This window comes from Nyctereutes procyonoides, unplaced genomic scaffold (assembly GCF_905146905.1).
Source record: "Nyctereutes procyonoides isolate TBG_1078 unplaced genomic scaffold, NYPRO_anot_genome, whole genome shotgun sequence".
Taxonomy (NCBI): Eukaryota; Metazoa; Chordata; class Mammalia; order Carnivora; family Canidae; genus Nyctereutes; species Nyctereutes procyonoides.
Window position 1 is genome coordinate 53,439,658 of NW_026575142.1, and position 144,179 is coordinate 53,583,836.

Genomic DNA, 144,179 nt, shown 5'->3' on the forward strand with positions numbered 1-144,179 from the left:
GAAGGATGAGTTCCACCTGGGGATATTTGGATTTTTTTCTTGAGGGCAATAGGAAGGCACGAAAAAGTTCTAGGTTGGAATAAGAACTAATGAGGTTTATGTGATAATGTTTTTAATAATATTTCTCCAGAGAGGGAAGAATGGATTACGGAGAGAGATTGTGGATTCGTACAATAGTGAACTCCAGTTAGAAGGGTGTGACTATAATCTTGGGGTCGGGGGGAGCCCTGGAGGCCAGGATCTGGGGTCCAAATTGAGAGAAAAAATGGGAATAACTGCTTAAAACAGTAGGATGGGATTAGGTCATTGGTATGCTGGAGATTAGTTAACTTCCTGATCAAGGGACTATTAAAATATTGTAGGAAAAACATCTCAACTTTACCCCCTCAATCATATATTGGCAGAAAGCAAGATGTATGTAATTCCAGGTGCTTCGGCTATAAATATCTTCCAATTCAGGAATGTAACACCTAATATTTACTAAGTCCTAATTGTATGCTCACTGTTCTAGGTCCTCTGCCTGAGGCTTTTAGAAAACACCAACTTAAATTCCCTCTATTTTCTGAAAAACTATACTCTCATTGACAAATTTAGTTGTAAGGAATAAACTGACTACTTATTAATTTATTATACCAACTACACTATTTTATAGTACTAACGAATGAGTTATCATTCATCTTCTAACTGATGCTCACTGGCTGTGTGTCATAATCAAGTTGTTGAAGGCAATGTGGCAAAAATGACAAAAATCAGCGATTGTATCTCCAGATTTCCTGCATTCCAACCCTGGCTTTGCTGGTTGCTAGCTGTGTAACATTAGGCAAATTGCTCACCATCTATTTTGGATTGTTTCTTCACCTGAAAAATAAGGATACTAGTATTATTGTCATCACCAGGTGGTGGTAAGGAGAGCGATGTTACATGGAACATGTTTAGAAAATGGGCTGGCCGTATTAACTTTCAGTAAGTCCTATCTCTTATAATAAAGATGTGGGAGGAATATGATGAGGATTTGAACCAGCACCTAAGAGTGAGAGGATGGAGAATGGGGTGGAGGTGAGAGATTTTTGCAATGGGAGAAGCTGCCTTATTGTGCCATAAAATGAAGTACACATAAACAATTAAGATCCCAGAACCCATATAAAAAATCAAAACTAACTGAAATTAATTTCCAAAAGCTCATGGATATGTATATACTTTTACCTTCAAATTAGAAACGAAACTCTGAAAATAAAATCTGCCAGTGTTTCAGCTCTCACTCCCATCCTACTTTTCCCCCAGTCTGAGAAAACCTTCAAAAAGATTACTTATTTTATGAAAGTTGCGCAAGGTAGAGGTTAAACCAGGTGGAAGCAGAATCAGCGAGTAAACATGAGAAAATGGAAAAGGACAAAGAATGTGGCATTGCAAAAGTCCCCCAGTTCGGAGCAAATTTGAAACTGATTTCCTGTAACTTTGACCTTTGCAGTAACACACATTTTTGGGGTCAGGGTCGCTAGGTGTGAACAGTTTCCTGGTTGGATACCCCTGGCCTTACTGCTGGCTGCAGAGGTCTGGCCAGTTGGAATTTGTCTCCAAAAAGTTGGTATCTTTCTCTGAATAACTGTCTTCTCCACCTACTTAATGTTGACGGTGGTGGCCACACGTTCCCACAAGCTCTGTTAAATATTTACTGAGCACATTGTTTACTAAACAGGGCTCCATCCAGTAGTTGGAACTTGCAAAGGCTTGTTTCTGATTTGCTCCATTATTATTCTGTGAAATTAAGAATTCATTGTCTCTGTTGTACTTGCCATATCCAAGCACTCAGTATAGTGAACAGCCCATACACAGGACAATTGCAGATGTAGAACATTCCATCATCTCAGATTTTGCTATTGTTTAGCACTATACTAGAGTGTGCTGGTCCCGGTTCTGCAACCCATCTGACAAAAAACATGGGCTCTGCGCTTTTAAAAATGTTCTTTTTTATATCCCTCTAAAAATGAATTATTTTTCTATGGATATTGTAACAAATTACCTCTGAGTTAGTGGCTTAAAACAATGAATTTATTATCTCACAGTTCTGTAGTTCAGGAGACTGAACTGGGTCTCACTGGGCTAAAATTAGGTAGTCAGCAGGGCTTTGTACCTTTCCGGAGTTGGTGGTCTTTTTCTTTGCAGATTCTGGAGGCTTACCTGCATCCCCTGGCTCTTGACTCTCTTCCTCCATATTCAGAGTCAACAACTTTGAACTAAATATTTTTCTCACTACCAGCTCTCTACTCCCCTCTCTTTTGCTTCCCTCTGCCACGTATAAACATCCTAGTGATAATGTGGTCCACTGGGATAATGAAAGTTAATCTCTACATCTCCAAGTCAGTTGATAGCGACCTTAATTTCCCTGTTGCCAAGTAATGTGGCCTACTTTCAGGTTTGGGGAATTAAGGCACAGACATCTTTGGAAGAGGCTGTTATTCTACATGCCTTGATGAGTAAATGTTTTGAAAAGTACAGCGATTTCCCTTTAAAAGAGAGTTACATAAATAAATTATATATAATTATTTATATGTGTCTGATTTAACAAAAAATATGATTATACCCAATGAAATAATTTAATGAGACAATATTTAGTTACAAGAAAAATAAGATATTAATAGATGCTGTGGGCACCAGACATCCAGGTCCAAGATTCTAAGAGCTTACATGCATGGACTCATGAATGGATGAGTGAGTCAAGGCATTTATAGGGCCTTAAGAGTAGGGTGGGATAAATGAGGGAAACTTGGTGAATATCAATCAGGAAACTTGGGGTTCTCTCCCTAGCATAGCCACCTTACTCACCTGTGCAATTTCTCTGGATTTAAGTTTTTCATGTGGAAAAAGGAGACCAGATAAAACTCTCTCTAAGGTGCCTTCCAACCCTTAAAATTTTCCTTTATGAATTAAGGTGGAAGGGAAGATAAAACTCTAAGACGGTACAACATTAAGCAATGCAGGATTGCTTCATATTCAAAATAAAGCACAACAGTCGGTACAAATTAAACAGAGGTGATTTAATCAGAGATAGCAGAGCATGTCTTCATTTTTGTTACTGATAAGATGCATTAAGACTGAGGAAGTAGGGAAATTGGGTAAAAATAGTCAACCAGAGTCTGGGAACTGTGATTGCATCAGCTCTGCTTTATTAAGAACCAAGATTAGAAGGAGCAACGGCAAAGGAACGAACAGTTGTATTTCCAGTTGGGTTAGACTGACATTAAGTATTAGTCTGAAACATGTGTAAACATCTTTTCATTTTCTTGCTTTATTTTAAGCAGGTGTTTTGAAAAGCAGATGGATATTGTTGCCATGAGAAGAGTTATAATTCTGTCAAAGGCTATCAGATGTTACCCAAACACACTTTTGTATTCATCAAAGTTCATAAATAACTGAGACTCTCTATGCTAGAGGCATTAACATGTATGTTACATGTTATGCAAGTGCTCACTGAAAAATCATCGTAAGGAATGAGATAAAGGCATTTTTTCCATAAAATTCTACAAGGAGAAGCTTTTTGACCGAAATACATCCTGGGTTTGAGAACTCTGAAGAACCACAAATTTCAGATCAAGGTATTTTAATCATTTTGTCTAAAAGGGTGTTTATTCTAAAGATCAATCAGATTATTAGAATTCATTGAGCCAATGATGGTCTAAATTTATTAAATTAACAGTGTTGAGTACCTTAAAACACTCTAACTGAAGTGTATCCTTACTCAAAGACTATAGATAAAATTACATGTACTATCAACTGGAAAATTTCCCTTATAAGGATTGAAAACTAATTAGATAAAGCTATTATATGCTAATCACCTGTATCAACATTTCTTTCTTTATGTATAATCTATCATCTGTCTGTGAAGTTCTGTGACATACTGTGCATCCCATTGAACATGCCACACTTCTTAAAATCCCATTATAATTTTCAATTCTTCCTCTTATTCTAAAAAAGAAAAAGAAGCTCCCTCTCCTGGAGCTGATATGGTTTCTCATTGTCTATTACAGTCACTCAACCATTTATTCATCTTTCATATTTTTCAAGGACCTGTTATTTCCCAGGCACTAGAAATATAATGATGAAAGGCTCCTATCCCAGTGTGGATGACAGGCACTTGGCCTGTGATATGGTAAATTCTATGAAAAATGTAGGTAAAAAGGTTATGGAAACGGAGTGGAGGGGCATCTAAAACCTAATACAGGAGGGAGAAGAAAGAATTGGCATTAAAAAGATGGTACTTAAAACTGAATATTGATGGATATGAATAAATCACTCATTCTTTCTTGCATTCATTCACTTATTGCAGCTCTGTGTCAAACAGTGAAAAAAAAAAAAAAAGCCACCCCTGTCCTCAAGCAATTCAAAATCGACCCATGAAATAGATTTATAAGAACTACAGTATAACATGACTGCTGTTAGGATAAAGTTACATGTGTGAGTTTGGCACAGTAGGGGTAGGGTAGCAGGAGGTGTACTGAGATTGGGAAGCAGAACATCAGGAAAGAATAAAGCTGTTTCAGAAATAGAAGTCAGGTGGTGTCTGGGTGGTGGCTCAGGCAGCTGAGCATCTGCCTTTAGCTCCAGTTATGATCCCAGGGTTCTTGGATCAAGCCAAGTGGGGCTCCCTACTCTGCCAGGAGCCTGCTTCTCCCTCTTCCTAGCCTGTCACTCTCCCTGCTTATGCTCTTTCTGTCAAATAAATAGATAAAAATCTTTAAAAAAGAGAAATTTCCTTCTTTAATAAAGAAGGAAAGAAGAAAGAAGAAAGAAAGAAAGAGAAAGAAAGAAAGAAAGAAAGAAAGAAAGAAAGAAAGAAGGAAAGAGAGACAAGGAAAAGAGAGACAAGGAAAAGAGAGAGAAAGAAATACAAGTCAAGGCATATGCTATATTAGACAGGGAGGCAGGAAATAGCTTCAAGGCAGGCGAGAAAGAGACCCTGTGAAGATCCCACCATGCTGAGGATTTAGGGCTTTATCTGTTAGGTTATGTGGAAATCCTGAATGATTTTCTCTATACGCACCTTTTCTGTGGGCTACTATACATCCACTCTGTAATGATCTCCACCCTGCTCTGTGTCCCAGGAGGTCAATCCTTATAGTTGCATCAGTGGACTTTCTTGGCCTCCGGCTTTGACCAGCAGCTTTAGGAAATCAGAGAGATGGAGGGGAGTGGCAGCAGTGTGGCAGATGCTATTAATGCCCTGCCCCATCTTCTTGGTCCGGATGGTACACTCATCCCCCAGATGCTGCAGGTGTTGGCTGCCAGCATTATATTTTAGCAGCAATGAGGAGAGGCCTTGGATAGTGAGGGCTGTTTTACTAAGAGATACCTAGGAAGTTATGCAACTCTCCACTTTAGCAGTGGCTGGTAACCAGTGGTTGGCTGAAGCAAGGATCTTGACAGCCCAGCACCCTTGGATCTGGGTAGTGCAACCTCTGTAAACAACTGAGACTGCAGAGCCCTTAGTGGATTCAGGCTGAGGTTGAATCTCTCCTCAAACTACACCCTTGTCTAGTTTCTGCCTTTGCCCTAACCTGTTTCCCTTGCCCCTTTAAAGGTTTATCCTGAGAGCACTTCCTAAATAAATAATTTGCATAAGATTCTGGGCCTCAGACTCTGCTTCCAGGGAGCATAAATTAAGATAATTGGTACCAGAAACTGTCTTGTAGAGCATACTCTAGAATTTTAATTTTGGAGTTGGATCATACGCTAGCCGGGTGGCGGTAAAGACTCTGTCCCTTGTGATAAGTGAAGTGTTGATAGTTCCTTGGATGTTGTGGCAGTACAATTACTGAGATGATGGAGATACATTAGCTTTTATAATGGCTCTGGCATTTGAGAGATACAGGAAAATAATATAATTAAAAACGTGGAATTGAGTGGTATTTGTTGGGTGCCCACTGCACATTCAGAAGAAAAAATAAGTAGTCATCGATTTAAAACTAACTGTGAAGGCCAGAGGTCCTCTTTGGCAGATTCTTTTTTTAAAATTAATTAATTTATTTATTTATGATAGACATAGAGAGAGAGAGAGGCAAATACACAGGAGGCGGGAGAAGCAGGCTCCATGCCGGGAGCCCGACGTGGGACTCGATCCCGGGACCTCAGGATCGTGCCCTGGGCCAAAGGCAGGCGCTAAACTGCTGAGCCACCCAGGGATTCCCTCTTTGGCAGATTCTTATCCCTACACCTGGAGGGCATACTGAGCTGGTGAACAGACACAGGACCTAATGTGACGATGGGAGAACTTCATAGAAGCTGAGTTCACAGCCTAGGTAAGACTCTGGATGCCATGATAGGACAAGTGTGCTTCAGAGAGTGGGAGAGATAAACCATTCAAAAATTAAGTCACATCTGTGACACTTTTAGGGGACAACTCCTCCAAGGTAAAAATTATTGCAACTTATCCATCCTACCACTTAAAAAGAAGCAAAGTGCAGCATATGCCACACTTGGGAATATATCATTGAATGATGTAGTAAGTGATGTGGAAAGCTGCCAGTTTTCAGTGGAAGCCCTGGGCAAGAAAGGGCACACCCAGTCCTATTACCTGGTCATATGATCCAGAAGATCCTATAATAGTGTAAGAGTTGTCAGTAGGAGATAAAGATGTATGTGGAGTCACTGGCAAGACCCAACAGAAGTTTCAAAGCTGGTAAGTGAGATTCTGGAGCAAGATTATGCCATCCGCAGTAGAGAGCAGCATTCAAAATGCAGCTATTGAGCATGGCATATCAGTCAGAGTTCTTCAGGGAAACAGAACCAATAATACATAAAACCCATTTATTAGAAGGCACCTGGGTGGCTCAGGCAGTTGGGCATCTGCCTTCCACTCAGGTCGTGATCTCAGTCTCCTGGGATTGAGCCCCAAGTAGGGCTCCCTGCTCAGTGGGGAGTCTGCTTCTCCCTCCTCCTGCACTTGTTCTCTCTCTCTAAGTAAATAAAATCTTTTAAAAAAGTTATTTATTAGTAAAATATATGAATTTTATTTATATTTATAAAAGGAATGGGCTCATACAATTATAGAGGGAGAGAAATCCTATGATCTGCCAACTATAAGCTGGAGACCCAGAAAATCTGGTGGTATAACTCATTCCAAGTCCAGTGGCTAGAGAACCAGGAGCACCAATGTCCTAGGTGCATTGAACAAATTCACCCTTCCTTTGCGTTTTTGTTCTATGTAGGCCCTTAATGTTTTGGATGATGCCCACATCCATTGGTGAGGGAGATCTTCTTTCCTCAGTTTACTGATCAAATGCTAATTTCTTCCAGAGGCACCCTCACAGACATACCCATAAATAATATTTTACCAGCTATCTGGGCATCCCTTAGCTTAGTCAAATTGACATATAAAATTATTCATCACAGGTCTACCCCTTGTCAACTTGGCATTTGTATGCATGTTCTTGAAGTATACTTAATCTCCAAATAAAAACATTAAGAAGGTCATAATTCCACCTTACATGATATAACTATTCTGTATATAACTGAAAATGCCCAATCCCTTCTCCAGAAGAGATGGTGAAGTCCTTGAGTGATGTACACTCTTCTCCTCACATCCCATAACTGAAATATTATAAAATAAAATTAACAATACTTAAATATTGATGTAAAAAAATAAAATAAATACTGATGTAAAATCAATAAATTCTATGTTATATAACAGGGAAATATGAGACGAAAGAAAACAAGGATATTTGCTTAATATGTGTATATATACAGAAAAACTTATTCATAAAAAAATAGGAGGATACTCTCATGATAGTTCTATGCCTTATTTCTGATGCTGATCATGTGGTCATAACTGGTATATATAACACCCTTCTCTACCACCCATTCTGTATTCCCTTTGCCTTCAATGAACACCTCAGGTGGTCATGGTTCTTTACCTGGCAGGGTGACCCAAACCTTCATTCCTGAAGAGTCTGGGCTGTTAATAGTCCTACCTGGAATGAGTTGTAATTTTCCATTGACCTTAATCACAAGGCATGGTAATGATAAGAGATGCCCTACAGAATCTCCTGTATTCCAGGCATACTCTTCCTTACTTCCATTGTGGAGTAGTGGTCCAATTTCTCCTTGGTAGTAGGGATCACAGGGATATTAAATATTGGCCAAAGGACATCAAGTAAGAACCATGACACCAGGGCTGCTCATTGTGAACTGGTAGCTGTCTGGCTGACCAACACATACATTTTAGCAGCTCTAAAAAATTATTCTTAAAGTGGAAGGATTGCACCTTGGATGAGCCTTAAGCAGATCCAAAGGGCATAAGTAAGCTGGACAAACAAGTGCCCCACACTCTCATGTCACCTAACACAGTCTCAACAGATACCAGTCATACAGCTCACAATTGTGACCTGCTGGGTGAATTCTCACTAGAAGAAGAACACATCCTTAGATGATTCTGCTTTGTATTTTAATGTGGGCCCCAAATCCATTGCTGTTGCAATATAACCTTACTCATGGACAGCCATGAAAGATAGTAGTAATAAGGAAAAAGTAGGTGGAGTTTTGTTCAGTATTATCCAATTTTGTTGAACAACACATGTCTCAAAGTAAACATAACATAGATTCATGGACAGTGGTGAATGCCTTGGCTCATTTGCTGGAGATATGTAGGGAAAAACTGGCATATTCAGGACATGGAGGTACAGGGAAGAAGAATGCAAATAGACATATGGGAATAGGCACAAAGTGGGAGGAATTTACCAGCATATGTTAACACAGTTCAGAGAGCATCAACTATTGAAGAGACATAAAACCACAAGGTACAGAGGATGACTGGTCTGATAGATTATAAATCAACCTCTGTGCTTACTCAAAGGACTCATGAATGGAGTAGTCATGGTGACAGAGATGGGGATTATTTATAGACCCAATAGATGGACTCCATTTTCTCATGGAAGCTGATCCAGCTCATGCCACAGCTAAACATTGAACCTATCCAGAAACAAATTCTGATTCTGAGTCCTTGATATGATACCATCCTTTGAGGGAATCGAGTGGACACTTGAAGGCAAGCTTATAATACTGGACCCTTCTCACCCCAACAAGGGTAATAACTTTTGAACAAAGTGACACCTAGTCTGAGTATGTATTTACCTTACCTGTCAGCAATATCTCAGAACCACACGCAAGAGTCTACTGGATCGGATTCCACATAATATCACCTCAGACCAAGACATCCTCTTTATTGCAAAGGGGGTGTGGTAGTGGAAACATGGCGAAGGAATCCTCCTGGTACTTCCATATAGTCAATGATTTAGAGGCTGCTGACTTGACAGAGGATGGAGATACCCATTTTAAGGCATAGCTTTCAGGACCAGCTTAGAGATGATACCCTGTATTAGGGCCACTAGTCCTCAGAAAGGACTACATTTGTCCTAAACCAAGGCCATTACATGGTACTGTGTCCCAAAGAGATAGAATACATGAGTTCAGAAATGAAGAGATGGAGGAAGGCATGACCCCAATTAGCCATCATTCCAGGGCTTACCTGAAAGAATTTGTATTTCCTGTCTCTTCTACTTTAGATCCTATAGATCTAGAGATTCTTTTTCTAAGAGAAGGGGTTCTTCTACTCAGAGACATGCCAGAAGTGCCACTCAACTTAGTTATGGTTGATATCTAATCACTTCAAGCTCTTCAAATAGACCAACAAGCAAAACAAGGAGTTAGTATACTGACACGATTGTATACACTGGGGTATTTGAATACACACTTATCCTAAGGAGGTAGGGTTGCTGCTACTTAACAAGAGGAATATGTTGGGTGCTAAGGTGGACTACAGGATATCTCTTGGTACTTCCAGGATGAACTTTAATTATAAAGGAAAGTGCACCAATCACGGTAAAGGAATGGTAGCCAGGGTATCAACGCTCAGGGGTGAGAGTCCGAGTCATCTCACCAAACAAGGTACCTTAGGCCATCTGACGTTCTAGGTGGGAATAAGAGGAATTTAGAAGGGGAGGAGAAGGAAATGATGAGTATCACTTACAAACTTGAAACTAATACCGGCAAAGGAGGCAGTAATTCATCCTGCTAATGCTCCTCTTCCAAGTTTCCCTAGAACTTGAGACCAACCCAAACTATGAAGAGGCTGAGAAGAGATGGGAAATGCTAATTGTGAGAAGCAAATGTATCTGAGAAGTACAAGTGATGGACTGTAGCAAAAGCTATGGGACCTCTCCCGATGCCCTTTTGCTGAGCCAGTGCACTCACACCCCAGTGGCTGCAGGTTTTAGCTGAACTGCTCAAACTGGCCTGTTACTCTGGGGAATTGCCCCAGGAAGCTGCCACACCCAGCGATTTCTGAGAAGTTAAATGGTCTCCTCCCCCTTGGGTGAACCAATAGCTAATGGCTGACTAATGCACACATCAATGCAGCCCTCCTCTTTTGGGCAGGAACACCTCTGGCTACAATCTGTTCTACATACAGCCTCCTGTGGGATTAGATTGAGCCTAACTCGCCTGAAATCGGATTTTTGACAAGCTCTGCCTTTAGCCTTCTCTCCCTCTCCTCACTCCCTCCCAGATTTCAACTGAGTACTCCCTCATAAAGCACTTGCGCGGACTATTTGTCTTACCTCTGCTTCTAGGCTACCAGATTTGATGGCTGTGCTGATGGCTCGTCCCTCTACTGAGGACCACAGTTTCCTCTGGCTGTCATTTCCCGTAGCTGCAGCCTCTTGCTGGAGTTTAGTAAAAGGCTTTTTCCCCTTTTCCAGTAGGATACGCCTCATGCTGGTGGCTTTTTTCCTGTTGATAGTCCTGGGGTCTTTCCCATTCCCTCAGTCTTGTTCACCTCTTTGCAAACAGCCCCTTCATTTAATTCTTCTCAATTCCCCCATTTCTGTGACAATTTCTTGTCGCAATCCTGACTAATAAGATGGGGACAAGCAGGGAGTCATCTGATCGGGTTTATGTTGGAAAGGTCCATCTGGCAGCAGTATGGAGGAGAGATTGTAAAAAAAAAAAAAAAGCAGTTTATAGGTTATTGTAATAATCCAGAATGTAATTGAAAGTGTTCAAACTTCAGTATTCATGGAGATAGCATTTTGGGGGTATGTTTGAGAGACAGCAAGGCAGTAAAATTGGTTTAGGGACGAAAATGTCCTAACACTGAGAGAACTAAAACCACATATGTTGTCTTATAAATTCGGTAAACAATAATTGTGTTCTTACAGATAAATTTACTCTTATCCTCTAGGAGCTTGTGGTGTTAATGGAATATCATGCCTGTTCTGATAGTTATTATACAAGGCAAAACAAAATGAATATTATACTAGAGTTCTAGGCAAGAGACTGTGAAAGCGCATAGAAAGGGATAGCCATCGCTCTAAGGTTATGAAGTACAAAATTGCCTAATTTCTAGAGCTAAACACATCTTCAAAGAAATTGTTACATTATCCAAACAAATCTGAGTAACTCCTTAAAATTACCTCAAAAGCCATACGTGGATATTTAGCATTCATCTCCCAGAGGCTGTTTAATTATCTTAATCACCATCACTACTGGTGTTAAAAGAATTACAAAGAACTTGCTATTAAATATTATTTGAACAGTCATTGGCATTTGATGAGTTTAATGTGTATATAATTGCTAACTCTAAATTTTTATGTAAGTATAGTGGAGTAATGAATATAGGCTATGTATGTAGACTTCATAATTACACATGCCATATATTTTATTACATATGATGTATTCTGTATATGTGAAAATATATTAAAATTATATGTTGAAATTGCATATGAATATGTCATCTTAGCCCAAATATTTATTTTGGCAAAATAAAGAATTAAATGACTAGGTTATCTTTTGCTCCTCTAGAAATGAGTAATAAGCGAAAATATGAAAATGTAAACAAATACCTGAAGATTTCGGAAAACAGGGTGGCTCTAAGGTATGGTGGGTATGAGGATAAATGTCTAAAGAGAGGGTTGTAGGATAGCTAACTAAGCTATGAAAGCCTTATTGTCTATGCTAGAAATGTCATTGGAACTTAGGGACTGATTGAATATAGCAGAGAATCTAGGTTACTGTGAGTTTTCCAGTTTGGTTGACTGATTGGATATAATTCAACTTACCCAGAATTGTAAGTAGAGTAAATAGGAAGATTGGCTTTTGCTGAGAAAAAAATATAGGAAAAATAGGCAGAATTGTAGGACAGAGGAAAAGTTAACCCAATGCCAGTGTCGACCCTGGAATTTGTGGATTTATTTGGTGCGTAAAGGAATCTAAGGACATCCCTCCTTGCCCAGGCACACACACCTGCTGTTATCCAGGTGAAACCGCACTGTCAGTTCCAGTCTCTTGTTCTCCTACCCACTCTGCAGGCATCCAGGGTGGATACTAGTAGATAACAGGTCCTTCACAAATTCTCTGTTCCTTCTGTGGTGTATCTCAATTTAGGAAATTTCTCTTCTTCTCTTCTTCCTGAGATTACATACTCACTGCACTGCAGGAATTTAATTTCTCCTCCCTTGGTTACACATTCTCTCACTGCACTTAAGGAATTCCAGTTACTTCCTATCATTTTTTAATCACCCTATTTGGCAAATCTTTTCAACATACTCTCAGCTCATCACTATTCCTGTCCTCTGAAAATAAATCTAGCATTCTCCCCAAGTCCATTCCTTCAGTTCTGTTCTCTCTCATTCATTTATTTTTGAAATGTCCTGTCCCTGTCTCTCTTTAATGAAAGCAGCAGAATCCCTTGGAAGAACTCTTTGGAAGGGAAAAAGAATTCTGGTTCCGGTTTTGCAAAGGTGGCTGTTCAGCTTTGGGCAAATATTTTATCTCTCTGGGCTTCTGGTTACTCATTTGTGAAATATAGGAAGAGACTGAAATAAATGCACGTTAGCAACTTTCCTATCTGTAAAGTTCTAGGACACCTAGTTCACCCTAGGTGATCTGATAGTGGATCCATCTATTCATCCTTTATGGATCATGATTTTATGTTTGTTATTATATTTGTGGCACTGTATTTAAATAACCTCATTCATTTATTTAGGTAATACATATTTATTAAGATAGTGCTGACTATATGTCAGGTACTGGCTCAGCTCAAAGAGCAGGACAATCGTGGCCAGTCCTTTTAGAGCTTACTGTGTAACTAGGTCTACAAATGAACATTCACAAGTGCGATGAAGGTAGCAGAAGATACAAGTAGAGGGTACTCAGGGATGCAAGACAGAGGAGTGTCTCCTCATCAGGGAAGCCTTCCTTAAAGGACTTCAGACAGAGTCCCAAAGGAGAGGATCCTGGGAAGGGAAACAAAGAATACTCCAGACAAGGAATAACATCTTAGAATGCCTGGAGACGAGAGAGAATAAGGATTTGAAAGAAAGTCTGGATAGCTGGAGAAGAAAGAATATAGAAGCAAGAAGGAAATAGAGGTAGGTACGTGGTTAGATTTTGTTCAGGGCATTCTGAATGATCTTAAAGTTTTGGAGTCTATCCTGTGAGCAACAAAGAGCCTTTGCAAAGTTTTAAGTAGGGAGAGTCCCTGCTTATATCCACATTTTTAAGAGTTTCAATCTAGATTCATAATGATAATATAAATAAAATAATTTTTACTGCATGCTTACTATAGGCACAGCTGTAAATTATCCTACTTAATTCTCAAAATGACCATATTAGTTTCCTAGGGCTCCTGCAATGAATTGTCACAAAATGAATGGTTTAGAATAACAGAAATTTATTCTTTCACAGTTCCAGAGGCTAGAAGTCTGAGAACAGGACATTGACAAAGTCATGCTCTGTTTGCACAATCTAGGGGAGAACCCTTCTTTGCTTCTTCCTAGCTTTCGGTGGTGGCTGACAATCCTTGGTATTCCTTCACTTGTAGATTCACTATCTCTGCCTTCATCTTCACATGGCCCTCTCTCATGTGTCTCACATCTTCTTCCCTCTGTCCCTTTGTGTCTAAATTTCACTCTTTGTTGGGACACCTGGGTGTCTCAGGCTGTTAAACCTCTGACTCTGGGTTTCAGCTCAGGTCCTGGTCTCAAGGTCAAGGAATTGAGTCTTGAGCCAAGCATCAGGCTCAGTGGGGGAGTTTGCTTCTCCCCCACCCATTTGCCTCTCCCCTCACTCTTTGTCTCTCTCTCTCTCTCTCAAATAAATAAATAAATAAATAAATATTTTATGAATAAACAAATTTCCCTCGTTATCAGACGCACACTAATCTAGTGTGACCTGATCTTGATTACATCTGACAAAACTACTTCCAAATGATCCCATTCTGCAATTCTGAATCCATATGAATTTATTTTATCTAAGCTACCACAGCAACTGTGAAAGGTCAACCCAATTTGGGACATGAGGAAACCAAGGCACTGTGAAGTTAAGAAATATGTATAAGGTCACAAAGTCAATATGTGACCAAGGTGGGTGGGCAAGGAGATCCCAGTAAGGAAACTATTGCAAAGTGATGGGGGTGATAGTAGTGAGACTGGAAATGTGGATCATTCTGATAAATATCTTTAGGATTTATTAGATTTATTTAACTATTTGAGAGAGAGTGAGAAAAAAAAGCCTGAGCAGGTTGGGGAGTGGGGAGAGGAGGAGGTGGAGAGCTTAACTTAGGACTAGATCCCATGACCCTGAGATCATGACCTGAGCCAAAATCAAGAATTGGTTGCTTAACCAACTGAACCACTCAGGCACATCATGATAATTATTTTAAAATTAGAAAGAATAATATATGTTAAAGGTTTGATGTGAGGGGTAAATAAGAGGAAGGAGTAAAGAAAAACTACAAGTTGCTGACATGAACAACTGAATGGAATTTCTATCATTTACAAACCAAAGAGAGCACCGGCCAAAGGGTGGGTTTGGAGAGAAAAATGGATAGATTCAGGGTTGTCAATGTTGAGTGTGGTACCCATGGGGCATCTGATTGTAGATGGATATAACTATCTAGAGTCCAAGAGAAAGATTTGGGCTAGATCATCAAAAAATAGAATCATTCCTTCATCATTTATCAAATATTTATGAGTATCTAACAAGTGTAGTCACCATTATAGACAGCAAGGACACAGCTAGGACAAAAGACAAAGTTCCTGCTCTCATGGAAATGCCATTCTTAATGGGGGAGACAGACAATAAACAGAAAAAGTAAATAAGACAATTTCAAATAGAAATCAGTGAAGTGTAGACAATAAAAACAAGTAATACAAAGATTTATGATTGGTACAGTTTACTTTCTTCAATTTAAATGGTTAAAGTTGGTTTCTCGGTCAGCACTGGTGGCTCAGTGGTTTAGCACCACCTTCAGCCCAGGGCGTGATCCTGGAGACCTGGGATCCAGTCTCACGTTGGGCTCCCTGCATGGAGCCTGCTTCTCCCTCTGCCTGTGTCTCTGCTTCTCTCTCTCTCTCTCTCTCTCTCTCTCTCTCTCTCTCTCTCTCTGTGTGTCTCATGAATAAATAAATAAAATCTTTTTAAAAAGTAGGTTTCTCTGAGGAGGTAATGTACAGGAGCTGACTTCATGGGCCTAAGTGTACAAAAACCCAGAGGCAAAAATGTTTTTGTAGTTTGTGAGGAACAGAAAGAAAGACAGCATGGTTGAAGCATAGGGTATCAAAGGAGTGAGGGAGGATAATGGAGATGAGGCCAATCCATCAAGGTCTGTAGGAATTCTTAAAATTGTGTGTGTGTATGTGTGCCCGTGTGTGTGTGTGTGTGTATGTGTGTATCTTTGGGAATAACATAAAGCCATGAGAATGGGGACACTAACAGAGAGAGGGGAGAGAAAGCAGACTGAGGCCAAAGAAAGGTTTACCATTATATGTCTCATGAAGAAAAGGCAGTCAGACCATAAAATAGAAAATAATATACCTTCATGTCTACTTCCCCTATTAAATTGAAAGTGCCCACAAAGTGCCAAAAAGTGTCTTGTACAAAATTATATCTATAAATATTCAACACATTAATTTCAGATAGATGAAAGATAATAGTAGAACAAAGACAAGATAGGACCCCCATTTGTGGTATTTTTCATCAATGGTCTAAAGTTCTTTTTTTTTTTTTTCCTGAGTTTACATCCTTGGCTATGTGACTTTACTGGTTTTTTTTGCATGAAAGTAATATAGTACGAGTTCCCAACCCTTGAATTTCATAGGGTTTGTTTGACTGTGTGGCTAGCATTGGCCAGTGGCATGAGGTAAACTAAGAGTGTGCCAGTTCTGAGTGTGAATGTGAATGTGTGTCTCTTCTTAGACTCTTCCATATCTGCCAACATCTGAGAAAGACATGCCCCAGCTAGACCCAGGAAGAAGGAAAAAGAAATACATAGAGCGCAGCTGCTCTATTATGATGCCCCATCAAGCCCATCCTAGAGCAAAGGACCCTGGCTAAGCTGCAGGTATACAAATGAGTCCAGCCCTGTCAACTCACAGGCATAGTAGTTAGAAAACAAAGGTTTGGTGTTAAAACTGTTCAGTTGTGGGATGGTTTGATATACTGCAATAGCTACTGATTCACCAGTATTTGAAGTGGTGACCTGGTTGGACAAGCTATAGGATAATGAGGTACTGATCGGTGAGTCAGGGAAGGGCACAGAAAAAGCAGTTAGTCATCTCCAACATCCACAATATTTCATAGAAGTCCTAAGAGTCCAGTAGAAATATCTGCAGAGTTGGTTTAGAAAAGAACATACTTTTGAGAAATGATTCATCTTATTCCCCGTATGAAGCCTGCTAAATTAACCCAAGGTCTAGGGTAAAATGATTAAGCTTTTCTACATGAGGGCAGTGCTTGGTGTTTACAAATCATCATTTATGATGACAAATAAACTGAATTATAGATGTTGGATTACATTATTAAATTACTTACCTTCTTAAAGATATTGGAAACAATTTACTCAATGTTAAAAAGGAAAAATGGCAAAGCCTATTTTTAAAAGCAACCCAGAATTGTTAATTCCAATTTTAAATGTTGAAAAAAGTAGTACAAAATTGAGAAACCCATTCAATGGTCATGAAAAATATAATAAGCCTAATAGTAAAGGAGATGGTGTCTGGAGTCAGAGATATACCAGATTGAGTTTCAGCTTCTCAGCTTACTTAGCTGTGGCCGCCATGAGAACACACCTCCTGAAATTACAGGGAGCATAGCTTACTAATGGCTCTGGCTACTGGATTGAAACCCTTTCTCGTGTTTGGGTTGAAGCCATGCCTTCCATGGGCTGCTCAGGCCAATGGCTGAGAATGGCAAACATACTTGGCTAACCCTTTCTCTTTTGTCAATCACTTTGGCTCAAGGGCTCTCAACAATTTTGCCAAAATTTCCTTAAACTTCAGGCAATCTAGGATGCTTTCACCCAACCCCTACTCCCACCTCATCACCTCCTTCATTCTGAGTCTAACTTGTATTATGGTCTGCCTCCTTCATCTCCCTCAGTATTTTCTTCCACATAAACATTTTCTCTGATAAATATTTTGCACATTTAATAGCATCTTGGCAGCCACTTCTTAAAGACCCCAGAATAACGCTCTAGCCTCCCTGAGTCTCAGTCTCCTCACTTGTAAAAGAGAACCTTTTCCATAGGATTATAATAAGGTTTAAAGGAACCAATAAATTTAAAACAAAATTGTACACTGATAGGCTTTTATAAAGGTTGAATTAACGAATGCAACCTTTCATTATTCATGTTATTATTATTATTACTCCTTAAGGGATGGTTATTATTTCTTGAGTCAGAAACATGAAACACATTAGCACATCCTGGGCTGAGGACTACTAGGAAGAAATAGATATAAAATAAATGAAAAATGAAAACAAGCTATATGTACAATTAACACAAATATAAAAGTTAAAAAAATCATCAAGGCCTCAGGCTATTTTATCTAATGGCCATCTAAAGTGAAAGATGGTATTCGATCCCAGGGTGAAGTAACCTGGCTTTGGTGTTACAGAGCCACTGGAGATTCAATTCTCTTTGATTATGGAAAAATTCAAGAGCACTCAGGTTAAACCGGGCTATCTTCTCCCAAATATAAATCAGCGTGTCAGGGAGAGGTCTCACAAATGCAGCAAAATATTTTTCTTGGCTTGAATTATCCTGATAATTACCTACATTCTGTATTTTGCTTAGGTTGAGAGCACACAGGTAATTAATGATCTTCATTTGACAGTGATTACAATTTGGGATCATGATTTACTTAACATTATTTGTCTGAAACTGAAAATGGAGGGCAACTGAAGGAGTAAAATTTTTTTTCCTCAAAGAAAATAAGTTAATAAAACTTAATAAAAGAGTTCAGGATCACTTCTTTCTATGTCAAACGTAATTAAATATGTTTAAAGAATAAGAAAGAATTACCAAGGGAGTTTAGTTTTTCTTTTTTTAGACATCGTGCCTAGTACATCAATTCTCAATAAATATGTTGTATTTAATTATGTTGGAATATTTCATATATAGAGTACAGGATTGGGATAATCTATATGCAGATCCGCCCTACAAATCTAGGTGGAAGGATGAAAGCAGAATGATGAACAAGTTGAACATTCAAGGTCATTTCCAGCTTTAGGAATATTTATGACACTATTTTGGAATGTTTAATCCAACCATAAATTCCATTTTATGTAGCAAAGTGCTGTTTAAATTACTTATCCCAGAAAGAGCTAATCAGGTTAGCTTCTAATCATATAATTAGAAATCAAATTAGCTATGGTTGAGAAAAGTTGCACAAAAAAACTGCTATATTTGAATGTGATGGCTCGGTTGCTCTTTCTTTCTTTCTTTCTTTCTTTCTTTCTTTCTTTCTTTCTTTCTTTCTTTCTTCTTTCTGCATTTTTAGTGGCTCATTGGTATAAGTGAAGGCTATAATTCCAGGACATCTAAAAGACCTTGAAATGCTGCTATTGCTTTCAGAATAGTTTGGGACATCCAGTGAGCATCTTTAAGAGTTCATCAGGACTTTGTTGTTTTTCTCATATCAACTGCCTCCAGGCAATAGGTAGATCATTGGTTTTAAAGTTATGGTAATGCTGTTATTTCATGATCTGCTTTCCTCTTTCTTCTGCCCTTCTCTCTTTCCTTCAAAAATAGTTGTCAGACACAACTGAGTGTGGTCCCGGCTCAGCATATAGAAGTTATGTGGCCTAAGAAGGGTCCTTGACCCCAACTTCATCTAGATTTCCTCCTCAATCCTTAATAAAGTACTAAGCCCATAGTAAATGCTCAATAATATTTGTTGAGTAAATGATTTTATAAAATGAAATCAACACAGTAGCTACCCCAGAGATTTACCACAAGGATTCATTCAAAGCCACACAGATTGCCCCATATTTGGCCATACTATAAGTTGCTTATTATTATGTTATTTGTGATATTAAACATAAGATGTGCTACCTTGATCCATAACTCATAACACCCGTAACTGGGTCACGTAGTGGAAGTCTCCCTGCTTTTAATCTTCAGCCCCTACTTTCCACAGTACTGCCATGTTACTTTTCTACTTATCATGACAAGCCCGTGACCTCCATGAATGTCTCATCCCGTGACCTCCATGAATGTCTCATCTTTTATGGATATGGCCTTCAGACACCTAACAGTAAAAAAATAAAATAAAATAAAAATCAAAAAAATTAAATATGTACCACAAAAATATGTATATTTAATTACTTATTTGTAATATCCATGGACCACTAAGATGTCATACTACTTACATTACAAACACCTAAAAATAAACCTTAAAAAAATCTGATCAAGATGAAATGTACGCTAGTTTAAAAGGTTTTGCTAAACATAGTGGGTCTATTGTAATATTCATGCCAAGATGTGTGCTTAGGATAAAGTCCATTCAATATTTGAAGTATCAGGTAGTCCTCTTGATATGTCTTTTTTTTTCTTTTTTGGTTTGACTCTACCAGACCTGCTTGCAGTAATCATTTTAATTTACAAAGTTGCTGATAAAGAGCCAGTTCTCATATTAAAGGTGACAGACCTGCTGTGTTGGTCTCCTATGGCTGCTGCAACAAACCACCCCAAACTTGGTGGCTTAAAAGGATAGGAATTTATTTTCTCACAATTCTGGAGGCCAGATGTCTGAAAATATTTTCACTGGGCTGAAATCAAGGTGTTGGCAAGGGCTGCAACTCCCTCTGGAAGCATGCTCTGGAGGACAGTCCTTTCCTCGCCTCTTCTAGCTTCTGCTGGCTGCTGGCAATACTTGGCTCATGATCACAAATTCTCTGCTTTCACGATGACATTGCCTTCTCTTCTGTCTGTATCAAATTTTCCTCCAACCCGCTTTTATTACGATACATGTGATTGCATTTAGGGCCCACCCTGATGATTCCAGATAATTTACTTATCTCAAAATCCTTAACCACAAAAAAAAAAAAAAAAAAAAAATCCTTAACCACAGCCGCAAAGTCCTTTATTCCCCCCACCCCCATATAAGGTAACAGTCACAGGTTTCAGAGATTGGGACATAGGTATCTTGGGGATGGAGAGGGAGCACATTATTCAGCCTACCCCAGTTTCTTTGCGGATATGTTTAACAAGACTGGATAGGCAAAAATTCTGAAATGGCTCCTAAAATTCCCATTCCCTGGTACGCATGCATTGTGTAAATCCTTCCCCTTAAGTATAGATGGAACTATAATTTGGACTTCATTCCCATAATTCTATTTTCTTACATGGCAAATGGATTTTGAAGCTGCTCATTAAGGTCCCAAATCTGATTATTTTGAGTTAATCAAAAGGAGGACTATCTGGATAGCCCCGACTTAACCAGGCAGCAGCTCTTAAAGAGGAAGCACTCTGAAGCTTGAAAGAGATTTTCTCTTGCTGGTTTTGAAGAAGATGGAAGCTGCCATGAGTTCTACAACTAAAAGCAATTGAATCCTGCCAACAACTTGAAAGAGTTTGGAAGAAAACAGTAAGGCTCCCAAAGGAGGGAAACCTCAGTCTCCACTTTGATTGTAGCCATCTGGTGTAGACAACAGAGCAAAAGATCCATCTAACCCATACACAGACTCCTGACCCATGAAGACTATGAGATAATAAGCAATAAACGGGTGTTGTTCTAAGCCATCTACTTGGTGGTACACTGTTAGTTAAACCAAGAACTAGTAGTAGAATAGCAACATAAAGCCTTTTGTGAGAATTAGGATAGCTAAAACTAGACAAAGTTGTTCATTGATATGGATACGTGCCAATGGCAATATGTGGCTATATTCTCAATGTGAATAAAAGAGGCAGTACCACTGCCACCCCCTTGGCCTTGTGGGCCTCCCAATTTATTCATCTTAGGGTACTTTGCTTACTCATGTTTGACTTCTGGCTAGTTGACCTAAAACTAGGATGTCTGGCAGATCTAACAGTATCTGAAATCATTACCATGACATTTAAGGACCTCTACAATGTGATTTCAACTTATTTTTGGAACACTCTCCCTCAATCCACCTCCCATCTTTGTGACCCATTTATTCAAACAATGATGGAACACTCCCTGATATCCAAATGTAGAATTTTATTTTCCATATTTTCTAAAACTCTAGTTCAACAGCTTCTCTAAGAATGCCCTGTTTCCTTTCACTTGCTAAGTTCCCTCTTATTAATCAAGAACCAGTTCTGACCTCTTTGGGAATCCTTTTCAGCCAACTACCATTTTTAGTTTGGCTGAAATTTGTCACATCTCTTTCCAACAGTCCGTTGCATGTTCCTTTGTGTAGCACACTTATCACATTATCATAGTACGTTTTTATTGAATTTAGTACTCGGTTGTGAGGCTGTAAGGCCGCTACATTTTATCATTGTCTCATTTCCCCATTGTGGTGGGCATCTTCACTTCTGATGATAACACACGTTTTTCTTTGGGAAACGATTCTCCATGTGTTTTGTGTTGACCATCAAAGCTTCTTATTCCCATGATGGCAAGACAAGTGGACCAATCATTGTACCCTGATGCCGAGGCCATAGTCTGTGATGGCATGTGACTAAAGCTGAGAAACTAAGAGCTTTGCAGCTCTTAGTTTCCCATTTTTCTACTCGTTAGATAGGATGCTGCCCAATTCATGAAATGCTTAATAAAACCAATGACATCTTCAAAAACAAACAAAATTGGGAAATAAGAGCCCTTTATACTTTTTAAAAACGATGCCAGTAGAGAGTTATTTTATCTTCTTTAACTGAGATTGTGGAGGACATAAGCCTCGGATTACTTGAAATGGTAAGTCAGGCCTTATGGAGTTTCTTCCATTAAAGAATGAAGCCAATAGATAGGGAGAAACAGAAGAGATGGGAAATTTTCATGGATTTATTACCCCGGATTTGGATGTCCCCAAAACTAGATCTATCCATGCCCCTTCTGAAACTTTTTCATGTCAGCTCATTAAATCTTCTCTTTGGTGTGGATACTTGGATTTCCATACATTTTGCAGAGTTCTGCTTGAACACATCTGGGGTACCTAACAAAGTAGACTGGTTCACAGAAGGTGTTCACGTAGTTGTTCAATAAATAAGCATTATTCCAAATGTCTTGTATTTGTTGGGGGAAGGTATACTATTATTTTTCCCTGCAGAAAAGAAACTAAAAGAATCTCAAACATATATAAATCATTATGAAATTATTTTTAGAACTCTTTTGTGTTAACCTTACTCTTCCATACAAAAAACCTCTAGTAATCTGGCTTCACTTTCTCACATCGTCATTACATGTTTAGAGGTAATTACATGTCTATGATAAATAGGGATTGCCATGGCTAGACTTAGACTCATTTGCTTTTGACTTGTTGATACTTTTCATTTTGTTGTTTTTGTATTTTTTATTTTTACCAGCAAATTGATTTCTGTGATCTTTCTTTACCCCACTTAAGTCAAACACTAAAAGACTTACTGACTTGTTGAAACTATCAAGTCCTAATGCTTTAAACTTTTGATTTAGGGATAGAAGGGCAATGTGCTTATGTGCTTCTTTTTACTCATTAGTTTTTGAAAATTTTCTAATGAAAACTACTTGAGAAATATTTTTTAAAATATTTTATTTATTTATTCATGAGAGATACACAGAGAGGCAGAGACATAGGCAGAGGGAGAAGCAGGCTCCATGCAGGGAGCCTGATGTGGAACTGATCCCAGGACCCTGGGATCATTGCCTGAGCCAAAGGCAGACACTCAAACCACTGATCCATCCAGGTGTCCCGAGAGTCCCAAGAAATAATTATATAGCAATCTACACCTTTTCTCTGGGACAATTTAAAAATAATAATTTAGGGATCCCTGGGTGGCACAGCAGTTTGGCGCTTGCCTTTGACCCAGGGCGCGATCCTGGAGACCCGGGATCGAATCCCACGTCGGGCTCCCGGTGCATGGAGCCTGCTTCTCCCTCTGCCTGTGTCTCTGCCTCTCTCTCTCTCACTGTGTGACTATCATAAATAAAAAAAAATTTTTTAAATAAAAATAAAAAAATAAAAATAATAATTTAAAGGAACACATCAGATCTCAGAATATTAGAAGAATGTGTAATTTGTGGGATTTACATATCATTATCCAGGAATTCTAATAGTAAATATGTGTACTGTCATAATTTTTTAAAAAGATGTTATTTATTTATGAGAGACAGGCAGAGACACAGGGAGAGGGAGAAGCAGGCTCCAGGCAGGGAGCCCGACGTGGGCTCGATCCCGGAACTCCCAGATCATGCCCTGAACCGAAGGCAGACGCTCAACCGCTGAGCCACCCGGGCTGCCCTGTTATAATTTTTCTAAAGAAAAATTTCCTTACAATCCCGTAAGAATCAATAGAGACCATTTTAAAATAGTGTTCACATTCATTAATATCCCAGTGGCATGCACATCTTCCATGCCGGGAGATCACTCATATAAAGGGAAAATTGGAATATAATAAATAATTGCTGTAGGTTAGTTATGAAAACAAACAAAAATGAGTGGAGCAATATCCAGGTCCATCATTAGACTTCCAATTTATATATATATAATATATATATATAATTATATAATTATAATTATATAATATAATTATATATATAATTATATTATATAATATAATGCTCCCTGAATGGAGCCTGCTTCTCCCTTTGCATATATATATATATGTGTGTGTATATATATATATATATATATATATATATATATATACATAATCTCAGGCCTTATGGAGTTTCTGCCATTACAAAATGAAGCCAACAGATAGGGAGAAACAGAGACAAGTAATAGTATATAGTAAATGTAAATAGTAAATGTATATATATACATTTCCAGGACTCTTTTCATCTTGCAAAACTGCAACTATACCCACTAAACTATATATACATATATTCGAGGGACATCTGGAGTTCCTCAATTTTTACCTTTTAGGATCTTTCACATGAAGACCTTCAGGTTCGTAAACTGACCCTAAAGAAATCGAAGGGAAAATCAATATGATTTTTGCAGAAAATAATTGCAAAAACCATCTTGGTGCGCTGGGCATTTGAAGTCATTTTTCTTTACAAGTTCTTGTAACAAACAAGTGCAAAAAATTAATAATTACATCTTTAGGCTATCATTATAACTGCAGTTTATGAAATTAACAAACAACAGGCTTGAATGTGTTTCTTCCTTTTTTAGATTTCTCTTCTTTGTTGATAAAATACTGTTAAAGTAAATATACTGTGATCTTGAAGGTATACTAACTTTCAAATTTAGATGATTTTATTTGTAACAAAATGTTTGTATACAGGGAGCATTAGCTACATCATGTCTGTGGATCTGTAAATTTTCAGACTAATGTACATCTTGATGGAAATTTTTAACTGCCATGCACAAATAACACTGTAGTAAATTACCTATCTGTGGTAAACCAAAAGCATGTTTATCCAAAATGATTAGATAACCCTTCCCTAGTCTCTCTAAAACCCAATGTTATTCATACTTAAACATATAAAATAATTTATTTTGTTACAGAGCTGGCATTTAAAAGCAGTAGGGAGGGATCCCTGGGTGGCGCTTCGGTTTGGCGCCTGCCTTTGGCCCAGGGTGCGATCCTGGAGACCCGGGATCGAATCCCCCATCGGGCTCCCGGTGCATGGAGCCTGCTTCTCCCTCTGCCTATGTCTCTGCCTCTCTCTCTCTCTCTCTCTGTGTGTGTAACTATCATAAATAAATTTAAAAAAATTAAAAAAATAAAAGCAGTAGGGATATGATATTCTATAAGTGGTATGGAGATGGCTCTTTGATTTGAAGAACATAGTTATAGCTTTCCTTTACACCAAAGTCTTGCTGAAATATTCTGTGCTACAAAAGAAAACAATAATTATCATTACAACTATGAATCATTTATATAATTTTAAATTTTAATGATTGCAGATAATATTCATCACTAAGGTTGAAAATATTTTATCATTCAATCATGGAGCATGTTATACAATATTGCATCCAAATTGAGAATTTATCTTCTGTGGATTAATATAGAAGGCTATTAGTATAGCTAGGATCGGATTCTCTATGCTATATTATACATAGTCTTGGATCTTATTTTCTCAAAGATAAAATTAATGTTTTGTATTATAAAAATGCCTACTGATTTATGCAAAGTTATTTTTAATGTATCTACTTTAAAGACATTCAACCTAAACATAACCCTCCCCCTTTTTTTTCTAACTTAAAAAGAAATTGCTTCTGTTTTTACAGAAGATGTTCATATGGAGTGAATATCCTTTCATGGGGTATGTCCCGTCGTCAAATTTTGGCAGAATTCTGGAAATGTACTTCTAAGACATGAAACTTCTCCAAAACCATGCAGCTAGTCAAGAGCAGAGCTGGGATTAGAACCAAGATAACCTTGACTCTACTTAATCATTAAGCCATAATGATTAACTTCCCTGAGAACTCTGAATTGTGTATCTAAACATTTTTTTCACATTGATTGCCTCTTCTTTTTCCTCACAGCCAACACTTTGGTTCAAGTGCTCTTTATCATCTAAAAGTATTTTAATTGTGGTAAAATACATGTAACATACAATTTGCCATCCTAACCATTTTTAAGTGTACAGGGCAGTAGGATTAAATATATTCATAATATTGTGCAACCATCACCACAGTACATTTCCAGGACTCTTTTCATCTTGCAAAACTGCAACTATATCCACTAAATAATAACTCTCCATGTCACCTTCCCCCCAGCCCCTAGCAACGAGCGTTCTACTTTCTGTCTCTGATTTTAACTATTCTAAGTACCTCACATAACTGAAGTCATGTTGTTCTAAGGTTCTAAAACCCATTTGCAATGTGGTGGTGGGGGTGGGATGGGGGTCCCTGCACATCCACCAAGCAGTTCTCTGTGACCCCCATGGGGGGTGTCCTACAGTTTAACTCATTTTGAGAATACCTACCTAGAGATGGCATCAGATTTCACAGGTTAAGGGTGCAGCCCCAGAGCACTCATCACCTCACCCCCCTAAACTTATACTTCAGATACCTGTGCTTATCAACTGTGCTTCTGACCAACCAGAAAAATTGGAGGTTCCAGTGACCCCTGTCTTAGGTTTAATTAACTTTCTAGAGCACCTTACAGAACTAAGTGAAACATATGTACCAGTTTATTAAAAGTAATGATGAAGGTTACTGATGAACAGCCAGATGAAGTGTCATAGAGGGTAAGGTTTAGGAGGGTCCCCAGTGCTGGGGCTTCTGTCAGCATTGATGTTGTTCATCACATGGAGGTGATGAACATGGTGGATGTCTTTGCCCACCTGGAAGCCCCTTGAACCCTGTACTATTGAGATTTTATGGAGGCTTTCTCATGTAGACGTGATCAATTATTAATTCCAATTTCAGCCCCTCTTCTTGTCTCTGGAGAATGGAGGATAGGGCTGAAAATTCCAAGTTTCTAATCATGGCGCTGCATTTGTGATGATCAGCGCCATTCAGGAGCCATCCGGTGGAGCACCTAGAGTCAACTCATTAAAACAAAAGATGCTGCTAGATGCTCTTATCACTTAAAAATTTACAAGGCCCTTAAGAGTCCTGTGTCAGGGATGGAATGAAAGACGAATATTAGCACAAGAAATACTTTTAATGCTCTTATCACTTAGGAATTTACAATGGTTTTCAGAGCCCTGTATCAGGAACAGCAAAGACCAATATGCATTTACTTGATTATCTCACATTCAGTATCTGTCTTTTTTTTTTTAATTTTTATTTATTTATGACAGACACAGAGAGAGAGAGGCAGAGACACAGGCAGAGGGAGAAGCAGGCTCCATGCACCGGGAGCCCGACGTGGGATTCGATCCCGGGTCTCCAGGATCGCGCCCTGGGCCAAAGGCAGGCGCCAAACAGCTGCGCCACCCAGGGATCCCTAGTATCTGTCTTTTTGAGACTGGCTTGCTACCTTTAGCATAATGTCCTCAAGTTTCATTTATGTTGTAGCATGTGTCAATTTTTTTTTCCTTCAGGCTGAATAATATGTCATTGTATGTATAAACTACATTTTGCTTATCCATTCATTCCTTGTTGGGCATTGGGATTGTTTCCATGTTTCAGCTATCGTGAGTAATGCTGCTATGAACATGGGTGAACAAATATTCTTCGAGACCCTACTTTCAATTTTTTGGGGGATATACCCAGTAGTGAAATTGCTGTATCATATAGTAATCCTACTTTTAGTAGGTAATCCTACTGTTTTGAGAAACACCATACCGTTTTCCATGGGGGCTTTATAATTTTTCATTCCCACCAATAGTACGTGAGGGCTTCAATTTTTCTACATCCTTGCTAATACTTGTTTTCTATTTTTCTTAATGGTAGCCATCTAATGAGTATGAGGTGGTATCTCATTGTAGTTTTGATTTGCATTTCCATGATGATTAAGACATCTACCATCTTTTCATGTGCTTGTTGGCCATTTGCATATCTTTTTGGAGAAATGTATATTCAAGTCATTTGCCCATTTTTGAATTGGGATGTTTGTTTTATTTGTCTTTATTTGCAGGAGTTCTTTATAAAGTCTGGATATTAGTCTCTTATCTGATAAGTGGTTTACAAATATTTTCTCCCATTCTGATGTCTGTCTTTTTACTCTGATAGTGTCTATTGATGCACAAATTTTTAAGTATTTACGAGGTCCAATTTGTCTATTTTTTCTTTTGTTACCTATGCCTTTGGTGTCATATCCAAAAAAAATCATTGCTAAATCCAATGCTGTGAAGATTTAACCTTATGCTTTTTTTTTTTTTTCAAAGAACTTTACTGTTAGAGGTCTTAAATTTAGAACTTAGACCCATTCTGAGTTATTTTTTTGTATGTGGTGTTAAGTAAGAATCCAACTTCATTCTTTTGCATGTGCGTACCTAGTTTTCCCAGCATCATTTGTTGAAAAGACTGCTTTCTCCCCATTGAATAGTCTCGGCACCCTTGTAAAAAATCATTTGACCATATGTATACCTGAGGGTTTATTTCTGGGCTCTCTCTTCTATTCTATCAATTTATATGTCTGTCTTTATTCCCAGTACCCACTGTTTTGATTACTGTAGCTTTGTAGCAAGTCCTCCAGTTTTGTTCTTTTACAAGACTGTTTTGGCTATTTGGGGTCCCTAGAGATTCTATATGAATTTTAGGGTTTTTTCCTCTTCGTACAAAACACATCATTGGGATCTTAATGGGAATTGCATTGAATCTGTAGATCACTTTAGGTAATATTGATATTTAACATTATTAAGTTTTCTATTCTATGAACATAGGATGTGTTTCCATTTATTTATGTCTTCTTTAATTTCTTTTAGCAATGTTTTATAGTTTTCATTATTTAAGTCTTTCACCTTCTTGGTTAATTTGTAAGTATTTTGTTCTTTTTGATGCTATTGTAAATGGAATTGTTTTTGTAATTCCTTTTTTTAGATTGTTCATTTTGGGTGTAGAGAAATGCACCTCATTTTTATGTGTTGATTTTGTGTCCTGCTGTTTACTGAAATTATTTATTAGTTCTGTGTTTGTGCATGTGTGCAATCATTAAGGTTTTCTACATATAAGGCCATATCACCTGCAAACAGAGATGATTTTACTTTTTTCCTTCCAATATGATTGCCTTCTATTATATTTTTCTTGCCTCATTTCTATGGTTAGAACTTCCTGTGCTATGCAAGTGCTCTATCTTTGCTTACTAAAACAACAAGCCCTTATTTTCCTTTCCCTGTTTTGTTTTTGTTTTCCTTTTCTCATTCCAGTTATTTTTTTTTTCACACTTTTCTAGAGGGATCTTTTAAAATTCCAAGCATGAACTTCAAGGGCCTCTGATTTCCTAAAGGCTAAAGTCCAATTTCTTCACATTACACTCAAAGTGCTTCACAAACATGAACAAAACTTATTTTTCTTGGTATGTGAATGACATTTTTAATTTTCCTGTTCTGGGGCTTTACTCATGGTTCTCTGTCAGTTCGGATCGCAAGTCTCTCTTTCTTGCCATTTGCAATTCTTTGACTTTAAAATCCAGTTCAACCATCCCCATCTGCTCCAAGCCATCTTTGAGTCTCCCAGAACTTACGTTTCCTTCTCCATGATCTTACAGCACTTTACACTAGTCTCATGGCCCTTGTTAAACTTTAATTCACATCAGCATTACTTTACTTCTCTGCTACAAGGCTCACATCTTCTCAAGATCAAGTCTGCATCTTCTCTGAGTCCTAGGAAGCAGTAGAGACCTGAAAGCTGTAGATTGGGAATCAGATTTTGAACTTTGTTTCCTGGATTCTCTCATCTTTACATTTCTGCTACAAATGATATTACATATAATTTTCTTTGTGATGAGGGAAAACATTATTTTCTTCCTGCCAAATTCTTGTTTTGTAAGCCTGTAGTGTAGCTCTGTGCATTTTATAACATAACAAGGGCCACTGAGAGATGCTATAAAGATAAACCAGAAATAAAGTATGATTTACAAAACATGTTTTCTCTCACAATATAAAAAGGATATTCAACCATTAATGCACTCATTTCTCCTGTTCAGCAGCTTTCAAAGCAGAAATGCCACAGAACTGAATATGTAAGGTAGAATAAAAATCGGGCAACTCCTTCTGATTACAAACAAATGGGTCAGCCAGGCACAGAACCTCACCCATAAATATCTCTAAGGATAGAAAGTAGGAACAGGGATCCCTGGGTGGCGCAGCGGTTTGGCGCCTGCCTTTGGCCCAGGGCGCGATCCTGGAGACCCGGGATCGAATCCCACGTCGGGCTCCCGGTGCATGGAGCCTGCTTCTCCCTCTGCCTGTGTCTCTGCCTCTCTCTCTCTCTCTCTCTCTCTGTGACTATCATAAAATTAAAAAAAAAAAAAAAAGAAAGTAGGAGCACCTCCAGGAATGGTAGCATTTGTAATATGATTGTAAATTGTGTGGGGCTTTGAAATGAGAGCTAGCTGCTTATTCTCAGGATGTCATAATTAGTCCCCACAGTGACTTTTTCCTGGAAAATTCAAACACAAATCCATTGCTCAAGACTTCAGCAAGCTAAGATTGCATTAAAACAAAACAAAACAAAACAAAACAAAAAACAGATGATGCTCTGACCCATTGTATTGGCCTGCTTATATTGAAATTCAATGGGCATAGTCTTTTAATTAAATCCAATTCTGCTGCAGATCATATTTTTTTCTTCCAGTTGTCATTCTTGGAGATACTTCAGTAGTTATTGAAATTTATAGTTAATTTAGGAGGTAAATTTGCCTAAATAAGAGACCTTATGGCTTTGAACAATATTCATGATCTAAGACATTACTGAAAACTAATTTATTACTGTTAATTTTTTAAGGATGAAACTTTACAAATTGATGATGGTCTCATTCTGGGCTAACTTTCTAATATTCTGTTGTTTTGATGCATATTATTTACTCAAGTTAATTAATATACTTTTGGAACTTTTCTTATAACACAGTAGTATGATGTGTAATCAAGCTCTCAATTTGCTGAATATAATTGTGTACTTGTAAAGTGCTAGAATTTGGTAATTCAAGTGTTTTAAGCAGTGCTCTCCATCTTGTTCGTACTGAAATTTGCCTTATCTCTGCAAAAATTTTGCTGAAGATTATCAAAAATTTTGCTCCTGAACAAACAGTTCTAACATTTAAATTAAGTTCAGACTTCACCCACCTTGCATGAAGGACTCCCAAATTTGACCTACTCCTTCTACCTCTTCAGTATTATTAACCATATGTTCTTTGCACGTACTCTTTAGCTCTAACACTTTGTAAGTTCTTAGTAAATTCCAGTTGGATTAAATGAGTAGATCCAGTGCAACTTTATGGTAATCCTATATTTGATTCTAACCAGTGAAAGAGTATAAATCTTCAACCTTTTTTTTGGATAGGTTTCTTGTTCTAGATTTTAATGAACCATATGTTCTCTTAAATATATCGCTTACTGAAAATCTTTTAAATATCAGCATTAGTACTAAGTGCAAAAGGATGATACAATGATCTTTTCTTATTTAATTGACAATCTTTCTCAGTTTTCTTGACAAATAATTGACATACATCAGTGTATATATTTAAGGTATACAGTATGATGGTTTGATATACACATGTTGTAGAATTATAACCATAACAGGTTCAGCTAACATCCATCTTCTCATATAGATACAATAAAAAGATAAGAAAGGAAAAAGGAAAAAAATGTTCTCCTTGTGATGAGAATTCTTAGGATTTATTCTCAACAATTTCCCTATGTAATCATATAACAGCATTAGCTCTGGTTATCATGTTGTATATTATGTCCCTAGTACTTTTTTGTCTTACAGCTGGAAGTTTGTACCTTTTGATGGCCTTCCTCCAACTCCCCCCGCCTCCACCCTCTGCTTCTGATAACCTTAAGTCTGACCTCTTTTTCTATGAGTATGTTTTGTTAGATTCCACATATAATTGAGATCATACAGTATTTCTCTTTCTCTGACTTATTTCACTTAGTATAATGCATTCAAGTTTCATGCATGTTGTCACAAATGATAGGATTTATTCATTTTTATGGCTGAATAATATTCTATTATATATATACCTCACAATTTATAATATTATTCCATTATGTAATATTGTATATTATATATGATTATATTACACATAAATTCTATATCTCACAATGTATAGTAATATTCCATTATATTATAGTATATATGATATATCTCACAGCTTCTTTATCCATTCATCCATCAATGGACACTTGTTGTTTCCATGTCTTAGCTATTATAAATAATGCTGCTATGCACATGGTGTGGGGGCAGATACCTTTTCAGGTTAATGTTTTTATTTCCTTTGGATATATTAATGGAAGTGGAATTATTTGATCAATTGGTAGTTCTATCTTTAATTTGAGGATCCTCCATACTATTTTCTGTAGCAGCTATACCAATATGCAGTCGCACCAACGGTATACAGGGTTCCCTTTCCTCCATATCCATGCCAGCATTTGTTATCTCTTGTCTTTTTGGTGTTAAGCATTCTAACAGGTATGAGGTGACATCTTGTTTTAATTTGCACTACTCTAATGACTGGTGATGTAGAACATATTTTTGTGTATCTCTTGGCCTTTCATTTATCTCTTTTGGAGAAAAGTCTACTCAGATCCTTTGTTCATTTTTTTTTGTTTTGTTTGTTTTACTGATCATTTATTTTTTACTATTGAGTTGTATGAGTTCCTTATATATCTTGAATGTTAACTCCATATCAGATATGTGATTTGCAAGTATTTTTTTCCATTTTGTAGGTTTTTTCACTTTGTTGATGGTTTCTTTTGTTGTGTGGAGGCTTTTTGTCTTGAAGTAGCCCCATCTGTTTAATTTTTATTATGTTGCTTGTGCTTTAGATGTTATACTTAAAAAATCATTACTATGACCCATTCCTATGTTTTCTTGTAGGAGTTTTATGGTTTCAGATCTTATTTTTAAGTTTCTAATTCATTTTGAGTTAATTTTTGTTAGTGGTATAAGATATGGGTCCAGTTTCATTCTCTTGTATGTGAATATCCAGTTATTCCAACACCATTTAATAAAGAGGTTTTCTTTTCTCTATTCAGTATTCATGGCTTCCTTGTCAAATATTAGTTGACCCTATATGGTTGGGTTTATTTCTGGACTCCTGATTCTGTTCCATTAGTCATTTTGTCTACTTTTAATCCCAATACCATATCATTGTGATGACTAAAGCTTTATAATATAGCTTGAAATCAGTAATTGTGATAATTCTTGCTTTCTTCTTTTTCACGGTTTCTTTGGCTATTTAGGATCTTTTGTTGTTCCAAATACATTTTGGGAGTGTTTTTCTACTATAAAAAACACCATTGGAATCTTTATAGGGACTCCATTGAATCTATAGATGGCTTCTGATAGTAATGACATTTTAATAATATTAATTCTTCCAATCAATGAACACAGGATATTTTTCCATTTATTTGTAACTTCTTCACTTTTTTCCATCAATGTATTGAAGTTTTCAGAGTGGAACTCATTCACCTCCTTGGTTAAATCCATTGCAAAATGTTTTATTGTTTTTGGTGCCATTTTAAATGAGATGAATTTCTTTATTTGTTTTCCAGAAAATTAATTGTCATAGTATGGAAACTCTACTGATTATTGCATTTTAATTTTGCATCCTGCAACTTTACTGAATTCATTGATTAGTTTTAACAATTTTTAGTTGAATCTTTAAGATTTTCTATATATGTAAGATCATGTCATCTGTAAATAAAGACAATTTTACTGCTTTTTTTCAAATTCTGATACTTTTTATATCTTTTCGTTGTCTGATTGTTCTGGCTAGAACTTCTAGTACTATCTTGAGTAGGAGTGAGTGGTAAAAGTGGGGTCTTTTGTCTGATTTCTGATCTCAAAGTATAAGCTTTCAACTTTTCACTATTGAGTATGATATTAGTTGTGGGCCTGTCATTTATGTGCTTTATTATGTTGAGCTATATTTCTTCTATGCCTGATTTGGTAAGAGTTTTTATCACAAATGGATGTTGAACTTTGTCAAATACTTTTCTGCATTTTTTGATTACCATAGAAGTCTTTTCTTTCATTCTATTAATGTAATGTACACATCCATTGGTTTGCATATATTGAACCATCCTTGCATTCCATGGATAAATCACACTTTATCATGGTGAATGATCTTTTTACTCTATTGCTGAGTTATTAGTTAATATTTTATCAAGCGTTTGTGCATCTATATTTATCAGGGATATTAGCCTGTAGTTTTCTTTCCAGTAATGTTCTTTTTGGGTTTTGCTATCAGAATAATTCTAGCCTTGTAACATGAGTTTGGGACTGCTTGTGTGTTGCTTTGTAATCATACTAACTTTGTTAATTGTTTCCTGGATGTTTTGTAGATCTGCTGTTTTTTATTTCTCATCCTGCTATCTTTTTTGTGTGTTTTGGTGTCTTCTAGTATCAGTATGCTTTTAATTTTTCACTGTGTTATTTTCTGTAATTACTAAAGGATTTTCACTTGAGCTGCTGAGTCATACTGCTTCCAGGAGTTGTCTTGAACCCTTCTGGTCACATAGCACAAGAAGATTTTCTTCACAGCTGATGACAAAACCATCTGGGAAAAATATTAGTAGATAACAGAACACAGGTTGGATTTGTTAAACTACATGTAGCCCACCATTGATAACTGTGGTAAAATTTTAGGTCTATGTTGTTTAGCATAAATGTACTCATAAATAGTTAGAGAATCCTTATACAATCACTTAAATATAATAGATTACTATTGATAAGAATAATAAAATGTAATGACCCAATACATTATATTTTATTAACTCACTAATGAAGAATAGAGATATTTTGAAGTTATAGTCTTTGAAGTGGAATAAACCCCTCACAACCAGACATGCTGGATGTCAAATAACAGAAAATAACATCTAAAGAATATGATTTCATTTCCACCAATCATTAAATGCTACTCTACCCAGAAACCCAAAATAATTTTTGTCTTTCAGAACCCTTACTTGTAAGTCATTGGGGAGTTCAGGACTTTGAGCTCTAGCTTTTCATTATCCTAGGTGGCACCACACCAATAATTAGTCTATTTTTCTTCCTGAAGAAACTCAATGTTAGTTTTTTTTTTCCATTGGCTTGCTACACATTGGTTTGATGAATTCTTGTATAATTCAGTCACAGTGGGACTGTCTCTCATCTTCCTTGCTTAAGTGGAATAGAAAAGGATTGTTATAGGCTACCCTCAGGTTTCCAAACGGGCTCTCTGTTTAGAAAGTGTCAGGAGCTATCTTCAGCTTTAACTAAGAATCAATTCTCCTACCTGTGCATAGCATGGGAACACTCCATGCCCAGTACTGAGTTTGTTCTGGTGACAACTTTGCCTGCCTGCCTCTTGGCTCAAGCACCACTGGGCCCCATTGCTTCCAGGAGTTGTGGCCAGCCCTTCTGGTCAGATGGAGGTAGAAAACATTCTCCATAGCAGGTGGAGCTATGATTCAACTTCTGCCTTGGTGTGGACAAGCAAATCAGACTCTACAGCTAGCAGAATTTCTTGTTTGAGGATCCAAATTTGGCAGATCTGCACCCTGCTGAGTTTCTTGGTCAAGTATACTCCTGACTTCGGTCTGCAGATGAACAAAACCATTGATTGGCATTACTTGGACACTGCATATATGAACTGTCTGCCAAGATCTGTGTGCTGGTTGTTGCAAACCCTACTCACCTTCTCTATTATAGTCAGATTCTCAGTGGTTGAGGTCTACAGATTCCCCTGCAATTCCTATGATGTGAGATCAGAGTAAGGATTCTCACTAAACAACTCTATGCTATATGGGGAGGCTGGTTGTACCTCAGTAAGTTCTTCCTTTTTATGAAAACTAGGGAAACTTATTCCCTGTGCTCTTTAGAGCAAGGAAGCTGCACTGGCATGGGGAAGGGGCACTATGATCAACAGGGCTATTTCTCTTGCCCTTCTAATGCAGTCTGTCTTGGTGGCTGAGATGCAGGGGGATGCTTCAGCCTCAGTCTCATGTTTTAGGATTCTCAGTGTGTTTTGTTTTTAAATACTCTTTAGTTTTCTTCCTGTGAAGGTTATTTCAAACTCATGAATAACCTATGTCACTGTTTCAGTGTGCCTACATTCTTACAATGATAAAAGCTTGTTCCTCACAGATAAATAGTTGGAGCAGGCACAGTATTTATAACTCAGTGTGATCTGTGCTGGTTCAAAGTAGACTGAGGCCACTGAGGAACAGGAAACAGGCTAATTCTACTTGGGAAACATTTCTCACAGTCTCTGTGAGATTTGAGCCAGGTTTTAAAGGATGAGTAAGAGTTCTGAAAGCAGAGAAAATAGGGTATTTCAGAAAGAAAAAGGGAGGGATAAAATAACAAATGATAGAGAAAGGCATGTCTAGGAAATTTCTGAAATTTTGGGGATAGCTGTAACCTATGGCTTAAGAAGGAGCTGTGGGGCTTGATGTGAAGGAAATCTGCAATACTGTGATTTATAAGAAATATATACCTTTGACCATTCAGATGACTGAAATGTATTTCATATATATGTGTGTGTGTGTGTGTGTGTGTGTGTGTGTGTGTGCGCGCGCATGCGCTTTATTCACTGTTCCTGGCTCACAAGCCTAAAATCCTAGAATTTTTGGAACTATAGGAGCAATTAGGGCATTTTTTATTATAATGTTTGGTCTTTTATCCTCAGTTCCTGATGATACTTAAGGGCCATAAAGTTGAAATAGGTGTCTTTTCTAGGTAACAAGCTCCTTTTCATTACTACTGGGTTTATGTTGACAAAGTGATTTTTTAAAGAAGATTTTATTTACTTTTTCATAAGAGACACACAGAGAGAGGCAGAGACATAGGCATAGGGAGAAGCAAGTTCCCTGTGGGGAGCCCGATGTGAGACATGATTCCAGGACCCCAGGATCACGACCTAAGCCAAAGGCAGACACTCAACAACTGAGCCACCCAGGCACTCCACAAAATGATTTTTGGAAAGCACCTAACTATGGGGTCTAATTGCCAGGGGATACAACATCAAATAGAGGACTGGAACTTACCATCCTACTACCTGATTTATGGGGAAGGAAGAGGGTCTAGAGGTGGAATCAATCTCCAGTGGCCAATGAATTAATCAATTATGCCTACATAATGAAGCATACATAAAAACCCAAAAGGAGTGGGCTTAGAAAGTTTCCCGTTGGGGAACCAGTTCATTTCTATGTGCCACCAAGCTGGGCCCCAAACTCCATGGAACAGAAGTTCCTTTGATCTGGACCTCACTCTATGTATCTCTTCCTCTGGCTGTTGATTCATAGCCTTTAACATCCTGTGTGACAAATCCATAATCTAGTGTAAACACGTTTCTTGAGTTCTGTGAGCCTTTCTAGCGAATTAGTCACACCCAAAGAGAGGATTGTGGGAATCTCTGATTTATAGCCAGTTAGTCAGAAGTACAGGTGATTGGCATCTGAGGTAGAGGGCAGTCTTGTGAGATTCTGATGGTAACCCTCTTACCTGTGGAATCTGCTCATCTATTATCTCTGGTTAGTATCAGAATTGAGTTGAATTGAAACCTGCTGGTATCTGAGAATTATTTGTTGATGTGAGGACAACTTCACACACACATTGGAATTGGGCCCAGGAACCAAAAGACAATTGTACGAGTTTTGACAGTGCTAAGTGTTTGAATACCCCTTCTGGACAAACCAATGTCTCTAACAAAGGCTGAGATTCTTAACTGGGCTGGGCTGGCCTATATTGGATTAGGCTGAGCTGGGATTGTGGCTTGGCTGAACGTTGGCCTCTAAATAGTGGAACAAAGAAGAAACTGACCACAATATTTAGGACAAAGTAAACAAGAAACAAAGAAACCCTGTACACCAAGTATAGATGCTTAAAGAACCAGAGCCAAGAGTTAGAAATTTAGTCCAAGGGAGAGGGTCTGCAAAATGCCCTAAAATGGTGTACATTACTTCTAGGGAGGTCAATAGGGACATTTCCTTGGGTTCCAATAGTCAGCTCCAGGCCCTCTTTTGTAGATTAAGAGACCTGGAACCTTACATCTAGGTTGAAAAGGAATGAGTAAGGCAATAATAAGGATTGCATGAGCTGAGTTCTGTGATAAGGCTTCATATGGCAAAGATTTATCTGGTATTGGTGTGACATGTGAGGAAGTTGAAGCAGGGAGATCATTTTAGAATACCTTTTCAATCATTAAAATGGAGATAATAAGAAACTGAACTGGTATAATAAGAGGAAATAGAAAGGTCAGGTAAGGTAAGAACAAAATATAGCTAGAGTTTGAGTCCATTAATATTTAATGTAATATTGATTTGGTTGGAATTAAGCCTATTGTCTTATTTTTTTTCCCATTTCATTCCTTTGTTCCACCTTTTCTGCTTTTTTTAGATAAACCTATTTTTTACCTTACACTTCAGTTTAATTTCCTCTATTGCCATGTTGATTATCTCTCCTTTGTTTTATTATTTATTTATTTTTAGTGGTTATTCTAGGGATTAAGATATGCATCCTTAAATTACCATCATCTAACCTTGAATAATATATCACTTCACTTATAAAAGAAGACCTTTACAAAAATATATTTTTCCTTTCTGCTCTTTGCACTATTTTCAAATGTGATAAACCATGTGAATCATCAAAATGTGTAATACATTGTCACTTTTCTTGCTTTAAATAATCAAATGCTTTCTAAATAAATCATTTTAAAAAAATAAGGAATCATGTTTAGTGTGGATTTTAGGAGGGAAACTAATTCCCTCAATGTCTGTTTATCTGAAAAACCTTTGTTTCACTTTTTTTTGAGCACACATCTATTATTATAATTATATAGATATTAAGCACTTAAATGTATGAGATTATTTTATTCTTTCATTCAGCCAACATTTAATGAGTGTCCACTACATGCAAGTTACTTAATAGACAATGACAGCTCACAGTCTTTGTACTACTTGTGAAATATCCATTGTCAACTGAGCATGTAAGTATGTATTATTTCATTTAATTGTTATTTTAACCTCAGTCTTGAAGGATACTTTCATTGGATACAAAATTATACATTGACTTTTTGTTTTGATTTGTTTCCTTCTGTTTTGAGTTTTTTAATTGTCCTTCTATTGTCTTCAAACTTGCATTGTTTTTCATGAGAAATCAGTCATTCTTGTATTTCTGATTCTCTATTCATTATATGTTGTTTTTTCTTTTTGTTTTTAATTTTTGTTTTCTTTGCCCTTGACTTTTTTCAAAGATTTCCATTTATTTTTGGCTTTCACTGATAAAGTGTCTACATGTGCTTTTATTTGTATTTTTCCTGCCTGGGTTTATTAGAATTGTTGGATTTGTAAATGGATTTTATTGAATCAAATTTTTAAAAAATCAAATTTGAAAAATAGAGCAATAATTTTAAAATGTATATTTGTCTTCCAATTTCTCTCTCCTTTCCTTCTGAGACTCCAGTTACATCCATGTTACGTCATTTGATATTAACCCACAGGTCACTAATCCTTACCTCCATCATTTTTTTCTCTCTCTATTTCAGATTAGGTGCTTTCATTGACTTATCTTAAAGCTCACTAATATTTTTTCTTTTGCTGTCCAATTTCCTATTGAGCTCATGCAATTAATATTGTAATTTCAGATATTGCTTTTTTCTGTTACAGACTTTCCATTTGGTTCCTTGTAGAATTTGCATTTCTCTTTCTCTCATTATATTTATCTTTACCTCTAAAGGCTTTGCCATATTTCTGATTGTTACTTTAAAGTCTTTGCTAATTCCACTGATTAGGTCTGTGCCATTTGTGGGAGGGCTTCTGTAAACCATGTCTTCTTTAGTTTGTTAGTCACAAGTTTTTACTTCATTGTCTGTTTTATTTACTTTATTTTATTTTATTTTATTTTATTATTTTTTTAATGGAGTTCGATTTGCCAACATATAGTATAACACCCAGTGCTCATCCTGTCAAGTGGCCCCCTTGGTACCCATCACCCAGTCACCCCAACCCCCCAGTCACCTCCCCTTCCACTACCCCTTGTTAGTTTCCCAGAGTTAGGAGTCTCTCATGTTCTGTCACCCTCTCTGATATTTCCCACTCAATTTCTCTCCTGTTTTATATCTTTAAATTATTTTTTACTTATATTTCATATGTCGTGAATGAAAAAGACAATGAAGATCAAAGTATAATCTTTTTGTTTTGTTTCTTTTCCACCTGGCAATTAGGGTGCATTGCTGATGAGTTAGATTTCTCTCATAATTAAGTTGAACTGGTGCTACATCTACAAATAAATTATACTTACTGGTTGGTTTCAACTCTGATTTCATTGATTAGTGCTTCTTTAGTAGTGGATACTCTCTGCTGGACATTAACATGTGATCCAAACACCACACTTTGTACCAGCCCCATAGACCCATCTGCATGTATCTGTCCTAGACCTCCTTTTCCCAAATTGAATCTTTCTTCCAGTCTCCTGGTCAAATGTTTGCCACTGTCCTTGAGTTTGTGAATATTCTTACCAAGAGTTATTTCTCTTACCACACCCAGTGAGTGATCAGTTGTACCACTAGAAGTTCTGACTGGTAGGAGGATTTCTTCTCATTTTAGTGCTGTGCTAAGTGAGGCTGTGGTGTGAAATGGTCCATCTTTAGCTTTTACCACACATTGAGCCAAACTATCTATAAACCAAGTGTGTCTTTTCTTTCTCCTGTTTCATCCAGCCAGATATAAAGAAACCCCCACATGAACATGGTTTTGGCTGAGAGGGACCAGTATGACAGGCAAGTATGACTTAGGAGTCTAGACCAGCTGGCTCTGTTTATACCATATTAATGTACCTCTTTTTCTAATAATAAATTGCTGTGGACATGCTGGATCTTATGGCTTTGTGGTTCTGATAGAATATATTTGATGATGGATAGCTCTGACCAGATGTTTTTTTGTTGTCCTATGGATAGATACTCTATCTCTACCAGGCCCCAGTAACATGTCAGGGACTATTTTTCAAATGCTGCTGACTTCTCTGCCATAGATGCTATGAATGGCCTTGCATTAGAACTTGCTTCATAAATCTCGGGATTTATATTGTGATTCTTTTGCTGGTACATAATCATACTTTAAGTAATCTTAGAATTTACTTGGTCATATGGCTCAAGTGGCAAGGCTGCCTGCACTATATTAGATTTATCCACAGCAGTGTCCTAGGACCCCTCAAAGTTGGCAGCCTTGTGGGTTGCTTGGTAAGTAAGTAAAAGTGTTCTCAAATGTGAAGTATGCCACTTTCAAAGAGGCCCATCCAGTATTTGTTTGTGAGGAGTCTTAGTAAGTTACACACTACAGAATCCCTCAGAACCTCACTGATGTGACAGGTCTCCAAGTATTCTTTTTTTAAAAATTTTATTTATTTATTTATGAGAGAGAGAGAGAGAGAGAGAGAGAGAGAGAGGCAGAGGGAGAAGCAGGCTCCATTCCATGCAGGGAGCCCGACCTAGGACTCCATCCCGGGTCTCCAGGACCACACCCTGAACTGAAGGTGGCGCTAAGCTGCTGAGCCACCGGGCTGCCCAGGTCTCCAAATATTTTTAGGTTTTTACCCCACTGGGACCTCAGCTCTCTCTCTCTCTCTCTCTCTCTCTCTCTTTTCTTTAGCCAATGGGTTCAGGCTTTAGAAAATGACTGAGATCTGGAAACTAGAATTTTTGCTGGGACAGTTATCCCCACTGGCTCCTGTTTCTCCATCCTTGGTTTATTTTTATTGTGTCTATTAAGCAACACTCTTTACAGCTGTCCATCTATATCGTGCCTGAGAATGCTATGATCTATTAACTATCACCATAAGTATGAACATTTCTCTTGTCCCGTAGCTGCCACCCTGACCTTTACAGTAATCACATCTCCTTCCTTCAGATGATGAATTGTCATCTGGAGCAAGGCTTATGTTCTTCTGGGAACCTCCATTATTCTATAATAGCCTCTTTTGCCATCAGCTTTGGTCTACTGATAATAGCCATGACTGATCGTTTCAACCATACTGATACCCCAGAATTCACCATTGCATTCTTTATTGTATTGGTAAATGGAGCATCTTTTGGGCTCTTCCATAGCAAATAATTGGCTGGTGGGCTTCCAGTCTTAGGTAGTATAACCATTCAGACATGCTCACTTCTTTGAGCATTTTGATATCTCCTGTTACCACCCTTCATAAGAGTTCTGGGATTTCCACTTCACCTAATATGGGCCATCTCTCTCTGAGCTACTAAGACCCATTCTAGAAGCCTATTAATACTCTCTACCAGAGTTCTTGGTTGAGTATTAAATCTTGTATTACAGAAGAGTGATCCCATATCAATCAACTCTTCCTTACACAGCTTTGAGTCCTGACTACTTTCTTTCATTTAGCACTCTTAAGTCTAAGTCCTCTACATACTCTCCCAGCTCCTGTTTCTCATTGCAAGTCAAAGGATATGACTCCTTTTCAATCAGTGCTTTGACTTTGTTATAGGAGATATGTCAGGTAGCAATTCAGGACTTTCTATAGAGCTCTTGAGTCCTGGGACTGCTCGGACTGGCTCTCCAGCTATGGGAGATAAAATCTTTATATGTTGCCACTTTTATCTTAAATTGATAATTTAAATAGGATATTATAACCTTAAGTCTTTTATTCTTTTTCCCCAATATCTGGTATATTGCACCATTGGGATATTCCATTCCCATATTATTCCTTTCAAATTATTCACCAGTGAAAATTTTAATACTTTCACTAATATAGCAGATCAGTGGCTATGAATACTCCACTGGTAAATGATCTGGCTTCCAACTCCCACTTTAAAATCTATTTCTTAGGATATCAAGGTCTTAAGTCAAGTTCCCTGGAAAAAAGATTCTGAGATGGAGATTTGGAAACAGATTTATTCCGAAGTGCTCATTGGAACACATCTGTAAGAGGGTGAAGGGACAAGATTGGACACAGAGAGAAGGTGAACTGTGATGCACTTGCAACAAATATTTAGTCAATCCCATGTAGAACTTTTGATTTAAAATGACTCTTCAGAGTTATCCCATATTGGGAAAGAGAGCCAGGACTTGTTTCTCTACATTCTGAGATATGAGTTATTTCTCAGGAGGGAGTATATGCTTGGGTGGAAAGTTCCCTATAACTGAAAGCAGTACTTGGAAGATGGTCTCAACTGTGATCCACCAGTATCTGACACTCCCAGACTCTTGGGAGAATGAATGACTTATTCTTCAGGAGAATTTGGACAACATATCACAGCTTTCACTATATTTGATGTGATGTAAGCTGAAGCCTCCAAAAATAAGAATGTCTCAGGGTTGCCAAAGCCTTATAATTGCTCCAGAGCAGGATGTGGGAGTGTTCAAGGAACAGGACAAATATAAACATTCAAAATGATCATTTGAACTCAAAATTTGAAAGTGTGGGTTATTTTTAAGTCCTTATCTTTAGTGAAGACTATCTTTCATATCCTGCTTCCTTTTGAGTAGAAAGATTCATTTGTCATTATGAAAGAAAAGTTTTTTTTCCTTTTTTCTTTTATGATAGAATAATACTTTCTGCCCCAATAACTACAAAAGTTTATATTTGAAAATGGATATAAAAGTGCATGGTGAAAATGTAGAGTGTGATAGAAAGCAAGATAATATATATCATTATTACTTCCATAAAACAGTCTTTCTATCCTGTGACCTTTTGGAAAATTGATGATGCTTAAGACTTGAAATTATAGCATAAAGTATCTTCCCTCAGAAATTTAACCACACACCAGATGAAACCTACTGAACAAGGAAATTCGCCCAGTGAACCAGAGACTCAAAATCACTACTCCAATGTGAATTTCTCTAGTGAGGACATTTAGTACATGCTTGTTGACTAAGCAAGGAGTCAACATTAGGATTAGAGGAGGATCAAGGTGAAAATCTTCTCCAAATGTCCAAATAATATTTGCCAGAGTATTCTTCAGAAAACAGGACATACAAAATGCTTTGTTCTGAAAGAATTCTATTATCCAAAAAGAAGCTTGTTAGTTTTGTTTTGTTGCCAGAAATTTTCTGGCCATCAAATGCACTCTCTTGTGGAACTTTTTATAATTTGTTAGAATTTATGTTTCATGGGAACACAGTAGAATTTAATTTATGTCAGGTTTTCATGCAATGTTAGGGAAGCTGATACAGCTCATGGCTGCAAAGTTATCAACAAGGCTGTCTGTGGTCGCCAGGCTCCAAAATAATCCTTAAAATTCTTGCTCTTCCTTGTATTCATAATTTGTGTAGTCCCTTGCGTTTTACTTGAATTGGTCAGTGTGACCAATAGAATTTGGAAGAATTAATAGTATTTTTCATATTAGGTTATAAAAGGATTGCAGCTTTTTTCTTGGAAGCGCACTCTCTGACTCTCTGACCATTCAGTCTGTGGGAAGTCAGCTGCTATGTCATGAGAACAATTGGTAGTAATAATACAGGCCCCTAATAATGAGGATCTGAAGTGATCAGCCAATAACCCGTGAGGAACTGGGGCCTGCCAACAACAGTGGAGTGGGAGCACGTCCTCCCCAAGTTGTGCCATCATGAGACTGTGGCTCCATTCAACAGTTTGACTTCATGAGACACCCTGAGTCAGAACCACCCAACTAAGCTGACCCTGTGCTCCTGACCCATGGAAACAAACATTTGTTTGTTTGAAGCTACTAAGTTTTGGTATCATTTATTATACAGCAGCAAATACCTACTGCAATAATTTAAGCCAATCAGTGCATTTGATTCTTTTTGCCACAGTAATAGGAATAGAGTAGGACATTTGACCTAAGTGAGCCCATTCAGAATAGCTTCCAGGACTTCTAGTGGGGGTTTTAGTACATCAATAGTTTCCTATCTCCTAGATAGTGAAATGTGTGTATGTGAGTGTTGGAGCCAGTCTGTCAGGATGAGGAAAACCAGCTGGAAGACAAAGCTGCCATTCTTGAAGAGAGTAGAACATAAAGAATTGAGGAGAAAAGAGCCAGAAGCTTCTATGCCTTTTCACTTATGCAAGCCAACCGAACCCTTTTGTTGTTTAAACTAGCTTGATTTTTCTGTCACTTGCTATCAAAAGAACCAAAAACAAACATAAAACCGACAAACCCCAGGGTATCTACAGGCAGAAATTATGCCTTTAAATCTTAACAGTCATCTTTGCTTATATTGTATTCTTACAGAACAAAGAGCAATCTTGTAAAATACCCTTGATTCTATGGATCTCAAGCACCTGGTCATAGATCTTGAAAACCTGATTAATTATCCTTTCCCTCTCTCTTGATTATACCATCTTGAGTCTTGACAGATGAACTCCTTTCTTTATAACACTGTTGTTCTCTTCATTTAGATTGCCTCTACTGGGTAGCAAATCCTCCTGCCATATGCGACTCTCAATTATTTAGACCCCACCCCCAGAGAATGATTGCCTTAGAGGAGCCAGTCCCAAAGTCAGGCCAATTCTACTGGCTCATTCTACCTGACAGTACCTTTGCCTTTCTTTCTGGTGATGAATACTAAGATCCCAATGCTGGCACATCTTAAAAGTCAGTTAAAACTGACTCACAAAGATATGATGAGGTTCAGGTGAAATTGTGTATAGGTCTCATTTTTATAGTAGCTGCTCAGTAAATGGATGTTGGATCCAAACAAGTGATCTTTATTTATTTTTCTTTGGATTTTATTTATTTGAGAGAGATAGAGATAGAGATAGAGATAGAGATAGAGATAGAGAAGAGAGAGAGAGAGAGAGAGAGAGAGAGCAAACATGAGTGGGGGAGGGGCAGGTGGAGAAACAGATGTGGAACTTGATCCCAGGTTAATGACATGAGCCTAAGGCAGATGCTCAACCGACTGAGCCACCCAGGCCCCTGTAAAAGTGTTCTTTAACTATAGTTCTATGTTTGTAGGGAAATATGAAGTGAAAAATTGCTATAATTTGATCATTCTATCATGTTTGTTATATATATTTATATAAATATAAATATTTATTGTAGAGAAATTAGAAAATCTAAATAAGCAAACCACTTTCTCCATTAAAATAATTTGAAACACATCCATTAGAGGAAACTTTTGACTATTTTTGGCTATAAATTTTGGTGTAAATTATTCAAGCCTTTTTCTAATAAAAAGTACATACAGAATGAGTCCCTACTGTTTATTAGTTAGCTTCTTATCTTTTAAAAATGTATCATGAGGGACGCCTGGGTGGCTTAGTGGTTACGCATCTGCCTTTGACTCAGGGCATGATCTCGGAGTCCCAGGATCAAGTCCCATTTCTAGCTTCCTGCGGGAAGCCTGCTTCTCCCTCTGCCTGTGTCTCTGCCTCTCTCTCTCTCTCTGTCTCTCATGAATGAATAAATAAAAAATCTTTAAAAAATGTATCATGAATATCTCTTCATGTTGATAAAAATAAATATGCTAATTTGTTTATTGAGTTCTATGTCATAATAATCATTCTATCCTTTCTTTCTTTCTGCCTGTCTTTAAGGAAAATGGTGACTCAGGCTTGTTATGATAAACAAAATCTTATGAAAGAATGGTTAGGAAAATGACTAAACCAGCTTTGGCTTTGTTGAGACTTGTTTGTTGGAAGGAAAAACTAAATGTTATTTTCCCTTGCTCAAATAAAAGTAGGTGTGGGTAGACGAAACCTGCAAATGTTCTGTTAACTGAGTCAGAATTGGGACAAAGGTTCAAAGCAAATTTAATATTCTGAGAAAACTAGAGGCATACAGAGAATGTTTCACTTCACCCAACACTGCTGATATTCTTCTATATGGAAGCATGACAGTGTGGTAGAGATGGATGGAGCAGTAAATGCGCCTTCCAGGAAACCTGGCTTCCAAATCTAGGACTGTGCTTGTACTTACATAACCTTGGGAGGGTCTGTTTCCCTTTTGAGAAATCTCTTAGAGATATTCTATCTTTGCTATTTTATAAACTTTTCAGATTAAGTAGAAAGATGTGTTTTTAAAAAAACAAAACACATAGAGAGTCATGTGGAGATCTTGCTTGTTTGGTTGTATTTATTTTGTCCCAAAGTTCCTCCTTTAAGTAGAAGAAAGAATAACTATGAAATTTTCTGTATGCTATATCTTAAGCTATTTGCTTTTGAATGTGCAAGTTAATTTAAAAGGATTAATTTGACTGATTATTTTGAAACCTAATTTTAATGAATGATTTTAGTGTCAAACACCTTGGTTAACACCACTACCAAGTTAATATCGATCATTACCTCTCTTGGTAAAAGTTTAGGGCTGTTAGATCTGACTGTTCAAGTTGTGCCCTACTATCTGCAGGGATATAATCACAAAGACTATGATATGAATGCTAAGCAAAGTTTACGTAATGTGCAATCTGCATACACTTCTGTTGTGACCATGAGAATTCTCATACAGGCAATCAGCTAGATATGAATAAGCTATATATGGGAAGGTGACCTTTGCCCATGAGAATTTCCTTAATACAGCCTCTGACACTATTAGCGACTCTTCTACTATTCTATTCCTCCAAACTAGCCAATTTGCAGGTTCAATACCACTCCAGGCTTTGAGATGAAGTGTTTCTCCATTACAAAGAAAGCTTATAAATCATAAGCTAATAGTTCAGGCAGAGAGAATTGAGTCAGACTCTTGGATGTTCTCCGTTTGCCTGCTAATACCTGTTCTTGAAGCTACGCTCATGCCTTGTTCCTTAATACCTGAATTACTAGCTAGTTTCCTTCTTCTAATAGAAAGTAAATTCTGTGAAGGTAGGCAGTCTTGTCTGCTATTTTCACTGACATAATTCTAGGCCAGAACAAAGCCTCAAATTCAGTAGGTGCAAAAGAAGTAATTATTGATTTGTTGATTACTGAATAGAGCACTCTTCAATTCTGTCCAGTTCAACTGGAAGCAGGGTTTTGCTTACTCCTGAACCCTGGTTCGAGGTCAGGCACCCAGACATCTGCCCTAAACCTTCCGCCATTTTCCTTTGTTGTCTATGTTGCCAACTTCCAGACTCTCTGACCCTGGAGCCCACAGGCCTGCTGCCCTAGGTAGTTGAACATCCCCCTGGCTGGGCTGTTGCCTATGGTCACCATAGTCTTTTGTTTCTGTATGCTACCTCCTGAGCTGTTTGCCCTGACCTCTCAGAGGCTTAGTTTGGCTCTGAGCACCTGCTCTAGTGTGAAATACATCCATTTCATCTCTAGGTCCCAGGCCCTACATCGCAGGCTTCCTCAGTTCCCAGGTAGCCCATAGCCTAACAGTGCTTATTGTACTTGAAGCCTGTTAATGAAAGATTTTGCATTTGGACAGCATTTGGAGATTTTTTTTTTTCATTTTGAACCCAAAGAATTGAAAAGCTTTATAAAAACAGGCAGGGCTCATTGTCAGCTGAAGGGCTCATCCTCAGACTCTTGCAGGATGGGTATCAAGCTCCTTCATGTTCCCTACACCTGGAGCAACTTACTAACATTCTCTGAATCTGTTTCCTCAAAAGGAAAGTGGAATTAAAGAGCAAGAGTTTGTGGAAGTGCATAATATGGCCCTTGGCATGTAACAATTAACTGCAAATTAGCTTTCCTCCATTGCTTTCCTTCAAGGACAGAAAGGCTGGATTGGCAAAGGTCTGCCTTGGGGATCAAGGTCTACCCAACCTGTACCTGATGGCTTGCCAGGGCCTGCCTCCTGCCCCATCCTGCCAGCTCCTACTTCTGATTATTAGCATTGGCCTTCTTACCACTAGTGTTTCTACCCTCACCTCAGACCTTACTGTGTGCGCTGATATCTGCTGAATCTCAAAATGCAACCCTTGGTTTGTTCTATCCTCTCATCCCTGACATTATCAGCCCAACTCTTTCTATTTCTTAGTGTTCTCTGCTTGGCATCTGGAGGGATTAGGAAATCCAATTTAAAATAAGATTTTTAAGAAGCTGAGAGATCCCTGACTTTCCACCCCCCCCCCTGCTTTGAAAATGAAAGTAGTGAAATACTTTTTCCTAAAATAATGACTGTATGTCTGAGTTGGAGCTAACACCTGGGTTTTTGAGAGACTTTATGCATCTTGTTCCTTATTCCTCATCCACAACCTACCTCTATTTCTAGAAGGTCACTGAGCCTATTAGCTGGCAAATTCTTACTTCATAGTTACGATAAAAGAAACATTTTAAGAATTATTCCATTAAGCGTATGGGCTTAAGAACGTGTTATATTTTTAGGAGTGACTTATTTAGGAAAAAGAAATGTAGTCCCCAATTCCTAATCCGCTTGACAAGCTTAAGGAGAGAAATGTTGACCTTATTCTGTTTTTCAGCATAAATTTCTAAGGAAGACTCTCCTTTTCTGAACTTCCTAAGTGTGAGGAGTAGATAGGCTTCAAATATAGCTGTAATGCCTGGTATTTAACTACTTTACATTGCCCTAAAGCTATTTTGCTAAGAGTGGATTGTGAATCCCTAGAAAACAGATTCTTAGTCACCTTTGATTATTTAATATCTAGTACAGTGCTCAGGCAACATGTTTTCTTTATGAATAAATTCTTCAGAACCAAGGAGCAATATAGAAAATATGTTGCTTTTTCTTCAGAATCAATCCATGACATAGAACATACATGACAATCCATAATGCTCCCATACATTAAAACTATAAGACAGGCATAATGTTTCCTCGGTAGTCTGGTAAAGGATTTGAGCGATCCTTAAACATTTCTCCAGAAATTGGGAACTTGCTAGGAAACCCCTGACTGCCTCCTTTCTTTTCTTTTTGTAAGAAGAAACTTCTCAGGGGCTGTCTCAGATGCTTATCTTCCCTTATGGATGATAAAAGTTAAGAGGAAGGATTTTAGGCGGCAGAAGTGAATCTTCTTAGGATGTATCTCATAGAATCATGGAACGCAGACATAGGAAGGTTTTAGAGAGATCAAAAAGCAAGTAAAAATCTCCAGATACCAAAACTCTAGTCTGTTCTACCATACGAGGGGTGGGGCCATGAATCATTTGGAGCAGCAAAATTTCTCTATTTTCCCTCCAACATTGAAAATAGCTTTTTCTTCTTCTTCTTTTATTTTTTTCTTTCTTTCTTTCTTTCTTTCTTTCTTTCTTTCTTTCTTTCTTTCTTTTTTTGTAGTTTCCACTTTGGCAGAGTTAGAGATCTTTAATGTGTACAAGGCCAAGTGTGTAAATTATCAATGAGTATTATGAATTGCTTTAGCTCAGATAAAGTTGGCAGCTTATGGAGGATGCCATCTAAAGGAGTGGCAAACCGACTGTTTACTTCCCTCTCTTCCTGACCTTTCTAACACTGCGAAACACTCCATTCTTCATTCACTCTGCAAGACTGGACGCGTTTTTGGCCATCTGTTTGGAAAACAATCCTCTTGTGGTTGAACCTAATGCATGCAGCACATGAAGTTCTGCATGTAAAATCTGTGAATTCACTCCCTCATTCAGATACTAACTATCTAGCTAGATCCAGGCATATCACTTACTAGACTTAATTTTTTAGTTGATACTTATTTAAAAAACAAACAAAAAATAAATAAAAAACAAAAAGTAATACCAGTTGTTAAACAGAAAAGAGTCTTTTTTTATTTAAAGGCAATAGCTAGAAGAACTTTTTAAAAAATTACATATATGCTGAGTTCTAATACTATATTTGCTTTAATTTTAAGCATCATTACTAGGAATATTAGCAAAGATAAATTAGGTCTATCTTAGCATTTGACATCTTCAAATTGAGTGTAGCAGAGTAGGATATAGTTAAATAAATTTCAATAGCATTAGATTTATAGGTCTTTGGACTATATATATTTATAAAAGAGGGGCATATGCTTATAAAACCTTCAAATATATCATATGTCTTATTGTGAAGGACTGTATTTGTTTCTTTCCTTCCTACACTAACCCTTGTCATTTTTATATATTCAGAAAGGATGCTCAAACTCCAGGTAGTGAGATGCATTTTAGGATAAATGATAAGTCCTACCGTTGCCTTCCACATACAGTTCCTGAAGGTCAAATAAGTAGTGTTTGCTTAATAACTTACAGCATTTTTGCAAATGTTAACTGACCAAGGGGATTTAGGCTGTTTCATTTTGTTTTACGGACTTGGCATTTAATTTGCTTCAACTCCTGGGCTCTTGGGAATGTCAGAGCTATGAGCATAGCCTCATTATAGATCTGAGTTGGGTTCTACTAGAGAAAGCCATTGGTCATTGCAGGGGCTCAGCTGAAAGACCCACATGGCGGGAGAGAGAGGGAATGTTTTAGACATAAACGTGACTCATAAAGGAAGAAACTAGGTGTGTGTGTGTGTGTGTGTGTGTGTGTGTGTGTGTGTGTGTGCTGGAGCCCAGTTACATTTGAGAGAATTAGATATTTCTGGCCAAAGAAGATGGCAGATGGTTGAAAGAATAAAGAATGACGGCACTTCTTAAGATTATAGATATAAATTGATCCAGGTATTCTTTTGTGCATTTATTCTTTAATCATTTATGTGTGCAGTGTATACGGTTGATTCCAATTTATTTATTTCAAGAGTCTTTCCTCTACCCAACAAAGTATTTGTGGATTAATTCAAAATGAGTACTCAATAGGTTTTCCATTTCTAGAAGTATTAGCTTTTCCAATTTAATGTTATCTTCCTCTGGTCACCTGCCTTCTCTAATCCTTGTCCATTTCTTCTCCCCTGCTCACCCTCCTCCTCCCTTTCCTCCTCCCTTTATTCCTCCCTCCCTCCCTTTCCTCCTCCTCCTCCTCCTCCTCCTCCTCCTCCTCCTTCTTCTTCTTCTTCTTCTTCTTCTTCTTCTTCTTCTTCTTCTTCTTCTTCTTCTTCTTCTTCTTCTCTTCTTCTTCTCTCCCTGTTAGTTACCCAGCTTTAAATTTCTCTCTGTTATCCCTGCAACTGGATTTCAGATCATCACTTTGGGAATAATAATTCCAGTAACCACCTCTTTAATTTTGTCAAGCATCACATCCATTCCCATGCACTGCTTTTTCCTGACAAGTCCCACTGGAAAGATCTCGGAATTGAAGGGACATTGGAGTTGGGTGATTGAGGCACAATTTACAAACTAACCCACATCACTGACTTCAGAATAAATTTCTCTGAAAGCGATTACAGATTTATTTATGATGAAGATTATGTCTTTGTCCTAATTATGTTGTACTCCCACATTCTCAAAACTCATCTCTCTTCCTGTTGGGTACACACACACACATGCACGCGCGCACACACACGCACACACACACACACACACACACACACTAGTATGGACCTAGATTTTTGCTTGAGAATCAAAAGCTTTTACATATCAGATCAACTCAAGATTATTAGATGTATTTCTGTGGAATGTTATGTGGGCATAAGGATTTTATTCTGGGAACCTCGGTGATAGGAGATATTAGAAAATTAAAGAAATATACAATTTTGTTTTAATTCGACAAGTACGAATGGGGTATGTTGGTGATTATTGAAAGAATCACGGAATTGAAAAGGCTAACTCTGACTTCAGAAGCTCAGAGCTTAGTGGGAGGGATGCCCAAACACATAAATGTAGGTCAGGCTAAAAAATGTTACAAAAGAACAATAAACAAAAACATCTACAGTGATAATATACAGTAGGAAGATATCAACTTTAACCAAGAGGATCTGAAAAGCTTATCAGAAAATAAAAGAATGAATATGCTTATATTGTAGGCAGAAGAAACAATTTGAGAAAAGAGCTGATGATTTACCAACTTCATTTATTTATACAACTCTGATTAATGACCTAATGCTAGGTGGCATTAGAGAAATAGAAGGCTCATCTCTGCCAATAAGGAGCTCCCAACCAGGTTGGGAGGAGACACACAATTACAGTCTGATAACTGATGTCATTGGAAGGGATAGGCTCTGAGGAGTCTAAGGCAGTGATATCCCAGAATCTTCCAAAGATCTTTTAAGAAATTTTGATGCCTGGAAATCACAATCTCTGTAGCTATCTGCCTTTTGATAACAACTCCTCAGGTTGATGGAGACTGTTTGATGATCAAACAGTTTTAAAAGTCCATAACTTATGAAATAATAAAACCTGCATCTAGAAGGAGGAAGAGGAGTCCTTTAAGTGGCAAGGAAAGGGGAAGGGCAGGGATCTTCCAGACAGAGGAAAAGGCCTTGTCCAGATGCCAGAGAATGTTACTTGTTCAAAGGAATTGCGTGCATGTTAAGGAGTCATAATAGGTGGATCTAGAGAAGTAGAAAAGGGTCAGATGGGGAAAGTTCTTGCATGCATGCTAAATTCTTTGTATATTCTCTTGATAATAATCGGAGCCTTTAAAAGGGTAGAGGAGTACAATGTGGTAAAGGAGGTACAAAGAAATTCCTGCTAATGCATTTGATCCTCAAGGAAATTTTTTTTTCACTGTTTCAACTTAGTGGTTGGAACATTTCACTAAAATGGAAGGTCACATGATTGTCTTCTTCTAGTCATAAGAATTTTCACTTCTAGGCCCCACTTTTGGCTTTATCACTTTTAGCTAGTTTCATCCCTGTAAATCTGTTTGGCTTAATAGAATTTGGTTGATCTTTAGTTGATCTCTGACAAAAAAATAAAGTCAAACAAAAAAACGTTATTCACCAATGTTTTGATCATGTTTAAATCTTATATTTACAAGAACATTACTCAGTAGTTTGCATTTAATGTATGCCATTAACAAACATAACATGCTCTGATATCCCTGTGTGTTCTAATTAGTGATCTTTGATTATAGAAACAAATAAAAAAAATCATTTTCAAGCATTTGCTATAGGAAGCTGTGTGTGCAATGCTGCAGGTGGCAAGAGGATGAAGAAGGTGCCCTCTATGCCCTTACAAATCTTACAGACATGGTGGAAAGGGAAAAGTGGAAGAGATTTTGGTCTTGTCTCATTAACAGTTGTGTCACCTTAGGTAAGATACTTTCCTGGAATCTCCTTTTCTTCAACTGTAAAATGACCTGGCTAAACAAGATCATCTCTAAGGTCTCCTTCTGCTTTTAACCATGGGTTGTCAGTGATCTAGTATGAAAAAGTATGGTTCTAATGCAAAGTGGAAGTCTATATCACATAGTGGTATTAGCACCATGTTCTCTGGAGTTGGTCTGATCTGGGATCACAGCTCCATTATTTAGCAGTTGTAAAAATTGGGATAGGTTAAAATATCACTCTAGTCATCTATTTCTTCATCCATAACATGTGTTTATAATAGCAATGGCCTCTTATGATGTCTGGGAGAATGAAAATACATGATATTTGAAAAGCAATGAGCTCAGTCTGTGTCATGTAATAAGCCCTCGATAAATGTTTGTAATGATAATAATAATAATTGTTATTATTACTATCATTATATGTCATATATATTATCATTATAAGCCAAGAGTTAATATTAATTCAAAGGAGAGAGTACACACAAATGGGGACCTCACAGTGTACTCATGAGAGGATAGCATTTGAGAAGTTCCTTAAAGATGAAGATGATTTCAGTGGGTTGGTTTGGGAGAGAGGGAAAAGGCCTGAGTGGCAGGGGAAGGTCTTTCTAAAGGAGGGTGGAACTTTACAATGTTTCTATATAAAGTTTCTACGTATGTATGAAACAGGATGCAAAGTACAATAGAACCTTCCACCTTTCATGAGTGATGTCACTCAATTTCCCTGCTACCCCGAGGGCAGATTGGTTGAAACTATTTCACTGATAAATTCAAATGAGTAACGTGACTTGCTTCATAGTTTCAGTAGAGAGCTTATGTAGTACCAAGATGATAATCCAAATATTATGAGTGCCAGACCTGAATTGTACCCTATTCAATATTACATTGATCTAACATCTGAATCCCGCCTTAGGATTTTATGGAGTCAGGATTTTGGATAGATACCAGGTGGAGTAGAAGCATCCCTGAATATTTGCCAGCTGTGAGTAGGCCTTAATCTCCTCCGAAGGACTTCCATTTCCCTGAGTCATCTCCGTTGGCTTTCATAGTTTCCATTGGACACTTGCCCTGTGTTCCACTTTGATTGTCTGAGATCCAAACTCTGATTCTGTCCCTTTCTGGTTCTGTCAGTTTGGTTAAGTCATTTGACACATGGTCCTCGTTTTCCTCATCTGCAAAATGGTGATACGACACCTTTCTCATTACGTCTTAAATACAAAATGAAATAATGTGAGTGAAAATGGTCATGAACTCCAGTTAAATATAACTAAGTTGATACAGAGTTCTTTCCATTAATTCTTTAAAAAGTGGTATATAGATAAACCTTTTATTAATTTGAAGCACAGGTAAAGAAATTTACTTAAAGTTTTGTTTTGTATCTTAGTTACATAAATTGACTATCTACAATGATCGAATTTACTGGACAATTATTAAAGCTCCTTCATTATCATAAAAGCTAAGGAAATCTAAAGTGCAAAGGGACTGAACCAAATATATGGAATTCTAATATTTCCAATTAAAATGTCCTGCCTTTGGGATCCCTGGGTGGCGCAGCGGTTTGGCGCCTGCCTTTGGCCCAGGGCGCGATCCTGGAGACCCGGGATCGAATCCCATATCGGGCTCCCGGTGCGTGGAGCCTGCTTCTCCCTCTGCCTGTGTCTCTGCCTCTCTCTCTCTCTCTGTGTGACTATCATAAATAAATAAATTTAAAAAAATGTCCTGCCTTTTACATGTAAAATATATTCTAAATAAACTATACTATGACCAGGTCACTGTGGAAGGATCTATTTAGAATGTGCACAGTAAACTTGTATCTTTTTCTGAAAGTTAGTAAATATCTGTTAAGAGTCTAAATGTTAGTGAATATTCTTCCCCCACTGGAATATTTTGTTATTTGATGAGTTTCCAACACGATGCCTGCACATGGAACTCATTTATTACTGTATTCATTCACTCAACATATATTTATTGAACCCTGGAATTCAATAAAAGTAGGTACAATTTATATTTCCAGGAAGCTTATATTCTGGAACAAACAACCCCAACATGTGAGATTCTACAATGATGTAAATACAGTACTCAGCATTGTCATACATTTATTTATTTTTTAAATATTTATTTATTTATTTATTTATTTATTTGAGAGATAGAGAAAGCATGAGCAGGGGAAGGAACAGAGGGAGAAAAACAAGCAGATTCTGCACTGAGTGTGGAGCCTGATGTGGGGCTCAAACTCATGAACCTGAGATCATAATCTGAGCCAAAACCAAGAGTCTAATGCTTAACCAACTGAGCCACCCAGGCACCCTACATTATTGCATTATTGAGCATCTAAAGCATAGGCAAAAAAAAAGGAAAAAAAAATCTCTGCCCCATTTGCTTATAGGATGGTTGTCACAAACTCATTCCTCAATAATGTGATGCACCTTGGGCTTTTGTTCTCTTGATAGTAACACTATTTTTCCATCTTTGAGCTCAGTGAATTCTTTTCGTTTAAGTACTAAATCAACAATGCTCTCTTCCATGAAGAATTAGTAATGATTGCCTAGAGATATTAATCACTCCATCGTTCATGCTCGTAAAACATTTTTCAGAAACATATATTTCAACACAAGATCCTGCAATCAATCTATCATCTTCCTCTCTATTTTCTCATTTGATTGCAAATTTCTTGAATGATGTTTTATTGATGTTTGGATATCAAGCCTAATCTTATGCCTAACACCCACTATCTACTGGAGAGTTTTGTTCTGTTAAACATCATCTGGAGACATCAAACTTACATATAGAAAACTTGAAACAATGACATGCTAAACTATGTGGCTATTGATTACAAGTCCAATGGACAGAGAGGAGAGTGAGCTAACCATATCAAGTCAGGCTTCATGAAGCTAATGATGATTAAGATTATAATAAATGGAAGGAAAAATAAAAAGCATCCCAGCCAGAAGAAAGAGCATAAACATATATTCAGAGACAGAAATAGCCAGAGGTTAAGAAAAAAAACTTCTATAATGACTAGACTGGGAGTTGCATTGATAACTGAGCAAGCAAAGTAGGGGTAATATAAATTGTTGTCTTAGAGAAGTATATTAGTAGCCAGGGTTCTATAAAGAAACAGAACTAATAGGATGTGGGATAGATATAGATATAGATATAGATATAGATATAGATATAGATATAGATATAGATAGTTAAGATGGAGATCCAGAAGAATTGGTCCAAAGTCTGCAAGTCTGAGAACCAATGATACAGTTCTCATCTGAAGGTTGGCAGTCTCCAGACCTAGGAAGAGCAAATGTTTCAGTTTAAGTCTGAGGGGAAGAGAAAACTAAGGTCTCAGTTCAGAGGCAGTCTGATGGAAAATTTCTGTCTTTCTGGGAGGAAGTTTAGCTTTGTTCTATTCAGGCCTTCAGAGGATTGAATGAGACCCACCCACATTAAGGAGGACAATCTACTTAGTAAACTGCTTTAAATGTTAACCTCACTCTAAATATCCTCACAGAGGCACCCAGAATAATGTTTTCCTAAACCTCTTGGGCACCTGTGACCCACTCAAGTTGATAACATAAAGTTAACCATCACAAGATGTACAGAGAAAATATTAGGAAAGAAAAGTTTTGTTCCATGTTATTAATAACAGGCTTTCTGAAAAAGGCATCCTGAAGGATACATAGGTTTGGGGTTAGTGGAATGGGGGCTTTAGTGGGGATCATTCCTGGAGACAAAGCAATATGAGCAAAGATACAAGTTAGGAAAGGTCAGGGTACTTGTGGTTCCAGAAATGGTTCACTCACATGAAGCATAGGATATGGAGAGGGAAGAGCAAAATGCTCCCACCATACTTCCTCTCCTCCGCCCTGCCCCGAGCAATCCTCCAGGGCACTGGAGGACATTGTGTTGTATCTATTTCTAACTAATAAAACATTCCTGTGGCTTGATTGGTTACCAAAACACTTAGGTCTCCATGTTCTCTATGAAAGAGAAAAACTATTTCAACTCAGGGTTATTCTAGGGATAAGAGGGGTTGAAAAAAAAATCAAGTCCTTTGCATTTCTGTTCTCTTTTCACTTCATACTGTTTCTCCAGCACAAGGCTGACTGTGAAAATAATGCCGGACATAAAAAGTATAGACAAATTATGGAGATTAAAAAAAGAACGAGGGGGGCAGCCTGGGTGGCTCAGCGGTTTAGCACCGCCTACAGCCCAGGGCCTGATCCTGGAGACCCTGGATCGAGTCCCACGTTGGGCTCCCTGCATGGAGCCTGCTTCTCCCTCTGCCTGTGTCTCTGCCTCTCTCTCTCTCTCTATGAATTAAAAAAAAAAAAAAAAAAAAAAAAACTAAAAAAAGAACAAGGCTGATGAATTTGTTTCTAAATCAGTAGGGTTTTAAGTCACATGCCAAGGAATCAGAGGGCCAAGAAAGCTTGGAGTTGTTTCTCTTTGGTGGGCAGAAGGAAACTGGTTTACAAATGAACAATACAAGTTGGAGTTCCAGGGACCATAGTTGAGCAGGATGGGGGAGAGATTATTCAGACAGGCTGGGAGGGGGGAGTACAAGCCAGGTCCTAGGGACAACCAAACCTAAAAACTAGGGCATCTGGTCACTTTGCAAGTCCAAGGGATCAGTAGTGGGATTTAAATGACAGATAAAGTCCAAAGGCTCTGAATCCAAAAGCCATTGGAAGACGAAGCACTGGTACTGGGTGATGTAGGGCAAAGAGCAAGGGAAAGAGTAAAGGTAATTTCCTAAAATATAATTAATTGACTAGGCATTGTTTATATATGCTTCCCCATACCTAGTTGGTGGTCACTGTGGTTTAAAGGCTAAAGGTTAGGGCAGATAGGATTTAAGTTTCCAGGTAGCAGTAAAAAAGGATGTTCTCTGATCTCCCTGCTAATCGATCACTCTTTCTTTCTTGTCTAAAACTTTCATTGACTCAATAAACAGTAAATTAATCCATGCTCCTCAATCTGGAATTGAATATGTTCCACAATGTGACTCTAATCTGCCCCTCCAGCTTCATTTTTCTCTCTTGTCCTAAACATATACTAAACTATGAATATAGCAGAGCGTTGGCTATTTCTTCATCTTATACCTTTTCTTCTACCTCTAGACCCTTGATAACATTGTATTATCACTGATGTCATTTAGCACCAGTGTATCGAATGAAATTGAAGTTAGCAATCCACTGTCTTGATAGGAACTTTCTTTATGCAATTGTCCCTCCAGAATGCTGAACAAAGGCTATATTAATTGAGCCCAGTGGATTGTAAATGTGGGCACAAGGGCAGTGATAAGGACACAGCCTGACAGTTTATAAAAGCATCTCCTACTGTTCCCTGACAATGTCAGTGTTTCCTTGCCCAGCACAGGTTAAGGACACACTGCACAGTCGCCATTCACATAGCCATTGCAATTTAAAAAGAGGAGCTGAGACTGATTCTGTAAGTGAACACTTATATATGTGCTGATAAAGCAAGACGGAAATGAAAAATGGTGAGAAAACATTAGTAATAGCAAATTGAATGTGTTTGAGTCAGTTGAAAAAATTTCACCTTGTGAGATTCACATAATATCAATTTGATACTGAACATAAGGATGTATATGGAGGGGTGTGGGCCATTCAAGACAAGAGTTTCATGTTGGGATGGCTTTTGTGAGTTATGTGTTAAGTTCAGAGGGAGTAAAATGCTAACCTTTGACACCAGGTTTATTCCAGCATGGTTCACCCAAAGCACCCTTGGAAGCTGAATTGCACTGTACCATGATGGAAGTCTTGTTTTTCTAGGTGAAATAAGTTACAGAATGAGTAGTGATGTACGCATTGCTGCTGAACTGAGGTGTGAATTTTGATGAATGATTCACTGTGTCACCTCTGAGACTTGGCTTAAGTAAGACTCACATTCTATATAAGGTAAGGGATAAATCAAGAACATAAAATTTCCAGGACTTCATGCTCTCCCAAGAATTCTCCAAATTGGAAAGTTCAAGTATCCCATCGTAAACTGATGCATGAACTCTATACAGTGGTAATCCCTCCTCGATTTGAATATCTCCAATGTCAGGAAACCTACCAGACCAGACCACTTTCCTTCAGTGAGTTTTAATTGTTGTAATTTTTGCCCTCAATCAAATATAATCCTTTCTATGCTTTTAAATATATATATATATATATATATATATATATATATATATATTTACTTATATTCTCTGAAACCTCCTGGAAAGATCATCATTTCTTTCTCACATGGCAATCCTCATATTATTATTTTTTAAATATATTTTCAATTTTTTTTAAGATTTATTTATTTATTCATGATAGATGTAGAGAGAGAAAGAGAGGCACAGGCACAGGAGGAGAGAGAAGCAGGCTCCATGCTGGGAGCCTGACGTGGGACTCGATCCCGGACTCCAGGATCACGCCCTGGGCCAAAGGCAGGCGCCAAACCCCTGAGCCACCCAGGGATCCCCTCCTCCTATTATTTAAAGCCCACTATCATGTTTGCTGTCTCCTTTATTTAGATTTAAAATGCCCTCTTCACCCTAATGCTCTGCAGGCATACCTACTAGGAGATGCTTACCAACTTCCTCACTAACTTAGAAGCTTCTCCTCTAGAAGAGGGCTCCAGTTTACTTTAAAAGGTGGTACCCAGAAGTAAACACAATAAATCCAAGCATGATCTAGCCAGGATAAATACTAGAAATCAGCCTAATATCATATAAGGCTGTATACTAGCTTTTTCAATTGTAGTCTGAGTTTCAGCTGAGGTCACTAGACAATAAGGACCACAACCCACGATGAGAAGGGAGACCCCAGGCAGAAGTTGCAAAAGAGGTGCCTTAGAACCTGTATCACAACTCGTAGTGGCCCAGCTATCTCAGCCCTGCCTCCTCACCCCACCCCAACTCCCAGCACCATACCCAGTGAATGGCAAGAAGGGAGATAAATTATTAGGAGATATTTTTGGAGACAGCCAGCGGTAGGTATTAAGTCCCACTTCCCTGCCACCACGGAGAAGGGTGAGCGTTCCCACACCTCACTCTAAGCCTAGGGAAAGGGCATTCGTCTCATCTACTCTGAAATCTTAATTCATTGATTGTTTCTTACTTCCCAGGCACTGTATTAAGACCTTGAAAAATGTTATTTATTCCTCACAGCCATCTTAGGCAGAATTCATAATTCTCATTTTATTGAGCAAGCAATTAAGTAGCTTGCCCAGGAACTCACATGTGTTAAGTAGCTTAGCCTGAACTCGGGTTTGCCTGACTCTGAGGTCCAAGCTTTTAACCACCGACGTCTTTTGCTATTCCTTGTAGTTGGCAAGGCCTTTGGCAGCAACAACTTGTTTTATTGTCTAGGTTTTTCCAGTGGGTACTGGGCAATTAAAAAGGAATGAGGAAATCATTCATAAGCTGTGGTATAAATCAACTATTCCGTCTAAGGATTTGTGTCATTATAAAGAGCATAGCTAGAAGGAACAGTTCGTGACACTAACAGGAACAACAGAGTTAACCGGAAAACACGTTGCTGGCTTTCTCAACCGAACGCAGAGCTGCTTCCACCTACAGGCCAACGGGACAAATACAGTCTCTCCCTTGGTACTATGAGCTCCTTTCACAGACGGGCTGCCCAGCTGCAAGGCAGGGGAGGCCCTCACCTCACCAGGTGGCTCTAAAGCTTCAACCAGCAGAAGTGTGGGCCCATGGGGACCCAGACTATGGATGAATGCACCAAAATACCTTAGGGCTCCTGCAAAACTGAGAGCTCCGGAGTTGCAAAAATCATAGCATCGCCTCGGCCAGCCCAGCACTGATCCTGGGGGACCCTGGATGGTTCACAAAGAGCAAGTCCAACCTTACTTCCTCTTCTGTAAAATGTGGGAGCTGGGAGGAGTCAATTAAATTCAGCTTAGATTTGTTAGGACCTACTGGCTGCCAGACAGGATCTTTATCACTCGGGATGCACTGGTGAACAAAACAAAGCTGTCTTCAGGAAGCTCAGATGAGATAATGCGTTTGAAAATATTTTGTCAACACTGCTGTGCCACATGCGTGGCCATAATCGTCCTTTGTGCTTATACTACATTGGGAAGCCCTGTGTGTTTCTAGCTCGTATGCTGGGCCCTGATTTTGGAAGTGGAACTGTAACTTAAGGCTGAATTCAGAGTTACCTGATGGACTTGTTCCCTTCCTAACATGAGCCTGGCTCTGGGCCACTCCCTGCAGCTTCTCAAAGTTGGGGACTAGGTCTTCCATCTTCCTTCTGTGCTGTGTCCCCAGAACCGAGCACAGAACTGAAGTCAGAGGAGGCTGTCCATGAATGTGTGCTGTGTGGAGCGGAACTGAACTGGGATTGAGTTGATGAAGCTAATTATTGCAGTCCAGAGCAAAAGGGATTTGCCTGTACAGGCCTGTGAGTGATTCGCGCTGCTTCTACACCCTCCATCCTGGCAGCTGCCTGCACATTTAAACCCTCCTTAGCAATGCACACACATTCCACCATGAAGTCCTTCCAACTCTGTTAATCAATATGGCTCTTCTTTTCTTAGATCCCCATTCATATTATGGCCTCAGCCCCAGAAAATATATTTAAACCTGATTGTCCTAGGTTATTCTCTAAAGGTGTTAAACTTTTGATTCTGGAATGCTCTTATAGTTGCAGGAATAGTACCTCTATCTTCAACCATATGCAATGTCCAGTATAACTTGGGGAATTAAATAAATTAAGTTACTGTCTATACCTTTCTTGGGGAAGAGTCTCTGATTTCCCAAGGTACATGCGTGCAAGTTTGTGTTTGCATGTAAAATCATATGTGTGCTCAGGGTTTTCTCCCTCACTTCATCCTCTCCAGGAAGTCCTGACAGCTGGGGCCGCCTGGGTGGCTCAGTCAGTTAAGCATCTGCCTTCAGCTCAGGTCATGATTCCAGGGTCCTGGGATTGAGCCCTATGAGCTCCCTGCTCAGCAGGTAGTCTGCTTCTCCCTCTGCTTCTGCCCCTGCTCGTGCCCTCTCTCTCTCTCTCTCTCTCTCTGTCTCTCTGTCTCTCTCCCTCTCAAATCAATAAATAAAATCTTAAAAAAAAATCCTGTTACTGGGATCTGGGACCTGCTATTGGTACTTATTAGGGAAGTGAAAGCACCAAAAATACAATTCTGATATCTCTCTTTGTTTTTTTTTTTTTTTTAAGATTTTATTTAATTATTCATGATAGTCACACAGAGAGAGACAGAGAGGCAGAGCCACAGTCAGAGGGAGAAGCAGGCCCCATGCACCGGTAGCCCGACGTGGGATTCGATCCCGGGTCTCCAGGATCGCGCCCTGGGCCAAAGGCAGGCGCCAAACCGCTGCACCACCCAGGGATCCCTGATATCTCTCTTTGAGATCTATAGTATTTGACTCCGAAAAATCATATTCTGGTTTTAATGCTGATTTTTCTTCTGTCCTCCTGAGTCTCTCAAAGCATGGTCATGTGTTTCAGAATCAGAATTTTATACAAGACATTTATAACATGTTAACACCTGGTCCCCATGCCCAGTTTCTTGAACTCAAATCTTTGAGGATGGAGCTCCTACTTCTGCGCTTATAAGAAATGGCTTTAGAGATTCCAGTGTGCACTGAAGTTTGAGAACCATTGCCCTGGGTGTGCTCTTAGCAGGAATAGTCACTGGGAAAGGTCCCTGGGTGGAAAGCTCACTGCTAAGTCCGGGACTTTTCCTGTAATGGGTTGTGTGCTTTTGGAATGGGTTTCCTCTCCCAGATCAATAGAGCGTGAACATTTTAGATTTTAGGGCACAGGGAAAGATTTGTGACTCACCAAAGTAGCATGTGTGCATTGTGGCTGCCTTTCACCATAGATAATTCCATTCTTTCAATGAGCACTTTAAAAAACAAACATTATTTTTCCCAATTGTCAAGTAAAATAAGTCAATAAAATAAGTAAAATTGAAAGCATCTCTAATGCACCTTACAAATTAATGATAACTACCTTAACAAATATATATAAAACAAATATATATTTAAATTATATAATATATATATACAAAACAATATATGTGTGTGTATGTGTATATATATATATATATATATATATATATATATATATAAAACGTATATATCCTAACCTTGTTTATGGTGACAACTAGGTTTATATTCCACATATGGTTTTATATCTTTACGTTTCAGGCCACTTTTAAATTTACACTTAATATATTTGAATACAAGTGAATTAAGATGAGAAAATACAAACTTTAGTCATAAAAGCTTATTATTTTAATATATCCTCAAAGGACATTGTATCAACACTGATTTTAGCCTTTTACCTGAAAGAGTATAACCCAATTATTTTTAAGTTGGGAAAAGAAAGTAATCCTTCCTTGAGCTATTCCTAAAATAACTCTCTGCTGATTTTTCCCAAAGTAATGACCTATTTGTAATTCTTCTTCTGTTCCTCACCAACTCCTTCTTTTTCTATCTCTCTCTCTTGGATTAAGAACCATATAAAATAGTTTTCATTATTATCACTTCAATTTTGGGTGTTAGTTTAGAGGAGTCTGGTGATGATAAAATGGGCACCTGTATGCTTTTGCAAGTATTCATACTCAGTAAGACTATGCACTCAGATATAGGTAAAACTCCAGTTGCTGCTGCTGTATCAAAAACTTTTTTTTTTTTAAATCCTTTCTCCTAGGGACGCCTGGATGGCTCAGTGGTTGAGCATCTGCCTTCAGCTCAGGTCATGATCCTGGGGTCCCGGGATCGAGTCCTGCATGGGGCTCCCTGCATGGAGCCTGCTTCTCCTTCTGCTTATGTCTCTGCCTCACCCTGTGTGTCTCTCATGAATAAGTAGATAAAATCTTTTTAAAAAATCATTTTTTCTAATATAAGCAGGTGGATTTTTTTTGACATATACTCATTCAGTGGTCCATGGGAGAAAAATAATCCTATAGAGAATTCTTGGTCATGCTAATGTTTACCATTCAGCTACTTTTGTCAACTACTCTTCTAAATATTATACAGACACAATGTCAATTCTCACAAACAGCTCATGAAGATGGCATTAGTACCTCCAGTTTTACAGAGAGCAAAGCGCAGGTGCCCTCAGCCCCTCAGCTTCAGAGCCAGGCTCTCCACGCAGAGCTGAGTGGATGTGAATGCGGGTGGCTTCCCACTCTACAGTGCCCAAAGGTTAGGAGCTGGGCTCTACCTGGGGCCAGGTACTGGAACCCCTTCAAGGGGCCGTCCTGTCCAGCACTGTGGAATGCAAACTCCCTGGAGCTACCACTTATTTAGCATAGTTGCACCAGTGGCCTGTCTGTCTAAGGTAGTCAACGCATATTAAAATGGTCCTCATAATAAAATAGCACGCAGTCAACCGTGTAGCCTCCTTACCGAGGAGGGAGGAGAATAGCTCACTTTCCCTGGAGGGCTTGAGAAAGATCAGTTTACAGGCGTCAGCATGGGGTGTGACCCTTCTTCCTTCTCCCCATCTTGGCATTGCCACGTGCCCCAGGTGACCATCATCTCCCATCAGCCCACACTCTGGGCAGAACATGTTACCAGGGCTCCTTTTCTCCCCCACCCAGAGCACACTCAGCCCTTTCTCTGCCCTGGCTTCTGATTGGAGGCTGGGTGCTTTGGATAATGACCTCCAGGACCCCTCCGAGGGTTACAGCCTGTTCGCATTACTCTCACTACAACTTAAGACGTCTGCAGTGGGGTGTGAGGAAAAGTCAAAGCCTGGTGTTTTCACATCCCCAGGTACCAGCAGCTCAGAAGACGGACAGCGTTCCAGCTACCTGAGGGGGCCCAGGGCTGACAGCTGCCCATGTGTCCCTTCCAGACAGGCTGCTCACCAACATGAGAGGCCTTCTCCAGTACACCGCCTGCTTCTTTGCCTTTTTCTCTACTGGGTTCTTGGTCGTGGCCACCTGGACAGACTGTTGGATGGTGAATGCTGACGATTCCCTGGAGGTAAGAAGTCAACGCCTTCTTTCTCTGACCCAAGGCTGTGCAAAGTTTCTCTCAGTCCCACTGTCTCAGGAAATTTTATCAGGATTAATGAAAGAAATAATAGCCAACATGGATGGACTTTTCCTTACTTACTACTTACTGAGTCTTACCTTCTTAGCTCATTCCATCATCACAGCTGATCTATGAGGTAGGTGGTGGTGTTATCCCATTTTATAGATGAGGTAACTGAATAATCCCTCTATTTTCATGAGGATAAGTTGACACAAGGGTAATTACATAACCCCTGCCACTGAGTCCTCCAGAAATTCATCTCTTCCACTGCTGCGTATACTAAATTGAATAACATTCCAGTGACATCCTTTCTGGCAACCAAACACTTTCTAATCTTGAGGAGAGCATTATGAGTAACACAAGAGCCCTCTCTTAAGTGATAATTTAAGAAACTGAGTAATCAAACTCAAGGTATATCAAACTTACCCAATTACTGTGCAAAAGAAAACTATTATTTTTAAGGAGTCTCTGAGTAGGAACAAGTACTCTGAGGGAGGACAAGTCTTCGCAGTGTGTCCTGAGGTACAGGGGGCAGATGTGGATTTACAAAACCCTCTCACATATAAGTTGTTCTTGGAAGTCAGCTGTTATGTAAGAAATGAGTGAGTGGTTCACATTTGAAGCATTTTATTTTTCTTACTGCAGAAGCTCAGAAGAAGCAGTTTTGAAGTTTACAGTTATTTCCTGTGGCTCTAAGAATCTGAGAGAGGTAGAACTGAGTAAAAAAATCCGATCTTCAAAATCAGCTCCTATTCATTAATAAGGCTCCAGAAAGTGTAGGTAAGAAAAAGAGACGATGTATCAGGAACTAAAAGGCGATAGCAACCCAACTGGCTCTCTCATGTACATCCTGAGGGAAACACTTTGTTCTTACAAATGCTCTACTGTCACCTTTATGACGTTTAGGAAAGCTACCCAAGTGCTAGTTTATGTATTCTTCTCCTGATTTTATTTATTAGACTCTCAAGTTGGAGGCAGAAATGAAAAGTAATAACCTTTCTATTTTGCTGTGTATTATTTTTGCTTTTATTATTATTATTATTATTATTATTTTGGCCTTTAATTTTCCTCCGACTTCTACATGGCATTTCAAAACCAACAGAGTTAGTTATAAATACTTCTTTAGCACCAGAAAATTATGTTTCTCAAAATTGTGACAGAATTGAAATACTGCAAAGGATATCTGCTATATCCGAGTCCAGTGATGTATTTTATCTGGCTGTGCCTATAAATGGTGAATGAAAAAAGAACGCCCTTTGAACAGCGCTCAGAGAAAAGCACAGATAAAAATGTCCTTTGCCCTTAGCTCACCAGAATCGGGATTGCCAGTAGTAGGAGATTAATTTCCAAATGTGTTGGGCTCCAGCAAAGTAGAAATATTTTTTTTTACGAATATGTAAAATCTTATCTAAAAGCACTATTAAAATATTTTCTAAAACAATTTGAAAATCTTTCTGCCTAAGCTGACAACATTACTAAGTTCACTCGATAAGAAATGGAAGTTTAGGAAGGGTCAGACCTTGCTGAGAGAGATTGAGAGTCCTGGCATTTAAAGCGCCTTCTTGCTTTGATTTCAGCACCCAACCAATTTGCCATCTGCTCTGTGCAAGAACACTGCTAGTTAAAATGAATGGAATGAGCAGCCCGGGTTATTCACCCCAAGTAAATCTTCGCTAACCTTGGACAATAGTTAGTATTTCTTAGCTTCTTTCTTATTTCTCATACTTGAAATGTATTACACAAACATTTCCCAAGAAGCCTCCACATTACAACAAAATCCCTGGGACAAATGAGATCTCTTGTCTCCAACAATCTCTTTATTTATTAATATTTTTAAAAGGACAGGGATCTCTCATGATAATTTCCCTGTCAGTTGGCCAGTATATAAAGGTGTATGATTATCCATAGATTTTGGGGTTCTGATACTCACTGTCTCAACTCTCCTCTTCTTTCTCCTTGCTTCCTTCCTTGTGGGTGTATCATCTTTGGTCCATATTAACAGCTCACTTTAAACCACTACTGGACAAGAGTTGACGCAACAAAAGTGCTTTAAAACACTTACCTATGGAGCATTTTTTTTAACCTATGGAGTTTTTAAACACAAAGCAGTATTATGAGTTTTTAGCTTCGTTGGCTTTGTGAATCTTATAGGGGGATGCAGGCATCAGAGTTGGAAAATAGATTCTGCAGTTCAATTCAACATAACGAATATGAAATGTATGGATGTAAAGAGTACTGTACTGATCCTACCAGAGGAGGCAGAGATAAAGCTTGAGTGAGTCCTGCCTTCCAGGAGTGGGCATTTAGTGAGGAAAAAAGATACCCATGAAACTATAATGAAAGGCACAGGCCAGTTCATATTCAAGAAAGAAATGAACAATATGCCATCGGAGCAAAGAAGATAGAATGATTATCCCTTGTTGCAGCAGGCCTCAGGGAGGAAAAGGCATTTGAGCAAAGCCTCCAGAAGACACAAAGGATTTCAAAAGGTAGAGATGGCAGCAGGGGACTTCCAGACCAGAGGACACATGGCAAACGTAGAGAATGAGAGGTCAGGGCTTGTTAGAGGATTAAGGTGAATAAGCGGGGCCAAGACACAGAAAGACCTCAAATATTCTTTTGTCTTACTGGAGAATACTCAAAATTGTGTAACATATTATAATGCCTTCCTCATGCCTCCCTTGAAGAGAGAAGTCCTTTGCATGAAGTAAAAATGTTTGGAAAAAAAAGAAATGGCCCACAAATGGCACTGTGCACAACCCCAAACCAGGGACCAGTGGCTCTAAGCCCCCATCATCACTGATTTTCCTGTGTCTCTGGGAAAACCCACACAGTGGACAGAACTTGGGCTTTAAGATTAATCCAGGCCATGTTCACATCTTACCTGTCTTCGTGCAAGCCCTGGCTCAGCCTTCAGGTCAGCTTCTTCAATTACAAAACAAAGCAAACTGCATTGTTTTAAAGTTTTTTTTTTTTTTCCTCAGTCTTCACATTCTTTAACCCCAGGACTCCTTGGCTATGACTGTCTGCCATCCCAGGGTCACTGAAGAATCAATAGAATCACAGCCTCTTCCCTCAAAACTTCCACTGAGAACCTAGTGCGCACGTTCTCCATTTCTCCGTAACTTCATACACCCTTCCTTTCTTCCGTCCTCCTTGTCTCCTTACGAATTTCTTCTTCCTGTCCTTCCCTTCATCTTCTTTTATCCCTTCCCTCCTTCCTTTTTGCCTTTTCCCTTCCCTCTCTCTTCCATCTCTTATGCTTTTCCTCTCCTTATTCTTTTTCTTTCTGCTAGTCTTTCCTTCATCTCTGTTTCTTTCCCTTTCTCTCTCTTTCCCTTTTCTTTCCTTTTTCTCTCCCTTCATTCCAGAAATACCATTTGATACCTCGGTCTCCCCTGTGCTGTGATGGGTACCAGTTAGGAAGGAAGATGCAAACTGGATCTACCTTAGGTTGCTCCCAGCTTACTGAGGGAGACAGACAAGAGAACTCATAGTTACAGTATGGTGTGGCAAGTGCCATCATAACAAATAGCTCCAAGCAGCCAGCTTGCCCAATCTTGGCTAACGAGTAAAGGCAACTTGGAAGAAGAAATACCTAAATTGAGACTTGAAGACCAGATGAGGAAGGGAGAAGTAGCGAGTATTCCAAGCACAGGAAAGAGTATGGGCAGAGATCCAGGTATGAGAGCAATATCTGTGGTTTTGGGCCATCTCAGCATGGTAAGAATTTCCAATGTAGGGAAGGGAATATAGGAGCTTGGTCATCAAAGGCTTTGTGCTCACGTAAAACAGATCTTACACAGTGGAGAAAGGTCCTTTGCTGTAAAGCATGCATGTGTTTCACATAGATCGGTTATTCTGGCTACTTGTGAGGTATGGTTAGAAAGGGTAAAATGAAGTGTAGGGAGACTAATTGGCAGGCCTTTGCCATAGAACAGAAAGGAAGCCACGGTGGTCTGGCCTATCAAGGCAGCAAGCATGGGAAACATGTAAAGATATGGGAAGCTCTAAAGAACTCTAATCAATAGAATTGATGATTGCATGTGGGGAAAGGAGCTGATTCTAGGGAGAAGTCAGGGTGCAAATCCATTTTATTGTTTTTAGGCAATTGGAAGAATGGCAGAGTCACTTACCAAGAGAGTAAATGGAGAAAAATTAGTCTCTATACAGAAGATATCAAGCAGCAGTATGCCTGGACCACCTCACTATTTGGTCCTCATTTAGATTTTTATATAGCACCTCAAGGCGACTGGGAATACAAGGCTTTATGGTGAGGAAGTTTACAGGTTGGACTTGATGGTAGAGGACCTGAGATTAAATCCCACACTGCCAGGCAATACTTACATATATTTAAATTGCAGACATTTAAATTGCTATAAAGCACATTTCCTCTTCTGTAAAAGAATAATATGCACATCATAAGTGTCTTGTGAGGATTAAATGAGCTTGTGTACCTAAAGCATTTACCACAGTACCAGGCAAATACAAATCAGTCAATAAATGAGAGATACGTTATTGTCTATTTGCAGTTTATTGTTTTGTTTTTGTTCTGGAGGAGGAGATGACATTTTGTATAATGTTCACTGAAGGGAGAGATATGAGATTTAAGTTCTATTCCTGTTTTCGCTATTGATTCTCTTGGAGAAATTTTGTTTACTTTGCTGAGCTGTGGTTTGCCCATTTTTTTTTTTTTTACTTATGACTGCTCCCTTCTTGTTTAACCAGGGAATAAGGCAGACAATAGAGAGAAAATAGCATTAGTTATTCATTAAATACATTTCAAAAAGAAAAAGAAATCATGAATAAATAATATTATTAATATGAACTAAATTGGAAGTTACATAATTCTTCATTAAGGATACTGAAATAAAAAAAATAGTTTCTTCACAAAGTTACTGGTCTTTCAGTTATCAGAAGGAAAGAATGTTTTCACAAGATTAATCCATTTTTCAGTTAATCTTGTGTTAATTATTTACTGAGAACTTGTTATATACCAAACACTATTATGATTAGAATTTTATTATCTTAAATGAAAGTGTCTTATACTTGGATTTATTTTATCCCCATAATCATGTTCTCTCCTGGGATTTCTAATCACATTAATGATGCTACAGTTGCTTCAGAAATGAAATAAGTATAAAAATTATTATACTAGCATGTAGTCTGCTTGTTCATATCCTAGTGTTACCTTCTAATTCATTACAGACTCCTTCAGCACACATCTGTGACAACAATATTGTCACAAATATTCTCCTGTTCATCTCATAATCTCCTACTGCACATAGCACCAACTTCCAAATCATGGGAACTCATGATTCACATGAATTTATTGGGCACTTATTAAGATACTTGGCATATCTATGAAAATAATGAATAAGTGAGTGAATTGTAACGTGAAGTGATCTTTGGAAATCACACACTGAGCCATAAGTGAGAAGTATCTCTGTAGGGAGACTACCACCTTTTCCTAGGCAAGATTTCTTATCTTACTACAATTTAAACTTCCTCTTTTTAATAACATGGGACTAAAAATCTAATTCTCTGGGATGTATAATAAGGTTGGCGAAGAGGGTATTCTGGTCCAGAGAATGTAGCTTTTTTGCCTGGTGTTTCACATAAAGATGAGAATGAAGAAAGGGAGAGAGAAAAAAGTAAATTGGTATTTTATTGTCATTCACTCAATGTGCATTGTGATATGTCACAACTGATGTGGCAGTCATTGCAAAGTTGTGGTACTATGCTTTCATAAGCATTCTAAAATGATTAAACATGTGGCTTAAAGAAGTTAAGCAAGAAATGTTAAATCTGAAATCTTTAGTAGTTCAAATATATAAATTAGGTAATATAACCATGAAGGCCACAAAAGTTATTATTTTACTTACTAAGAATGCATTATATCATTCTTGCCATTTATACCTTTAGCCAGTTTTCCACAAGTAAGTGAATAGAGCTAAACCAAATGTATGTTAGCAGATAAATTCATGGCATCTAAATGGAGAAGAACGGAAAGGTAACACCTAATATGTTTATCTTAATTTTGCTTCCTTATCCTTATAAATACCTTTTTTGTATTTTTTAGCCCAGAATAGTAAACAGAATAATATAAATTATTCAAATAAAACTTCATAATCCTAGTCTAAAAAATTCAAATGCATTGCATGTTAAAATCAAAATTGTTTTAAGTCTTAGTATTAAAACATGCTATTTACTATAGTATTATTACAACTTTTGTATCTTAATACATATACTTAATTAAATACTGAAAACAGGTAAGTTGTATTGTCAGTGTTCAAGTACATTAGCACAAGAATGGTAAGGTGATGTGAAAAGTATAAATTCCTATAATATGTGTATGCAAGGTGGTTTTTAAAACAATACATCTTCATGATTTACTCTTCTTTTGATTTATGAACACTTCCTCCTATATGTATTGTATTTACATATACATCACACTGCATAGGCATTTATAATCTAATGCATGTTGACAAAGAAAATCTTATTTGATAGTGGTCAGTTCACAATAAATATTTGCTAAGCCTATTGTGTACGTGTGTGTGTGTGTGTGTGTGTGTGTGTGTATTTTTTCCTCACCTGTAGCTGGAGAAAAATAAATGCTAATGAATTAAAATATTTTTAAGTTTCTCTAATTCTCAAAAGATATATAAAATACTTGGAGGCAAGACAAACACATCCAGAACTAGAGGAAACAAGACAAGGTAGGCAAAATTGTGTGTTGCTGCTTGTAGACATTTCCTGAATGATAAGGAAAGAAAAATTAGCAAAGACTGGGGTAAAGAGGCCTTAATGGAATACTCCTAAAGAGATCAGTGTAAGAAATCCCAGGATTAAGGAAATAAATTAGGATACTATAAATTCAATGGGGAAGAGTCATGGTCAATACAGTTTCCTAAAGCTTTTTCTGAGTGGTATCCTGCTCAGCCTGAGTCCTATGGTAAACAAACACTTCCCAGAGCCACTTGTGTAGCCAGGGTCCAGGCTGACAACAAATCAGTATAAACTCTGGAGTCTAAGTAATAGCTCTGACTCCCAGATTCAGCTGTTTTGTTTATCTGGTCAAGTTAAAAGTGCATATTAAGCATCAACTATGCATAGAGTGCATCAGTAACCATTATCTATGCCAGAGTTCAAATAAAAGTTAATACGTGTGGATTTGAAAATTTGATCAATTTTTTTTCTCAATAAATATGTATTGAGTATCTAGTATGTTTCAAGAAGACTCTGTAAGCTCCTTGAAAGCAAGGTGCCATACCTGTCTTGGTCATTGCTGTATCCCAGAATTTCGCTAGTTTGTTGACTGATACATGACAGGCATTCAATGAATAAAGTTTGAGAGATGACAAGAGACAGACTTGGGAGATAGATGTACATAAAGGCACATAAAAATAATAATGCAATATTGTAAATGCTATAGACTATGGACAAATTATGGAATGATCTAAAAAGAAATTAACTCCAGTTGGAGAAACTGTGAGAATGTCATGGAAGAAGGAGTATCTGTGAAGTGAGACTTGAATGATGGGTAGGAATTTTATTATAAACCAGGAGCAGAAAATGTACAGTCTGTACAGTCTGTTAGGAGCACAAAATGAACCCGGAAGTCAACATCCATGAGAGAGGCAGACTGGGTTGGGGGGTGAGGAACCCATCAGCAGAAGCCCCACCTCATGGGAGCAGTCACTCAGCTGGTGCTACTTATTGTTACATGGCATTGAGGAGTCTAGGTGGCCAGAATGACCAAGTTTCCAACAGAAGCCAGAAATCTGGACTGTTCTGTGAGATCTCTGTTTTATTATTTCAATTAATTAATATTAAGAGATTTATGCTGGCCTCATGTTGTACTTTTATTGTTACATCTTGGATAAACTAAGTTCTCCCCATTGAAGAGTTAATCTGCTCCTCACTTCAGGATTAATAGATATTCATTGAAATAATTCCTCTTGTATCATTATCTACATTTATTAATATATAAATTGCATGTTAAAAGAGTAAGCTTAAATTTGGCATCTTCTATTTTGAATGACCCTGTAAGATAAGAATTATTAGTTAACATTTTGCATTTTTGCCCTTTAAGAAAGGTTAACCATAATATTTTAAGCCTCAGTCTGCTTTTTAAACAGAACTTTGTCTTAAAACTTTTCAGAATTTAAATTTACTTGCATTTTAGGAAGTTCTTTAATAAGCCGTTGTATAACATAGGGATCAGTAAGTGAAGAGTATATGTTAGACAAGGAGGGGCTTTCCAAAATATGATAAATAACATAAAATCTTTTAACCTTGTGTTTTGTGCACAAAGGCACCTTTAAGGGTGTCTCCAGTAAGTGCTATATTAACACAGAAGTTTAGTTAATTACAGCCACTATTCTCACGTACCTTAACCAAGTGTGAATACCAAGCAATCTCATAGTGTGCCCCTGAGCATTAATACCTAATGAAATTGGATTCCTTGTTTCCTCTAATGAGCTCATTGCTTTTCTAAATATGGTCATTGCAGGTAAATGATCAATAGCCTTGAAAATGACACCACTGTTGGATTATTTTGCCAAGAGACTCTTTTTCAGTGTAAAATGAGTATTCTCACATCTATATTTCAGGTTCCTTCCTAAGTAAGCTCATGTATAACAAAAAATACCACAATGGGCTTGTTTATTTGTTTGTTTTAGTGTCTATTAGCAGGAACTATGGACAATCACTGTCTGATTGTAGACTTCAAATCCACACAACCTAGCTCGAGTTGGAACAAACTGGATGCAGTATGTTCCTGTTAATTGAGAGACTGAATGGCAATAAGCTATGAGAAGGTCTGTTTTCTATAATAGTTTGCACCAATAATCTCTACTGTATTCATTTCCTAGGGCTGCCATAACAAATTACCAAAATTTGGTGGCTTAACACAAGAAAAATTCTCTTGAAGTTCTGGAGGCCTAAGGTTTGAAATCAAGGTCTTGACAGGCCACACTCCTTCTGAAGGTTCTATGGGAGAATCCATCCCTTGCGTCTTCCAGCTTCTAGTGGCTATTGGCATTCCTTGATTTATGGCCACATCACTTCAATCTCTGCCTCTGTGGTCACATCACCTTCTGCTCTACGTGTCTTTCACCAAGACACTTGTCTTCAGATTTGGGGCCCACCTTAATAATCCAAGGTCTCCTTAGCTCAATATCCTTAGCTTTATAACATATGCAAAGTCCCTTTTTCCAAATAAGGTCACATCCATAGGTTCTGGGGCTTAGGACATGGACATCTTTTGAGGGGCCATCATTCAACCCATTATGTCTACCTTTCTTCTGTTATATTACAGTTAGTCATGTTGAACACAGACACTACTGAGGTTGTTATGATGTTTCAGTACTTTACTAAGATCATTTATGAGCAAATCATTTATATCATGTGTTTGTAATTTTAAATTCTTCTAACTCTCCTTGCACCATCTCCTTTATACCAATACGATTGAGGCTCAAAAAAGGTAAGATCTTGCCCAAGGATACAACACACCTAATAATAAGTATCAACTTAGATTTAAAGTCTGTACTTTTTTAACGTAACTTAAATCACATCCACATCTAACTTGAGATGTCCACGTCCTTATTTAGAAACTGATAAATTGATAAGTCAGATTTCACAAAGTAGACCTTCTCAGTTAAATTTCTGGTCCCTGTGATTCCTTAGGCAGATAATATTCCCAAATTCCAAAACATCTCTTCATATGTAACCTTAGGAAGAGTAAGCCAAAGTGAGGCTCTGTAGACTAGTAGCCACACGATGATATTAAAGTTAGGGCTGAACCCGTCCCTCAAAGCTGTCTTCCAATTTCCAATGCTAGCCTGAAATGGATTTAGAATTTTTTTAAGTGGGTTTTAAGTATCCTGCAGTGCCACACAGACTGCTGTATTGGAGTCCTATCTCCTCCACTTACTCACTAGGAAAGTTACTTTCTTGGGTTTATCACTTACCTTTCCTAGGTCTCATTCTCCTTATTTGTAAGATAACTGATAATAATTGATATCTCACAAGATCCTTTAAGAAATAACTGAGATTATAATATCCTTAAATAGTAACTGCTTCATAGTATAGACTTGATGTAGATTTTTAAAATTATTACCAATTAGGAATATTTTATATGTAAAGTGATAATGGAAGCACAACGTTGAAATTTGTGGTGGAGTGGCAAGTGGTACAGTTGTATTTGGCTCACAACAAAGCTTCGAGGCAGAATGTGGGGCAGAGAGTTTCAAAGCACAAATATTCTCAGATATGGTTTGCTTTTGCATATCAAAGTGTTTTATGTTCCTTCCTTTCTTCTTCACACCAGTTATGATCTCCCAGCTTTTTCATTTCTCTTCCCGCTTTATTTATTCTTTCTTTAAGGAAAAATTTAAGTTTTTATTTTCCAAGATAATTCTTGGTTAAATTTTACTGAACTATTCCCAGAATTCCTAGGTAATGTGAATCTGTAATTGAGTCAAGACAAACAGTCATATTAGCTCTGCTCCATATGCATGAGCTGTGTCAAGAATATTTGAAACTATTTTCTGTTGGCATGTTTACAGTTTTAAGAAATCTATTGTGACTTGCAGCTTATAGAAAAAGTAGGGAAAGGCTCAGGTCACTGGTATCTTTTAACTCTAGGTGGACACTTAGAATCACCTGCACAGAGTTTCTAAGGAAGAATGGTTTACAGCCATCAGGTTGAATGCAGTTAAGGCTCAGTTTGCTCCTATCCATATCATAGCTTAAATCCTTGTAGTATGTCAATGGGGCAAGGAGGAAGAAGTTGTGCATCTTTAGATTTCATGTATTGTTTTCCTTAGTTGTAGCTTTCTTTGGCAATTATTGTGAGTTCATGAACCTCGTATATAATAACAGTTTTCTTCATGGAATTCATTGTTTATGATGGGCAAAAATTAGTGTACATTCTTTTTTTTTTATTTATTTATGATAGTCATACAGAATGAGAGAGAGAGAGGCAGAGACATAGGCAGAGGGAGAAGCAGGCTCCATGCACCGGGAGCCCGACATGGGATTCGATCCCGGGTCTCCAGGATCGCGCCCTGGGCCAAAGGCAGGCGCCAAACCGCTGCGCCACCCAGGGATCCCCTTAATGTACATTCTTAGCAGACTCAGGATGTCAACAGTTAGCATCCATTGCTACGTGATTTTTTAATTTTTTTTCTCTTTTTTGATGATCAAATGTCAGCACAGGAAAGCGAAATGAATTGCCTCCATGTAAAACTACGACTCCATGATGGAACCAGCCATAACCATTCGCATATACGTAATTGTGATTTTACCTATGTTAGGTACCACTCCTTCCTACCCCCTGCCCCCCATCAGGAAGTGAATTCATTTCCTGGTGGAGAAAGCCTTCAGTTGTTAGTGCTTAAGGGAAAATATTCTAAAATGCATTGTGTTTGTTGCAAATGAAATTCTGGTCACGCTTACAACCACTGTACTTTACTATCAAAAGCACAACAGTCAAAGATTTCCTTTGATCGAGGGGAACTGAAGTGTGTCTGCGTTGAGTTGTTTCACACAGTGTCTTCTCCAACATCTAGGTGAGCACAAAATGCCGAGGCCTCTGGTGGGAGTGTGTCACGAATGCTTTTGATGGGATTCGCACCTGTGATGAGTACGATTCTATACTTGCCGAACACCCCCGTATGTATACCTTAGATGACACCTTGCCAGGGAGGGGCTACCAAGCAACGCTGAACTTGGGTTTCCATTGTGTGTTTTTGTTTTGTTTTGTTTTAAGGATTTTACTTATTTGAGAGAGAGAGAGATAGCAAGAGATAGCATGAGCAGAGGGGAGAGGGAGAAGCAGGCTCCGCACTGAGCTGGGACCCCCAGGTGGGCCCGACCTCAGGACCCCAGGATCATGACCTGAGCTGAAGGCAGACAACCGACTGAGCCACCCAGGCACCCCTGTGTGTGTTTTTTTCTACATTACTATTGTCTAGTTGTGTCTAATTTTAAATATGTTTCCATTAGAAATTTATTTTGGAAACGTGAATTGAAACGTTTTGAGCTCATTTTATCATGTTCCATGTATTTATACATTCCTTAAGGGTAAAAATATAATTTATTCATCTCTGCTCCCCCAAAGAGCCTGGAAGAGCATCTTACACACAGTAGACTTAAACATTTTTTAAATTGAAATGAATTCTTCAGGGTGCTGTGATTCAAGGATTAGAATAGACAGATTAGACGAAAAGTATTTCAGAGATGTCTTTTAGCTGTGACATAAGTCAAATCGATTTACAGTAATTCAACTGGAGGTTTGCTGAGAAAGAGAGAAGGTGGAAGTAGATGGGCAGAGGCAGACAGAAAAACACATGGAGATAGGTAGGCAAAGACAGACACACAGACAGGGATTAGGGAATGAAGAAAATCTGTGTAGGTGATGACACATGGTTTGCAGGGATGGTAAAGCCAGCTCCATCGTCTTCCTGACCTTTAGGCTTAAATTTTAGAGGTGTTAGCAAGGCCCATGTTTCCATGAATAAAGAGATTTCATAGGTTAAAAAAAGTTATTATTGATTCTCTCAGTTTTTTTCCATAGCATTTATTTATTTATTTAGAACATCCAATCATGCCAAGAAATACCGGTTCTGTTGTTAAAGCTAATTGGTTTTGGTCTCTTTCAAAGCCGATGATGGGGTGCAGTAGGGAACAGCAACTTCTTTTCTCAAGATAGATGAAAAGCAAACCCTCGGAATGTGACTTTTCCCCTGGACAGCTATTTCAGTCCAGGGATAAGCACTTAAAAGGAGCAGTGGTCTAAAACATCCGCTATTCAGGATTTGAGTGTTTTTTAACTTAATTCCTAAGGCCCATATTTCATTTTTTCTAAGGCCTCTTAATTCTTTCTCTTTTTCCCTCCTTATGCTAACCTAATTCTACCTACAAAGAAGCATGATTTGGTCAGTAGGAATGTAAATTTATGTGGACACTAGACTATTCCAGAAATGTAGTGTGATGATGAGAGTGGAGGAAAAAAAAGATAAAATAATTCAAACTTCTAAATACTGTTATGTACATTTATCCAAGAATAACAGAAAAGAAAATCTCCCAGAAGCTTACTGCACAGAGAAAATTGCTGTTTATATTTTAATATTTCTTTTTTAATCATTTGCCTATATGGTCTCACATTTTAAAATCTATTCTTACCTATTAATTTCAAACACTATCCTAAAGATTCATTACTTTTATTTTAAAAATTCTATCCTATGTTTAGAGACAACAGAGATGAAAATGCATTCTAAGAAAATGACATAATTATACCCTCTAAGTTAGCATATTACTTATGACATTTTATTTTTAGTCTTTGATATCTTTTATAGAATCACAATTAGATAACCTTTTCCATGGTCCTATAGACCTAGGGTATACAGACTCAGACAATTTTTTTTAGGACTCTTGTTGAATAACCCCTCCCCAAATCAGAATATTTAACATTATTCTAGCAGCCAGATCTCAGATAATCCCCAATAAGAAATTCCCAGAAAGAAATTCCTGACTGGTTAGCGTTAGCCATCTCCCTGCAGAGCTGCCGTCTTGGATCCGGGCTGGACATGGGGTTGATTGATTGACGCCATAGACATGACTCCAAGGGTCCTACAGAGCATCAGAAATCATACTCTGGGGGTCCCTGGATGGCTCAGTCAGTTAAAGGTTGGATCCTTGGTGTAGGCTCAGGTCTTGAACTTAGGGTGGTGAGACTGAGCCTCACATTAGGCTCTAAGCCCAGTGAGGAGTCTGTTCAAGTTTCTCTGTCCCTCTTCTTCGTTCTCTCTCTCTCAAACAAATAAATATATAAATCTTAAAAAAAAAATCACACTCCATGTGGTAGTGAGGGTTGGAGAGGGGAAATGATATTAAGGCATCCCATTCAGGTTGAAATTCTGGCCTTGTTTGACACAGGTTCCAAAAGGGGACTTAAAAATATTTAAGGAAGGCACTCCAAATTGAGATACTTCTTGGCTTGGGCTGCTGAGTTGGAGACCCGCTTGAATATGTTACTTGAGGTTCAAGAAGATTGTTGAAATGTGAAAACTGATACCACTTAGTTACACATTTTTCTCCTTCCTGAATTTTGAGAAAAATGGATGTCAGATTTGGCCTAAATTAGAAAGCTAAGTCTAAGTATTTTGAAATAATGCCACATTTTAAGATCTTAAATAATCACCTATTGATTAGGTAGAATGTGGGGTGCTGGGTGGCTCAGTCAGGTAAGTGATCAACTCTTGATCTCAGCTCAGGTCTTGATCCCAGGGTTGTGAGTTCAAGCCCCATGTTGGGCTCTACAATGGGCATGAAGCCTACTTAAAAAAAAAAAAATCAGAAGCTGATTTTATGCATTGATTTACTCTCTTAAATGGATTATAGAAGTGCTTTTTTATTTAAATAAATTGGCCACATTTTACAAGAAAAATATTACTAAATAAGCCCTAAGTGTATCTCACCATTGAGGAAAAATTATTTAAAATACAAGGAGACCCCAATCACTATGAAAATAAAACAAAGAAAATACTGTATCATTAGGTGGCTAAAATAAAAGTAGCATTGACATCAGATAATAATTAACCCTCCATTTGAAACAAAATTTTCCTATTTTTAATTTAGCATAACTGGAATTCATAGCTCAAGAGGTTTTCATAGTTGAGAATGCTTCCACTGCAGAGAGTGATTGTTACTATTTCATTTTGTTTACCTGATACCTTCTTCCTTGGACCTTCTACCATATATTCCCATATGGCTATGGTTTTCAGTTTTGCTCAGTTGACAGTGCAAGGTTAAAGGGTTAATATGGAATGTTGGCCAAGAGTCACCACCTAAGCAATGAAAGAGAATATGATCTGGTTTCTGCACATAGTTTTCTACTATATAACAGAAGTTCCTTCTCCTTCTAAAAACCTGCTAATGGCTCCCACCAGCCTGAATTGGCAAGTGACATCTTGAAATATTTTATCCTACTCCTCGATACCAAATTTTAACCAGTTATAATAAATATATTTTTCAATAGAACTTCAAACAAATGTAGTGATCGTTAAGTTCTTAAATGTTTATTGGAATAAGTTCTGCAGAATAGATATTCTACTTTCAATTCAATATTCACCTATAATACTTGTGAACAAGATTTATTCCCAAACAGAAAACAAACAAGGAAACAGTTACCTAGTCCTCACTATATGCCAGGCATTTTCCTGGGGGGGGGGGGCCATCAAGACTAAGTAATAATTCGTGCTTAAACAACTAATCATATCAATAATCATCTCATGATATTTTTGCATTTTATGAAAACATTCCACAGTCACACAAATTTGAAGTCTAATTCTTTCAGTGGGCATATATTAATATATATGAGTATCTGTTTTGGGGTGTACCTCTGTACCTTAACATGTTTCCTTCCTCTGACCATGATGTAACCACATGCCCTGATCTTCCAGTGAAGCTGGTGGTAACTCGGGCATTGATGATTACTGCAGATATTCTAGCTGGATTTGGATTCATCACCCTGCTTCTTGGTCTCGACTGTGTGAAATTCCTCCCTGATGAGCCATACATCAAAGTCCGCATCTGCTTTGTTGCTGGAACCATGTTACTAATAGCAGGTACTCTCTGCACTAGTGATGGGGGTAGGGATGCTCATCTGTGATCCTGAGATGAAGAGAAGGGTGCTTGTTGTCAAGAAGTTCATTTTAGGAACATATGTGACTTGTTTTTCTAGTTTGAAGGACCAAAGAGCACATCCACCAACCTTACTTTCTTCAGCTGTGGAATCAGATAATTGATTTTTGATAATATCCCAGATCAAAGTTTATTGAAGTCCTCAAACTACTTTTTAAAAAAGTATATAATGCTTTAAAATTTTCAAATAATTTTTTTTTATTATTCACGAAGTTAAGTCCTAAAGTAAGTCCCAAACCACCACTTCCTTACTTGTACCCACTCCCACCACTTCTTTTTAGCAATGAACTAAATAGTGCCAAGTCCTATGTGAGACTTTTCTCATGTGCCAAGCCATTTATTTGATCATAAATGTAACAATAAGCAGATTATCTCCCTACTTAAGAACTAGATGAATAAATGGAGTCCTGAAGGCTAATAAATCAAGCATGACTAATAAACAGTCAAAAAGCACTTTACATGGTGTTTATTGATGAAAGAGCAAAAGTGATATTTCATGCAGGTCTGTCATTAAACTCACTTTAGTCTTCCTCTGTCACAACATGATGTCTTCTTAGGATCTTAATGCAAGTTGGGAAAAAAATACACTGTTGAAGCACTCAAAGTGCAGGAAGATAAAAAACCAATGAGCATACCCCCTCAGAGAAAAAAAAATCATTTTTTTTTCTTGATGGTAGCAACCAAAAATTAGCAAAGCAAATGTAACTGGGAACTTCATCAGGCAGTACAAGATGAAGAGATAAAGATTTTAGATCAAAAGTGCTTGTAGGGGTACCTGGTTGGCACAGTCGGTAGAGCATGTGATCTTGACCTTGGAGTGGTGAGTTGGAGCCCTACCTTGGTGTTAGAATTTACTTAAAAAAATAAAAACAACCACTTGGAGATAAATGTGTGATATGTGAGCTTAGGCCAAGTTACTTAACTGGTCTCCTTTTCTTGATCTGCAAAATAAGGTGAAGCCCCAGTAATAAAATCTACTCAATTGTTGTCACGAAGATCCAGTGTGGGTAGAGTAAGCCCATAGCAGAGAGCCTAACCCATCACGCACTCAAAACTAGGGGCCTTCCTGAAGTTTTACACACACACGGAGTCAAGGCCTGATGATCCTTAGGCTGTATTAAAAAGTCACAAGAACTTAGAAGTTTTCCTTTTTAAGACATTTATCCCCATGTCCAGCCTAGTGTTAACATTTTGTACGTATTACTGTGTCTTATAGAACAAATTTAAACACCATTTAATGCTATACATTTTTGCTCCAGAATACTTTGGAATATCACCAGATTGACCATTTTTGATAAAAAAACAACAACAACAAAACAAACTAAATTAAAAACAAAAACAAAGAAACAGGAAAAAAATCCCTGCAGGAATGGATCAAGAAATGACAAAAGTAAATTTCCAGAGATGGCCAAAGGCTTGGAACCATCATTTGAAATTAGTATGCCATATATATTTATATAAAATAATAATTTTATATATAAAATACTAAAGCTATCTTAAACTTATAGATTACAATATTATAAAAAATATGTAGCAATTTATACCCTGTTACCTGAAGGTTATAGGTTCACCATCTGGTCCTTCTTAAACTTCTTGCATTAAACAATTGGGAAAAGAATGCAATGAAATGCTGAACACCATTTTCACATAACCTTTTGTCCCATAGTTCCTCACCTTTTTTCCTTGTCTCTGAGCAATGACGTGCAGTTTATATGTTTAAATGTGAGAGGACTCTATTGGTATCATTTCAAGCCAGTCAAATTGACAGATAGACTAAATTTCTTAATTTACTCTTACATGGTCTGGAGGTGGTAGATAAGAATTTATTTTTTATTTTTATTTTTTAAAGATTTTATTTATTTATTCATGAGAGACACAGAGAGAGGCAGAGACACAGGCAGAGGGAGAAACTGGCTCCCTGCAGGGCCCAAGATCATGCCCTGGGCCAAAGGCTCTACTGCTGAGCCACCCAGGAGTCCCAAGAATTTATTTTAAAAATAAAGACAGTTTTTACTCCATTTATTTGTTTTTTGACCCAAACACACTAAAGCTATTGACTTCAAAAACATAGTTTCCTTATGGGTGCTGATTATGTAGCTAATACAGCTTTAACTGTGGGTCTAGGTGGGGGGGCAGAGCATCAATAGAATATTCTTAAAGATATGTGTTTTTAATTAGAAAATCAGTAGAGAATGAACATATGCTGTGTATTATGTGTCTTCGATTTAGTGTTCTTTCCTTTTTTCTTTCGTTTTTCATATTTTGTTTTACACAGCACTTAAAATATTGGAAAGAGGAAAATTAAAGAAAACCACAGTTTTCATTTTAGGTTCAAACAAACAGGAAACACTGCATTGTTTACTCTGTATATAAACTGATATATAGTTTGGAAGAAATACACAATAGGAAGCAAAAGGAAGACATAGAAGAGGTATACAAAATTGAGTTGTCCTTGAATCCATCGCATCACTATTATTCCTCTAAATTATGCCATGCATTTTGGGTAGCAGCTATATCTCTTTGAATTTAAATTTGAAAAGGCCTGCATTATTTTTAGCAACTTTCCTTTCTTTCAGGTGCCCCAGGAATCATTGGTTCAGTGTGGTATGCGGTTGATGTTTATGTGGAACGTTCTTCTTTGGTTTTGCACAATATATTTCTTGGCATCCAATATAAATTTGGTTGGTCTTGTTGGCTTGGAATGGCTGGGTCTCTGGGTTGCTTTTTGGCTGGTGCCGTCCTGACATGCTGCTTATACCTCTTCAAAGGTAAGAACAAAATAAAATAGCATACTTCCTTGTCTCCTGTAACAATCTTCCCAGCCTGCTGGAAACATCTTACTAGCAAAAATAATGTTGCATACTTGATCCCTACCTATTAAATAAATGACACATTAAAAATTTCTGTTGTTCAAGAACAACTGATTTGCAATATTTAAGCCTTATTACCTTGTTAGTGTTATATTGGGAGAAAAAACAAACAAACAAACCCACAGTTATACCTCTATCCATTCTAAATATATAATGATGATTTCAATGTGTTCATGATTTCATATATATATATATATGAATATATATATATATCTTCATTCAATCTACTAAATTTGTACCTAGAGTTAAATATATAGACTGAAATCCAAGTCAAATATTTGTTGTTAAAAATGTAATGTGTAATTATTGGGTTTTTAAAAATATAACTTAAAAAGCAAGAGAATCCATCTCTTCATTAGAAAGAAAAGAAGAAAAGGAAAGAAAGGAAGGAAGGAACAAAGGGATGAAGGAAAAGAGATACAAAGAAATCATAAGGGAAATAATAGGAAATTACCTAAGTTTTCAATCTAAATATAACTTTCGAGTTGAAAATCTCAGATTTTCTTCTAGGGTTCTCTTAGAAGATTCCTTCTTAGAATATTTATATTCTTGCCTCTTTATGAGAAGAATGTGTAAAATGACATTTTCTACCCAAAGTTTGCTGAGTCTTAATTATTTTTATATCACTACATTTATCTCTTTCCAACAGATGTTGGACCTGAGAGGAATTATCCATATTCCATGAGGAAAGCCTATTCAACAGCAGCTGCTTCCATGGCCAAGTCATACGCGGCCCCTCGGACAGAGACCGCCAAAATGTATGCTGTGGACACGAGGGTGTGAAGTGCCACTAGTCAGTCTGTGTGTATGTTACTGAAATCAGCAATCAATGCTCAAATGCTTGGGTTAATCCAGGAACATTTATTTAGACCTCATGTTTGTTCACCTAAATTAATTGCTCAGCTTAATCAAGAAGTTTGATTCTGGTATCACTGCTACTTTTCTGTTATTGTTATATTTCCCCCTCCTTTCTACCCTCCTGTTGCACATGCCCACACACACTTTTCCTGTATTTTCAGATAAGATTGCTAGGATATACCAATGTTTGTTTGTGATTTCTATACTGCCCTTAGAGATTGTGACATGGTGATATTCAAGTAAAATGACACTTTAAGACTAGAAAGCAACCTTTGAAAGAGGCCAGAGATTCGAATCTTTAAAGGAATTGACAGTCTCTTAGCTCCTTCGCTGGCTTTTTGATTCATTCTTTGTGTTCTCATTCGAGTGAGTTATTTGCTAACTTGGAAAAAGATGATTCTTCCAAATTTAAACTGGCATATCAAACCCTACCATTACTCTGACTCTATTAAAATAGGAAAAAAAATAAAATAACAGTTTTATATACCAGCCACTGGTGGAACCTAAAGATAAGAAGTTTCTTCCCCTCCACACTTGGAATGTCAAAAGCCACTGCTAAATTAACACCAGAGCAGTGGTGGCTTTCTTTCTCATTAACAACATAAGAGATCTGTGTATTATTTTATCATTGCTGTAAACTTGTCTATATATTGCCAAATTGTTAGACCTCTGCGGCAATAGCTAAACCAGGAAGTTCATTCAATTCATTTATTGATTGGACATTCAAAAATGTTTCAAGAATGCACCATATTAGAATTCATTGATTCAGGTGTCCTCACACCACTGTATCCTCAGCACCCAGCAAAATATCTGACAGATGTTAACGTTTGACGAATAGTTTTTGATTGGAAGAAATAAAGGCTCACAACTCTTTACTGAAAATAGGATCAATTTTTCTCATAAAATGTGTACTTTTTAGAAAAAATAGAACTATATGTTTAATTATACACTTAAAAAATCAGTGAATGATTGCTAATGGAGATTTTAGTCATATTCATAATGTAATCATCTTAAATTTTTAAATGATAGGGTTTTTTAAAAGTTACATAATTTAATCTCGGGTTTTCTGATTTCTTGTAAATCACATGAATAGCATAAATACTCCTGCAGTACCTTAACAGACTATCCACTGAACTAGAAATTAGTTCTTTGGAAAATAGAGATTTAGTTGTGACTTTCCAAAGACCCCCAAAAGAAGTGTTTTAAAATTAGAGTTAAAATCATGTGAAAATGAGATGAGGAAAGCCTAATATGTGTATTTATTTTGTTGAGAATGGTGTTCATGACTTCACATGGTATCTGTCTACCAGTATTCTCAGGAGAAATTCTAATCGGATCTTAGAATTAAAAGTAATTGATTCACTTTTATTTCATGGATATTACTAACCATGTAATTGATATTTAAAAAATTATTTGTAGATCATGTTTACTTGTTATACTGGTATCATTTTATGTAGCTTAAAACCTCTTTTGTATTGTTCTTTTTTCACAACCTTGGCTTTTAACATTTTTAGTTCCACTTTTATGATATGTTGTCTGTTATATTTTATATATTCTAATAAGTCTCTTGAAATTCTTGGGAAAAGCAGGGTAAAATTAATGAAATAACTCACTAGATTTTAGAGATATAAATTTTCCTTCCTTTAAGACTTCTTTTGTATGAGGAAATATTTCAGAGGATTCTGGTGATAACTGACATCGTGAATGTTTTGAAATTTTTCTCAATAAAAATGTTCCGTATATCCTGGGAGATATGTTAAATTTTTAAAAAAATTTCTTTGGGAATGTTTATTTCTCATTCACTATTATTTAATGAAGCCTCCCAAAATAAAGCATAACAAAAAATACATTTTGTATAGCAACTAGTGACAACAAAAGGAATATTAAATAGTGAAGAAGTAATAATTGGCATGATGGCAACTCAACATGCCCAGAAAGAAGAATTAAGGTACGCCCAAGGTATACACACAAGATTACTAGGTTGAAATATTGAAATAGCTCACTAAATTCTGGATGCTAAAATTTGATCATATCCTGTTACTTGCAACAAGAAAAAATAAAATGTAAAAAATTACAATTTTCTTTGTTTCTCTTCATTAACTCTTACTTTCCAATATCATGTTTTTAATTGAAATTAGACTTTTATTGCTATAGATGTTTTATATGTGCATTGTAGAAAGTTGAAGAACAAAAATAATTAAAAAGGTATCTTCCATATTTTACAGTAAGGCGCCATGTTCTCTCTATCAAGAGCATCATTATTCCTAAAACCTCATTCAATATCTACATATCCTTCTAGATAATCTATACACATATATGCAAAGACACACATATGCATATATTTCTTTTTAAGAGATAATTTCACATACGTTGCTTTGTAAGCTACTTTTTTCCCTGTAATATCTCTGCCTTTTTGTAGCAAAAATTTTTCACTTATATCTAATTACCCATGTTGAAATTTCCCTAAGTATTTCAAAATGCACTAGACAGCTGGCTGGTCCAAACCAGAATCTGCATTTCTCTTTTTGTTATGCCCCTTAAATCTCTTTAATTCACTGACCCTGAAAAAAAATAAAACAAGGGTACAAGTTTTCTTTAATTTTATTCTACCTTTTGGATTTAGTTTGGTGATGTTATTTAGCTTGTTTCTCTATGCCTTGTATTTCCAGCAAATTGAAATTTAAATTTAGAGACTTGATGGGCTCAAATTAAAAAGTTTTTAGAACACACTATAGTGATGTGATAGCATATATGGAGACTTAATATCTCGTTGATTCAGCCTCAATTATGCTAAAATTGTTCACTGGATTAGGGTGATGGCAATCTAATCCATCCATTCTTCAGTTATATATATTTGTCCTTTAGTGACAAAAACAAGTGATTTTGGAAACTGTAGGAATATTCCATTCTCCATCAACCGTAATAATAATTTTAAAATAACACCTTTAACAATTGAGAATCCTTATCTGAATCAATAATTGGTTAGGGTTTCTAGAAGGATGATTTTCTAATTATATTTTATTTACAACTGCAGTAGAAATTTGTAAAATAAGCCTACCTCTCCTCACTTTAGTCTGTGTAGTTACCATAACCAATCTGCAGAAGAGGAAGATTTTCAACAAAAACAAGTGAGGAAAAAGAATTCTATACAAAGAACAATGTGCACAGAGGATAAAAAAAAGGCCACTGATGTGCTAAAAAAGAAACAGTTCCATGCTCTTAGAGCATAACTGGGAGGAGGAGGTTTTGATATTCACAAATTATTTTAAAATGAAAAATACAAAAAGATAACATTTCCCCCTCTTTCTAAGACAGGAAAGTCGAAGGGAAGATATTTGCTAAAAACTCAGTGCCATCATTAGATATACAACCCATATATAGAAGGTGCTAGTTTTATTTGGCCTGGTTTCCTTAATACAGTCAGCTTCTTTGAGGAATCATCTATGCAGCAAAGTCTTATTAAGACAGTTTTCACCCTCACAGATGTAATTCTGATTCCCAGTTAATCATCCCATCATGTCTTTTCCTTTACACTTTAATCTTCTTTCAAGTCAGTTGTTTACTTTTTTTGGTTTTGTTTCTTTGTTTCAACATTCTCATACTGGAAAGAATAGTTCCAATCTTATTTTAAGAAGATAAAATGAGGGATCCCTGGGTGGCGCAGCGGTTTAGCGCCTGCCTTTGGCCCAGGGCGTGATCCTGGAGACCCGGGATCGAGTCCCACGTCGGGCTCCTTGCATGGAGCCTGCTTCTCCCTCTGCCTGTGTCTCTGCCTCTCTCTCTCTCTCTCTCACTGTGTGCCTATCATAAATAAATAAAAAAATAAAAAAAAAAAAAAGAAGATAAAATGAGAATTAGGTAGAAAAATAACTCTTGGAGCAAGTTTTGCAGCTTTTGAGCTCAGAAGTAATTGTTCCCAAGTAAATAACATTAGCCCCTGATATGCAGCAATTAATTGAAAGCAATATATTGCACAATCTGATTTTGGTTACCCTGTTTCCATTAAAAAGAAACCTAGTCATTTGTCACTTAATGTTTTTATTGAAATAATTTTATTTGTTTAAAATAAAAAAGGATAAGGAAGAAAACAAATAAAAAACACAATTATTCCAACACCTAGAAGAGAGTTGACATAGAGATAATTATATATACATAAGATTTTTCCAAAATATAATGGTACAGAAATATAAATATTAATGTCCCTCTTACCCACCTCCATGGACCTCCCTTACAGTCTCTCTTCTAAGAGATGCACTTCTCATTATTTATGAAATCCTTTCAAACAAGCAAACAAAAAATTACAATTTATGGTGTGTATAGATCCTTTGAAAATGTATACACCATACTGTTACTCAATATTTTCCCTTTAAAAATAAAATCAATATTTAAATATATTTATTGGCATTTTTCCATATCACCTCATTAATTTCAATGGCTGCGTAGTTCATTGTACATATGAACCATTATTATATGAACTATTATTATCTAATTTGTCCCTTTCAACATCTTCATTTTTGCAAAGTGGCAATGAGTACCCTTTTAAAAATACCTTTGTCTTCCTACAGGATTGTAACTATAGCATTACATTCTATATCTAAAAGTAGAAATGCTGACTTTATGTGAGTATATTTACATTTTTGTTTCCTATAGCCAAATTGGTCTCCAAAAAATATACAGATTTACACTTTCACCAGCAATATATAAAAATGCTTGTTTCCCTACAGTGTTGCCAATGCAAGATGTTAATCTTTAATATTGCTACCGATATTATGCGTAAAAAATGAGAGCATATTGGTTCCTTGGTTTGCATTTATTTAACAAAATTGATCACAGTTGATCAACTTTTTAAATAATCACCTATTATTGTTTGAATATTTCTGTAAATGGAAATTATAAGCTTTTTGGTTTTTAGTCCCATGTAATGGTGTATACCATATTTCAAAGCATATATTGGTGAGCTTATCAAAGTATATTAAACTTACTAACAAGGGTATTTGAAAAATTTCGGTGGTACATTAAATAGTTTTATTTTATAGCCATCTATTTTTATATGGATTTCAAAAAGCACATCTTCCACTACAACACAATTTGAAGTTTCCATTAAAAATACATTTATGTTTGAAACTGAGTTGGTTTAAAATACATTAAATAAAAATATAAGTACAAACACTTTTCAGGTAATCAAAAATGAGAAGGTCCAAATTTAGGGAATGAATTTTGGTATACAATGGTTTAATCAATGTAGTATTCTTAGAATAGAATATACTCTAAGCAAAAGATAAAACAGCTTATTAAACATACTTGCTCATACAAAGTAAAGCCACAAGCTAGGATTAGAGGTAGCAAATGAAGAATGGACATATGCTCTGTTATATAACAAAATTCAACCAAGGAAATTTGAAGATCTAATTGGCTTATTGAACAATTCACGGATCAGGAAGCACCAGATCCAGCAAGTAGAGAGGCACTTTGAGGAGTTGTACAAAATGGAAGCGTTTCATAAATGGAAGGGGTGGGCACAAGGAAGTTACTAGCAAAAGAAAAGGATGGGTCTTTGAGGAGGCTGTTTGCATGGTGTCATCATGCTAATTACCTCATCTTTCTTTGGGGGCTGGAGAGGACCCAGATGTGATGGAAAAAAATAGCTCATGACTGACCCATTGAGGATGCATTTCAGAGGAGGTTGAAACTGTAATTAGATTGGGCATTAAGCCCCTAGTTTGGAAACCTCTGTGTAAGCCCCAGCTTAGGAACCTCTGTCAACCACCGTATTGGGCCTGCGGTTTTTCAACATATAGGATATTTCCAGAGCCAAAAAATAAGAAAATAATATTTATTATTTTGGCTATTTAAAGCAAATCTCAGCGATCATATTATTCCACTCATAAATAATTCATTATATACGCATAACAGATAAAGACTTTTTTAAACAACATAACTACAATACTATTATCATTAGTCAACAACATCAACAATTAACAACTCCTTAGCATCAAATTCGTCAAGATATTTTTTGTTGTGACTGTCTAAAAAATATTTTTTGATTGGGTCCAATTCCAAACCCAAAATTGTTCACACTTTGCTGTTGATATAACTCAAATAAAATACTGTGATTTTAATTTCTGTAATCTCCACTTGTATCAAGGTTTAGGAAACTTTTTCTTTTAAGATTTTTAAAATTTATTCATGAGAGAGAGGCAGAGACACAGGCAGAGGGAGAAGCAGGCTCCATGCAGGGAGCCCGATGTGGGACTTGATCCCAGGACTCCAGGATCATGCCCTGGGCCAAAGGCAGGCAGCAAACCGCTGAGCCACCCAGGGATCCCAAAGTTTAGGAGATTTTTGAAAAATGTTAGTACCTTAAGTTTTCCTTTGCAAAACCTTGGCTGCTTCCACAAAACTGACAGCTTAAATTTTTGTTGCTAATATTTAGCAGGAGGAAAAAGAAAAACCAGAGTCAAAAAGGAAATTGGAAGTTTGAAAGAAGAATGCTTTTGTGATGCAGGCTTTACTTCATATGTATAAAGGGACATGAAGCCAAATAAACCTGGTTTTAGAATTATCTTCCTGAGTTTGCTGGATGTGGAAGAAAAACTGAGGGTTGTTGAAATCATCAAATTGCTCTACTGTTTTTAAAATTACTTTATTATATGCAAAACTAAGCCTACATAACCCAGAGAGCTACAGGGAAGGAGTTGAGATATGTTTTATTTGCAAAACGTAGTTTCTCTCTTACTAAATTACTACAAACACTATACCATGCCTTTCTTTTCTAAAGCTATTGGATGGAAAGTATTGGTTAGAAGAGGAAATCAGAGGTAACTTTATTTTATTAGAGAAGGAAAAGCTTTGAGATTAGTAAATAAAAAGGAAACAAGCTAATGTGGTTAATCTAGCAGAAATGGAAGCAGTCAGCAAACCTTGTCAGAAACAAAGATGAGGGGAAACTTAGAAAAAAAAATGTGTTATTGGAGAATAAAAATCAGAAGCTAGAAACATAATGGAGGCTTAATCACATGGAATTAATGTTCCATTAATGGCTGTTCTGAGCATATGTCAATTCTTGATCCTTCCTCCATGGAATCCTTTACTTACGCTAATAAAATCAGTGTAAAAGAAAATGTATTTTTAAAGTAAACAAACTCTCTTTTAAAGCCTTACACAGTTTAGTTCTGAACTGAAAAGAAGCTGTATACCTCAAGCAGCAAAGCAGAAGCCCTATGGTTCAACTTCACCCTTTTTAGTGACCATTTCTTATCACTTGAGTGTGTCCCATGGGTGGCTGTCTCTTACACTTAGCAGCTTAGCAGAATATTCCCCAGTAATGCTTTGGGATCTTTAAGAGATTGGTATCTCATCCCTTCATCCAATCTCCTCATAGCATTGCTCTTTTTTTTTTTTTTTTTTTTGGCCAATTTACATGTGAACAAATATTCCCCACGACATCAGATAAGTATACAATTGTTCACTGATTATTTAAAATATATCCTTAGACTTTCTTATTTTGTGTCTCTCAATATTCTTCAAGAAAAAACAATAGGTAAATCTAGAAGGCAATTAGTTAGTGGTACCTAAGACTCTTTAACATTAGAAATTTACCCAGATTTAGATACATAAAAGAGAAAATAATCTGAATTTACATTTCAGTTTTCATATGCAATGAGAAAAATAAAAACTATTTATTAAATATAAAGACAGACATCATTTCATTAGTTGCTAGAGAAAAAAAAATGTTTCTTTAGTTTTGTTTGTTGCATTCCACAAATAGATTTTTCCAAAAAGGAAGGCTTCCCCAATAAACAAAATAATGAAAATAAGAAACCTGAGTTTATTGAAAATTTAAGTGCTTCTGAGCAATACCATTTTTCATCTTTTTAATATAAAAATCTGCCATCTTGATTGATATGCATTATTTGCTTTATGAGTTAGATAGGCGGAGACTGACATAATTTTGGAGGAAACAAAGAACTATTTTCCAAATACACAACTTTAAATTACATTTTGTTTACCACCAAATGATTCCATTTTGTAAAGGGATATTACTTAACTTCATCTTCCTAGTAATACAATTAGTAAAAATAACAAAGCAATTTATACACTTTTCCAGGATCTGGCTTTAAATGTGAAAGAAAAAACTCACCTGTATAGAGTCATTTTGCACAAAGTCACAAAGCAAAATGAATTTAAAAGTAACAGATTCCTTTGAGAGGTATATTATATTTTCTTTTTTGTTGTTCTGATTTTTAAAAAATCATTCTCCATTGAAAGCAGGGTCTCATAGCCAGCACATTTTCATTGTTTCATTTTTTTTCTTACACGATCCTGACATATTTCACATTTTGCCTTAGATATAATATTCTGCTGGAGTTTCATTTCATTGTCCACATGAATGATATTCAGTTCTATCCCAACTCTATTTCATTTCTGTGAAAGATATTGAATTTTAAAGTTGTCTTTTATAAAAGTTGTGCTCCTAACACAAATGAAACAAATTTGCAACTACAAAACTGAAAATGAAAGGGGAACATGTGGTCGGATACAAAAAAAAATAGGCTGGACCTGTGGGGTCGGTGCTGTAGATGCTACCTACCATGTGAGCATCGTGTACATGCATTAGCCTGCCTTTGTGGGCAACTAAAACTCATAGGTCTCATCCTCAGAAGCTGGAGTATACATCAGATTTTCTAGTCTCTGATGCCAAGTGTCTTGCCTGATGTTCAGCTTCATTTAGAGCAATATGAGCTAAGGTAATAGAATCCTCTTTGCAAACTTGAACATCATTATTATTCCATTCTTTTCAGGTTTGTAAAAAATCTGATATCACTAGTAACCAGCTTCATGGTTTCATCTAATCATTAAATCAAATCTAGCATTGGGTTAAAAACATAGGTAGGCTTTCATGCCCTCTGCTGGATGCTCAAGGAAAAACCCCTTAACAGTCAAGAAAAGTCTCATTTAAAAAATGAATGCTCTTTAACATAAGAAGGAAAAAAAAAAACTAGTCCTATTAGAATTAAAATCTAAGACACCAGGTTAAATAGAATTTTTAACAATTTATTGGTGAACTAAGATGTGTAAAGATTTTCAGAGGTGAGATGACAGAAAAAAATACAGGTTTATAATTTTAAATTTCCCTTTTAAATGTTACAATAATCATATAATCCAAGTTAGTTTATTATTTTCAGTAGTTTTCAGTGGACCATAAAGTGCTTCTGCTAGAATTTCTAAATCTTTGAGGGAGAGAGAGAGAGAGAGAGAGAGAGAGAGAGAGAGAGAGAGAGAGAGCCCATGTGAGCACGGAGCTGGGCAAAGACAGAGGAAGAGAATGTCACAGAGACTCCCTGCTGGGCAAGGAGCCCCACCTGGGGCTGGATCTCACAACCCAGAAATCATGATCTGAGCCAAAATCAAGAGCCCAGCGCTCAACCAACTGAGCCACCTGGGTGCCCCTTGTAGCCACTTTTATACCATCATTGTGGAAAAATACCTAGAATAGGGATTGAAAGAGCAAAATGCTCAGTCTCTGGTTTTGTCACTCATGCTAATTAGCTCTGCACATTGGGCAAGTCAGTTACCCTTCCAGAATCCAAATTTTCTACTCTGTTAAATGAGGCAGTGATATAGATATATACATATATAGATGCAGAGAGAGAAAGAATTAAAGTCACATAAGCATTTAGTTTTAAAAGTCAAATAGTACCATAAGCTCATAATAAAAGCCAGCACTTCTCTGCTCTACCCAGTCCCACATAGCATTATCTCTAAGCTTATTTCTTGAGGCAATAATTTTCAATTGTTTTAGTATTTTGCTTCAGATACTTATGACCTAATTTCCAAATTATATACTTTACCATTTTTTTAAAAAATTCTTTTAATTTTAGATATTATTCATTGACTTCCCACAATCTGATAAGGATTTCACTTTCTTATTAAACCCTGCCACCTTTCCTTATAAATGCTTCTCTCTTTCTAGCTTGCCAATATGACTAATGCCCAATGTAAAACTCGATACTAATTATTTACGTTATTCATAGCTTAACCATTTCAGGCTGGGAGGAGTTAACCCAACTTCTGTTTTTCATAGATTTGTAATTGCCGTCATCTTTTCAGTTCCTTCACTTTCCATTTACCAATTGTTAATTTATCATTACATTTTTATAATGTATTTTTTCCTTACTCGTCCCTCTTATCATCCTACAGCTATTTGTTATCATGTTCTGACTGGAACTGGCTCTTCCATGGGTTACTGACTTCCTGTAGATCATGTTCATCATCATTTCCAGAGTTCTCTTTGCCTCTCCTACCTCTAATCCTTGGGCATCTCTATATTGCTACACCACGAATTTGCTTGATTATTCTCAGTTTTATCCCTGAAGACATTTAGCAAAATGTAGAAACTTGAAACCTCAGTGAATTATGATATATCCATCTGCATCCATCTCAGATATCTCTCTATGCATTTACGAAAATCTTGATTTTGTCATCTTCTTGCCACTCTCTTTGTTCTTGTAAATTAAAAACATTTTTATTCTTTTACTATAATCTTAGTGGATTTCATAAAGGAGCAGATATGTTGAATTTACCATTTGTAACTTGAAGTTAGGAATAGGTAGTTCACAAAATTGTCATGAGAAAAACATTTGAAAGAAGTTTGTATACCCTAAACCCAGCTTACCTACCTGGGATTATTGGAGTACATTAAATGAGTTTCCCTGGGCTTTTTTCATCAGTGGACACTAATAAGATTATTTTAGAAGCACGAAGCCTTCTGTCTCCCTGGCTTTTTTTCACATTCACAGTCATAAACCCTTATCCCCATCAAATCTCATCCAGTTATTTTTGGGACTTTCCAGAGCTAGGTAATATTGTTTACAAAATTTGATTGAATATATACTAAGCACCAGAATCCTTTAGACTCTTGGATATAAATTAGTGAATAACACAAAGATCCTTCCCCTATGGATCTTCATTCCAGCAAGGGAAGATGAACACAGTTTGTAAATAGAAGTCAACTATCTATGAGTAGAGTAGGTGATAAATTCTGTGGAAAAGATGTACTTTAGGCAAAGAGGTGGGAGTGTCGGAGCTGGGAGAGGTTGCAATTTAAAGTAGAGTAATCGGGGTGGGTTTCATGAAGAAGATGACATTGGGACAGATAATTTAAGGAAGTGAAAGAGTGAAACTGTTGATATTTGGGGGAAGAGTGTTGCAGGCAAAAGAAATAGCAAGTTCTAGACCCTAAAGGACAGATGCAGGAAGGTTAGCACCTGCTAGGTCTGATAACAGTGTTCCTAGAACAAATAAGTAAGGGCAAGAGTCATAGGAAAGGAGACTTGAGCAAAGGTATTGATCCTACAGGGATAGAAATAATTTTCTGTCAACTGAATAGCACTGGGCATCTACCATGGATATCTTTGCCCCCTTTGCTCATGGCCACTGCAAAAATGCTGCAAATGTCTCGTAGCTCATTATGTAGTCAGAGTTCTCCATAAGAACATTGACATCTATGCCAAAGGTTCTTATTGTGGTTCTCCAAGAAATGCCAAGTCTCCAGGTACCAGAGAGAAAGGCTGTGGGCTCAAGAGTCCACATCTACCCATACAAAATGGGAGCCTCCTTCTCCACACTCTGCTATTACACATGCCCCACAGCTTAGGGGAGCTCCGTCAGCTTCTATCTACACTTATCTCTCCTCAGGCTGAAACAGGCAACTTTTTTGACTGGGACTTTTAATCTCTTCATTCACCCTTCACCCTTTAACTCTCAGTACCCCTGGTTTCTACTCTTGCCTTTTTTACACTAATTAAAATATTCTAATCTGGGTTTGGACACATCTGAATCTCCACTTGAGCCATTGTTAAGTTATGATATTTCTTGTTAACTCTATACAAGGCGGATATCAGATTAACACAGAGATAATAAGGCAGAGAAGGCTTCAATGTGTACCTGGAGTGGAATCCTAAACTTACTGGAGACCTCGCCATGTGTTAATGACTGTCCCTTTGAATATTGACGGAGAAACATTGACTTGGTTGTGTAGCACAAAATATAACACAGCAATGGTACATTAAAGGTCTAGTAATTTACTACTAAAACATCTCCTTGACCAAAATTCTATATGTTCACATTTTTTTGTCTATTTGTCCCTTTACAGACTATATTAATCGATTCTGGGAATTCCCACTAAAACAAGACTTGTTCCCAAATTTGGTGTTTTAGAATTTGAAAAATATTTCTAATGTTGCCAGTTGATAATCCAGAACTAAAATTGGCTTGATTTCAGAATTTCTTCATATGGAGGTGGGGGGCCTACAGTACCAAAACATGGAGCAGGGTACAGTTCAGGGTTTTGAGTGTGAAGGTGAATTCCAACAGTTGGATTCACAGCCACTTCTGTCCCTGGAAAGAGAAAAATGGGGACTTGTAATCTTTCTAGTCAGCATAAAACAGAAGTATATGAACTGCCTAATAAAATCTGGCATTTCTTGGATCACTGGAGCAACAGAAAATTATTTGTACCCTTGAGAAAAAAATTACAATCATCCTACTCTCTCTGCAGTGATAGTTTACTCATGATAGCAAGAAAATTTGCTCTCATGAGCAGATTATATCATCACTGACTAACCCATCAAGAAACATTTACAATTTAGCAGCTGAAAGTAGGAGGAATGCCCTTTTTGGTAGATTGGAAAGCAAGATTCCTATAAATACTCATGGTATTTTAGCTAACGTTTCCATCATGGAAAATGGAAATTTTAATAGAAATATTTAAATATAATGTCTGAACTTCATTATTTTATATTTATGCTCTGCAAACAACAACTAAGGTAATTAAATATTTCTCTATGATAAGTAGTAAGAATGTTAACTTGTGAAAAGTTTGCATTTAAAGTGCACACAGGTGATAAAGAAAAAAATCATCAGATTCAAAAAAATGCTTTGAAATAAAAATTTGACTTCTCAATTAGGCACACCAAGTCACTAAACATCAAAAACAAGCATTTTTTTTCCCCAAACTGATCACTTTGAGAACCTATGTACTTACTCCCACAGCTCTTTTGGAAATCTCTAGTATTTCCTTGAAAGACTGTTACTGTTTTTGAGTTACGACAGGAATCAACAGTAATATTTCATAGCCACAATCCTCTCTCTCCCTCTCTCTCTATATATATAAATATATTTTTTTCCTATCTTAGTCTTTGGCTGTCTTGAAATGATTTGATTGCTTCGTTTCAAAATAATAGCAACTATGAGTCCTAGTAACAACTATAATATCACCTTTAAAGAGGGACACCTGGTGGGTCAGTTGGTTAAGCCTCCGAAGTGACTCTTGGGTTCATCTCAGGTCCTGATCTCAGTGACCTGGGATCGAGCCCCTCCAGAGGGTCTACATTCAGACTCAGAGTCTGCTTGAGATTCTCCTTCTCCCTCTGCCCCTCCCCACTCACATACTCTCTGTCTGTCTCTCTCAAATAAATAAATAAATAAATAAATAAATAAATAAATAAATCTTAAAAAAAAATAAAAACAAATACACCTTTAAAGAAAAAAAAAAAAAGCCCCTGAACTAAATCTAGTTTTCTGACTGTTTTTTTTTTTAAGATTTTATTTATTTATTAATGAGAGACACAAGCAGAGGGAGAAGCAGGCTCCATGCAGGGAGCCTGACGTGGGACTGGATCCCAGGTCTCTAGGATCATGCCCTGGGCTGAAGGCTCTGGGCTGAGCCACCTGGGCTGCCCTCTCTGACTGTTTTTGTATATTAAATTTAATTGGGATTCAGCCCTGTTATTCATTTACATATTGCCTTTTTGCACTACTATTGCAGAAAGGAGTAGCCCCCAGAAGGACCAATGGCCTGTAAAACCTATTTCCTAACTGACCCTTTTTTTTTCACCTAAAGATTTTATTTATTTATTAATTACAGACACAGAGAGAGAAAGAGAGAGAGAGAGAGAGGCAGAGACACAGGCAGAGGGAGAAGCAGGCTCCATGCAGGGAGCCCAAGGACTTGATCCTGGGACTCCAGGATCACGCTCTGGGCCGAAGGCAGGTGCTAAACCACTGAGCCACCCAGGGATCCCCCTATCTGATCCTTAATAGAAAAGTTTAGTGACCTCTTATTGAAGGATTAAGATTTGATACCTCCAAAGAGATTCTAAAGAAAATGACACAATAATCAAAACAATTCAAGGAACAGTTAGATGTTAGGCAATGGCCATATCCTTGGAATCCATATGTAGGATACTTAGAATCTTTATGTTGGAATGGACAATGTTTATTTGGAATCATGAATTTTCATACATTTGTATTTGTATTCACTAGTTTGCAGACCTAAGTCTAATAAATCAAATATTAATATAATCTGCGAAGGGTAGAGAATTTTGACTAGAAGACTGGTTCAGCACTTTTCTTAAGGAATTATTTATTTAATTGAATAGTCTACTCCTAGGCTAATATATAACATTTTGTACGTCAAATTTTCTCCTATGCAATAAAAGCACAATAATATTACTATGTCTGTAAAAGCAAGGCTAAATGAATGTAGAGTGCTTAAAACAAAACCAGGTACACAGTAATTACCTATTAATAGCTACTTAGCATTATTATTATTATTATTGTAGTAATAACAGTGCTATATTTCAAGAACTCCACTCTATGCTAGGAATATGCATGCATTTTCTTTTATTTACAATTTTATTTTCTAATTTATTTTATATTAATGGTTAAGTAGTTATTTAATCATCATTATCCACATTATAATAGAGATTATTAAACAAAATAACTTGTGGAGTTAGAGCCCTTGGCAGTTAGGAAGTTTAGGATCACACAAGATAAGTCTGAGGCATTTGATAAAACAGCTAACATGGGCAAAGGGTATGTGCCCCAGCACTTCCCTCCACTGTGGATACTGGTCCTGGACATTGTCCTAGGTGGCCTACTCTTGGTATGTCCAGTACAAAGTCAATGGTAATTTAGCTATCATTCTGCCGGGAGTGGTCGATTAGATTGACTCGACACAAAATTATTAGCTCAAATTTATTTCTGCTGCTATTATCAATATTGTGCTCCTGGCAAGAGGATATTAGCAATTGCTCTCTGTGGTAGAAAAGTTTTATGTTATCACTTTACTACAAATTTGGCCAATTGCTCTTAAACCTGCTGGGAAAACCACAGGGCATTCATTAGATAAACATAACTAGCCAAATGTGTTCAGAAAGCTTTTGTGAAACCAAACATGTATTTAGTTTTCTATTTTTTTTCAAAGCAGGTTTACATGCATTACAAGTATCCTCCACTTTTTGAAAGTTCACATTACTTCACTTCGTTTTCATGAAAGTCTGACATTAGTACTGGTTTTTGCTACCCAAAAGAAATTTGAAGAGGATTTTGCTTTTACCAAAAAGGGTGAAAAGTGACAAGTATTCAGTATTTGTTTTGCAGTCAGCCGCTATGGAGGCAGCGTGCACCTGCTCTGGAGAGTGGCCCCACTCAGCTCCTACCCTGGCCACTGGATCAGCATCTCAGCATCACGGCTCCATGGCTTTAAAGTGCATCTGTGAGCATCTATCTGTGCTTTATCTTGACTTCCTTTGTCCACCAGTAGCAAGATGTGTCCTCAGGAATCCCAAAAGCCGAAGAGAGGTTATTTTTGAGGTCTGGAAACACTCAAAAATTTTTCCGTATAAATTAATGGTAATTAATTCTCCACTTTATGCCATTCTAGGTTATGAAAGGCTTGCTTTTGGGTAGAGGGGGAAACCTGTATCGTGTGATTGGTGGCGGTGGTGGGGTGAACAGACATTATTTTTATCTTTTGACAAATTAAGAACATGGAAAAATGCAGTTCAAATGCCTGCAAGAATTTGATGGTTTTGACAGAAATGTTGGCAAAGGTATGAATTTGTTGTTTAATTTTGTGAAACCAATATACTCACTGCCGAGTTTTTATAGCCAGAGTTCAGAGTTCCCACATCATTAAGGTCAGTCCAATAGACCGGCCCTTATTTGAACATGGCCCTTCCGCCTCTTTCTCCTCTTTTCATTTCTTTATCTAATTCCTTCCTCTCTGTGAGAGTGGTTAACAGTGCCTGAATATGACTCACAGTTCTACCATGGGCTAAATGTTTAATTTCTAGGTGCCTTGCTTCCCTCATCTTTGGAGGGTTCAGAATAATAGTGAATCCCTCCTCCCATTGTAGAGAAAAAGAAATGAGACTAGAGATGTCAGGTGTTAGCACAGAGCATGGCATACGGTACATGCTCAATTAATGTTGAGCTGTTACTACTATCATGCCCTGAAAGGAAAGTATGTGAATGAAATGCTCCCTCTTTCCCTACCTAAAATGAGTCACAGACTATTTACATAAAGAACATAAAGTATAGAAAAATAACACTTCAGAAATGATCCTAAAATAAGACAGGATCCTGGAGAGGTGAGGGAGAAAGGAGCTGGCATGTAAAGGCCTGGTTCTTCTCTGTCCCTATCCACACCTCCTTCCCCTTCCCAATTCAGAGCCCTGACATTTCATCATTGCTGAAAGACTAGTATTTCTATTTACCCTAAAGTAAGAAAAAGGGAAGATTATCTCTGAAATTGAAGAAGAAATGGGGTCAGGAAGATTGAATCTCTGAAAGGCAGCATTATCAAGGAGATCAGCCCCCAAGATGAGTAGCCTCAGGAGGGGTATCTCTGGAATTCTCAGGAATGGCATGGAAACTGTTTGCTGTCCTGGTAAGGCTAATAGGATGGAAAAGGAGTCAATGTAGATTATATAGTAATTTATTATTTTTATTAAAGAGTATGGACAGATAATTGGGGGGATGTCTCCTCTATGCTCTCAAATTCTTTTCTATGAACACTAGATTGTTTTTTCTGCCTCAAGCCCTTTGTCCTTCTCACACCTACAAGACCCCAAACTTTTTGCTTTTGTTATCCTTAAATGCCTTATTTTCTCATAAATAAGTGCTTTTATTCAGCATCACAACCTTATTTTCAATGAAAATCTATTTTCAGTAAATTAACAAAAGATCTTTTTTGTTTATAGCCAACTTTACAACTCCTTTGTCATTACTGATTTTTTTTTCAAATACAGATTTAACACATAAAACCATTAAACTAACAAAATCAAAACTTTATCTTTTGCTTTTTTAGGTCACTTGTATTTTCTACATATTCACCCTGTCTCACAGTCCTGGATCTTATAAAGTAGGGGCATTTAATCCGATTTGGGGTACAGATGAGTATAGAGAGTTTAAACAATGTTCTCTTCTTTCCCACCTTTACTAAAAATTTGCATACGTTCTTTTAAAAATTCACTTCCTGTGGCCCAGTGTGTGTTCTCTCCATTTATACATTGAGGGAGGGGAACCCTGCAAATCTCCTGTTTCCTATGGATTTCTCAGATAAAAGGGATCCCAAAAGCATCATTAAAATAGGTAATATAAGTTCTAAGAAAATATCAGAAGAGAAATGTTTGCTCCTAATCCAAGCGCGGAATTATTCTAGAATTGTTAGGGTCTGATGGCTTGAGAGAAGAGATGAGAGGCCTCAGAGAGCACTTCACAGACAACCCCACTCAGAAAGGTGTAGGGCTGGACAGGTCCTTTCTGGGGGACAGCAGGGATGCTAAGGGACAACTAGATCCAGGAGATGAGTCTGGGGTGGGGAGGGCAGACAGGGTGATAATGGAAGAGGCCTCTGGGAGGCCGCCCCTGAGACTGGGCCCAGGAAGAAGTGGGCCCGAGACAGAACAAAGTAACATGACTTTAAGGCTTGTATAAAATAAATAGTTACCAATTTGATTCCTCAAAATACCTCCAGCCTCTAATTGTAGATTCCTTCTCGTCTTGCCCTTCACCCTTCTCCTTTCCCTCCACTTTCTTGACTTCCTTCCCTTTTTCTCTAGAAGCAATCCTCTTCCTCCTTACCTTCCATGGAGGTATTGAAGGGATTTTTGTTCCCTTTTTGGTGCATGAAGAGCTTCACTGTGACATGTTATGGACATGGTAATATAGATCCCATGAGAGGGGAAGGAAGCCTGAGAAATCTGAGCACTGGGTCAACAGAGAATTGTGAGAAGGCAGAGAATTGTGAGAAAGCCCACTAGATGGAACCAGGGTCTGGGTGTTTACATGAGATTCCCAAGGACGCTTCCCAGATAGAAATCTCATGGTGCATTGGATGTGCTGGGCTGGCAAGGCCTTCTTTACACACCGTTTATGAGGATCCCAAGCCGTGTGTTCACCTTTCTCTCTTGAATATTTCTAATCAAGATAATTGACAACCTGAGTCATAAAAATACTGCCTGGTATTGCTAGTGGAAGAACTTTCCTATTTTATAGATTTTAACAGCAGTAAAGTTCAATCCACCCTGGCTTCCTATATTCTGTCAAAATTCTCCTCCTGGTTCTTCATGTGAGGGCAGCTTCCATGGGACTGTGAGAGTCAAACCTTGGACCCACAGGTCAGAAGAGCAGAGCTATTTCAACTAATAGATTCGACAAATAGTGGCAATAGTGTGGAATAATTTTTAAAGGAATAAAATTAAGGTCAAGGAAGAACCCCAAGGTTAATAAAGCAAATCTAGTCTCTCCATTAAAATGCTTTAAATGACCCATTTACTACATTCTGTATTCAGGAGGGAATGTCCTATCTTTGTGCTCAAAGGGTGGCAGGGAGTCCAGAAACCATATTTCATATTCTAATGTCACCAGTGTCTTTCAAGCGAGTTCTCATTTTCCTCTCCCCTCTGAACTGTGACCATGAAGAAGACTCAGAGGTACAACCCACAACCAGCAGTGTGGGTGTGTGAATCCAGCAGTGATTGGACTCAATTCGAAGCTAAGAGCACATACTTTGTATGGTACAGTGGAAATTTTGGCTCTTACCTCCCCTGTAGCCATAAAAAAAGATCCTGTAGTGCTTTCCTTTTGGAGAAAAGGTCCTTTTACAGAAATATTAGGGAAGAAGAATCACTTGTTGGGAGAAATGAAAGTGTCATGGAGATCCAGTGAGGAAAAGAAATCCAGTTTGGCTCTGGGCTTCAGATTGCCTTAAAATATTGACTCCCTAGAATTTACTTCCAGAAATTGCTAGTCACTAAAGATCACAGAGAATACCACTTCCTAAATTACTCTGTTATATTTTGTTTTGGAGAGGAAAAACGGGAATGTCAGGAAGCACAACTCTGGGAGATACATTCATATCAGAACGCCGTATGGCTCTTCTGAGCATCCCTGGGACAGGATGGCAGATGGATGGTGGGCAGGACAGACTAACAGCCAACTAGGCAAGAGAAAAATAGATAGATAGATAGATAGATAGATAGATAGATAGATAGATAGACAGATAAAAAAATAAATACGGGAAACTGAGGCTTGGCCCTAAGACAGAAAGCAACAAAACTGAGTTTTGTAATATAACTTAAGCTGGGAGAGAGTTTCAATGTTTATTTGAGCAAAATAAGATTCAGAGCATATCAGTGGGATTAGGGAGGAACCAATAGAATGAGAAAAGGAATGAGGATTCTGCAGAGGAATCCCTACCTTTGAGGAACCACCCAATGGAAATGTCTGAGGTTTGAGATACAAAAGTTGTACTTAGAGTAGGAGAGGAGGTGACTAAGCCATGAGTACCCCGCCCAAGTTTTCACCCACTCCTTATCCTCAATTGCAGACGATTTGAAGGCTATTTGTTGGCTTGCAGCAAAGATCTATGTGGTATATTTATCTAGCACAGTGAGAAAAGTAGATAACATCTTTTGAGAGGAATAGTAGCCAAATTTCCTGGTTGATATTTACTAACTAGAAATCATATCTGAGAAGCTTCTAATCTAGTGCCTAGCTCTTGGTAGATGTGAAAAAAAAATGTGACTATATTTTTTTAAATAATTTCTTCCCAAGTATATTCTTTTCCTGTCCACAGTGACTTCAGTGTAATATAGAGAATGTGATTCTAATGCCCTGCATTTGGGATGATTACATGCAGATTATTGCAGTAATCTATCACGTTTGACATCTTCTCTCCCAGTCATACCTGTTCAGGCTCGTCTGGCACATTCAAAAGCATTTGTATAGATCACCATGCAGGAAATATAAAAACATTAGATAAATAGGGATATAACTGTGGCACATAGGTTGCCTTAAAAATGGTAACAGTAAAACTCAGTAGTTTACTTAAAATTAAGAAGAGAAGTTTTTAAAGATTAGGATAGTTAGTAAAAGAGTCTTCTTCAGAGTGCGTAAAGGGCTAAGAAGACTAGAGTGGATTTTCCTCCTTGGAAACTTGAGTCAAGCTGGAGAAATCATAATTACATTTATTTTTTAACTACCTCCAGTTAAATAAAGAAAAATAGACTAATGTGACCATGTGGACCCTTTTGACTAATACAATTTATTAGAATGTCAGTGACCCTATTTCATCCTATGCTCAATAGAAAGTGTTCGATTTTAGGAGAAAGATTATTTTTTCATTGGAGACTTTAATTATCCTTCCCCAAATAACCATTTCTCAAATTGACATGTGTTTCTTTTGTTAAATAATGACTTTTTAAAAAGCCAATAGTAAATATAGTCACTAGATCTTAGAGTACCGAGTTTTGACATTAAAACATTTAAGTTTTTTTTTTCTTTTTTACCCTACTTTTTATTTAGCTGTTGGTTTTCCCAGAGTATGCCTTGCTCCATCTATTGAAAATCTATGCTGACCCAAGTTCCTGAAGGGCAGCTGTTAATCTCTACCAAGCCCTCTTGAGGCCACTATTATGGTGTACAAGACAGCACCTCAGAGGGAAAGTTTCATAACAGATGGTCTGCTTGAGAACAGTGCTTAACACAAAGAAATAATCTATGATCTGTGATCTCCCGGAAATCAGTAAGTGATAATTTTGTTACTTACAGCCAAGGCTGGTAGTTACAAATAACTCTAAAATCTGGGTTTCCTCCATTCCTTACTCTCTCATGCAGACTAGAAAATAACAGGATGGGCATGGTTTGGGGTGGGGGTGGGGGTTAGAAGCAGGCAGGATGGGGTTGCTAATCGTGTATCTGAGGAGAAAGGACATGAATATTGACATCCGCCTGCCCAATTCCAAGTATTTCAGGCTGTGCATCGGTAGCAGACAATCTGGAAAGTGTGGTTCAATGTTATTGCAAATATATGAGGCATAGAGAACTTAGTAAATGAGACTGTGAGCACGGGGGCGGGATATTCTGCTATTAAAGGCCCAGAGAGGTTCTTGCATACCTTACACCCTACCACTCACTTGGAGTGACTGGCCCTGTATAGCTCTTCTCTTTCGCATGTTGACTGAGCAAAATGTTGAGGTTCTACCCCCTACTCAACTATGGGTCATTTCCCTAAGATACATATTTTTCTTTTGAGGTCTCCTTTCTTCTGAAGTTTTCTCACTTAGTCTCTCTCCCCACTGCATGCCTTTGAGTCTCCAATAAACTATGCCTTGTTCTCAGTTCACAAATCTGCTTTCCAGAGGTTAGTTTTTCAATTCACCACAAACCACTAGGTTCCAAACAGGAAGTCTGGAAGTGTTCAGACAGCTTACCATAAACAGGATCCAAGTCTCCAACAGCAAAAACAGCCATCGTGCGTCTTGGAGAATCCATTCGGGGTCTCCTCAGCCAGCAGTGGAGGCAGAGGAACACTACTCCACAGAGAAGAGCCACCAGGAAAATCAGCAGCACGAACCTGATGCCAGAAGAAGCAGTAAAGGAGTGAGGTGGAGCATCCAGGGGGGTTCCGAAAGAATTCCTGCTGCTTCCTGGAAAGAGGGCAAAAGCTCCACGAGACAGGATGCAAGAAATCTGTGGGGCCCAACTCCTTAAGCAACCCCCCACCACAACTCATACATTCTCAGTAAACCTGGAATGTTTGCTTTGCTCAGTGTGGGTCGATCTTGCCAGGTGATGATGATCATTTCCTCTGGAACTTGAAGGGTTGTTCTGAGGAGCAGTGTCGTTGTCTGTTAATTCATTCATCTACTATCCCTATTTTTCAGCCAGCCATGTATTCAACCAGTATGTGAGCAACTGAACAGATTTTAGATGTGAGGGTTGGGGGTTGAAAAGTAGACAAGACAGGAGCTAACCACCTAATTGAGAGAACTAATAATGTTTAGTTAAAAAAAATACAGAAGTCATGATGTAGGGAGTGTATAATGACTGTCTTATAATTTCTGAAGGACTAGCTTTAAAAAGGTAGCAGTCTTATTTTGAAGGTTTTTAAGACTTTTGAAATAAGTAGTAGAGAGATTTAAGGAGATTTCAAAAGAAAGAACATTTATTTTACTGTTGAATTTCTCTATTTTGGGAGTAAACTATTATCCCTAAAAACAGTTACGGTCCCTGTCACTGGAAGTACATAAGTAAACACTAGCCATAACCAGAAAGTGATGTTTCCACGTATATTGCATGATCCCTATAATTTCCTTAACTGAATGATTTCATATTATTTAGGAAATGAATTATTATTTCAGTTATTTAGGAAATAGAGTATATATGTACCACTGAAAGTTTTATAACAAATTGAGGATGTCCTTACCAGATATACCAGCCGTTTGTGTATTGATCTTTATAGTTTACACACCTGGTGGTAAAAGAAGAATAGTTAATGCTGGGCCTCTAGACGACCAAAGTCTATTCTCTCGAACCATAATGTTTGTTCTGACCATACCTGTTTCCCCAAAACGATCATGTATTCTCTGCAAACCATCCCCAGTACAATGAAGCAAATGTTTAAGGTATGCCCACTTCATTTAGGACACTGAGAATAGAGGTAAATGTGGAACTGTCAGACAATGTACGTAGATAACTGCACTGTAATAGGTTTGATTCTAGAGTCACAAATGCGGTTGTGTATTGAGAGCCTGGTGACTACCTTTTTAGGACTAACGTGTCATAGATATTAGGCATTAGGGTTCTTTAAAATGCAGATTCACTGGGGAAGGTTTAGGATCTCTTGTTAACCTTTGATAACTTGGCAGAGAGTAGCAGGCAGCAGACCTGGTTAGAGGGAAGAGGTCAGGGAAGAGAGGAAAGGAATGAATGTGGCCACACGTGCCATTTACCAAAAGAGAGAGGGGCTGATTTCTTGCGTCAGGCTGGTCAAACCATTTGTGTGCCTAGGCATGATTCAGTCATTCCTGGGATAAGTTTTGAAAAGCATCCTCACATGAAAACAAAATTTGTAGTGTGATTTCCAGGAGGTGTAACTCCCTGGGTGTAGACACTTACGTGCCATTCCCTGCAGAGTCCCTCACTATGTCAGGCACAGGGAATACACATTTTGCTGATAGACTTGTTTCTTACTTCAGTACATGAGCTATTGTTGAAGCATTCTGGGATTAGACAGTGGAAACCTGTTCACCACAGCCCGATAAGCCTCTGAGTTGGAGCTGTACTTAATCATAGCTACTTCAGCCTTTGTTAAAATAACACTCAGTACTTCTCAGCTTGACAGCACTCATAACTGTCAGCTCATTTATTGCTCCAAGTATCTCCAAGGAGGCAGTGTATCATGTTTATCATTAGATAAGTCAGAAGTGACTTTTTAACATATGTGAAGCGTCAACGTAAAAATTTTACCTCAAACATTTAAGAGGAAAGTTAATCATCCAGAGAACAAGTTTTGTTTTGTTTTGTGTGTACGTGTGTGTGTGTGTGTGTGTGTGTGTGTGTGGAATCATTTAAAGACACAGGTACAGGGATCCCTGGGTGGCGCAGCGGTTTGGCGCCTGCCTCTGGCCCAGGGCACGATCCTGGAGACCCAGGATCGAAACCCACATCGGGCTCCCGGTGCATGGAGCCTGCTTCTCCCTCTGCCTATGTCTCTGCGCCTCTCTCTCTCTCTCTGTGACTATCATAAATAAATAAAAATTAAAAAAAAAATAAAGACACAGGTACAAATGGCTGGGTAAAAAAGTGGCAGTTGAAGTATATCTTTAAAAAGCATCCTAAGACAAGCAATCATCAATAAAGGATTTTACAAGTAATTAATGGCATGTCCTTATAAAGGAATATCATCCAGTCATCAAAAAGAAAGAATGTAGATTCATATTTATAATTAAAAGCTTTGTGAAGGAAAATAATATAAAGGGCTTAGTTTGTATATTTTCTTTTACATAAATGAAATGCTTTCACTAAATAGGCGTTATGTAGTAGTATACTCATATACACCAAGTTGCAAGAATGCTTACTTCCCTTGCAGGTGGTATCATGAGGCACTTTATCTTTTCCTTATTTCCATATTGTTTGATTGTACAACGCATCACTTTTTAGTCATAAAATTTTTAAATAGTATATTAAAATATATAAATCTTAAACAGACAGTGTCTTACCCTAAACATGGATGTAGGGAAATTCTCTTGGTGTCCTAGTCCAATAAAAGAGCAGAATGTTCCTATCTGGAATCTTGAAATGTAAGTGCATAATCTGGGGGGTGGGGATTGCTTCATCTCCCTCCATTATAAATCTCTGCTTACCCTCTCTACATTTAAAAATAGACCATATCCTTATCATAATGTCAATTCTAAAGATTAACTACCTCAATTTCTTTCTCAGTTCTTTAATTTTTAAGACGCTCTGTATTTTTTGCCAGTTATATCCAAATTGACTTATTTCACTTTCTCTTTCTGATCCTATGCACTCACTGGTAGAGTTTCTGATATGCAATAAATAAAATGGCCAAGAAGGAGTTAGCTGGATAAATGCAAAGTGATCATGTAATTTCCAAATTGCAGGCACCTTTGGAATAATTTAGTTCACTCAGGAATCTACACTCTCTACAACTGAAACTCAGAGTAGGAAATTTGGTGGGGAAGTCACTAGCTGGTCAAAGAATTTAAACCAAATTACAAGTCTTTTCACTGTAGGCTTCCTCCTCCCCTACCATTATTTCCATGTGTTTCTCCAGGTCAATTTTTAAAGATTCATTTTTTTTTTCTTTTAAGTAGGCTCCACACCCAACATGGGGCTTGAACTCATGACCCTGAGATCAGGAGTCACATGCTCTACCAACTGAGCCAGCCAGATGCCCCTTAAACAGTTCTTTAAGTAAAAAAAAAAACAAAAAAACAAAAAACAAAAACAAAAAAAAAACAGTATCTGAATGATAACAACATTCTAATTGCTCAGATTTTATTTATAATTTATTTTATTTTATCTTTTATTTTATTTTTTTTAGTTGCTCAGATTTTAGATGCAAGATGTTCGGTGTAGGAAAAGTTACTTTTTTAAAAAAATGAAGTTATTCCTCAGAGATTTATATACAATTGGTCAAACTGGGATAATGCCAAAAATGAAAGACATTCAGGAGACATGAGAACCAACTATGATGCCTAAGGGAGACACATTCCTAATCACCACCAGTTCGGTTACTGAAGGATTTTTGCTGTTTTTACTAGAAGACTACTGTCCTATTTTCTTGGATATTGTAGACACGATTCTTCCTACGAGGATTATTAGCCTGGTTGATCTTTATTATTCTTCTCGGTGGTGAGATTCTGTGGATCTAGGATTAACTACAAATTCTTTAACTTGATCAATTCAAGAAGAAAACTGCAGAGTTGCTCTAGTGTCCCCTTTGCTAGAATCACCCAGAACTTCCTGTGCCAGGAATTCTTCTAAACCAGTTATATAACTTCATGGGAATTAACTCACTTTCAAAATCACAATGCTATGAGGTGAGATCACAATATTATAATCCTCATTGTAAAATTGGGAAAATTCAGGCATGAAGTAGCTTGCCCAAGGTAACAAATCTACAAGTGACAGAGTCAGGTTTCACACCCAGATGGTATGGCTGCAGAGCCTGTGTCTCTTACCACCATGCAGCACCACCACTGGGCACTGGGAACAGTAAAAGCCAGCTCTGGCCTCACATTAGTATGTGGAGTACTACCTGAATGCATTCAATATCTGTATTCTAAAATGCTTTAAAATATTAGAAATACAAAAAGTAATGGAAGTGAAAGCATGGAGGAGATCACACAAAGAAAATAAGCCAAGAATGAGATCAGTTTTTAAACTGAATGGAGTAAACCCCATATGCAAAATTTAACCCAACTCGAGATCTGGCTTAGGCCTTCTAGCAGTTAATAGGATGAGAGAGAGATTTGGTTATATAGCATCCTCTAAAATTAACAAAATCATGCAGCATTACTCACCAGATGCACAACTATTCCTGGAGTAGACACCAGAGAAGAATTCAAACTATGGGGCTTTACGAAGAGGATACTGTTGGCAATAGGGATGATGTTTTTCATATGCTCTTAGAATAAATGCAATAACAAATTTCATGGGTCTTTCTCTTTTTTAAAGCATCCCTTAGGGTAGGCAATAGTGCAATTTAGCTACAATAATCTGGGAGAGAGATGGGTGCTCTATCATATCACCCAGAGACTGGTGCCTTGACCTAATTAATCTGGGGTAAGTTGTATAGTATCTAGAAGAATAGATGAACTATATGTCTCTCAGGTATTTCACCCAGTGTATAATTTTATTTAATACTGGACATACAATATGACTTCATAGTCAAAATTGTAATACATATATAGTAGTGTAGCAGTACATTTAGTGTACATATATGTATGGTACATACACATACTTTGTAGTATAAAATTCTGGCCCGGGAAGTCAGTCCTGGTTCCAAATACTTCAAGCTCTGTATTTTTACTTGTTTAATCTTGAGCAAAACACTTAACTTTCTCAAGCCAGGTAAGACAATAACATATTAGGAATCTATGAATGCAATTAATTTACAGAAGCCTGTGTATGTATGATCATATTTATTATTTATTTGTAAGTTACCCTATTTATGAACATATATGCACATCAGTGTATTTGCTTGTTTTGGGAGGGAAAAGGATTAGGGGTGTAATGCGGAGGCTCTATCATATTTTTTCCCATATACTACATTACTTAGAGTAGTTAAGTTTTTTTTTTTAAGATTTATTTTATTTATTTATGATAGAAATAGAGAGAGAAAGAGGCAGAGACACGGGAGGAGGGAGAAGCAGGCTCCATGCCAGGAGCCTGACGTGGGACTTATCCCGGGACTCCAGGATCACACCCTGGGCCAAAGGCAGGCGCTAAACCGCTGAGCCACCCAGGGATCCCCAGTAGTTAAGTTTTATACCAAGACAGACTAAATAATGCATTGTTCAAATTAACGAAATGCTGTTATAAAAATAAACTGAGTAGTTTAGATCAGAAAAAAATAGTTTGGGTTATAAAACAAATATAAATAAAACTAATCATCTTTCAAATACCTTGTGGTGGCAAAAGATTTGGGATAGCATCTCTCTTCAGTACAAATACTTAATACCACCTCTGCAAAACCAGCTACTTTCTTCCCTTCCCTTTTTATTCTATGCCAGTTTGTATTTTACTTGAAGTGGTCTCTCATTCAAAAGTAATGGCATTAATGACAACCACAACAGACACCTACATGCAAAGTGAGGTAGTTAAAAAAGAATTGTAATTAAGTACTAGTGGAAGCTCTCTGCATTAATTTGCTGCTGTCTTTCTTTGAGTCTCAATTTCTTTACCTGAAAAGGAGACCAGTAGCCTCAGTGACTCGAAAGTCAGCTTTTCAAGGTCCTCAATAGCATATTTTCCTGTCATATTGATTGAAGCACTAGATTCAACATTTGTGATCCCTTCCAATTATGAATTTCTGTATTCTATTGTTCTGGGTCAAAGATAGAAGGTGATTGGGCAAGATGAGTCAGCCAGGAGGTCCACAGTTAGGTAAGTACATCAGTCATCAAAAACTCCGTTATGTCACAAACTCTTGAAGGCAGAAAAAAGTGAGTCCAAAATCAATGCAAAGAAATAGCAGTGGAGAGCCACGCAAAAGCTAGAAGAACAGCACGGACTCAACGCACAGATGATCAATAACGAGACGATCCACAAATCAGGTGAGTGGTTCCAGCGCCAAGGAAAGCATTCCACATAGCATGGCCTCTTAATCTGGAGGCAGTGCCCAGGCCTTGAGACCCTGGCCTTGAGGGTAACAGGCAATAATAATTGAAAACAGTCAGGTGGCAGTCAGGGCTGCACCCAGGAGAAGACCACGCTTGGCAGACGTGCTTTTCTGACACCTGTACTAAGTCGCAGGGCATTACAGCTCTAATTAATCATCATCAGCATTATTAATGACACCTTCTCCCCATCTCCCGAATATAATTCTGGGGACCATTAAGTCTACAGCCCAAAAAGTGAAAAAATTAAGTCAATTATTCATATAATTTATATCAAACGCACTTTGAAAGGTACACATAATACAGGTGAGACTCTTGGTCAGTTTGCTTATATTTCAAACTGAATATCCAGAAAACGGTGGCCCACCAACACTGTGATTTATGAGTGTGGACGCATCCAGAAATGACATTGTGATGCTTTCATGAACCTAAAGAACCCTTGACGCCACTATGGTGGAGAAAGCAGGAACAAAAATACCTAGAAATCAATGAGGCCCCTTATATTTACCAAAGCTAATCATAATGAAAGCATCTTTTTCCTGCTTTTAGAAAAATTGAGCCATTTGCATTTAAAAACAATTTGCTCTTACTTTTCTTGCATGATTATAATCATCATTTGAGACTCATTTGGGGCTTCTCAAATGACTGGAGCCTTTTTTTATTCTTTGAATTTTGAAAATGCTAAATAAAAACATGGAGCCTCTTGCTATTTACTTACATTTCATTTTCTTCACATGGTGGGTCCGAGAGCACCAACTGAAACACATATTTAGAACAATAAAATCCAAACATCTCATCAGTCTAATCCTTTAATAAAACAGCGCTGAGAGACAATGTGGGTTTATATCATTTCCTTTTTTTTTTTTTAATTAAAAGCTCCGTAGCAGTGTCTATTATTGGTGCACAGGATTTTAATTGAAAAAAAATCTCCTGGTAGATTCTCTACCTCAGCTGTGACAGGAGATATATGCTGTGAGCCAGATTCCTATCCTACACACTCACGTAGATGGATGTGAAAATGTCTTTTGTTCTTTCTATAGGCAGATTTTGCTTGTTCTTAGGACCTTTCTTGCACCTTGTATTTTTTCTTTGTTTTCACATTTTAGCTAAGCGAAGAAAGTTCATTATTTGAGAGTATTATTTTCACAGAAAGAAATCAAGATCCCTATGTGAAAACAGAAGTCTATCCCATTAGCATTAATGGGTGTTAAATATATGCATGAAGGAGTGACTTTAACTTGCACTAAGGCGAAGGTCGATTTAAAATTACATGACATTCCTGTTGAGATTTACATTTCTCTCTTTATCAAAGAAGAGAGAAAAAAGTAATAACCTTGATTGCTTTGTTTTAAACGACCCAAACCGTAAGCATTTCAATATAATTATCCTAGTTGTCCGCATGGAGCCTTACAGGTTACAATAACTCACCTCACAGAGGAAAGTATTCCCACCATTCCAGAGGTTTTGTTGGTAGGTTTGTTTTGCCCTTGAACTGAGACTCTTTTCATACACAACAAGAAAATCTTTACATGTCATTTATATGTAGTCCTAAAACTTGGGTTAATGAGATCAGTGAAGTATTTATTTTTCTGGAGTATACAAATATGAATACAAGTGTGAAATTACAAAATTTAAAATGATAGGCTTCGGAATTTTTGTGAGCTATGTCTTTTTCCTCCTTTAATCCCAAATGCATCCCCTTGAGCACCTTATATTTACTCCACCAAGTTTATCTGGGCAAAGAGATTTGTGGAGTTGCAGATGGAGCCATGAATTGGCCATCAGAGAGCATGGTAATGAACAATTTATAAGCACAGAAAATGAGTTGCACTCTCTTTTGCTAGAATGCTGCAAATAGATTTGCATACTAACTGAGAGGAAAATGAACATTCAAATTTTGTTCATAAAGAAAGTTTATTTATGAGTAGATGAAGTCATTTGGGATCCAGCTTAACAGATAAACAAATAAAGCACGCGTTTCACTTTCAAGCCCCCCCCCTAGTCTTACATGCTACCCCCTACCTAGCAAGGAGTCCACAGTCTTCCATTATTCCCACCTCCCTGCCAATGCACTAGCCAACAGACTTCGGGGTTATCATGAAATGGTGGGCAAGACTGAAATCTTTCAGATACACTGCATTCAAGTAACACAGATACAGAGATGCAGGTTATTAGTCTGAATGAGATGCTAAAGCAGAGGAACCAAAATAAACTCTGAGATGGTTCTGTCTCCATTGTTTAGCATTAAAAAACAATCTAGCTTCAAGTATGGTGGCAGGCAACAGTAAACATGTCTTAAATTAATCCTGCATCATTTTGATATATCAATAGCATTTTTTTTATCTTAAAAGAATTACAGCCAAAAGAAAAATTACAGCCTAGTAAAGTTAAGCAAAGATTGAATTGTGTCATATTACTTCAATAGCAATAGAACTAATGAAGAAGACATGAGACTAATGAAGTGGACCATTTCGTCATCTGTATTCCTCACCAATAAATATAATAAGTCATAAGATGCTGGGAGCATTCTCTTAAAGGAAATCTGTTAAATGTGAAAGTAGTTAAGTTACTCAAAGAACAAATCTATGACGAGTCAGGCTCTTAGAGTACCTTCGAAAATCTTTTCCCAGAAAAAGAGATGGTTACCTGGAATAGCAGCAAACATGAGGTTCCTGTTTTTGAGATCACCGAAGTAAAACTAAAAGGTCTGGATCCCAACATACTTAAAGAACAAGCTGCTTGAAGCCAGTGGTTTGCCCTCTGTGTTGATCTCTTTCTTTCTCTAGAACTTGTTAGCCTCTAAGTTATGCTTCCTACCAGACTGCTCGTTAATGATGCTCCTTGTGACTGGTAATGTGCACGCAGGGGGCAGGCATGTGGGGTGCATGCTCACAGGTACCCAGAGTTCAAGGAATTTCAGTGTAAGGTCAGAACCCTGGCAGTGTTTGTCAAGCCCTGAGAAGCAAGGGTTATACACGCTGACCTGAAAACTAGCTGGCTGCTTAAATAACTCAGGACATTCAAGAGCATGTTTTATTCCAGGGCATTTCTGAGTTTTATACAGAACCTGGTACTCAGAATGTTCATTTAGTTTTCTTCCCTTTTTTGGCCCTTTTAGCTCTTCTTTCCCTATATATCATTTTCAGTCCCAGGCCCAACTCAACCTTGGGCATAAAGCTTTCCTTGTCTCATAATGATTGCGTCCTACTTTTAAACAGTGCATATTTCAAAGTTTAATGAAACAACTCCAACACAGCTGCCAAAAAATAAAAATAAAAGTTTGCAAAAATATCCAGGGACATTCTGAAAAAGAACAATAAAGTGGCACAAAGTTACTTTATATTAAGACTTATTAGAAAAGTATATAAATTTACAATTGGTACAGAGACACATAAAGCAATAAGACAAATATAATAGAACAGAATTCAGAAACAGATTAAAATAAACAAAGATTTCAGCTGCCACTTCAAGCCAGTGAGGAAGGGACATTATTCAGGGAATGATGAAGCACTGAGTGGTTGGGTGGAAAGAATGTAGCAACTTATTTGTAAGGTGCTTAACCGCACTCATAATTAAAAAAATATAGCTTCCAATTAGAATGGCAAATTGAAAAAAAAATGATAATAAAAAGAGATAGCTATGGGGAAGCAAGTCCTCTCTGACATGGTTGGGAATACTGTCCAGCCTCTTTGGAAGACAGTTAGGCAACACATATTAACCTAAAAATTGAATATATCTGTTGGTCAGGAATCCTCTTTCCAGGAATAAATCCTACAGATACTATATAGGTAGCACAAATAATTACCTGCAATGATGTTCACCAAAACAATGTTGATAATAAAATATTTGAAACAGCAAATGTCCATCAAAATGAGGCTGTTTATTTAAATACAAAAGGATTATATCCGCTCATCAAATACTAAGCAGCTGTTTAAAAAGGTGTGGCAGTGGCATCTGGTTGACTCAATCAATAGAGCACGCAACTCTTGATCACAGGATTGTTGAGTTCAAGCCTCACGTTGGATATAGAGCTTACCTAAATGAAAGGAAGGAAGGAAAGAAAGAAGGAAGGAGGGAAGGGAGAGAGGGAGGAAAAAAGAAAGGGAGGAGGAGGGGGGAGGGGGAAAGAAAGAAAGAAAGAAAGAAAGAAAGAAAGAAAGAAGAAAGAAAGAAAGAAAGAAAAGAAAGAAAGAAAGAAAGAAAGAAAAAAGAAAGAAAGAAAGAAGAAAGAAAGAAAGAAGAAAGAAAGAAAGAAAGAAAGAAAGAAAGAAAGAAAGAAAGAAAGAAAGAAAGAAATAGAAAGGTGGGACAGGTTGCAGATCCTGACATGAAAAGGCCTCCAAGAGTTATCATTAAGTAAAAGGAATAAATTGTGGGACACTGTGTACATCCTGCTAGTTTTTCTGTAATAATTAGGGAAATATAGCTGTAGTGTTTTCTCTCCATGAAAGATACACACATATACTCATATGTGTATAGAATGTCTCTGCTTAAAACTATCAACAGTGAGTTTTTCAGTATAAGGGGAATGAGAGTCCAAGGAAACAAGAGTAGGAGGGAAATTTACTTTTCACAGTTTCCTTTTACAGTTTTTCTTTTACTTTTTCTTTTTACTTTTTACAGTTTCACAGTATATTTGATTGTATTCTTAAATCTGTCATTCTAATCATTCCATACATATATACATCTCTAGGGGTCAATTTTGAAGCCAATCGTCCAGAATGCAAACCAAGCATGTGATCGTTCAAGTCCCTGGATAGTTCACCATATCCAATTCAAAGGATAATACATGAATTTATTTATGATGGCATACCTAGATTGCAGTAGAAACAAACCAGCAGTGTTAGCTATCGAAACTGCTGCTCTGAACTGGCCATTAAGGTACATGGATTAGTTGAGCTGCATCTGGACAGACTGAGCAGGCTGTGTGGTGGCCTCTGTTTAGCATGCAGCCACAGACACAGCCATGAATTTCAAAGCAGAGGAAGGGCTTGGTGCCAATGCCAACAGGAGATAAGTAAACCAAGCCTACAGTATTATTTGTCCCTAGGACACCCTCCATTTTGAGTGTCTCTGAAGCCTGTAATTAAACAGGAGGAAAAATAGGCTCTTCACTGGTGAACTCATTTATTAGGCGGTCAGAAGCCTGACTTCCGTCAGTGGAGTCAATGATCTTAAGAAATCCTGGGAAGGGAAACGGAAAACCAGAAGACTAGAAAAGAGATGGAGTGGAAACGAGGACAACATGTCTGGTATAGCTTTGGAAACTGGAACTATGACCAGCCAGATACATAGATTAAATAATTCTTGTGAAAAAAAAAAAAAAAAAAACAACACATGATTTCACAGCAGGTGGCTGACTGGGAGTATGGCAGCTGATTGGAGGTGGAATCTATACTAACAATAATACTGCAAACACCATGACTATATTTGGAGCTAAAATAAAAATTCACATTCATCACCATCTCTCTTTGCCCAGATTGCTATTTATCTGTTGGCTTCTGTGACTTTTTCTACCACTTCCAAAGGCCAGCATGGGAGATTTTGCCTAAGACAGCAGTTCCCCTTGTGCCTTCCCTTCTCAGCATTATGACAGTTTGAAGGTCTTAGAAAATGAAGTCTTCCCATGAATGTCCTTTCACCTTTATTAATTTTAAGCTTTTTATTTTGAGGGAATTATAAATTCACATACAGTTTGAAGAGATAAAACAGAAGTCTCAAATACCCTTTACCCAGTTTTCTCTAATAGAAACATGTTGCCTTATATAATACCACAACCAGGAAATTGATACTGGTGCAATCCACTGCCTGTATGGTTTTTGTAGTTTATGCTTTATTGCCTAAAACTTGTGAATAAACCAGTATTTTTTTTTCAAATGCAAGCATATGTGTGTGGATGTTAGCGAGTTGCTGTCACTAGGAAGTCAAGTTGAAGATGGTTGTCTGCTACTCATAACATGATGTCTTATGTTGTTAAGATTCTATGGACTTATATTTGATATAAGCATGGAAGGGAGGAAAACTCTTGGAAAGAATTGGGAAGAAAGAGTATATAAGATCATACAATATTTATGGAGTACTTGGATGTTGAACTAGATAATCATTATCTTTGTAAGAAGAGAATGGATAGATATATGTTCAATGGTAGAGTGCTGGTCATTTACCCAGCCTTTCTTTGATGCTGGGTAGTAGAAGTAAGTAAATCCTGCAGGAAAGGATGGTCATGAGGTGGTATGAAACTATTATCTGGATCTGCAGCCTGGCAGACGTCCAAATTCCCTGATGCTCTAAAGTTCTATCGATATTTGTCCTTAAAGGTCATGGCATGCAGGTGTTCAAAAAAATTGAAGGACCCAAAATCAAGGGATTAAGTAAGAGTAAACAGAAGTTATGAAAAGAAGTGGGCAATGCATAAAGGAAGATCCAAAGAAAAAGGAAGGAGGCATCAATCACGTTCTTTATAGGAATTAATGGAGCAAGAGAAACTTCTAGAAGCCAGAAGGCCTGAGCTAAAGTCACTACCTTGCCACTAACCAGAAGTGTAACAATAAAACATTTATCTTCTCTTAAAACTGTTTTTCCTATAAGTCAATGATAATAATATTAATTTGTCTCTTTCACATATTTTTTTTAAAGAAATCAACTTGAAAATACCAACATGAAATCATAAAATCAGACCAGGCATAGATATAAGGAATTGATGATTGGAGGATAATAGAATAAAATAAATTCAAAAATCAGTTCATGGAAACTATGGGATCCAGGGTTATGCAAGGAGGACTTTGAATGAGGCAGCATGTCTGGTTGTCCGATTTCATCATTTGGTTCTTCTCCACACTGAGAAGAAATACTGACCAGATTGCTAAACCAAGGTCAATTTTCAGTCTTTATCTTTCTTGACCTAATTGGCAAGTAACTCGACAGGGCAATCACTTTTTCTTTTAAATGCTTTCTTCACCTGGCTTCCAGAACAATACATTTCCTGATTTGCTTCCCATTTTATTGACTGCTTCTCTCCATCTCCTTTGCTGTTTTTTCCTCATCTATCCAGACTGGACACGTTGGAGATGCCCTAAGGCTGAGCCTCAGCCCTCTTCCTTTTCTATTTACATGCACACATTCAGGAATCTCATTCAGTTTCATAGATCATCCTCCACAAACTGAGGACTCCAGAATTCATCTCTCCAATCCAAGTCTCTTCCCTGAACTTGTAGAACCAACTGCCAACTCCATATCACCATTTTGGGTGTCTACTAGACTTCAGCAAATAAACTTGCCCCAAATCTAGCTTCTGATTTTCCCCACCTCTCCTCTACTCTTTCATTCCCATCCACCTTTCCTATCTATACCAGTACATTACAACTGTTTCCTTTTGGTTGTTCAGGCTAAAAAGACTTGAAAACATTTTTTAGTTCTTTCTTCCATATACCATCTGCAATCAGCAAATCCCGTAATCTCTGCTTTCAAAGTATATATAGACCCCTGTCACTTTCATTAGCTCCTCCAGTGACTTATCACCCAAATTACTATCGCGTGTCCCTTGAATTATTTCGATGGCATCTTAGTAGGTCCTTCTGTTCTTACACTTGTCTGCCTACTGTCTACTCTCGTCTGGATACAGCAACCACAGTGATTCTTTTAACTGTAAATTGGATCCTGTCACTCTTCTGCACAAAACTCTTGAGTGGCTTCCTATTTCTCTCAAAGTGAAAAAAAAACAAATCCTTGCAATAGTTTATAAAACCTCTCAAAGCCTGTTCTCTCTTCCCTTTCAGGCCAGGTCTCCTCTTGACTCACCAGCTCCCAGCACACTGGACTTCAGGCTTTTCTTTGAACTTCCCAGGCATTCTCCTGCCTCAGGGCAGTTGCATTTGTTCTTCCCTCAGCCTGGAAGGCACTTATCTCATTTACTCCTGTGGCTTATTTCCTCACCTCCTCAAGCTCTTGGCCCAAATGCCACATTTTCACTGATGCTTTCCTCAACCGCTATATTTGATATTATGACAACTTTGTCCCCAGCCAACATTCCCTATCTACTCTTTCTGTAATTTACGTTTTCCGGAGAATTTTTGGAAAGGCCTACTTGTCATGCTATTGTTTCTCTCCCTCCTCTGAAGTGGAACCTTCATGAGCAAATGTAATGGAACTAACATGAGTTCACTTCTTGGTGAGTTACAGGTAGAGACTACACCAGGTGGAGTTGTCACACAAGGAAACCTGATTTGCAGCAAAAAAAAAAAGGGGGGGGGGATCATAGAGAATACTTCCAGCCATGTATTTCCGAGAGTAGGGGTGAGTGGATTCCATCTATTCAGGAATCCACTAACCTATTCAGGGTTAGGATAAATATTCAGAAAGGAGAGCTTTGTCATCACCTGTAAAGGCAGGCAAAGGTTGTATGGGCTTATTTAGAAAATGTGCCTATAAATGCATCCTATGTTGTGTTAATGAAGCTTGTGCTCCTCCTCAGGCAGAGACTTTAACATTACAATGAAGCAAAAGTTAACTGAAGGAGCTCTGTGCCTGTGCTCTGGGAGCCAGTACAAACTGGATGGGGCTCTGGGATCCTTATTTCTGGTAAGGAATGCAGGGCCTTGCTTGCTTTTCAAGCAACCCTGGAAGTTTTTACCACTGATTTATTGTCTCTGATGTGGTTAGGCTAGAGACCTGTTAGTTTGTGCATTTCCTTTGTTCCTTGAAAATCCTTAACTACTGAAGTTTTGTGTTTCTTTGTAGTTCTGAGGCTCCCTAGGAAGTTCTGCAAGAAGTGTGCTAAGGCAAGGAGAGCTGGTAAAGCCTGGATCACAGAAAATACTTGGGAGTGGGGTGGGGGTGCAAAAATAGCATCTCTTGTGTCAAGAAAGCTGTATCATTTTATCTATCTATCTATCTATCTATCTATCTATCTATCTATCTATCTATCTATCTATCTATCTATCATCTATCTAAAGAGACACACAGAGAGAGCCAGAGACATAGGCAGAAGGAGAAGCAGGCTCCCCTCAGGAGGCCTGATGCAGGACTCAATCCCAGAACTCAGGGATCAGGACCTGAACCAAAACCACCCAGGTGCCCCTCGTGTCTTTCTTTTACTCAAGATCCATAACTCTTTCTGTTTACAGGAAGGAAATTTGCCTATTGCTATTTTGTTCAGTATATCTCTAGTACCTACCGCAGCGCCTTTCACATAGTAAGCACACAATAAATATGCGTTGAATAAGGGAGCTAATCCACTGGTTAAGTGGTGAGTGAGGGAGCCAGCTCAGAGAATCAGAAACAGCTGGCTGACAGAGGCTGCTTGTGGGAGAAGGCCAGACATTCGACAGTGAAGGCCCCTTCCAGATCTAATGGGGGTGGGGGGCGGGAAATAAGCACAAATCAAAGTCACTTTTGCTGGAATTTAACTGACCAAGCTAGTGTCACATAAATATAAAAAGGTATTAACCAGGAAAAAAAAATGCAGAGGGGAAAAAGAGAAACAGAATTTCCACAAGTGCACAGTTATTGGATGAATTTAAGTTCTGCTTGGGGAGATAGTGTCTCTACTGCTTTTTGAATGGAAAAAAACTTGACATTGGTTTGTTCTACATTCATTATTAGATTGTACCAGCAACTAAGAGGCCATGTCTGAAATGGACCATTAAATATAGTCCTTTGCAGATTTAACACAAATTATATCACTCTGAAAAGTGCTTTGACATAACTTGGAGTTAAACATTTGCTGTAAGTGCCACTGTTTATGGTAATAATTGACAAACCATGCTTAGGTTAGATGTGAGTGAGAGTTGTTTTATTAACCGCTAACATTATTGAATTCTTGAAAATTGCAAATTCTGGTCGTGTTTTAAAAACAATTGAATAAACATTGCAGTTGCTAAATAGCTGGGTTTATTGCTTTGTAAATGTAATGTGACAGATATTAAACTCTACTTAGTTTCATCAACTTCAATGGAATTTTTTTCTTGTCAGATATTAAAAGTTTAGGATTCTAACTTCTGAATTTGATTTTTAAAAAGCATTACTCAAAAACGTTGTGAATGCATGAGGGATAGTTTTTGTTTTCCTTTCAAACTAACTGAACCAGGAGTTTACTCCTTGGTGAGTCACAGATACCAGGTGGAGTTGTCACACAAAATAAACTTTGTTTGCAGCAAATAAGGAGATCATGAGGAATGGCCTCCACAGCTGTGACTCCCGGAGAGGGTGAATGGGTAACTTTTGCTTAGGGTTTTGAATATTGAAGGAAGCCTTGTCATCTTACGCATAGGCAGGCATAAGGTCACGCACGCGCCTTAAGAAAACATGCCTAAACTACCTTGTACGTTATGTAAATGAGACGGAGGCCCCTCCTTGGGTAGAGATTTTATTTTAGTATTACAATGAGGTAAAGGCAATTGCTGGTTTTTCAAGGGGGTCACTTCATGGTCTATGTGCAGATAGAAGTCAGGGGTTTAGCTCAGATGTTCTGGGTAGTCTGGACTGGAGGGAGGTCTTGTCAGGGTCTTGTTCTTATGGGAGATCTTGTTATACCTCATCTGAGGTATGGTTTCAGGTTTCATTTCCCTGAGTTAAGAGGTAAGCCAGAAAGAAGAGCTTAAGGAAAAATGTAAGACAAAAGTTGGTGAGTACAAGCAGGTGTGCAGTAAAGCTCAGGTCTTGGGGCCTACCGGTGACAGTATCTCATGTTACTTATACCTTCATTTTGAGGTGCTTGGTTTTCTCTATTTTCATATAAAAATGAGAGTCAATATTTCTATCAAAAGAGTAATTAAAAAGATGTTTGAACTGTTGTGTTATTTTAAATACAGAAAAGGTAATGAGAAAATTCAGTTTATCAGTGTTGCTGAATTTGTTGCCATGACAGTTGGTAAAAGGCCAATGTGTCTTGCTAGCCACATTTATCTATATGGAAATTGGCTCAATTTGGTTTATAGAATAGATACATGCTCCAGGTATTTGATTTTATTGCCATATTTTGCACTGACCAAAATAGCCATAACTTTGTGGTCCATGGAGATTACCAACCATTAATTACTAAGTCTCTGTCACTGTGATAAGCAATTTACAAACATTAATTCACTTAAGTAAAGTATTTTCATGTAAAATCATTCCACTTTATGCATGGAAAAAGTAAAGCTATGAAGCTTATATAACTTGCCAAAGTTCACACAGCTAGGAAATAACAGAATTAAGAAGAGACAACTGTAACCGCCAGCAATATGAATATACAAATATTCTTCTTCTTTTTACTTCGAATTACTGACTTCTAAACATGGGGTACGGAGTCATCGTTATATTACTGAGGAATACCAGCAATGGTCACTTAAATAAAGTTTACTTCCAATGAACTTTGTTGGTACCCAATTGTACCAGATACTGGGATAAAGAGATGAAATCTCTAGTCTAGTTTCTCATCTGTAACACAGGCTGATTGGAATAGGTTTTCTTTGATAACTGTATAAAGAAAATGCTAAAAAAAAAAAAAAAAAAAAAAGAAAATGCTATTGGAATTTATAGACATAGCAATTAATTTCATGTTGAAAAGAACTGAAAACAATGACAGTCTATCCAAAATCTGTGCCTCCCTACTTATAACACTTGCTTTCTTGAGCTTTTCATTCTTCTATCCCCATGGATGGCTGGACCATATGCAATATCCATTCATTCACCTTATTAATGTCTAGTTTAGGCATGGTATGTGACCCAGCTGTAGACAATGAGATCTGAAAGGCAATGTGCTGTAGAGGATATGCATTATAGGAAATGCTTCTCCACACTTATAAAGTATTAATCAGAGAATGATAAAACCTTTCTGACTTTGGATATCTTGTGTTTAAAATGTTATGTCTGTTTCATAGCAGATTTCATGGAGGAGACAATATTGGAGATGGATTCGGAAATATACATAGAGGTAAATAGTACAAAGGCATCTCAGTGGAAACAACAGAGTGAGCAGAGGTATATAGTCAAGATTGTGTAAGACTCATTTGGGGGTTGGCAACCAGAGACTCCAATGTGGCTAGAACCAGTGATGCAGGGCCAGATCGGGGAGGCCTTAAATATTAAAGAGATTGCTCAAATTCTTACCTTCAGGAAATAAAACTGCTTAGAATATTTTTGAGCAAGACAATACTATGATCAGTGTCTCATCTAGAGATGACTCTGACTGGAGAAAATGTCAACTGAAGTGTTTGTGGTTATTAAGATCTAGATCCAGAAAGTGGCTACTTGTACTTCAGGATATTATTAATAATTAATCTTGCATTTAATTAGCTTTTATTCAGAAGTTAGGCATGCTAATCATTAATCAGATTCCTAGCAGGATGAAAATAATTTAGACTATAAATGTGCAAATTGTACCAAAACGTCAAGGAAGCAAAATATTCATTTTCCTATCATGTTATTTTGCCAGAAATTCTCTAGAATGAGGATTGTGAAAGAAAATGAAGGATTGACTACTGCATGCCCTAGGGAACAATTTATGCTCTATGGAGTCTGCATTCCACTGTGGCTGAGGGAAGGAGCACTTTGTCTTTATAATTTAGACTATAATTTGGGTTGTGATAGGGTGACACTAAGTGGCTGAAAAGGGAAAGGCTTAGTCAATAGAAATCAAAATAAGAACAAAAACTTGTACTTGTGGTGACATTTATGACTCCCAAGCAACAACATGAGGAAATTATACTCATAGTAACTTGGAGTCATTAAAAAAAAAAAATCAACAACTAGCAATTTCTTTCTTTCTGAATAGCTTAAAGATCTTTACAAATGCATGATAAAAGCCAATGGAAATTGAATACTATAAGCTGAATTCTTAAATAGGATATTTTCCTTTTAAAAAAATATTAAATTCTGCTATGACTCTGATCAAGGCCTATTTATGAGATAACTTTTTTTTTCTTTTTTGGTATTATCAAGAACAATAATAATGTTACTAAAGTAATAATTTTGCTGTTTGGTCTATAAAATGGACATTCGATGCAATATTTCAGAGCAAATGTACTCAAAATTACTCAAATATATACATAATACTTAATTAAAATATGGCTTTTGGACCCCTTAAAAAATATCTGCATGAAGGTGGAAAGAAACATATTTCCCCCTGGCACACTCTGTAGTCAATTTGTGTTATTTCCAGGAAATACTTAGTGTTTTTAGAACCGAGCATCTGCATTTCTATTCACTGAAAATCAAAAAGACTTCCTAGTCCAATATGCATTCATTCATTCATTCATTCTTTATTTATTTATTCAATCATTTTTCGTCCAGTAAATTCTAGATTGAACCAAATAAAATTGTAATTTCTATTGGTTAAAAACAACTAAACATTAGCCATTACATGTTATTCAACTCATTGTTTAGTAAATACTTCTGGATAATGGTGACAGATATATGGTATCTCTCTACGTGGACCCTGATACTCTAACAGGTGGTTAGTGCTAGGCCCATCAGTCTAACACTAACAACCTCCACTGGGGCAGCTCATTTTATGTTTGGATAATTCTCACAAAATGCAGATTTCTCCCCCCTAAATTGAGCTGAGATCTTTCTTTCTGAACCTTCTACACATTGGTTACAGTTCTGGCTTTTGACTTCCCCACCCCCAACCCCCACAGAAAGCTACTCCATTTTATGTTATCATTAGTCTGCAGATATCAGAGAACCAATTCTGCATTTATTTCTGCTTCTATCTTGTGGTTTTATCTTCTCTGGATGAAATACTTTAGTTGCTTCCCCTGAACTGTGGTGATCCCAAATTGCCATTGGAAAATGGCCACTGCAGCTTCTCATTGTGTTTCCTCTCTGAGCTTCTACAATATCTCTCTCTCTGGCTTTCTTCTTGCCTCTCAGAATCTCCTGACTTTTCTCTGGATTCTTTTTTTAAAAATTTTAATACTAACCCCTTCGATTTCAGTGTTCCCAGGAGCCCATCCTCAGCCCTTTGCTTTGTTCACTAAAGGGGCCCTGTATACAGCATCTTGTCTTTTGGCTTCAACTATCATCTATATGTGAAATGTTTCCAGCTATAGCTGAAAACTCTGAACTGCAGACCTTTATATTCAATGGATCCATAGAGGCCTCTACTTGGAACTTCTATCTATACTTCCAGCTACACATATCCACTCCTACTATAGCCACAATACATCATCTTATATCAAGCTGGTATTCATTCTGTATCCTCCCTGTTATTTCTCCATCCATTCCATTACTAGAGGCCGAAACATAGATGTCCTCAGATAGCATAATTCTCATTCCTTGCTTATCTCCTTTTCTCCCCTCTCCCACACAAGAAGTGACAAAGCTATAGTAAAACTGTTCTTACTCTCTTCAATGCGTCTACTCTTGGATTTCTTGCTATACGAGAGCTGGAACCTATCAGCCAGACTCCCATGCTCCCATAAAGGTATTCTCATCTGTGGGTGGCTGGGTGGCTGTTAAAATTGGTATTTCTGTGGGAGTTTGAGGACTGGAATCTCCTATTATGCCAGTTTGCTGATGTCACTCTGTTGTTTGATTTTTGTTTTTTGTTTTTTGTTTTTTTAATTTTTATTTATTTATGATAGTCACAGAGAGAGAGAGAGAGAGAGGCAGAGACACAGGCAGAGGGAGAAGCAGGCTCCATGCACCGGGAGCTCGACGTGGGATTCGATCCCGGTCTCCAGGATCGCGCCCTGGGCCAAAGGCAGGCGCCAAACCGCTGCGCCACCCAGGGATCCCTGTTGTTTGATTTTTGAATGTTAAACCAAACTTTTCTGGGGTAATCTCTAACTGGTCTTAACAATTATCCTTTTCTTTTTTGTAACAGCTTTGTGGAGATAAAACTCACATATCATATGTCACCATTTAAAGTGTAAAACTCAATACTTTTTAATATATTAACGGAGCTGTGCAACTATCATCATGACCAATTTCAGGATATTTTTAATACTCCCAAAAGAAACTCTGCACTCTTTAGCTATCATTTCCTAACCCTCCAACTCCTCTATTCTAGGAAACCACAATCTGCTCTCCATCCCCATAGATTTCTCTATTCTGAACATATAATATATATGGAATTGTAGCATATGTAGTCCTTGTGATTGGCTTCTTTGACTTCACATAATGTTTTCAAGGTTTATGAATATGTTAGCAATATTATCACTTCTCTACTTTTTATGGCCACATAATACTCCATTGTAGAGCTATGCCTCATTGTGTTTATCCAGTCATCAGTTGATGGACATTTGGATGGCTTCCACCTTTTGGCTCTTGCGAATAATGCTGCAGTGAACATTCATATACAGATTCTTTCGTGGACATATGTTTTAATTTCTGTTGGGTATATACATAGGATTGGAATTCTTGGATCAAATGGTAACTTTATATTTAACTTTTTGAGAAAATGTCATACTGTTTTCTAAAGCAGCTGTACTGTTTTACATTCTCATCAGCAGTGAACAAGGGTTCTGACTCTTCCATATACTTGCCAACATTTGTTATTATCTTGGGTTTAAAAAATTTTTTTTTATCTTGGGTTTTTTATTCTAACTATTCTATTGCGTGTGAGGTAGTATTGTCTTGTGGTTTTGAGAAGTGCTTTCCTAATGACCAATGACTTCTAGCATCTTCTCTTGTGCTTACTGGTCATTTGTGTATCTTCTTGGGAGAAATATCTACTCAAATTCATTGTCTGCCCATTTTAAAAATTTATTTGCCTTTTTACTATATGAGTTTTTATTTTTTTTAATTTTTTAAATTTTATTTATTTATGATAGTCACAGAGAGAGAGAGAGAGAGAGAGAGAGGCAGAGACACAGGCAGAGGGAGAAGCAGGCTCCATGCACTGGGAGCCCGACGTGGGATTCGATCCTGGGTCTCCAGGATCGCGCCCTGGGCCAAAGGCAGGCGCCAAACCGCTGCGCCACCCAGGGATCCCTATATGAGTTTTTATATATCCTAGCTACTTAGTTCCCATACGAGGTATATGATTTGCTAGCATATTCTTCCATTGTGTTGGTTGCCTCTTTTATTTTGTTGATAGTGTTCTTTGAAGTACAAAAGAATTTTATGGGGTTCCTGGCTGATGCAATTGGAAGAACATGTGACTCTTGATCTCAAAGTTGTGTGAGCCCCACATTGAATGTAGAGATTACTTAAAAATAAAGTTAAAAAAATTAATTACAAAATTTTTTAACTTTAGTGAATCCCAATTTATCTTTACTCTATGGTTACTTGTGTTTTAGTTTTCATCCCTAAGAAAAATGCATTGCCTAATTCAAAGATACAAAGTTTATACATAGTTTTTTTCTAAGAGTTTTATAGTTTTAACTCCTGCACTTTGTTGCGACTCATTTTAAGTTAATTCATCCATATGGTACCAAGAAATCTGCAGACATTTAAATTGTTATCTTATATGTAATGTGTCATTTTTTTCTGTTTCCAAGATATTCTCACTATCTTTGCTTGTTAGGTTGATTATAATTTGTAAACTTATGGGTTTCTTTTGGTTTGTCTTGCTTGTCTTGGGAGTTACTGCTCTTCTTGAACCTGTAAATATATATCCTTTATTAAAATTTTAAGGGATTGGGTCATTTTTTTAATCTTTTTTTTTTTTTTCTTTTCTGTCTTTACTCCTCTTTTCCTTCTGGGCACCAATTATGCATATGGTTGTCCCAAAGGTCTTTGAGAACTTACACATTTTTTTCGATCTTATTTTTTCTCTTCAAATTGGTGATTTCTATTGGTCTATGTTCAAGTTCACTAACATTTTCCTCTTTCATTTCCATCCTGCTAAGTCTAAAATTTCTTTGTTTTTTTTCTTTACAGAGATTTCCTATCTTTTCTGATATATTTCTTTTCCCCGTGAAGCACAGTGTAATACTACTTTAACATTCTATTTGATCATTTCAATATCAATATCATTTTAGGTTGTTATCTGTTGATCGCCTTTCTCTTAGAAAACTTCACAATTCCTAATTCCGTGTATGTCCGTTAATTTTGGATCATGTCAGGAAAACTGTGATGCTTTATTTTTATACTGTGGATTCTGCTCTATTTCTTTGGAAAACATTTTTACTGTCTTTTCATCAGTTAATCAATCCAATTATATTTAGATTATAAATTCTATCTCATTTTCTGAGGATGATGACCCAAGTTTCAGATCAGTTTCTTAAAATGTTACTCCCTTGTTTGAGTCAGTTCTGTACTTTGTTGGACTGAGACTTATGAGAATTTATTCCCAGAATTAACAGTTCTTTCCTTTGCTCTCTGCCATTTGCTCACATCCCCAGCCCACCTGTTTTCTTTTTTTCTTTCCTGTGAACAGAAAAAAGTTATTGGAACTTCCACACTGTATCAATCTGAAGTTGTGGTTTACCTTCAAATACTTCTATGGCCACCTGGGTGGCTCAGCATCCGCCTTTGGCTCAGGTAGTGATCCTAGGGATCATGGGATCGAGTCCTTCCATCAGGCTCCCAACAGGGATCCTGCCTATGTCTCTACCTCTTTCTCTGTGCCTCTCATGAATAAATAAGCAAAACCAAAAAAAAAAAAAAAAAAAAAAAGTTTACCTTCAAATACATCTTAAAAAAAAAAAAAAAACCTGAAAACTCACCCCCATAGTGTTGCTTCTCCATACCAGGACTCCTTTCTATAGTCTAGAGTTGTTTTCCTTTGATTTGCTTGTTTGTTTTGCCTAGACTTTATAGCTTTTATCAACAGTAGGGTTTGGCTATTGGAAGCTCATGTAACTATACCAGAACTGGAATTTACATAATTGTTTTTTTTTTTCAAGTGTTCTGCCCCATTTTTTTGGTCATATATTCCAGAGGGAATTATAGTTCTGATTATAGAGGAGAAAGGGTGTGACAAAAGAAGCACTATTCAATTATTAATCCTACACTTTAGGTGGGATTACCTCATGGTATAGAGGAAAGAAAGCCTGAATTGTATTCTTATTTGAAATTAATTAGTTGTTTGTGCTTGGGAAACATTTTGCTCTTCAGAGCATCAACTTAGCTAGGAATGTATTACCAGACCTCCTTGCAGAAATCCTTTACAAACTCTACATATCTACAGAAAATAAGGGGTTATTATACTCAGAATCCTGACACAGATTTCTTAATAGATAATTTTGTTTAGCATGTTCGATTATTAAGAAGCATTTTAGCATTTTTCCAAAGTCAAAGAGAAACCTAAGTAGCATGCAGAGACTGGTCTTTGATCTGTGACTTAGTCTACAATGTTGCCACCCCATTAGTTGAAGCTGAAATAATCACCATCTGCAGATCCATCATGTCCTCTGAGCATATTTTTTCTTTGCTTAGTTTTCAGGCAGGCTTGGAATTAGGGATCTAAATTAGAAATTATCCTATCTGGTTATTAACTTATAGATCAGCTTCATTTTTTTAGAGAAAGCAATTAAGAATATGATGAGCCTGCAGTAAGAGAGGCTGTCTGAAGGCTCTTTATGGTTCGCATCACTTAGAAGAATAGCTAAGCAATAAAACACATCGGAAATTTATGGATTTAAGACTTAAACCATGGTGACTATAATTTTTGATTTTAATAAGCTTTTTACTCTTCAGTAAATGAATAAGGAGCAATTTTTAAAATTGCATTTGCTCCTTCATGCAGTTATTTTATATTTTATTCCTCAAAACATATACCCATTTGTTCGTTAGAATTTGCATTCAGATATTACTTGTGACTGGCATATAGGTAAAAAGCTATGATGAAAATAATTTATTTGGGATTTAAGCTTTAAGTTTCACTTAATCTTAGGAAGGAAAGAATGGGAGAGGAAGCAAATGACTTTTAAAAATATAAAAGTTGTATTTTATCCCATTTTAAAAGTATTGATATAGTTTTTAGGCTGGAATTTGAAATTTCATGTTAATACCTGGCACTTTACATGAAGCATTATCTGATCAACTTCTTCGGCAAAGCCATTTAGCAATGAATATTGAAATATATTCTGCTTTAAGATACTTTATCAATTAATTAATACATGCTATATTTGAAATTGCATGTTTAGGTGGTATATATGAATGAAGCATGATAAATACCAAAAATTATTATTGAGAACCTCAGAATTTCAATGGCTGTGAATAATTTATTTTCCTTTTTATTTTAAATATTCAATAACTCTAGTTTTAGTATAATTTCACCACCTTTATGTTTTACTCATAATTCTTTTTTTAGTAGCATTAACATCTCTAGAACCAAAATGCATGATTTGTTATGTTATTATGACCTACATATTCGCCTTTGCTCTTTGAAATAGCAAGGTCCTAGAAGTGAAGCCAGAAGAACTGTCTGGGTTTCTGTTGTAAGGTTAGCTGAATGGTTTTAATAAACCAAGTAACCTTCTGCTTTCCTATCACTGGAAAACAGAGAAATCTTGTTGCCATTACCATTTACAGAGATTTGAATTAAAAGCTCTTTGAAAATATTATTGTACTTTCCTGTGATGTCCTGTGCACAGTGAGCATTCCATATACAAATTGTAATTGATAGACAGGGATAGCCCATCTGATCCTGGTAAAATGGTAGGCTAAAGTAGTATAAAATTCTTCCCACAATGAACAAGAGGTGTTGGATTTAATACAACAATACATGAAATGTGTGGCTGAACTAACAAGATGGAATAAAAATCCCCAGGTGGTAGAAATGAAAAGTGGTAAGTTCATGGATTGAATCTCTGGAAACCATAGGACACAATAAATAAAAGCAATGAGTATCAGACTCAGTGTTTCTAGTTCTTGGATTTTAATGACCAAACTTTAATTCATTTATGTAAGAAGTTGGACAGATGATTGATACATATAGCTGAGGGCCTAAGGGAATTGAAACCTCAGTGAAAAAATAAAGTAGAATAAAATCTGTACACTGACATTGGAAGTAGATAGATAGCAATGAAGCTTCTCCCTGCCTAGATTCTGGATGGAAAAAAAAAAAAAAAAAGAAAAAGGAGAACTTGGAAACCTGAACCCAAGTCTTTGAATATTAGCGTCTAAATTGCCAATAAATACAATAGAGAGATTCTCATCTCAATAATTAAGATAAAATTTGATTCCAAATCTGTGAGTACCTAACAAAGCAAATATAAAAATATTCTAAAGAGACATTCCGCCATTGGATAACAAGAACATCTATCAAAATATTGCAAATTAAAATAGTTTGCGGGAGGTTATTAAGAACTGAAGAGTCTATCAGAGCATTGAAAGATAAATTGGAGAAAATCATCTGGAATGCAGCACAGAGACAGTGAGATAGAAACCTGGAAGCCAAGTCAGAAACAGAGAGAATAGACTGAATCAATGCCCAACACACATTTAATAGGAGTTCCAGGAGCCAACAAGATAGAAAGTAACAACATGGTTATTGGAAAACAACATAGTTTAGAATTTTCAGAATTAAAATTGTTCATTTTCGAGAAGCATAAACTCCATAAAGAATAAATAATTCCACGCTTAGACATATTTTATTAAAACTTCAGAACATTAAATCAAAGAGAACATGTAAAATACAACTGAAATAGAGAAGACATTACATAAAAAGAACTGTAATTAGACTGACTATAGATAGCTCAACAAAAACAATAGGGATCAGGACTATGGAATAATACCTTTACAGTGAGGAAAGGGAATAGCTGTCAACCTATAATTCTCTATCAGCTAATCTCTCAAGAATGAGGGTCATATGAAGAAAATTTCAGATAAACAAGACTGAGAGAATTTTCTTCTGACAGGCTCCTTTTTCAGGAAGAAAGATTTTAAGTCCTAGAAGAAGTGGGATGCAAGAAAATATTAGGAAATATGTGAGTAAATAATTTTATAATTTTTGTATTGTTTGTGCAGAAAGCAAAGCTATTGATTAAACTTTAAAATTTAGAAGTTAAAAGTAACCACAGAAGAATACAAATGACACTGTAAAACTGAAATTAGTAGGGACAAGAACAAGAAATAAGTTATATTACACTAAAATTAATCCAATGGAAGAACAGAAAAGAGAAAAAGTGTAAAGAAGAAGGCATACTATGGAAAGTACAAAATTACATATGCAAATAAAGCCATTGAGTGCTTATAGAAAAATTAAGCAGCATTGTAAGTGTATTAGATGTGTTTTTACATTTAATTCTTACAATGATGTCAGGCAGCAGGCATCATAAGCATGTCATTTTACAGATTATGAAACTGGCATGCAAATTACTTAAATAGTTTGCTTAAACTCCCACAGCTAACTCTGGAGTCCGTTCTGTTACCACTATAGTTTTTCTATATACAAAATTAAGATGGTGAAATAAATCTAAAGTCATCACTAAATAACATGTAAATGGTTTAAGATTGACAGTTAAACATAAATGGTATGACATTGCCTATTAAAAGACTTTCAAAATGGATTAAAAACCCACACCACCAAAATATGCTATTTACAGAAGAAAAGGCTTACATGATAAGTAATAAAATAATTAATAATGAAATTATGAAGCTGGGAAAAGATATCAAACAATGTCTAACCAAAGAAATGCTTAGTTTACATTAATAAAAAATAGGGATTAAGGCAAAAAAGTCTTACTAGGAAATAAGAGGGTCATTATATGATGAAACAGGAATAATTTATCAAGAAAATAGAAAGTACTATTAAATTGCATTTTTAAGATGAAAGCAAAAAACTTGCAAATCTAAAGATTTACTTGGAAAATATACATACAAAAAAATCAGCTATTTTCTTTCCTCTCTCCCACCCATTTTGGCAGCTGCTTTTGTTTGGGGCCATCCTGCACCTAGGGCAGGAGGATGGTGGCTGGAAAGAAGACAAAAAAGTCACTAGAGTCAATCAGCTCTAGGATCCAACTCATTATGAAAGTGGAAAGTATGTGTTGGGTATAAGCAGACTCCGAAAATGATCAGATATGGCAAACCAAACTGGTCATCCTTGCCAACAACTGCCAAGCCTCAAGAAAATCTGAAATAGAATACTTTTCCTATGATGGCCCAAACTGGTGTCCGTCACCACCGTGGCAATAATATTGAATTGAGCTCAGTGTGTGGGAAATATTACAGAGTATGTATGTTGGCTATCATTGATTCAGGTGATTCTGATAACATTAGAAACTTGCCAGAACAGACTGGTGAAAAGTAAGTCACACAAAATTTTTCTTTCATTGTATTGGCCAGAGCTTATTTTGAACACACACACACACACACACACACACACACACACACACACAGAATCAGATAAAGAGTAACATTACCTCCTTGGTATTTATGTATCAGGAAATGTTCATAGCCTAATTTTCCTCTAGCTTTATAAATACCCTTTGCTAACATTCATACTCAAAATTAACAAATCATACTTATTCAGAGCTCAAGGAATAAACACTTTAGCTAAAATTTCAAACATGCCTTGGATATAACGCTAATAATGTTTCATCTTAAACAATGTATTCATGAAAACCTTCTTGATTTTTCCAACTAGGTATGTCTCTCATTTTGAATCTCCAAAGTGCTTACTTTACTGAACATGTCTTAATTAACTTGGTGGTTCTCAGCCAGGGCATCATTCCCCACCAGGGAACATTTGGCAATGCCTGGTGACATTTTTGGGTGTTACAACTCTGGGGGTCATGACTGTGAGGGGGTCTTGTGGTAGGTCAAGGCCAGAAACAATGCTAAGCAGGACACATGGGTGGCTTAGTGTGTGAGCATCTGCTTTTGGTTCAGGTAGTGATCCAGGGGTGTGGGATGGAGTCCTGAATCGGGCTCACAGCAAGAAGCTTGTTTCTCCTTCTGCCTATATCTCTGCCTCTCTCATTGTGTTGCTCATGAATAAATAAGTAAAATCTTTAAAAAAAAAAGAATGCTAAGCATTCTAAAATGCTCAGAGCAGTTTGCAATAAGAAGCTATTTGGCCCAAAATATAACACTGTTGGGACTGAGAAGGAGAAACCCAGTTTTAGTTTGTAGCTTGTTAGTTTTCTTTTTTATCTTCTCTACTTTCAGTGACATTGAAAGTATCATGGACAGGGGCTTACCTGGGATTCTGTAGAATATGTAGTGTCATGTCTGCTGCAGGGTAAGTCAACATTTGTGAAACAGCATTTTCATTCAATGTCAATCCTTAGTGTCCATCATGTTTGCGGTGCTCTCTTCAGAATGTGTGTGAAAGAGTCTAAGCAGGAAGTCTTTATTCTCTAGGAATTCCCAGCTTAATAGTGAAAGAGAGCTATAAATAGATACTTCATAATACAATACAATGTACTTGAAAAGAATATGAGAAAAAAGTATCAGTGTGAAGCCAAAGTCAGAACTAAGATTTCATACAGCAAACCAAAACAAAGCAGAACCTATCTGGCCTACAATAATATTGAAAAATTTCTTTGCCTATTTCAGTTAGGTTAAACTAGAATTAGAAAACTAAATGCAAGATATAGAGATGTAGCACCAACAAAATCCATTCCCTCCAAAATAATGTTATTAAGTTTGCATAAAACTGGGAGACTTCCTTGAATTCATCTTTCAGCACTGTTCTTGAACTGCTGAACTGTGAAGGTATTTTAAAATCCAAGAAATTTTGTACTTATTTGTCCATTTTCCATGGTATTCTGTTTTTGTTTTATTTATGAAATATTTTTTTCTAATCTCTCCAAGGCTCTGATTAGTGTTGTTTTTATATGAAGTTTTTCGTGAATTATCTGTGTCAGCTTCAGTGATATCTTTTCTCTTTTATGCTTACTTTGTTCTATTCTTTCATTTTGAAATATTTATTTTATATTTGATCATTGTTTATGCATTCATATTTGACTGCAGTGTTATAATTCAATGTTTCTGATGCACAAAATTCTTATGTAAAAATAATGATTCCTCCTATATTCAGACAAGATCTATGTGAAGATGAGTTTAAAACTATTGAGCAACTCAAATAAGACTTGAAATAATGAAAAAGAATTCCAGTTTCTTCAAGTGAACTATTATAAAATTTAAATCTATATAAATTAGAATAATAGAGAAATCAATTAACAGCATGAATGGAATTCTAATTTTATTATTAGATTAACGATTTCTAATATTCATGTGGAAAGCTAGACAAGAAAATATCCAGGATATTTTTGAAAAAGCAGAGAAATAAGAAGGTAACTAACATCATCATATATAATTTATATTATGGCAATATAATAATCAAAAATGTATGTTAGAAAATAAAAATAAAGGTGACCACCTACCTACACTAAAACAAATGACATGTAATTCACAGATTGAAATGTGAAAATTAAGCTATAAAAGAGCCAAGAAGAAACTCTGAAAGTTAAACACACATATATAAATACACAGCCATAAATGGAGTAAGGCTGTCCATTTGAGTATAAAAGACAATTAAAAAGCCAGGAAAAGGGATCCCTGGTTGGCGCAGCGGTTTGGCGCCTGCCTTTGGCCCAGGGCGCGATCCTGGAGACCCGGGATCGAATCCCACGTTGGGCTCCTGGTGCATGGAGCCTGCTTCTCCCTCTGCCTGTGTCTCTGCCTCTCTCTCTCTCTCTGTGTGACTATCATAAATAAACAAAAATTAAAAAAAAAGCCAGGAAAGAAGAGATTATTGAATTTAGTTATACAAATACATCTTTAAGCATCTACGTGGCAAAGTAATATAAGCATGGGGAAAAGAAGGGGGAAGTCACTTGAAATATATATGGCAGATAATCGGTCTGGTTTCTTTAATACAGTGCTCCCACAAATCAATAAGCAAAAGATGAAGAATGCAACCGAAAAATGCAATAATTATAAACAGAAATGTGAGTACATATGTATTATTCAACATTCTCCAGAGATATAGAACCAATAGGATAGGTAGGTAGGTAGGTAGAAAGAGAAATAGATATATAGATACAGATAAAAGGAGATTTACTATAGGAATTGACTTTCATGGTTTTAGAGGCCAAAATGTCCCACAATTTGCCATCTGCAAGCAGGAGAATCAGGAAAGCTGTTGGTGTAATTCAGTCTGAGTCTGAAGGCCAGAGAAGCAGTGGGTCAATGGTTAAGCCCTGGTCTGAGTTTGAAAGCCAGAGAACCAGAAGTGTCAGTGTCTAAGGGCAGTAGATGGATGTCTCAGCTCAAAAGGAGAGGAAATTCACTCCTCTTCCATCTTTTTTTCCACTGAGGTTGTCAGTGGATTGGATAATGCCTACCAGCATTGGTGAGGGAGATCTTTACTAAGTCTACCAATGCTAATGCAAATCACTTCCAGAGACACCCTCACAGACACACCCACTAATGTTTTACCAACTACCTGGGTGTTCCTTAGCTCAGTCAAGTTGACACATAAGATTAACATTCACAACATATTCTTAAACACATGAAAGTATGTTCAACTACCATCAGAATAGGAGCAAGGCAAACACACTGAAATACAATTATTCTCATATCAGAATGGCAAGTATTTTTTATAAAAATTGATAGTGTACTAAAGTTGGTGAGAATTTGTGGAAATAATCTTATGCATTCTTGGTTAGTGAATATTGGATCAACCTTATGCAGGGATATTTGGCAGTATCTATTAACATAAAAATTCACATACATTTTTACTCACAATCATGATTCTAGGAATTTATGCTTTGGTAATTTCCTACATGGCTCAAAGGTAGACAACATACTGTGGAAGTTAACAGAATAGATGCTGGAGTCACACTGTTTGGATTTCAATCCTGGTTTTGTATTTATTAAGTGTGTGGTGTTGGGAAAATTATTTGGCATTCCTTATGTTGGGGTTTTCTAATTTGTTTAATGGGGATAATAGCAAGTATCTCATGGGGTTGCCATGATTATGAAACTTAGTAATATAGGTCAAATGCTTGCCACATAGTAGATGCCGTAGAAGTGGAGTGATGATGCATCTCAGTTTGACTGGGATATAGTCCTGGCTTAGACTTGTTTTGTCCCAAAACAATCACAAATATCCCTACCTTTCCAGTCTCAAAGATGTCCTCACAGGATGATATATTATATAGATGTAGGTAAAGTGTAAGAGTAATTGTACATAAGTATATTAATTGTGGATCTGTTAATAATAGTAAAGATTAGAAATAATGTTTGGCAAATGATTACTTGTTAAATGTGTATATTTATATTATATATTAAATACGTATTTCATCCTTCCAGGGGAATATTCCACAGCTCTCAAAAAGAAAATTAACCACAGCAGTTGTTTAGAACAGTGATTTTCAAACTTTTTGGTTTCAGGATCTCTTAAACTATTAAGAATCATTTGAGATATGAAACATATTTTATGTTTGTGTGATATATAGTGATATTTACCATATTAGAAATTAGGCTGGAAAACCAGTATGTAGTTATAACTCATTTAAAAATAACAATAAAAGTATTACATGACAAGGGCATATTTTTAATTAAAAACTACATTAAAATTACCTTGGAAGTACATTGCTTTACATTTTCACTAGTGTTAAACACTCCTATTCGCTTCATCATCTAGTAGGTTGTACTATCATATTATAGCTTCTGGAAACTTCACCGTATATTCCAGAGAATAAGAGAGAAAAAGGAAAACGATATTTTAGTGTTATTATAAAAATAGTTTAGACCTACAGTTTCCCTGAAAGGGTCTCTAGTATTTCCAATAGTCTTAGGTCAAAGTATACTTTGAGAACCATTGGTTTAGAACTTGGACCAAAAAAGAATTTTTTCAAGGAGGAGTATTTTATTACCGACACTTTTTTTTAGAAGTGCCTGCACGTGGTGGTAATAAAAATCAGACTGAATTATAGTTAGTTTTATTATTGTTTATAAATTCATTACCAACAATGCACTCTTAGTGCCTGCACCTGAGGTAGACACCCTTGCCACCCCACCGCTTATATATCACTGTGCGGCAGGAATCAAACTAAACCAAATCCATCTGATGCAAAAAGCTTGAGAGCTTGACTGTCCCAGTATGTCTAACAATTATTTTAATGCTTAGGTCTAAGGATGGATACATTCACTGGTGGTCATTTAAATTGAAAGAAGCACAAACAACAACAACAACAAACTAGTTCCACGGAAGTAATTCCAATCATAGACTACGAGAGCAAGTGGGGAATGAGTGCAAAAACCCTAGGAAGGAAGAGGAAAACAAGTTTTCAATCATTCTCTAGAATCCAAGCAGAAAATCCAAACACACTCATACTAACACAGATCCAGTTAAAGCAAAGTGGGAGGCTTTAAATCTCTGAAAACTTGAAGAAAATAGTTAATTATCGTTCTGAGATAATTACTGCTGTAAATTCAGTCATTCGGCCTCTGTTTTTACAACCTGGCATTTTCCGCTGAGAAGAGGAATCTGCCCTTCTCAAGAATTTTATTTTTCAGGCTCTTTCAAGGGTTCAGTCAGCACAGCCCTGACTCACCAGCTGGGGCTCCCTGAGGAGAGGCGGGAGAGGAGAGGATCCCCAGGGTGTGTGCTCCAGCCAACTTCCAGGAGGTCCCTGTGCATTTTGTAGTGACAATTAGATTGTGTACTTACACAAAATATTCTAAACATCTTAATTAAGATTAGATTGAAGGAAATTAAACTAAAAGGATCTGCGGTGTGGAGCATTTCTTCCAATGTAGCTTGAAATGGAAGATAATAGGGTCAGAAGGAAAGTCCCATTATGAACCCAAGGAAGGTGAAGAACAAGTAGACTCTGATTATTGCACAGGCCATGAATTTGGAAGTCTCCGTTGTATTTTTAGACATGAGGAATAAGAAAGAGTGCAAAAAATATTTTAGTGGATGGGGAAATAAAAGGAGAAGAATGCCAGGGAAGGTCATTGATATTGACTGATATTGAATGATATTGGTAGTGATATAAGAAGCCCCTAACATTACAGGATGTCAGACCTGAAAGGTATTTTATTTTTTTAAAGATTTTTTAAAATTAATTAATTAATTAATTAATTTATGAAAGACAAACAGAGAGCCAGGCAGAGACAAAGGCAGAGGGAAAAGCAAGCTCCCTGTGGGAAACCCAATGCAGGACTCTTTCCCAGGACTCTGGGATCACAGGCTGAGCCAAAGCAGACGCTCAACCACTGAGCCACCCAGGTACCCCTGAAAGGTATTTTAGAGACAATCCAGACAAACTCCTTTATTTTATAAATGGGAAAATAAGACCCAGAGTAGCTAAGTAATGAAGCTTGATGTTTACAATGTTAATTGATTTATCTGATAAACTATAAGGTACATAATATCTCTGTGAAGCTCCGTGTTTTTTTTTTAATTTTTATTTATTTATTTATGATAGTCACAGAGAGAGAGAGAGAGAGAGAGAGGCAGAGACACAGGCAGAGGGAGAAGCAGGCTCCATGCACCGGGAGCCCGATGTGGGATTCGATCCCGGGTCTCCAGGATCGCGCCCTGGGCCAAAGGCAGGCGCCAAACAGCTCCGTGTTTTTTGAAGGAACATACATCACAGGCATTGTTTTTGTGACTCTTTTCACATAATATGAGAAAATATTTTTTGACATTATATAACTGAACCTATGACAGTGAATGTTAAGTCATAGCCAAAGCCCAAAATAATGGTTTGAACTTTATAATTTTGGATTAGCCACATTATTAAATACAATTCAAAAACACCATTTTGATGCTCACTGCTTACAGGCACTGAGATTAACTCTGCAGAATAATCATCAATGATTGCAAGGTACAAAGTTCCTGACCTCCAGTGGATCACAGTTACCCTAATAGATTAATTATAGGCAACATATATAGGCCCTAAGCAAAAAAAAAAAAAAAAAAAAAAAAAAGCATTTTAGAGGGGTATAGAGAAAATAGATCATACAGAGTTTACTTCTGCTTAGAGAGTTCAGGCAAACTCCATGAAATCACTTTGAGAAAGGACCTTGAAAGAATAGTAAGACTTCAGTAAATGTACATTGGAAAAGTAGGTCATTTCAGATAGAAAGGAATATACACAAAAAGGCAGAATCTGGTGTGGTTTTTAGGAAATACACTGTATATTTAGGGTAGGAAACAGAGGGTGCAGTGCTTGACCATATACAGCCTCTTCTTCTCGTAAGTAGCCATGATCATTACCATGCCATCTTGTTTCCAATGCCTATTCCACAGGTTTGTCAGAAACCTATATATTGGCTTAGTCAAAAAAGACAAATAAGGCCAATCACATGCCTTCTATTTGAACTTAGAAACACAATGTTTCAGTGGAAGGTAAACCTAGAAGAGAAGATATAGAAAGAAAATCTATAAGGTAGAATGAAAGCCATGGTAAATTAACATTCTGAGGGGCTAGAAGCCCCATGAAGGGAAACCATGGGGTTCTTATTAGAGTCAGAGAGTGGTTTGTCCCTAGGGTTACCTCAGTTCTTTACGTGTCCTTCTTATAAACCTAACCTGGAAAGAGTCTCAGATTCTCAAATCTAAAGAAGCTGGCTAATCCAGAGACTAAGGAAACTAGTGAGCAATTAGGCCACATTTTAGAGAATGTCTCAGGGCAAGCTGGGTATTTTAGGCTCTCTCTATATACTAATAGCTGATGGATTAAGAATTACCAACAGGGCGTGTTGGAAAGGTATAAAGATTCTGAATCACTAGCTTGGGGAGGAGACTAGGAATCTACCTTTCTTATAAACAATCCTTAATTAAAGAGTTCAAAGATCACACCTTAAAGAACCTTTGATGAGATTTTTTTTAATAGGGAATTTCTAAAGTTTTATTTTATTTTGTGGAGGACTGAAACCAGGAAGGAAGCTATTAGAATATTGTAGGGGAGAAATAAGTAGTTGTGGGAAAAACGGTGACTATTGATACAATAAATAATCTTTCATAAAATTCTTTTATGAAAATAATTTTCGAATAATAATTTTCAAATAATAAAATTATTTAGAACTATATATATGCCATTTTATTTCCTCATCTGTGTTTCCTTTACCTTCCTCTATTATATTCTATCTACATCTTGTCTATTCCAGGGGAATTGAGCATAGTTCTCTATAGATGGATTAAGGATTAGTACATCTGATCCCTAGATCTAGTGATCTAACCAAAGCTAGTTCAGAAGATGGCTAAGGAAAGCCCTGGAAGAAAATAGGTTTAGCCAGAATGAAGATCTCATAATCTGAAGAATTACATCTTGGGGCACCTGAGTTGGCTCAGTCGGTTAAGAGCCTGACTCTTGATTTCAGCTCAGCTCATGATGTCAGTGTTGTGACACTGAGGCCTACATGGGGCTCCACACTCAGTGTGGAATCTGCTTGAGACTCTCTCTCTCCCTCTGCCTTTTCTCCCACTTGCACATGCTCTCTCTCTTAATAAATAAATAAAATCTTAAAAAAAAGAGAATTGCATCTTACTGTTGAGAAATAATTTCCATAATTAAGGGTTTCTTAGAAGTCTTTTAAGGTAGGGAATGGAAAAGAAGGGGAAAATGGAGGTGGTAATACAGTATTTTTTAAAATATGAAAGGTAAAAACAAGATGCAAATAGTTGTATAATAAAGGTTTACTTAGAGTAGAGACTTGGTTTTAGACAGTAGTGAACTCAAACAAGGTTTTGGTGATTGATGAGAAATGGGGAGTTGACAAAGGCCATCCACAAAAAGCAAAGCTCAGATTCCAGTATTTCTGCTGTATTCCTACTCATTGTATGGGTTTTTCCAGTTGGGGTCTTTAATACAAGAAAACGATTTTGCCTACTGTAGACAAAAAGCCATCTTTGAATTAATATTATGACTTATTTTTTGGATGTAATTTTTAAGAACACAGTTTCCCCTGTGTCTTGTGTGTACCCAAAGACATATGATCTTC

The 144,179-nt window shown here is 37.2% G+C and overlaps 2 protein-coding genes, 1 non-coding gene and 1 pseudogene across 3 annotated transcripts; 2 read left to right on the forward strand and 2 right to left on the reverse strand.

The window, feature by feature from the left end:
* The first annotated feature begins 13,290 nt into the window (after positions 1-13,290).
* CLDN16 (claudin 16) lies at positions 13,291-87,453 on the forward strand. The gene is made up of 6 exons (XM_055307682.1): positions 13,291-13,418; positions 65,693-65,905; positions 77,533-77,635; positions 81,427-81,591; positions 84,244-84,435; positions 85,187-87,453. Exons 2-6 carry the CDS (start codon positions 65,792-65,794, stop codon positions 85,318-85,320), a joined length of 708 nt encoding a protein of 235 aa, XP_055163657.1. The 5' UTR covers positions 13,291-13,418; positions 65,693-65,791; the 3' UTR covers positions 85,321-87,453.
* A 10,165-nt stretch (positions 87,454-97,618) lies between these two features.
* TMEM207 (transmembrane protein 207) lies at positions 97,619-116,142 on the reverse strand. Its single transcript, XM_055307684.1, has 5 exons — positions 116,040-116,142; positions 114,112-114,149; positions 107,954-107,998; positions 106,959-107,101; positions 97,619-97,794 (listed from the first exon to the last, which is right to left on the reverse strand). The coding sequence occupies exons 1-5, from the start codon at positions 116,112-116,114 to the stop codon at positions 97,658-97,660; spliced, it is 438 nt and encodes a 145-aa protein (XP_055163659.1). The 5' UTR covers positions 116,115-116,142; the 3' UTR covers positions 97,619-97,657.
* On the reverse strand, positions 110,370-110,442 carry TRNAR-CCU (transfer RNA arginine (anticodon CCU)). Its single transcript has one exon. It is a non-coding gene; the product is annotated as a tRNA-Arg (tRNA).
* A 19,031-nt stretch (positions 116,143-135,173) lies between the features above and the next one.
* Positions 135,174-135,519, forward strand: LOC129498329 (60S ribosomal protein L30-like; annotated as a pseudogene).
* The last annotated feature ends 8,660 nt before the right edge of the window (positions 135,520-144,179 follow it).

Coding starts and splice junctions, on each gene's coding strand:
- CLDN16 (XM_055307682.1), top strand. CDS start 65,792: ATGAGAGGCCTTCTCCAGTACACCGCCTGCTTCTTTGCCTTTTTCTCT. Junction 77,636..81,426: donor TATACTTGCCGAACACCCCC/GTATGTATACCT, acceptor CTGATCTTCCAG/TGAAGCTGGTGGTAACTCGG. Junction 81,592..84,243: donor AACCATGTTACTAATAGCAG/GTACTCTCTGCA, acceptor CCTTTCTTTCAG/GTGCCCCAGGAATCATTGGT.
- TMEM207 (XM_055307684.1), bottom strand. CDS start 116,114: ATGTTGGGATCCAGACCTTTTAGTTTTACTTCGGTGATCTCAAAAACA. Junction 107,999..114,111: donor CCATGTGAAGAAAATGAAAT/GTAAGTAAATAG, acceptor TTTTACCACCAG/GTGTGTAAACTATAAAGATC. Junction 97,795..106,958: donor AGACTTGGATCCTGTTTATG/GTAAGCTGTCTG, acceptor TTCTCTTTCCAG/GGACAGAAGTGGCTGTGAAT.